The following is a 144179-nucleotide window of genomic DNA, read 5'->3' on the forward strand; positions in this document are numbered from 1 at the left end:
AATCCATCTCCGTGTGTGTGTGTGTGTGTGTGTGTGTGTGTGTGTGTGTGTTAATCCACCAGTCCTGCTTTCTACTTAGACCAATCCTTAAGCTCATGGGGATGTCTCTTCCACAGACATATTATTAATATTTATTAATTGCTTTGCCAATAGCCCAGTTTCTGTTTCTCCAACTTTCTCCATTCACACTTCCCTGTCCCCAAAGTGCCAGAATAGATTACTATCTTTTCTTTGGTGTTTCTTCCTTCAGATCCATGATTCTGTTTCATAATCTGATGCTGATCTTGCTAACTTTTTCAGTTCTAATCAGTGATTACCTGACTCTGTTCAGCTTCAACCCCATGCTCACTGTCCTTTTTTAAATAACACTGTTAATCAATTTTAATGCAAAGCAAGCCATATTACCCAAAGAAAAAGAGAGTGAAAGAGAAACCCTGTTAGGAAGCATAGGGACAAAGAATGGTACAAATCACAATTAAAGTTAACTCTAGAGTTCCAGATCTCATGGGAAGGCAGTATAAGTTGTTATTGTTAAGTGGGGTTTATTTGTGTACAAAATAAAATTCTGCCAGATGGCATAAAGATTTTCCATTGTAACCGCGTCTTGCAATGTACAAAGATGGAGTGCAACTTTTTGTAACTCCTTGCTGCTTTCAAGCTTCAGCCACATCTACTTCCTGTAGGAAATGGATTGAGGATTATATCTGTAGATTAAAATTTAAACCTCCTTTCTTAGGTGTGTGGGAGTCATATAAAAAGTAAGTGGGTTTTGAAGCCTGTTAGTGGAGTAAAACACTTGTAGCTTTGTACCTTACTAAAACTTGGAATTAGGCAATCACACATCACACCCTTTTATGCCCTTTTATTTCTGGTCTGCTGACCCCCCACCCCCACCCTTCATCGTCATTTTAGCATGATAAACCAAAAATATTTACTTACATTTCAATGCAGGCAGCAAATATAAAAAGTAGTATGCAGAAAAATAATTCTAAATTACAGTAAAATAAATGTTGGTAGTCTCAGAAACACTGGCTGAAGCCAGGAGCATCAGCAAAACATGTCTGCTTAGCTTGGAAGCATGGTGGAAAGAGAGACAGAAGTGTAAAGGATTATCTCGTTTGTTACAGAATTCTCACCCAGAGGAGGCAGGGGAAGTGGGGCACACAAAGGAACCTCTCTAGGAAGTTTAAGAACTCTCTGTGTACAATGGATAATTTATGTTAAGTTAAAGAATATACAAATATGCAGTCAACAGGGAAACGAAGGACCCATACTGAGAACGACGGAAGTCTCAACATATGGAAGAATTTTATTTTATATGTAACATTTTCTTTGTATTTGATGGGATCTGTTTTTGTTGTTCTTTTTGTGGTGAAGGGACTTAATATTTAAAATCAATAAAGATTAAATTGCAAAAAAAGAAAAGAACTCCCTGTGTACTAGCCCTATGCTTGTCTAGCAAAACATGCACTTGTGATTTGGCCTCAAACCCCACACTTCCAGCATCTGAACCATCTTTTCCTAGTAACCATTACCAGAACAGTCCCTCAGCTGGTTGAGCCAGGGCACTATATACACACTTGGATGGGAGCAAATCCCATTGAACTCAGAGGAAATTGCTTCCCAATAAGCATGCATTAGATAAGGGTGTGAGCAGTTTTTCATTATAGCCCCTTCCCCCGTTCCTTTCTTCATATCTCATTCATTATCATCTTCACCCATAGGGGAAACATACTGGGGTTGCTGGCTTCTGACAAGTTTTGACGCACTCTCATTAATCAGCTGTGATTCCCCGAAGAGCTTCCTCATCTCCAGTGCTCCAAGAGAGCCAATAACATGCTGATGCAATTAAGGAACACCAGGCTGTTAATTTAATGTTGCATAAAGTAATGATATAGCATGGTTCTGAACAGATCCTGTAACATGCTCACCATTTGCAGCGAAGTTTTTTTGAGCACCAAAACCCTCTGTCATGAAGTCACTGAACATTAAAGGCAAATTAAGCAATCTTCAATAATTGGGCTGCAGTTAATAAATTAGGCCCCCCAGACTATTTTTCCTCACACTGAGTTGGAAATGTGAAGCATGGAAGGCATGTTTCATTGTGATCAACTTGCTAGAGCATCTGCCTTGCAAAAAGTCCCAGATTGAATTCCTGGCATCTCCAGGTAGGGCTAGGAATTGCACCCTGTCTGGGACCTTGAATAGCCACTCCAGTCAGTGTAGACAGTACTGAGTTGGATAGACCAATGGAACTGACTCAGCAAAAGGCAGTTTCTTATGTGTCCCATGCATTTCCTTGCAGAAACTTGGAATTTAGGTCACATTAAGCCCACAGCTGTAAGTTGCTGACCCATAGGGCAGGTCTTCCTCCCCCATTCTGGCATTTATGAATTTGGCAGTGCAGGGATTGCAGCATGTATAGGGGTGCCATATTTCAAAAAGTAAATTTCCTGACACCCGCAAAGTTGTTGAGCTTTGTTAAGCTTTTTGGGGGGGGAACAAACCCAAATTGAACATTTTGGGGAAAACCTACCCCCCAAAATAGTGATTTTAAGCTTTTTGAGCTGTTTCTGCTGCTTTTTCCATTGCATTGCCATACATCCGGGTTTCCCCTGACATTTTGCCATTTCAGTGAAATTTCCCCTGGACACCATTTTTACACCCGAAAACCAGGACATGTAAGGAATTTTCCTGACGTATGGCAAGCCTAGCATGTAAAGATGGTGCCTGTTGCACGCAGTTCCCATTGGCACTGTCTTATTTCATTCCCAGAAACTAAGCACATTGGCACAGTTGGGAAACAGAGGGAGTGCTCTGATGTTCACATTGTGGGATGTATTATTACTAGAGCAGTCAAGTACAACATTTTCCTGTTGCCTAGAATGGACACACAGGGAATGTGGCTCCAGACAGGGAAGACTTCCTGTCCTACCTGCTCTGGAGCTTCCTTGCCCTGTGTGAGACCAGGTAGAAGGGCATGACCCTAGCTGACCGGATAAAAGTGGTAGCCACGCAACCATCTCTCTTTTCGACCCTTACTCTCTTACCTCTTGGACTCTTGCTCTCCTGACTCTTAGCCAGCGCATGGCTCAACCTTCATATAGGATGGAGCCCACAAAGGGGAAAGTCTGAGATGTAGCTCAGACTTCTTTTCACTTTAACTACAAGATAAAGCCTGCCTTCAGATCACTGCTGTGAACTGAATGTGCGTAAAACTTTATTCTTACTTTCAAAGAAGACTGTGCTGTGCTATTATTATTTTAAGATAAGAGGAAAATAAAGGGGAAACTTACCAGGAACAATCCAGACTGCATTGCTTAATTAAAGGATACTAATGAATCATCAACTTGCTTCCAATAATTTGCAAAGGGTGTGTGCTCTGCTGTTTACTCACTGGAGGGATAATATCAAAACAATATATTCTCTCCTACCTTCCTTAACATTCCCCCACACATCACCAGCACTCTGATGCACCAGAGCAGACTCTTTCCTGCATCCTGAGCACTTTGAGTGTTAATGCACACATGGGTCACACAGATCCATTATTTCCATCCACCCACACGTGAACACTTTCAACTGAGCTTTCAACATCTCACTGTTTCCCATCCACATTAGTGAGTTGTGTTGGCACTTCCCTCAGTTAGTATTGCCTCAGTCTCCCTGAGTTCCAGAAACCTGATGTCCATTGTGGGCATGCACACATGAGCAGAAATGTTTTCTAGTCAATTTAGATGTCTAGTCAATTTAGGGCTGGCTCCAGATTTGAGGGCAACCTGAACAAAGTGCTCTATGGTGGGTCCTTTTCTTCATCAGTGGGTTTCTGGACAACTTAGCTGGTTGGGATGGCAACATGCTGGGCAGCTGCATCTATGTAAACTTTATATTTCCCACAAGACTCCTGGTATAGGGTTTCTCTGAGGCATCGTGGGAATTTCAAAATGGCAGCCGGAACTGGACACCTACCTCTGCTTAAAGTGCTAGGCTGGCAGGGGCCAGCGATGGAACCTACCAATGTGCTAAGGCCACAGCAGCGGCCCAAGAATGTCAGAGTGTTGATGGAGTGCTCAACTAATTGATTTCCTATGTCTGGCTTTCTACAGGTTGCAAACTGCAGGCCGAAAACTATGCTTACATGATTTGTAAGGATGCAGATGAAATCAGAATCATGTGATATTTGTAGAGTGACTTGAACATGCAAAGCGTTCTACAAATGCTGAAAATTATTACCATATATAGGTCAGCATTGAACACAAGCTCTCCATATTACGAGCTTTGTGCCATCCCTCTGGTTGGTTAATCCGTAATCAGCTTTCTAAACATTTCTTATATGGATACAGGCCATCATAGCACATGAGATTAATGCTGTGCAAGGAAATAAACTGTCTTGGGCTGAAATGGCAGACTTGGAACGGCTTAGTCACCAGGCTGCCTGCACAAGAAGAAAACACCCTGCCACTTTGCTGATTACTTGGCTTGCTGAGATAGAAGAGATGGTGCTGGCTGCTTCTCTCTCTCTCTCTCTCTCTCTCTCTCTCTCTCTCTCTCTCAGATGAAAAAATCACAGGGTACTGGATATAGGACAAGTAAATTATGCCAATCTATTTAAAAAATGCATTTAGAAGTGCCTTGGGCAAACTTTGAACAGGATGAATCTTAACAGCACAGCAGAGTCCTGCATACATGGACCTGTCAGTAGCCTTGCCAACTTTTGATATAAAATGCCAATCCCCTTGAGCACCATACTTGCAGGCTACCTAAAGGGATACAGGCCAGGCCATGTGGCACACACAGCCCTGTTCTGCAACACCTCTCGCTTCCGTCACCTGAGATGGTTTTCTCACTGCCTAATGGTAGGGCTGGACCCGAATCTTTGACTAGTAAGTAGCTAATGACTCCCTGTGAATTGCAAGTGGGGAGAACACTGTTGCACCTAGGTACTTCTTGCAGGCTTCCCATAATCTTCTGGTTGGCAACTTTGAGAACAGAATGCTGGGTTACAGTGGTGTAGTGTGGGAAGCTGCTGGCGCGATTGCCCCAGGCACATTTTCCTGGGGGTACACACAGCTCATGCTGCCCTCCCCAAGCTGCTTTGCGAGGCTGGGATCTGGCAAAATGGCACAGGGCAGGCTCAGGGAGGGCGGCCTAAGAAAGACACCCTTGCCCTTTGAGCCCAGCCTCACCCCCAAGGGGCTGGGATCAAAGGTCGCCTAACGTTGTGTCCTTCTCATATTGCCTTCCCCGGACCCCAACCTCCCAAAGTGGGGCCAGCTTGGGGAGTGCAGCATGAGAAGGAATGCATGAGCCATGCACCCTTCAATCCCAGCCCCTTGAGGGTGAGGCTGGGGTCGAAGGGTGCATGTGGTCCTTCTCACAGAGCCCTCCTTGAGCCGCTTCACAAGGCTGGGATCATTCCAGCCTCGCAAACCAACTCAGGGTTGGTGTCGCTGCAGCGGCGTTGGTGGCAGTGCGCTCCTTTCGCCCTCCGCACCCCATGCTCCACTCACCTCGGTGTGGACGCAACCCAGGCACCATTAAAGCATGCTTCGCCGCTGCTGGGTTAGATGGAATTTTCTATGTTCTTCCTATGCTCTTACGTTCTCTGTTTTAACTGGTTTGTTAGGAAGCCAACGAAAGACACAACCTTCAGCTTATTGTTTGGCTGGGGTATCCATATCCCCAGCTTTAACTGGTATTCTTCCAGATGGATAAATCTGACATAGAGGATGTTTCATTCTAATTTCAGTTGTTTTTTGGGGGGGCAATAAATAAATAAATAATATTAGTCTGCTCTATTATCACTCCAGCTTCCGACTGCTATGTCTGAAACATCTCTCTTCAAGTGATACTTTGAGTGATACAGGCCTGCTCAGGAAGCAATGTGTCATCTGCTAATCAGCCTTGGACAACAAAACTGGGGCAGGGACTAAATAGAAGTGTGACACACTTTCTCGTATGGGGACAATTGCATTTGCCTTCAGAAGTTTACATGCTCCGTTAATGATATAGCACGTCAGCTAGTTATTAACCCTTTTTTCTATTTAAGAGGAAAATATAAGGAGCTCAATCTAGCCCATGTCCAACACTTAAGTCCTATTCATTTTAGCAATATTGAAATCGGTGGATCTGAAAAATGTGTAAGAATAAACACCAGAAATAAATGACCAAAACACCGATGACAAAGTCAGTGCCAGGCAGCGCTCCTTGGGAAGACGATTCCACAATTTGGAGGACCACCAGAGAGAGAAAAAACCTGTTCTTTCATTGCTACCTTCTGAACATTTCTCAAAAGCACACAGAGAAGGGCCTTGAATGTGGATATAAGAGATCAGATAGGATTCATACAGGCAAAGGCAGTCCTTGTGTCATGGACAGGCTGGATGCAGAGGAGTGGTGAGAAGCATCAGCTGGGGGACCCCCAAGGAAACCCCCAGGGGGAGAAGGCTCAGAGGCAGTGGAATGGTGTGGAATGAAGATAAGTGGTCAGAGGGAGAAGCGGGGGCAGACTGAGAGGAGGAGGAGGTGTCAGAAGCTGAAGAGGTAGCAGGGTTTAGTGAGCAGGAAGAGTCTGTGGCAGAGAGCAGTCCAGAACCAGAGGCAGAAGCAGAGGCTGGAGAAGCAGCAATGAGTCAGACTAGTGAGGAAGCCAGGCTGTCTCCCCTCCCGTGGTGACTAGCTCCCCTCCCCACTGGTGTCTCAGAACCTAAAGAGGGATGAAAAGAGTGAGGAGTCTCAGATTGCTTGGGAAGGAACCAAGAGAGGAAGAGACTTAGAGAACTGTGGGAAGGCAGAGGCCTTCAGTCCTCACAATGGCCTCATTGGGACAAGGACTACTGGCAGGAGTTCCTGTGCTCAGTAGACCTAGCCTCCTGAGCGGTTTGTTTCTTGGAATAAAGAGTTCATTTCTCCTACACCTTGTGAGTTATCACTAACCTGCTCCTGGCTCCAACTCCAGACACTCGAGGTACTGAGTTTCTAAGCTGTGGAAGACTTTATACGTGGTCCTGAGCACTGCTGAGAAAGACAGTGGCTACAATTTTATACCTGCTTGCCTAGGAGTAAGCTCAACTGGGGAGGGGGGAGAATCAGGCGTGTAGTGGAAGGGTAGCCAAATGTGTGTTGGATCCATTTGCAAGATACACCATCAGATTCATAAAAACACCACATTGTGTCAATCTGGGTCTGAATGTAGTTGTGTGACAATGCCCTGCAAGAAATATTCTGGAGAGAGAGAGAGATTCTGATGTGGCTGGAAGAAATTTATGTTGAGCACTATGTGTTATTAAATAAATCTGTTCCAAGGAAGAGTCTGAAAGGGGGAAGGAAATCAAGGCTTTGTCTCATCTTTCGCAGCCAACCCTCCCACACGACTACACAGACAATTATCAACTTGTCAGCAACGGCATAAATAAAATACATTTATCCTGGAAGATCCATTTGCTGATATCCTTTTATTTTGAAAAGGCTTCAACTTCCTTTTTTTCTTTTAAAAAAAACCCTGAATTTTTTTTTTTTTTTTTTGCATCTAGTTACAGAGCTTAATTAAAAAAGAAAGAAAGAAAGAGGGACTGGGGTCATGCCTGCTTGAAAATCAGCCCACTTCCCTAGAAACCTTTTTCGTGGTTTCTCCATTAAAATGTGCAAAAATAGCATATGGTACAGTTGTTCTTGGAGTGAACCACTTTAGAGGGGGAGTTGGATATTTAAGTGCTCTCACATAAAAAATGCCCTGAGAGAACTCTGCCTTCACTGTACATGAGGTCCTTTAAAAAAAACATGGGGGAGCTTTCAAATATATTGTTTTACCACCTTCTCCATCTGAAGTGAGCCTTTCTAAAAAAGGAATGTATCGTACTCTGTTTTAATCTTTTCTATGTTAGTGGGAAAGGGGCATCATGTCCAGGTTGAAAAGCTATGCTATACCTCCACAGAAAAATAAGTTTGGGGAACTAAGCATTTGAAAACTTTTACTCCACTTATAATTCAGTCCTGCTTTTAATTGGCCCCAAAACAGCACATCACACAAGTAAGTACCTATATGTGGAAGTAAAGATATTACAATATAAACCTGGAATTTGGAGCACTAGGTTTGACTGGATTTGTATCTTTCCGAAGAAGAAGAAGAAGAAGAAGAGAGTTGTTGCATATGCTGTATCTTGAAAGTGACAAAGAAAATAATTATCAATCATTAGGTGAGTGGGGAGATGGGTGTTGGAGAAGGTGAAATCTTTCAAAATCGCAATTCCACATTCTCAGGTCAATGTGCAAGGAAGTATATGGTGCGTGGATCAGGGAGGTTGAAATTGAGAAGAATAAATGCTATCTCTTTACTGAGCAGGGAAAAGAGGCAGCAACATAACAGATTGTTCATGGAAGCCTGATTATTTGGTCAGAATAAAATTGCTTGTAGGAGGTCAGAATAGGTAACAGCATAATGGTATATATTGGTGGTGGGTTCTTTGCTCTTGAAGGCAGGATGCCGTTTTTTGCCTAAGATGTTAGGTTCTAATCTACAGCTTTGAGAACTGGCTCAACCCAGCAATAAATTAAGGGTTTACCAGGGTTCAACCTTTGAGCACCCTTAGTACATGTGGAATCCTGGTTTTCAAAGGAAGCAAGGCTATATATGAACTCACTTGGGTCACTTAAACATTTGATAATTAACAGGTGGATTTGTGAAGTGGGTTCACTGAAAATGTTTTTTATTAGGTTCTGTCTGTTTATTATTCTCTCGATGCTGTTCTCAACAAGCTGTACTTAGTTTTCAATCCTTATTGTGCTGACAAAAGCTTAAAACCATGCAGGCAACTCATTTGTTCCTTCATTCATTTTTCTGCCCATCTGCCTGGGTTGCCCCAGCCACTCTGGCAACTTGTAATAAATTAAAAACATTAAGCACAGTAAACCATCAAACATTAAAAACTTCCCTATACAGGAAGGCCTGACCCACTGTCAGGGACTGGGCAGAGGAGGAATGGTGGAGACGGTTTAGATTTACAACAGGGGTTTGAGGGAGGTTCACAGCTCAGAGACAGATGAGAGGGAAAGTTGGGAAATAACGGGAGACAAAGAGGAGGAAGCACCAGGAGAGTGACAGCTGGTGGACAAAGTGTCTTTAGAAAGCATTCGAGTTTCCCCATCTCCCAGAACCCGGCAAGCCTTGAAAGTAGGAGAGCAAAGAGCTCAAATACAGAAGGCACTTCTCAGCACTCATAGGAGAGACGTTGAGCTTGACAAATGAGGAAGTGGAAGAGACGGGGGGTGGAGATTCACTTGGGACAACGCCATTATACAAGAGGCTGGGTTTTATAGCCTCTCTCTCAGTAAATACTGAATAAAAAGTGGACGGTAAGAACATTCCTTTTTCTTTGTACGTTCCTGGGCAACCGGCCATGGGAGTCACTTGCAGCAGCCTGAAACCCATTGATGGTCCAACCCCCAAATTCAGTGAAAGAAGTAAAGCTTGGACATTAAGAACATTGATGGCTGTGATCTAGTTATGGGTCTAAGTGTGTAGAAGCAGGCTTCCTTATGTGAATCCCCAGCTAGATTAAGTACCACATATTAGAGACTGCTGCTCACAGACCTCTAGATCCAACTGAACTATAAGAATGCATTCAATGCTGACTCAAGCCTTATTGCTGTCCCAGACAAAAGCATAATTCAATTCTACACATACGTATGTGTTCCAGAGCTCCTTAAAGAGAGGTTGGGATGTAGACAGCCTCCTGGTGTGAAGTTGGTACCCATGTGGTTCATCTACTGAAGCGAATTTTTAAAAGCCCTGGAAGGTCTGGCCTAGATGGAAAACCACCTGGATGCAATGGATCTTTAAATAAGAGTTATAAACCTGTCTATATATTTTACTATCTTAGTCACCTATCCAAGATTGCTCCAAGTTTGCATTAAAAAAACTGAGTGTTGCTTGAAGAAAGAAATCCATGTTAAATAAAAATGCCAAATTCAGGTGTATTGCAATTTCAAATATCCAGAAGTTGAAAGCTCAAGAAAATTGAAATACAATGTTCTGTGTCATTGTCTAAGTGGATATTGTGCTACTCACTCTGATAAACTGGTTCTTAAAGCTGTGAATCTGTTTAGTGAAGCCCAGGTGAGGCATATCCTACCTGATATATCAGCATAAGGGATTGCATTACCAAATCAGACCACCTAGCCCAGCACTTGACAGAGCTGGAAGGTGATGTCCAGTGCCTATTCCCTGTCCCAAGGTTCTGGCTCTGATCAATATGCTGCCTCCAGACCAGACTTCACAAATCCAGTGCCTTCCTGATGCTTCAGACTGCATCTTCCTTCAACCCAAGTCATGGCAGGTTGTGCTGCTTGGGGCAGATGGCAGCTGTAGTCTAAAACATCTGGAGAATGCCAGGTTGCAGAAGGCTGCACTCAGTTGCCCTTTGTTGCAAATATTATTCTGCCCTTTCAACTTCTGCTTTAGAAGAGACAGGGAGGTAAGTGAACATGCCCATGAGGACAAACTGTGGTCATGGATCATCGAAACATATGGCATCCTGGCAAGAGACAGCTCCTTTTTTATATCTATTCCCTCTTCATTAGTATTCCACCAATGTTTGGAAGCAGAAGAATACATTAACCTTTCCAAAGGATGCATGCTTTCTCCATGCTCTCAAAAACCATGCGGAAGAGTCCTTATGGCTTCCTTCTATTCCTCCTGGAGACTGAACATTGCAGGCACTTCTTTGCAGGTATAATTGCTCCTTATCTTGACTTCCGGCGGCGACGCCATCGCCGGGTGGTCGAAGGCTGCCTCGGTTCCGAGGCGCCTTGTCCATCCCGGGGGTTAGGAGCCGCGCTACCGCAGCGCGCGGCTCCGTTTGGGGTGCGGGAAGAGCGTCCCGCACCCTGGGCTCCCCGGCTGTGCCCGCGGAGGCTCCGAACCCTTCCCCTGCCCCCCCTGTAAAGGGGGAGTGGGGGTGAAGGGACAACCGGAGCCGGGCTTCAGGGGACATGCCCCAACCGGGATGCAAATGCGGCGACAAAGCCCGCGGTGAGCGTCCAAGTTCTACCTGCGAAGAATGGAGCTAAAAACCCGGTGGTCGTGAGTAAAGATTTGGATTAAAAATCGCGCTTTTGGAACGATCCGGGGGGAAGGGGAAAGGTAGCCTGCCTCCCTCCCTTCGAGCCGAAGAATGTAACCAAATGAGGGTTTACTGCTACAGAACTGGTTTCAATGTAGCTAAAATTGACACATGAGACTGGCAAACTCTTTTTTCGGGCAGTTAACTAGAGGAAAATATCTCCATTTAAAGTTGCGGTGTTTGCGCTTCAGCACAGAAAAATGGCGTTGAACAAAGAGGAGAGCAGAAATACAACACCCACTTCCTCCTCCTCTGCCAGTATGCTGGGTTTTGTCCTTGAACTGGTATTGAACTCTGGACTAACAGATGAACAGAGACTCACTGCCTTGAAGGTGGAACTTGTTTATAGAAAAGTCAAAGTCTTGTGTGGGGATCTGAAAGGGAACCAATTGCCCACAGAGGAGGCTTTTAAAACTTTTGACACTTATGAAGAATGTCTTGCTAATGAGCTGAGAGAGTGGATGGAAAGATGGAGAGAACTGAATGAGCAACTTCGGAGAAGAAATTCGCTTTTTGGGGGTGGCAGCCCCAAGGCGACGTTAAGATTTGTTATATCCAGTCCCCGGGGTGTGAGCTCGGGGGCCAGGGACAGAGAATTAAGGTATTTACAAGAAGAAAAGGAACGTTACAAAGAACCGAAGAAGCAGGGAGATGATGAGATGGACACCTCTGAACTCGTGGCAAGAAGAGACATGGACTGTGCCTGGATCTGTGGACGTTGGGAGAGAGAAGTTGCACGGATGTTCAGTGCCGATGCCACCAGGAGAAGAATAATGGACAGAGGGGGTGTGGGGTGAAGTCTTAAACAAAATTTAAAGTAGTCTAACACGGCAAATCGAAAGTGGAGGGTGAATACTGTCAACAATATTCTGTTATATTTTTATTTGTATATGAAAGGAGATATTTCAAGTTTTTATGTTATTAGCAGTAATCTTAAGGATAGAAGAATTAGATTTGATGCGAGGAGCAAGATTAAGACTTAGATTAAGTTAAGAAATTGATAAGATTGAATTAAGAAGAACTAGGATGAGGTATTATTATGGTGATGTATTTACTAGTAAGGTGTTGAAAAGATAATTTGATGTAAATATATAATTGAACCAATTTTTTTTTTTTTTTTTTTCAGAAGAAATGGTTATAAAATAGATTAAGGATATAAAATCGAAGGTGAAAAGGCAGGGGAAGTCAATGGTCAAGATATGGAAAAAGAAATTTTTCTTTTTAGAAAGATGTTATAAGAATCTTGATACCGTTTGTATTTGTCATATTTGTTTTGTATTTGTGGGTGTGGGTGAGGGTATATGTTGTTTGGAAAAATGCCAATAAATTCTTATAAAAAAAAAAAATAATTGCTCCTTATCTTGTAGCCACTCACTTTTTCTTTGTCTGCTTTGCACCCTCTCAGTCCAGCTATGGCCATGCTCCATCTTTAAAGAAGCAAACATCATGACATATAGACATGTGACACATTTTATTAAGTATGTCTTTATGAGGTAGGTAGTCATGTCAAGTATTCATGTATGTTCTTTCTTTATAAGAGGCCTTTAATCCTTCCGGTCAAGTTTCTGAGTATAAACTCCACCCATTTTCTTTGTAAACTGCCTTTACCTTCCTTCAGTATTGTCCTCAAGTGTACTGTGGTCTTTAATGCTCTCAATGCAACATGAGTCAGTTTTGAATGGTGTAAGACGTGAATGTTTAAGCACACAAAAGGACACTTTTCTACCAGAAAGAAGCAACAGGCAATGCTAGCTCTGTCACATAGGTTGGCATTCCAACATCACAAAACAAAACTGTCTGCAGACACATGGCTAAGCCTGAAATGCCTAACGTCCTTGGAATCGTAAGAAACAGCATTCAGCCACACCTGCATGCATAACATCAACCTGGAAGAACACCCCATGATTGGCACATACAGGGTCAATGCTGTCTCTCTGACCATGTGTAGACAACCTGTGATCAAGATAACACCAAGTGTGAAGGAGGCATGGGCAAATGAACCCAATAGTTGGGGGGAAAGAGCATAAGAGCCTCACAGAGTCCACTGGGTGTATGATGAATTCATTGGGTGGCAGTCAACTAAGTGTAGTGGTTAAGAGTGGTAGACTTGTAATCTGGTGAACCGGGTTTGTGTCTCTGCTCCTCCACATGCAGCTGCTGGGTCACCTTGGGCTAGTCACACTTTTTTGAAGTCTCTCAGCCCCACTCACCTCACAGAGTGTTTGTTGTGGGGGAGGAAAGGAAAGGAGAATGTTAGCCGCTTTGAGACTCGTTCAGGTAGTGATAAAGCGGGATATCAAATCCAAACTCTTCTTCACTGCAGACCTGTTGGAACTAATGGACATAATTTAGTCATGCTCATTCATTTCAGAAGGTTTCCACTGATTAAAACTTAGCTGAATGCTTTGTCTTTCTAGTTCACTCTGGAAACAGTGGCTTCTTTTAATGGAGACCCAATTGGTTGTAGACTTTGGCCAAGCAATAAGGCAAGCATTTCGATCCTTCCACTTCTTTCCAGATGGCCAGAATGGATGACTGCTCAGTTTCACCACATGGCCAATGGCTTCACACTCCTGGTTCTCTCTGCGCAGCTTCGACAATGTGGTTTTTTAAAGCAGTTGTTGTCACCTCTGCCACGAATGCTCATCTGAAACCACCCTCAGGCTTGATACATACATTCCCATGTGTGGGAGATATTTTGTGCTCCCAGTTCCCCAAGCAGATAGATTTTTCTTTTTTAAAAAATAAATCAGGCTGAAACTCAGTTAAAAGATTTTTAACTTTTGAAATAATCAATTTTTAGTCAGTTTAGTTATCGATTAAATTTGAATGTCAGTAAAAACGTTTGTGCCAAAGGAAGCTTCACTCTTTGGGCTAACAGTAATTTCAGGTGGGGCAATTTTCATTGACACCATGATGGTAGGAAAGGGTTAAAGCCCCTTTCTGGCCCTGATCCTAATTGGGCCCTCAGCGCAGCAATTACTTTTAAAATAAAAATAAAAATGTGTGCAATGGGTCAAACTAGATGTGATATCAATTTCATATAAGCAAACATCTCCAAAAACCCTGATACTGGTCTTTAAAGTAGCATCATCCCTAAACCTCACTCCCACAAGCAAGCAACATGCATTGACAACCTCCCCTGCCTCCAAGCTGTTATCTGCCAACTCTGCCAGCTGCAAAACTCACACTACTGTCTCCTTCAACAGCAAACAATTTCTCACCAGCCTCCACCTAAGCCAGTGGGTTGTCAGTCTCATGTAATCATCAGCCATCAATGATTATTTTAACATATCTCTACTAGCCATCAATGCTCATTAAAGAAACATTGTATGCTATTAGATTCTTTATTTAAAAAAAAAAAAGTTCCTCCTTATGGATAGCTATTTCTTTACTTTGTATAATGCCATAGCATTTTTCTGAAATTATGAATGAGGCTTCACTGTATCAGAGAGATGCTTAGAGCAAGTTTCTGTCGATCAGGATGTTGCAATTTTCTGGCTTTAATTTGATGCTACAGACCATTTTATAAGCTCTTAGTACTAGCCATATGAATGTAGTGGCCTTTTTCAAATAAACTGATTTGTTGTTTAGTCGTTTAGTCATGTCCGACTCACAAATCTCTGTCCAAATGGACTGTCATCGTATTCAAGAAATCTTAGCCAATTAATCATATGAATTAAGTCACTTAATTGATTGGTTGATTAAACTGACAGATGGGTTGAAAGAATTCTGAAGCAAGAAGCATACTTTCTTGGTGTATATGTTCTGCACACTTAGCATTCAGCAGAAGCAGCCCCTCCTTTTAATGGGCCTACTCTGAGTAGGGTTGGAAGAAGCATTTAACAAATCAATCAATTGCATCCTGCAGCCCTACTGTTGAGTGATCTTCAGTGTGCACCTTAATGTTCTCTCTCTGCAAACTCCCTTAACCTCCCAAAGGATCACCTTCCTGCCGGGGTCCCAACTTGAATAAAATATTGGAGGGGAGGTAAGCCCCACCCCCAACATAATCAATCACAAGATGTGGTGCATATACACCATTTGTCCATTAACTTTGGGGAGGCCCCCCAGCCCAGTTCCCTCAATTACTTTATTTTGGGGAGCGAAGGGACCTTGGTCCCTAGAGTTGGCTCCTACACTTTCCCCATTTCCCCCCCCCCCAAAGCCCACACTCCAAATCACAATATGCATTTGCTCCAGGTGTGGCAGCTTACCTGCTGTTCTCCCACCCCCCACCCACCCCTTCTTACAAGGCACTCCAGGCTCTTTCAGTCCCAATGCAGCCCATGGGCATAGCCAGTGGGGCATGGGGGCAGCTCTCCCCTCTTGGAAGTCCCCCAACATAAATCCTGCCCTGCTAAAATAAATCCTCCGCTACATCCATGCCCCCCTCCACTGCAAACCCTCTTCCGGAAAGACTCCCCCCTTTCCCCATTTCCACAACTTCCCATTTAACTCATGAAACCCCACATGAAGCCCTTCATTGTCTTCTCTCCTCCTGTCTCAGAAACAAAACTCTCTGGGTTGGATCCAGGCTAAATGAGTGGACCTGCGGTCCCATTAAAACCAATGGGGCATGTTAGGCATGACTTAAGTTTCCGCTGAAATCAGTGGGATTCCAGTGTGTTCCATCCCTTCATCCTTGCCCTGGAAACGAAACCACCAAGGGCCCACTTCCCTTTGAGCAAGAAAAAAACAAACCCAAAAGAGTTCATTTGGAGCTTCTCTAAGCAAACGCGCGCGCACGCACACACACACACACACACACAAAAAAAAAACCCCACACAAAACCGGAAGCGTCATGCTGCTAGTCCTGCTCGTTGCCACTAGACTTGGGTTTGACAGTAAGGTCTGGCTCTGAAGCTAAAGACCTTTGCCATGCGCCCCACCTCCCGCCAGTCCTAGGCTAGATTCTCCGGTGGGTGAATGGGTGGCGTCTCATATGTTTTTCCCGGGCAAGCTTCTCCTCCTTTCATGGTCACACCTGAATGCTGACGGTTCAAAGTGCCTGCCGCCTTGGGCATCCCTTTGCTACGGGAATGGAGGTCCTGGAGGGCACGGAGGGGAGGCGATGATGGCATGTGGAAGGAGGAGGCTGCGGGTTAAGGTTGGGGAGGGGGCGGCTGCTGCCATTGGACAACTTCCCCCCCGCCCTTGCCCCCGTGGCTTTTCGGAAATCGGCGACCTCTAGCAGCCGAGGCGCTCCGTAGGGAGCTCGCTTTCCCCTCCGGAACCAGCCCGACCACCCAGCCCAGACAGGCGGGGGAAGCGCTGGGTGCGCCCGGGGCGCAGGACAAAGGAACTCCCAAGGTCCCGCCGCCGCAGCTGTTGCTCGCTTGGCCGGACATTGCTGGCAAGGCACAAAGGTGCCTTCGGAGACTGGGCCAGCTCCGCGCATGCGCCGCTCTCTCCGGCATCACAGCTCTGCCTGTGGATTGAAAGTTACATCCCTTGAATCTTCGCGGGAGGGGGTGGGGAGAGGGAAGGGGGAGAAAGAGGCAGCAACTCTCCACCCGGAGGAAGGAATGTGGGCAGTTCGGCCGCGGGAGCGCGTGGGGATTTTGCTCTTCCCTGCGATGATAGCCATGGTCTGCTATGCCAAGAGGTGAGAGTGGCGCTTGGACGCGAGAGGACGTGTGTGTGTGTGTGTGTGTGTGTGATGGGCTGAATGATGGACCTCATCTTCCGGGGAGCTGAGCTCCGTGGATTTCTCCCTCTGCTGGGAGGCTGGTCGGGATCCTGGTTGTGGCTGTGTCGGTGCCTGTGTGTGTGTGTTCAAGCGCTCGCTCTGAACCCTTTCCTCTCCCTCAGCCTGAATGAGCCCAGCAACATGTCCTACGTGAAAGAGACCGTGGACAAATTGCTCAAAGGATACGACATTCGCCTGAGGCCGGACTTCGGAGGTGAGTCTCTTCGGATTTGTTTACAAGGGGAAATCACCAGGCTGTGTGCCGGTCCCTGTAGGGTCAGAGGCAAGGGCCGGTTAGAATTCTAATCAGCCGGGGAAAGGCTCCCTGGTAGCCAATTCCTTTCCCTCAAAATGGTCACGTTCTCTTTTCTCTCCCCCCTCCCCTTACACACACATTCGGACATCTATAGACATGCTCCAAACGTATGGGCTCTAAACTGATTCAGTAAATCGATGTCCTTATATAAACGGATTTTGCTGGGGTCGGGTGGTAGGCTTTCAGATTCCACAGAGCTCTTCTTCAGACATGAAAAAGAGCACACCAACTTTTAAGCGTGTGAACAGGTACAGGACGCACTCGTGTGTGTGTGTGATGCTTTGAGGCTCAGAAGTCCTGACCTTCCATCCCTTTTGACTGCTGGCCATTAAAAACAAACACCTGTTTCCGTTTCCAGGCTCTCCCGTTGACGTTGGCATGAGAATAGAGATTGCCAGTATAGATATGGTCTCGGAAGTCAACATGGTGAGTACTCTCTTGGAATAAATAACATTGGGCGGAGGGGAGGCAAGGCGCTCTCTGAAATTGCAGAGGGCTATTCGCGAGAGATTGGCCGTTTGTCGAGTTTAATGTCGTGGTTTGAGGTGTGCTGGAGAAATCAGTTTGGGGAAGACTTTGGCTGCTGCCACCTCGTTCGCCTCACCTTTTCCATATGTGGAACGGCGCCACCTGCCGACCGCCGCAGGTCACGAACTCTTTTCAGCACCGCGGACAGCGACATGTGCCTAGGCTTTTAAATGGTATTTCTACGCTTCTTCCTCTCTCTCCTTCTGTAGCGTTTGATTTGGATAAGGAATTAAACTGGAATTGTATTGGGGTGAAATAGATTAAAAAGAGGGGAGCTGATTAGTCACCAGTGGACAGCCAGTTGATATTTGGGAATCAAATGCTGAAAGGATGCGCAAGCGCAAAAAAGGGGTGCAAGCATGGAGCTTATAGGACTTGGTATGCAACTGGTAGCTTCTTGTAATCTAACTACTGCAGCTCTCATTGCAGTGATCTAACTTGGCATGCGGGTGATGGAGGGGAATGTTTATATTAAGAAGCCATGTTTATTTTATTTTACTTTAAGACTGTGCTGATCTTATTTAGGTAGCAATTTCTTGCTGCTATTCAGTGGTGGGCTAAATCAGTGTTTGGTTCATTAGGAAGGGTTGGCAGCTCCATTGCTGCTGGACATACAGACGCCTGTTGATTCCACCCCCTGCCCTGCAGTGTTTTGACAGTCTCTTGTGAAGATGAACAGTAACTGCTGAGTGATGGTTGCTGAATATCAGTGCTGACTTGAGGGACTCCTGCTGAGTAATAAAAAAATAATGACAAGAATTAAGTATGAAGGTCTGGATGACTTTATTCAAGAGGCAACTCAGATTATGGGTTTGAAAGCTTACTAGAATATGTCCATTAGTGTGTCTTGTTTGCAGCTGGGAAATGAGGGCCATGCAATATTTATTGTCGATTTAGTAGATTTATATGCTGCTTTATGACTACAGTCCTCAAATCACCTCACATGTATTTGTTTACAGTATTTAGTCTCCGTTCAGTGACAAAAGTTATCTGGGTGCCTTACAATAAAACAATTATATGCAAAATTAAAACCTAAAAAAAAAGTTAAATATAGCACAAAAGACCAGCAGCAGCACCAAACATTTCACAGGTTTCAAAACTCCAGAAACAACACATTTATAAATAACAAAACAGTTTTAAGATTTAAAAGCCTGGGAAAAGAAAGGCATGGGAAAAGGAAAAAAGTAGTCACCTGGTTCCATTTTTTTCAAAAGCCAGAGTATATGCACCTAGCAAGACTATCTGGGCTGCTACCACGAGGGTGTTCCCCAGTGGCCAACCACCCGACCTCATTTGTTACAAATATGAAACTGACGCAGCTAGAATCATGCACTTGAAAACAAAGGCTGCCCCACTCTGCTTGAGCAGGAGCTAACAGCTGATGTTATTTCCCACAAGGCAGTTGGATCAGATGGCCCCCTACTGAGTGGAGGGGAAAGTCCAGCTGGCACAGACCCAGGCATTTTGCATGACTCTTGCTCCTGGATTCCTTATCACAAGCCAGTTGGCCTTAGATGGCCCTGTGGTGGGGAAGAGGAAGTCCAGATGGGGAAGAAGCGGGCTTCTGGTGTTTTACTTTGCCTGCCTGCCTGCCTCCTGCCTGCCTACCTCCATGTGTTTTAGTTTCCTGCATTGAGTAAATAGCTGTGCACAAAGAAGTCTTGAGGGCCAATTTGTACTACTATTTTTTGTCAGTGCTGAATTTAATCCAAGATTATTTTTTAGCAATCATGGTTACAGATATAATATTCACAGTCCCCCCCTCCTCTCTCACCACCCCCATCTTCTTTATTGTCTTTCTATATCATCAGGTCCCCATCCCCTGGCTGTCCCTAATTCTAAGCAGCACAAGCCTTTGCAGAAAATGGCACATGGACATCTCTTCTACATGTTCCTGCTCAGAAATCTATCCTAGCCTGTTGCTTTGGTTATACATGCACACATACATACAGCTTATCTGTTGTATACCAGCACTTAGAGTCATTTACAAGACAAACTACCTAACTCACAAGAAAAGCAACCTAGAGTTATCTGGCTATAAAATCTCACAGGGTTAAGGTTTGAGTGCTATAGTTTGTATGTTTCGCCACATGTCATGTGGTACATCCCAATGTTTCTTTCATTAAGAAAACAATGGTCACGGCTGAAACATTTTCCAATCCAGATAGAATTATGTTTCCCAAAGGACAGGGCTTGAAATTATCCCAACCTTTCTAAGGAGCAAAATTATGATTGGTTGACAAAGGTCAGGATCTCTGAACAGGGCAATCGGTTCTTTCTGACACAGTGCTGTAAACAGTGCTTTGTCGAGCCTGACATGAGTTTGTATTAACCTCCTTGCCTGAGTGTGTAATTGCACAGTGAAATAATGCTGTCCCTAGCAGAGTTAAAGGCCTTGTTATAAGAGATGCTCGTGAACTTCCAAGCATTGGGAGTGCTCTGTTAACTTCACTGGGAGGTGAAGGGACTCAGAATGTCACTGTGGGACTCTTAAGAGTGGTGTGGGATTTATTTGTGTTGCTTACACCAGCAATATTTCTTCCAGGTCTTCAGGACAGCATGATTCATAGAATGCCTGTCCTATGCCAAGGTTTCACATTACTCCTTGCTGAGGTGGCAGAAACATGCCTTGTAGCGTCTGAGGATGTGTTCACCCTAGGGCAATTAAATTGGTCTAAAAGGACTTATAACATTTGTGCTGCCCAAGCTAGCAGATTAGTTTTACTAGTAGAAATGCAAAGCACATCACTTCAGCCACAGCTGGGTGCAATTGAGTTTCAAGCGAGACAAAATTAGCTCACTCTTCCCTGTTCCATTAGGCAAAGCTCTGCCCCTGCCCTTGCTGTTGAATATTCCTGGAGTGTCCATACATTTTTAATGGATATGCCTGCCTTTTCTACTGGATACACCTGAAGCACACCTGTTGAGAATATTAGATGCACCTGGCCCCAAAGTCCCATAGATGCTGCATGATGGAGCCAGAAGAGATCTGCAGAGGGACAGAGCTTCGATATATTTCTTTCTAGAACATGGGTGGATAACTTTAGGCATTCCAGGTGTTGTTGGACCACATGACTATTGGCCATGGTTGCTCGGGTTGATGAGAGATGTAGTTCAGCAACATCTGGAGCCCCAAAAGATTCCCACCCCTGCTCTAGAGGGAATTGGCAGTGGGCCCATGAGTCAACCAGCTGCATCATTTTAACTATTCTGGCATTTTGTACAGAGGTCCATGCTTTCAAGTGAAATGAGTCAACCAGCTGCATCTTTTTAACTATTCTGGCATTTTGTACAAAGGTCCATGCTTTCAAGTGAATTTCTGGTCTATAGGCGAGTGGGAATGATAGCTCAGTTGGTAGAGCATGAGACTCTTAATCTCAGGGTCATGGGTTCGAGCCCCACATTGGGCAAAGGATTCCTGCATTGCAAGGGGGTTGGACTAGGTGGGCCTTGAGGTCCCTTCCAACTCTACAATTCTGTGAGTCTATGAATGTCCAACAAGCAGCAATCTTCATTCCTTCTCTCCCCTAAACCCACCCAGTTGTTTTATGGGTGTTCCCAATTGTTTCAGTTGGAGAGACTTAGAGCGAACAATGCCAAGAAGGTATGTTGCTGCACAAATTGAGAGCCTCACGTGCATTCCCTAAGAAAAGGCTTCTCATTTTACCCCCTTCAATGGGAGGAGCATTGTACTGCCAGAGCCAGTCTTCCACTGGAATGAGTGGCAAAGTCTATGCGCTTGGATTAGACTACGCCTGGCATTTAACAGGTGACACCTGCTCACTTCCAGTTTGCAGGAAACGCCAGGTTCAGCCAGAATATTTTATAGTGACTTTTTTTCAATTTTTAGTAGAATTTAAGAGCTGCGGGCTGAATGTTTCTGTGTTCTAACTAGGCAGATAAGTTCTTCACAACTGCTATTGAGTGTAAAGCCAAAAAAGCTGGTTTTCTGCAGTAATAAATAGTTATCATCACAGAATATTTGCCTTATGAACAATGCATCATAAAAGTGGAGACACTATCTGTTACTCATCAAAATAATTAATCTATCACTTAGGAGCAGATGAACGTGATTGATTTATAAATGGTCTACAGTTAGGAATGGGCCGTCAGGTTTGCTGAAGATTTCAAATATATCAAATTGTTCAGGGTGGTTAAAACAAAAAGGGACTGTGAAGAGTTCCAAAAGGATCTCTCCAAATGGAGTGAATGGGCAGTAAAATGGCAATGTAAGCAAGTATAAAGTGGTGCACATTGAGGCAAAAAAAAAAAAAATGTCTAAATTTCACATATATGCACTCATGGAGTCTGTAGTTACAGTAGCTGACCAAGAATGAGACATTGGTTGTTGCAGTGGATAGTTTGATGAAAACGTTGACACAGTGTGTGGCAACTGTGAAATAGACAAATTCAATGCTAGCAATCATTTGTAGAGCGATTGAAAACAAAACAGGCGATATTATAATGTCATTTTCAAAATCTATAGTGCTACCAGACTTGAAATACTGTGCACTGTTCTGGTCTTTTCACTTCAAAATAGATATCGTGCAGCAGGAAAGAGTTCAGAAAAGGGCAGCCAACATGACTGAGGCAACGAACCAAGTCCCCTATGAGGAGCCATTACAACATTTGGGACTTTTAAGGTTGGAGAAAAGTCAAGTAAGAAGGGATGTAAGCAAGTAAGATGCATATAAAATTATGCATGGTGAGGAGAAAGTGAAAGGAGAAAAGTTTTTCTCCTGCTTTCATAAGGTTAGAACTCGGAGACATCCAATGAAGTCGAATGGTGGAAGATTCAGGACAGACAAAAGAAATATTCATTCCCACAAAAGGTGGTGATGACCACCAACTTAAGTTTAAAAGGGGTTAGAGTTCCAATGGTCAGCAAACTTTTTCAGCAGGGGGCCAGTCCACTGTCCCCCAGACCTTGTGGAGGCCCGGACTATATTTTTTGGGGGGTGAACAAATTCCTATGCCTCACAAATAACCCAGAGATGCATTTTAAATAAAAGGACACATTCTACTCATGTTAGAAACACACTGATTCCCAGACCGTCTGCAGGCTGGATTTAGAAGGTGATTGGGCCGGAGCCAGCCCCCAGGCCTTAGTTTGCCTACCCATGGGTTAGACAAATTCATGGAAGATAAGGTTACCAATGGCTGCCTGTCATGATAGCCATGTTTTATGTCCATTGTCAGAGGCAGTATGCCTTTGAACATCTGTTGCTGCAAATTGCAAGTTGGGACAATGCTCTTGCACTCAGATTCTGCTGTGGACTTCCCATGGGCATCTGGTTGGCCTCTGTGAGAACAGAGTGCTGGATTAGATGGGGACCCTTGGCCTCTTACATTCCCTCCAAGAAATTCACAGTGATGCACATAGTTCTTCCTGCTTTCCCTTTTATCCTCACAACAGCCCTGCGAGGTGCGTTACACTAGTCAAGGTCACCCAGTTTGTACTAGCTGAGTATGTACTAGTTGGTAGAGCATGAGACTCATAATCTCAGGGATGTGGGTTCAAGCCCCATGTTGGGCAAAAAATTCCTGCATTGCAGGGGATTGGACTACTGGATGATCCTTGTGGTCCCTTCCAACTCGATGATTTTATGGTTGAGTAGAGATTTGATAACAGGTCTTCCTGCTTCTAGTCCTTTGCCTGCATACACACCTGTATTTTATTCTTTTATTATGAAAGAGGACCTCCATTTAGACCAGGTGCATTAAAAAAAATCCGCTCCAATATTGTGTATAAAAGCATAACAATACCTATTATCTTGGAAGCATATTTATTTTTGGCCTACTCACTGGTCCAACAAACGGAGTACCTATTATAAACACAGAAATGGGTGTACATATCAGGTATGAATACAAAAAAACAAAACCCCTTTGCTTAAGAAAAGGGTAACCGTTTAGTTAATTGCTTTAGTTATTAAGAGCCACAACAAACATGGTTACCCGACCCTTCTTTTTCACATTTGCAGCTTAACTTTGAATTGGTCCAAGAATGACCCTTGAAAACTTACTGAGAACCTTGTCTGCCTCAAAAAGTTCATTCTCCTCCCTAATGAAATGCTGCCCCCGATATACCTCATAATATATCTTTATTGTGTGCAGTAACATGACCTGGACATAAATGAGATGGCAAGAATATGCTCTTCTACTGCAACTAAGAAATAAGAAAGGAATGTTGGACTTCCATGGATGATACAATCAGCCTTGGAAACAAGGGGCAATCAAACTGCAGCACAGTTGACATCAATGAAAACAGCCTGGGGATGATGGCATGCTAAAATTATTGATGGAAATGCTGCGTAGCTGCCACGAGATCAAGTGACTCAGTTAGCAAAGGCATTAAGGAATCCCTTCAGGAAAGTCCATGAAAAATGGATAAATCCCAACACGCAAGGACGAGAGAATCCAAAGAACCCAAAGCCAATCACTTCTCCTTTGAGAAGGAACATGATTATGGCATCTCTCATCTCAAATAAACTTGATTAGCATTTAGCTGCTCGGGGCACTCTTAACAATGGAGTCAAATTGATGCTTTAGAAGTTCCAGGGATTGTAGAGAGCAGCTAATCAACTTCTCTGTTCTGATGTGTGCATATTCTACTTCATGTTCCGCTTCAGTTTGGCACATGAGACTCTATTGCGGTGCTCTAACGCAGTCCTCTAATGCACGGTCACTAGATCAGGGTTGGAGAACCAGGTACTCTTGGGCTTCTGCTTCTACAACCCCTGACCACTGGCCATGCTGACTGGAGCTGGTGAGAGTTGGAGTCCAGCAACAACTTGGAGGGCCACAGGTTCCCCATCTCTACATTAGAGATCCCTGCACTAGCTTGTCAGATGTTGCACAGCAAAGTTATTTGTATAAGAAGGCTGGTATTTATCTGTACCAGCCCCAGTTTCTCCACAGTCCCTTCATTCTTAAGGGCCATGCTTCCCTCCGTTGCCTCTTCCTCAAATCCCTACTCTGTAGTCTGTGTTGCTTCTGATTTCCATCTCACCCTGACTCTCAGGCAGCCTTGCTCAGTAGGAGGGATGGAAGAGTCTGCCAATTTCAATCCTCTCAGTTTCTGATTTTCCCATCTTTAAATATGTTCTCTGCATTTCTGCAGAAATCTGTGGATTTAAAAAAAAAATCCTCATGAAAATTCTTCAGAATGTTAGCGTGAATTTTCGTCTTTGCCTTCTCGGTAGTGACACCCGCCCTGTGGAATGCCCTCCCACCAGATGTCAAAGAGAAAAACAACTACTAGACTTTTAGAAGACATCTGAAAGCAGCCCTGTTTAGGGAAGCTTTTAATGTTTGACGGACTATTGTATTTTAATATTTTGTTGGAAGCTACCCAGAGTGGCTGGGGAAACCCAGCCAGATGGGCAGGGTATAATTATTATTATTATTATTATTATTATTATTATTATTATTATTTCATACACCACTCCGACTAATGTACACATTTGTGCAAGGAATTTCACCAAATGTTATGCATTTTTGTAAAGTGATTCTCACAAATATGACACATGTGCGCCCACTGTTTTCTGAATGTGGCAAACACTTGGAAGCATGAGTGACAGGTGTGCATCCTTAGATACCTATGGATGGTTCTTCGGTTCTTTGAAAACTAGAAGCAGATTAGGGGAAAGTACCCTGTTGCTCTGCACATCTTCCCATCCTCTGATTTGATCAACCACAGTGACTCAAGCCAAACAAACCATCATGAGATCAGGGCAATGGTGGCACAGTTATTACATGGCTTGCTGGCATTGGATACTCTCAGTGAGTTAACCTGAAAAATAAAGCAAAGCTGTTCATGGGCATGTTCCATGCAGCCAAATGATTAAAGGAGTGTCCAAAATCAAAGACAGTACGTGAGCATGAACTGCAGATGTCACAATTCCTTGCTTTAGCCAATATACACACCCGGTGTCCTAGACTACCATGAGACATATGTTAATGTGAGTCTATTTCACCTCTGCTTTTTGGACACTCTCGCTGCAGTTTACAGAGCATCTTTGGAATCTACAAGGTGACCCTTTGGCATAGCATCAATTAATAGCAATTTAACAGAATTTAGCAGTAACAAAAGGCTTGTGAAACATTTACAAGACTAGGAAATGAGTCCATTAGCAGCAGGGTTATGACTACGACAAAATCTATTAGACTCTGTCAACATGAGCCGTCTGCTTTCTGGAAGCAACTTGCTTTGAGTTAAACAGGCTGTTTATAAGAGAAGCCAGTGAATGCTTGTAATCTTGCTATGCACAAGAGAAAGTAATTGTGTACAACAGGGGTTCCCAATTATAGCTAATTACCAAGGACCCCCTATTTTTCAAAAGCCAAGCCACAGACCCCCTACTTTTGAAAGTTTTGATAACTCTATGACATGGGTGCAGCCAATGGAGGCAGATGCCCCCCCAATCAATACAAATCTGAGGTTCTGCCGCCCTAACAAAAGCCTGCCCCCCCAACAAAAATCCTGGCTACACCCATGCTCTATAGTAGTTACCTCTGCAAAGCCATTTTTTAAACAAAATGTGGGGTAGCCCCTAATAAGCAAATGATTTTAGGTATAGTTTTTTTTTATAAAAAAATCATAAAATGTGTGATAGTACCATGCAAAAATGACCCAAAAAAGAGTTGGGAAGCAAGGGATGGGGCCACGTTCTGCAGACCGCCAGGGGTCCCCAGACCCCTAATTGGGAACCACTGTTGTACAGAGCTTCCCCAAAATAGTGAACATTATTTTTATTCATGAAAGCTGTCTTTGTCACATAATTCAATAAATTGCATACATTCAATAAATGATATAACACAGAATAACCAGCCACAGCAATATCTGATGGAGGGGTGAGCAGTTCGGTTACTGGCATAGGAGAGCATTTAGTGAAAGGGGAAGGGTTGGCCTTTTTGTTGTGGCTGCGCTGAAAAGGAGAATAAGTAGCGCCAATGCAGAAGAAGCCCCTGCTCAGTGTTTGGATTTGGTGGTTTAGTTTCAGTTTGTCATTCTTAAATTCAATGCTCCTCCTCGACCTTGTGTAAGTGAGAAAGTTACTGTGAGGTTTGTTTGTTGTAATGCACATTGAAATGTATAAAATACATGCACAACACACGCATGTGTCGGTGAAAATTCTAGGTTGTTTTTAACCTTGTTTTTATACTTGTTTCAATATTGTTTCTATACTTTGCTTTGAGTTCACCTTTGTGAAGACAACTATGAAATAATAATAATAATAATAATAATAATAATAATAATAATAATAATAATGTCATTGATATTTAAGTTAATTTGAGTTCCATAATGGAAGAAAGGTCAACTATGAATGTACTAAATAAATAAATCTAATAAATAACCTTTATCTAAAAGATGCCTTCTGCAAGGAAGAATGACAGGGCTGTTTGGAAAAGCTAGATAATTGGAAATATCTGAAGAAGTGTGCATGCACACGAAAGCTCATACCAAGAACAAACTTAGTTGGTCTCTAAGGTGCTACTGGAAGGAATTTTTTATTTTATTTTGTTTTGACTATGGCAGACCAACACGGCTACCTACCTGTAACTGGAAATATGGGGTTGGGATACTGAAGGATGGTATCTCTCGCGCCACTCCAAGTATATATGAAACCTCCTCATATTTGTCACAGATTTCAACAGTCTGTGTGTGTGTGTGTGTTACATTTAGTATTCCCTAAGGACAAATTGATCTTAATTCCTATCACATCCTCTCCTTAAAAGAATATTGAGTGCAGTCTCTTCCATCTCTCTGAGAGTAAACTGATTTAGAGGACAGTTCTAAACACACTTTTACTACTACCAGTAATTGATTCATGACCATAGTTGTGCAGGTTTCTTGAATTTCAACCAGTTGAATTTGTGGCTATGTTATTCCTTCTGTCTTCCCATACTTCTTTTTAATGGTGATTGGAAAGGGACAGAGCAAATCTCCTGGTGGTCACCTGACCACCCTACTGGGAGAACATGGGCATGGTGTTGACGGTTGTTGTTGTGGTGGTGGTGGTGGTGGTGGTTGGTTGTTTGGTTGTTATGCACAATAGAATGGGCTGCTTGTTTCAAATATTCATCCCCCATTTGCAGGCTAAAGGCCCAGCAGCAAATTACGTGAAATGAACCTGCTTGTTATGGATGCTAGTTCAAATGTCAAGCTGACCATCCACATGTCAAAAATGGAGGAAAGGGTGGGGGGAATAAATGGGAAATGGAAATAGCTTTATCCATTTAAGCAACCAAGATCAGGGTAGCATTAGAACCTGAACCACTTACCTGGGGCTGTGCTTCATAATCATCATGAGTCACCAAGTGTTGCCATGGAAACAGCTATATTACATGACACAGTCTGTCTCAGAAATACAAAAATAACTGCGTAGAAAAATATTCCTTTATGCATTTTGCTGTCCGTCCCCCACCTGCTTTTAGAAACTGGCTTTCCAGAATTAATTAATTCTACCAAACTTCTGGATGTGATGAGCTAGGTGGGCACTATTTGCTAAGTGGGCTTTTTGATAAAGATGCATGGCGTTCTGCAAAGGCGAGTCTGCTTTTGCTTTTAACGAAAAGGAAAAAGAAGTATGATGGATCCCACCAAAAACCTGAATGACATTCTAGGATGGCACAGATCCTTAGTCTGCTGCACGGGAAAGGGCAAAGGATTGAGATATAGGAGACTTATGTTGAAAAGTTTCCTTAGTAACTGAAAACACTGGGCAGACTAGATGTTCCTGCCTTCACACAATTAACAATTATTTCCCCAGTGTTACTGATCAATATCTGCAGTCCTAGGGAAGTGACACCTCTCAGACCTCCTGGTGCCTGGCATGCACCCATAGCATAGCAACAAACCAGGCATCAAAAGGTGGAGGCAGACTTTTCTCCCTCCTTTACCTATTGAGAGAGCAGCACTAAGGACCACTAGATTGTTATTATATTAAGATTCAATCTGGACTACAGCTTTTCGGTCCAGAATACTAGCCTTGTATTTCAGGTGAATATCACAGACTGGCTAGATTTGTATTTTCAGTTCTAGAAATATGAATGTTGATGCCATCTCTAAGAACATGGCATTTTGAAAAGCCTTGGTGGATCAGACCAAAGACCTAAATATATCATGCATTCCCTTCTCATGGTACCTAAACCAGATGTGTATAGGAAGCCCACAAGCATGACCTGAAAAAAAACAAAAAAATTTAAAAAAATCCACTCTCTAATATTCCCTTTATATTTTGCTTCCTGTCTCCCACCTTTTTAGAGTATCATCATGTATTTTTTATTATTTAATCACATTTTAACCTTAAACAAATGAAAGTTCTTCTGAACTTTACTGGGGGTGGGGAGAGATTCAAGGTGTGTAAGGCCACATATAAAAGCCATTGAACAAAGTCAGTAGAACTGACTTCTGAGTAAGCCCATTTAGGGTCAGGCTAAAAGGACAGAAGCTGAAACTTCAACATTTCTTTTTAAAAAAAACACACACACAACCTGTTCTATGCATTTAAACAGGCCTGCTATTTAGACATTTTTTATTTTTAAAAAATGCACTTGCACTCATCAGAATTTTAGAGGTACACACACACACACACACACACACACACGCAGGCAGAGTAAAATGCACAGAAATGATAAGATATAATGGAATGCTGCCAAATCAGAACGATTTGTCCTCATGTTACATCAACAGCACTGTGTAAAGAAATGCACAGACAGGAGGTGATAGGTAGGCTAGATTTTATGCCTATCGGTTTTGGCAAAGCCCTGCTAAATGCTGGCTTTGTTTTTAACAGAATCTCAGGCACTTAGGTGCCTTTTTCTGCCTCTTAGTTTCCCAAGCCCACATTTAAGCACAACATGTGGCACTGTATCGAGAGTTTAAAATATATCAAGAGTTCAAAGATAAAGACAGAACGGACTGTGCTGCTCAGTCAGCTAACGCTACTCATCATTTTTTTTTAAATTATTTTTTATTAAAGTTTTTCCTCGTTCACAAAAGCACATGCTCCGTCTCTTTCTTCAGGTTGTGTTTTCTACAGATCAGTTGTATTCGTTGTGAGACGTTGGTGTTATATGCAGTATAGGGTTGGAAAGAAAAGAGGGGGGGACGGGAGAGAGGCGGTGGGTTTTGTGTCAGCGTCACTTGGGTAGGATCTTTTTCTATTCGCTTGTTATGTCTCCTTGGTGGTAAGAGAGATTGGGGTGGTCTAGGGTGTGGTTGGTTGCCTTTGGTTGGCTGCAGTGGGATTTGTTTGTGACTGTGAGGGCGGTGGGTTGTTGGGTTAAGTTAGCCATGTTGAATCGTATGCTGCCGGTGGGTTCGTGTTGTTGTCTTGCTGGGCTGTGTATGCCAGAGGTAGGCAACCTAAGGCCCATGGGCCAGAAGCGGCGCATGAGGGGAGCTTAACCGGCCCATGAGCTGCCCCTGAACCGAGTTGCCCACTTGGCAAGTCCCTGCGCGCTGCGCTAAACCGGTGCATGGGGACTCTCTTCCACAGCTCCGGAAATAGCTTCTGCGCATGCCCAGATGCTGGAAATCGTTTCTGCGCAGGCGCGGTTTTCAGCGTCTGGGCATGTGCAGAAGCGATTTCCGGCACCGCGAACATGCGTAGATGCAATTTTTGGCATCGCGCTGCACCGGCCCGGCCCGGCCTGGCCCATGCCCAGTAAGCCTTGCCGACCCCTGGTGTATACTCATCATTCTAATGGTTTTACAGTGCAACTCCATGGCAAGAGTTCCCCCAAAAATCTGGAAAGCCTTGGAATGAAAGATTTCAACATTATCATCTGGAATTGTCCCTGCCTTTCATTTGCAGAATATGGTATGAATACAGTGGTGGACCCTGGGGTCTCAACTTTCTGTGGCACTACATGTCACACCAAAATTTGGTGCTCCACCCCCTCCATTCTGCATCATAGTTTCAGCACCCTACGGCACCCTACGGCTCTGCACCCAGTGCAACTGAACCAATTGTGCTTCCCTAGATCAACCTCTGCTGAATACCTTGGCCTTTGAGCAACCATGTTATTGCACAAGGCATGTGCACTTGATGCAAGCTATCTGAAGACAACTGGAAAGTGTGGAAGCTGGATCTGATCAGAGATCAATGAGGTTATGAAACATAAGAGTGCTCAGTATTCAGGCCAGTTTCAGCTTCTGCACTCTTGGATTCATAGGAGCCTGGATTCATAGGTGCTGAGGGGTCTTTGCGCACACACCCAATAAAACATTTGAGGGTGCCAGCCCACCCTCCCAAGTTGATGGGCATTGCCATTCAAATGGTGCGCATGCACCACTTCATGTGCTCAACCATGCTGGGAGTGGTTTACCTGCCCCCCCCCAATGTTTTATTCAACTTGGCACCCCTGTATGAATTCAATACTGCCCCCACCCTGGCATGGTTACCTCTGTGTCACTTTAGTACAGTGCAGATATCTGAGAACATGGCTGCCAAGGGAGAGGTGGCATTTCACCTAGGCCAGTGCCACTTTATGCTTTATTCAAAGGAGGGCTGTGAGATTAAGTGCCATGAGTTCTCTTGCTCAGTTCTTCATTCGCTGCTCTCTCCCATGGCTCTTTCTGTCTGACCCATTCTTGCTGTTAGTGCATATGCGTGTAAAGACTGAACTTGTAGAGCACACGTGTACGCTGTGAAAATGGTGTGTGGTAAATAACAAAAGGGATTTGCAAGGAAAACATCTGATGTGCAATAAAAAAAATCCATTAGAATCAAATATGTTGAAAGTGTTCATCCACAAAAAACACCCAATAACATAAAATAATCACATTGCCAACATAGAGACACCCAGTGCTTTTTTCCTTTAAAAAATGTTTAGGGGTACTCTCATTTTCCTACTCATATTGAAATACTGCCCCTCAATGAGGCCAAACCTAGATTCACAAAATGTTTAGGGGTATGCGTACTCCTGCATACCCCCAGAAAAAAAGCACTGGAGATAACCAGTTGTGGGTTGGGGGCACATAGTGAAGACACATTCATTCCACCTAAGAATTCTTTGCTATTTCCCCTCTTCGGAGAAAGGAGCTCTGTGTATATGCTCAGAGGCACCTAGTCTATAATACCAGATTGTCCGTGAATGAAATGTAACAAGCTGCCGTATAGTGCATACTTCAGATCAAGTCCCCTGAAAAGGTTTCTCAGTCCTTCAATAGACAGGCTAGCTCCAGTTCAGATATTCATGCTTGCACTTCAAAATATTCTTTCAGCAATCGGTGGACAAAAATGCACCTAAATCATATTGTGATGAATATCTCTACTGAGTATTCTGAAGTCTGGCCACAAACTATATGGCTCTCTTAATCTTTGTGAATTGGTTACCAAATTAAAGGCCACCATTTAAACTCGTTTTACATCATTGTACAGAAGAAATATGAAACGGCACAGCAGCCACATATTCAAATGATAGCATTGGCACAGATTGTAATTTCTAGCATTATTAACGGGAAGTAAATCTATGTCCATTTCTGATATCAAACAAGATGGAGATTGTTTTTCTGTCCTTCGGCAAGGAGGGGCAATGACTGCATTCCATTCTGCTGGGAGAGCAAGGAAACAAATGGTCTGTCCGGCATGAGTAACAGACAGAACCTATTTCATTACGTCATGGGAGATTTCAGCTGTGGGATGGTTCCTGCCAGCATTATTACACCTTTGTGCGAATTCCAGCAACAAAGGAAAGAGAACAGGGTGCACTGGGCAGGGAGTTAGGCTGCCCCAGAATGCAGTTCATCCAATTGCCCCAATGATCTTCCACTCAGCAATGCCCACGAGGCTCAGCATAGCTGTTTCCACAAGCTCCAGCACACAATATTCCTTTTCCCTGACAGCTATTTACTCCCGGCTTTACCTTGCAAGTGATTCCAAAGCAGCGCAATCCTGCCGCATGATAATTACACTCGGCTCAGCGGGGCTGCTGACTGACACGCTGTGATATAGCAACAGGCAACTGTGAAGGTTTAGCTTCGCTCGCTTCAGCTGTCCGCCACAGCATGTTTACAAGTAAGCACATTGGCAACATGGAGATGAGGAAGAGCTGTTGCTAGGTGCTTGGCAAAGTCACACCTTGATTCACGTCCCACGGTATCATGCAGGAAGACCAACAGAGAGAATCTTATTTGTCTACACAATTGGAAGAAGGGAATCCAAATTCTCTATACTAACACAATCCCTACACATGCCTACGTAGACATAAGCAAAGGCAGACTTTAGACTCTCAAATTTCAGCAGTGTCCTGTGCGAGGCTAAAATTCTGCACCCCACCCTGCCTCTCATGCTCCATTCTACAATACTGTTGTGGTGACCCCTGCAACATGGCACCCAGTATGGCCATACTGGTCACACACTACCACACCTCTAATGTAAGCCCCATTGAATTCAAAGGGATTTGCTTCCAGGTGAGTGTGTATAGGATGTGCGGCCTAAAATGCCTAAGAATTAAATCTATTATCCTTTATAGGGAAGACGAGAGTGATAAACGAGCTGTTTTGTCATTCTCTTTGACAAAAACCAGGGTTGGTGAGAAATGTAGCGCCAGCCCAGGAACTATGCATGAAAGCAGGCTGCCAAGTGACTCCATGTGATAATGCGCATTGGCACACAACTGTGTGGAAGGTTTTATTTGCCCACTAGTTATGTGATTTCTTGCCCACCTTTCACAACAAGTTCCCAGGACAGGATACGACACAATAATATAGAATCAAAATCCGTTAAAAGAAATTGCATTCTAAAAACAACAGGGGGGAAAAACAGAAGAAAGATGTTCTGTTAAATTGACTTAGCCCACAGCTCGTGCCTAGCGATCGGTGAATATATCCATTTTAGTTCCTCGTGTTCCTTCAGATTAGTGCTTCTTGTTTACAAGTTTGCAATTAAAAAAAAAAACCAAAAACCTAGTGGAGGTTCATCAGCATTTTAGTATGAAATTCTCCTAATATACACATTTTTGCAAAGCACTTTCCCCCAATATAATAAATTTTCTATGCTATTTTCACTAATATATGCATTTACATTCACACGTTACCCTAATATATGGGCATTTTTGTACATGTCACTTGGCTGGAGAATGGAACTGCACAATTCGGAGAAGGGGAAATTCCAAATAGTGGGTGTGTTTTGGCTCACACATGGTGTTGGGAAGTGTTAATTGGGTGGATTCACATTTAAATGCGAGTAGAATCCATCTTTTCTCCCATCCCTAACCCTGTAGGGCACAAACCATACCATTTGCCCTAGAGTATGCGCTTTCTCTTTGCAGAACGAACCATCGTGGGGGCACCCAGCCCCAATGGTCGTTATGGGTGCATAAGTGGCACCCCGGTTACCAGCTTCCTGCATGCCAGGTGTTCACGGGGGGGGGCAGGGAGAGAGAGAACGATAAACAGTGCAGAGGCAGGAGCAAGTTGGGAGGTTGGTTTCCAGGTGGCTGGCCTCATTAGCTTAGAGGGGAGTAAGCATGAACACCTGCCTGGCATGCGAAGAGAGGGGGGGGGAATCTGGCAGCGTGCAGGGGAAACTCTCAGCATGAATTTTAGTTATGGCTTTTTGCAGCAATGCTTTGCCTCCTGTGAGACATTTTGAATGACGTTCAGTGGTTTTATTTGGCCAGGGGGAGAAGGCTGGTGACATTTTAAAATGGCAGTCGATGCGAAGAAGACAAATGGTGAATAAGCTTTAAGATCAGCAAGCAACACATGGTGCGGCAGCAGACTAATAAGAGCAATAAATTTTAAAAACCTCTCGTTTTCTACATGCTACAGCATGATAAGGGGAAAGAGTTTCCAGTGAAACCACATTGCTTATATTTGTTGACATGAGAATTGTGGCGGGGAGGTGCTTCACAAATCCTGCCCACGTTTGCCAATAAGAAGGGTGAAAGGATTTACCACAAAGGATAGAAGGTACAGAATACAGACTGATACTGCGTCTGGAGGGCATGCGATTGTTGAGACTAGATATAGAACAAACTTACCCACCAGCCTACCCCTCTGGTCCCACAGCAAGCTCTTTTACAGGTTTCCAGCACCCTCCAAACTCCACTAGGAAAACCTCCAGTTCCTTCTTGCAGAAAAAGACAAGTGCTGACTCATCAAATGTTTGGTGGCTATCGCATGCACCTATAGGCTAGCACCTGTGACGCTACAGAGGCCAAGTGACAAACTTCCAATCTATTTCACAACTGGCATTAAACGCTTTTTGTTTTTTTTTAAAGTTTGTTTATATGTAGATATACATAAACATTCTTTAACAAATGAAGAGTGAATGCATATCTGCCTGTTCGAAACATATATTTGCAAGGCCACTTGATTTCCCATCACAACTATGTGTCCCACCATTTCAAGCTTGTGTTGTCAAAAGTTATTTTACAGTGGACAGCAATGAGGGAGGCAGAAGGATGGAAGGCAGAAGGGTGGAAGATCAACAGCACATGGAGCCAGAGCTGACTACCGGTAATTCTAGTTTTATCCCTATCTGCCTCCCTGCTGAGTTCTACAGGGGCAACACTGAGACCAAGAAGGAGGAAGCTGGCAGCCAGAGTCACCCTCTGGACTGTCTGAAAGTAGGAAAGTAGGAAGTTGAGAGATGATGAAGGGCAGACTGATGTTGTTGGGGCACTGCCCTAATGGTCCAGCCTTTGCTAGTTGTTATTGTTTAGTCATTTAGTCGTGTCCGACTCTTCGTGACCCCATGGACCAGAGCACGCCAGGCACTCCTGTCTTCCACTACCTCCCACAGTTTGGTCAGACTCATGTTGGTAACTTCGAGAACACTGTCCAACCATTTCGTTGTCCCCTTCTCCTTGTGCCCTCAATCTTTCCCAACATCAGGGTTTCTTCCACGGAGTGAATTCCCCTGCTTTTTCACTGGAGCTAACTGAATTGCTATGTTTAGGATGGTGGTACACAAAAAAGGACAGGCCTCTTGCTTCACTGACAGGACTCGGCTACATTAGAATTCAGTCATACCTTGGTTGACAAATGCCTTGCAACTCGAATGTTTTGGCTCCTGGACGCCGCAAACCCAAAAGAGAGTTTTCTGGTTTGCAAACGTTCTTTGGAACCCAAGCATCTGATATGGCTTCCGATTGGCTGCGGGAGCTTCCTGCAGCCAATCAGAGGCCGCACCTTGGTTTCTGAATGTTTTGGAAGTTGAACAGACTTCCAGAACAGATTCTGTTTGACTTCCGAGATACGACTGTATAAAAAAGTGTTTTAAATGTGTCATAACACGAGATGGCTCTGTAGAGTTTGATCCTTTGACAATGGGATTTCCCATTATGAGCTTTACAACGCGTTTCCCTGAAACTTTTTTTTGATGTTCCTAGATCCAGCCACAGTTATGCAGAAGGGAGAATTTCACTAAGTGTAGCTTGCTGTGCCCTGGTTCGCCCTCTGGCTTCTCACAGTTCATAGTTTTGCTCTCAGTCGGACATTACTCACAAGTGGTGCAAAGAGGTGCTGTCTTGCAGGGGGACCAGGATTGCTCTTATCTACTCCCAACGCTTTTCAGCTGTGATGTGACTCATTGGAACAGTCGTGCTGTTCACCATTTCTCTGAAAATCAATGAGAATTCTCTGTGGCACATCATTCTTTTTCTAAGCAGAATAAATTTGGGGACCAAGTCTGAAGTCACACTGCTCACTGGTTGTTTTGGGAGTGTGGAAATGCTTTAATGATGCTTCTCCTTCTTTTGGTCATGCATTCATATTAGAGATCTGGCCCTCAGCTTACTTGCCATATATCACAGACAACCATAACATGCGTATTTGGCACCTAGATCACAAACGCGTATTATCTTAACTTGTTTGTAACAAGGAGGACAGAGATGTGGGGAGGGGGCCTTTGCTGCAGATTCTAAAAGAATCTGGTGATGATAGAAGGAGCAGAGGTAGAAGGGGGAGATATACCCCACAAAGCTCAATTTGCTTCCCAATACTTCAGTTAAATGGACGCATTCTTATTTAAGTTACTTCCAGGCTGTTGCTTTTGTATGGGTGCGGTTCAATCACATACCAGCAAACCCAGGATATACATGTTCACTCAAAGTCTTAGCTGTATGACTGTAACTTCTGCTCCCACTTCCATATATGATTGTAGCCTGCTACCTCCACTCATGCTGTACCACTATAATTTTAAATTCAAAGCATCTACTTTCCCTCAAAGAATCATGGGCACTGTAGTTTGTTTAGGACTAGAACAAACTCATTTACCTATAAGCTGCTCTCACTGATCCTCGCAGCCCAATTTTTTTTAAAAAGGGGGTGCAAATAGCCCCATCAAAGCATATAAGAAAAGTCATGCTGGATCAGGCCAAAGGCCCTCCTAATCCAGCACCCTCTTTTCACAGTGGCCATCCAGGTGCCTATGAGAAGCCTGTAAGTTGCTGTTCTCCAATTGTAAATTCCCAGCAACTAGTATACAGAGGCAAGCTGTCTCCAACTGTGGAGGTGGAATGTAGCTGTACTGGCTGGTAGCCATTGATATGCTTATCATCTATGAATGGGACCACCACATTGACTCCAATGAAACCTGTTTCCAAATAAACACCCTTAAGTGGTAGCTTTCGTAAATAAAAGCTGCCCTCTATATACCGGTAGTTTCTCGCAGGGTTGTTGAAGCTGTGACTTCCCAGTATCCCTCATGTACTGCCCGTAGCCTGAACTGGGGCCGCTGTGTCTTAAATGCCAGAACAGTTTTTAAAAGCTTGGGTCCATAGCTGGTCACAACTAGTTCAACCCACATATCAGCAAATGCCTGTCATTCATTCCTACAGGAGAAAGTAAAATGCCATGCTAGAAGGACAATGTACCCGCAGCACTCCGCGGCTCTGTTCTAGGGTAGCTAGCTACAAGTCCTACTTGACAGAGGGCCGTGATCTATTTGACTGGTCTGTCCTAGTGGAAGGAACACCCATCCACATCCAGTTTAAAGATATAGAGGGAGCACAGTGGTTGCCTAGCAACAGTAAGCTTTTGGACAGCAGACCAAGCAGCAGACCACCACTCATTACTTGGTCGCAGTCTTCCACCACTATGGTGAGATGTTTTGTATTTCTTTTTAGCCACTCTTCTCAGCTTTCACCAACAGGTAATCCATGAGAAGTGTGATGCGTATCTGCTCACACATTCCTGGGTTCCTATAATCCGAGTCTTCCCTCCACATATATACCATCCCTCGGAATGATGAGCGTTTTGCTAGCCAGCACAGACTTACTCCCGCTGGGTGCATCTCTTAGTTTCATAACGACATAAGCCATGTTACTTCTTCTCGAAGGCCTCTGCCTAATTTCACACTTCCTTATGCACATCAATATACATCAATTAGTCTGTCTCTCTGTTAGGGTATTTGCTGGAAGACAATTAAAATAGACATGGTGAACTTTGTGGAGACAGTTTTCAGTGCACAATGGGGCACAGGGAGAGAAATTTGCCAGTGACCTTTGGGAATGTTTCTCAGCTGCAAAATGCATTACTTCCTATGGTAGGGCTCATGTCACCCGTTATAAGATCAAATGAATTAATCATTATCAAATGGTTACAATGAGCACATTACCAGCATGATTGTTTTAAATAGGGAGACCTTTGTGTTAAGTTGGCATGAGCTACAAAGAGCTATCTGACAGCACAGTTTATAAGAACCCCAGAGCTCGAGGTCTTCTTTTTTATTGACCCAGAGGTGGCAAGGGAATACCCGGTAGCTACTTTAAATGAATTCACATGGAAGATGACGCAAGCTTGCTTTATCCTGCTCCAGAGAACAGAACCTGAATCAATGGCTTCAAGTTACAAGACAGGAGATTCCGACTAAACATCAGGAAGAACTTTCTGACAGTAAGAGCTGTGGAATGGACTCCCTTGGAAGATGGTGGATTCTGCTTCATTGGAAGTTTTTAAGCAGAGGTTGGGTGGCCATCTGTCACTAAGATACACTAAGATTTCTGCTTTGCAGGGAATTGGACTAGATGACCCTTGGGGTCCCTTCCAACTCTACAGTTCTATGATTCTCTGACTGCATCACCAGTTCGTCTAGGGCAGGCATGGCCAAACTTGGCCCTCCAGCTGTTTTGGGACTACAATTCCCATCATCCCTGACCACTAGTCCTGTTAGCTAGGGATGGTGGGAGTTGTAGTCCCAAAACAGCTGGAGGGCCAAGTTTGGCCATGCATGGTCTAGGGAATAGACAAGAACATCTTTAGCAGAACTCAAAACCTGGTTGTGCTTCAAACAAAGATAAACAAGAACTCAGGCCACAACGATGATTTAAATGATTCAAGTTTTTCAAGTGTCTTATGGATAGATTTATTTAAAGTTTATATGCCAGGTGAAATTAATGCGCCAGGACAAGGCCCTGTTTCGGAGATTCTTCTTCAGCTAATAGAGTCTTAAAGTTTTAAGGTCGATGTGTACTGGTTGCTTAGAGTTAGGTGACTCAAGGTACGTTTGTGATATTTAAAGAAGAATTAAGGTGTCAAGAAATGAATCTATCCATAAGAGACTTGAAAAACTTGAATCATTGAAATCATCGTTGTGGCCTGAGTTCTTGTTTCTCTACAATTTTCTGCATCGCCTCTATCAAGAACTCCAACTTTTTTAGTTAGCAAACAAAGATAAGGCATTAAGAGATGTTTGAGGCCTTGTGGTGTGAAGTAGAGAAGGGGTATGTGTTCATAGGTCTGATGAATGTGTTGGGCAGAGGATCTGTACATTTTCAGAAGTGAAAGAGAAGCACCACCTGCAACTTTCATCTGTGGTGCAGAATACCCAACCTTCAGTGGGATAGCCTTCAAACTAGCCAACAGTTATTCCAGGCATAGGCAAACTCGGCCCTCCAGATGTTTTGAGACTACAATTCCCATCATCCCTGACCACTGGTCCTGTAAGCTAGGGATCATGGGAGTTGTAGTCCCAAAACATCTGGAGGGCTGGGTTTGCCTGTGCCATTCTGTTCTTAAAATGTCCAGTTTTTCGATCTGGAAACAGAAGCCTTGCCAGATTTCATGATGTATCTGCTGTGGGCTTATTGTGTAAGAATAGGATTGGAATGAATAAATAATATCAGAGGGAGCGGGTGACTCATCAGCATAACTTTCTGTTCTGATAACTATAGCAACAATGCAAATATCAATCGGGTAGGGAGAGGAGATTGCATGCTAGTCAAAATGTAACTTGGCATTGGATCTGTATAAAAGTGCCTGTCTATTGACTTCAGATTGGTGGGGCTTCTTGCGGTTCAGTCCAAATTAAATCGCTTGCTAGGATCATACCTGCCTAGTCCCCCTCTCATTGGCTTAGGAGTGGCTAAGCTCTGCTCTCCCTTTTTTTGGTGGACTAACTCCCATCAGCCGTAGTTGCCATAGCCAATGCTCAGGGATGATGGAAGTGCCCAGAAACATCTGAGGGGCCAAAGGTTAAGCCCGCCCACCATAGTTAGAAGAGCAAGAGGAGAGTATGAATCTGTACAATTTTTAAGATACATCACATGGGGGGTTTTAGCTCATCTCCACTTTCCCTGCAAGACCTGTATACATAATTTTCACACATGTGTCCAAATTGTGTAAGTCTGGGCTGGTTCACAAAATCAGTGGCTGAAAAGTTTGCATGCACAATGCTGCATTGGGACCATGTGTCTTGTACACACACACACACACACACACACACACACAGTCTACAACAATGGGGAGCAGGGAGATGTGAGCCTTGAGGGGTTGCAGGACTCTTATTCCCATCAGCATGGTCAATGGTGTTAAGAACTGTAGTTGAACAAAATCTGGAGAGTCACGTGTTCCCATCCCTGGATTCAAGCCGCGGCTGCAGAGGGACATTTTTCCAGCTTTGTATGCAGCTTTGCCAATCTGCAGAGGAAAAATGTCCCTTTGCAGGCAGGGTTTGGATTCAAACAGCACCTGCAAATAAATAATGTGAGGCTCACTGTTAGCACCAATCAGCTGGTCAGTGCTGGCAGCCAGCCCCTTTGAACTCATCTGATGTCATAATGGCATTAAGTGATTGACAGTGGGCAGACCCACCCACCTGACAAAGTGGCCCATGGGGGAGGTTAGGAACTGCCCACTAGCTGAAAAAAGTTCCCCATTCCTGCTTTAAACTATACACCAGTAGTCCCCACACTCCCCCCCCCCTAGACCTCTGAAAGTCTTGGCAGACCATTTAATGATTTCTCTGCCTCTTTAACAATTGTAATGCACTGTGCAAGATGCAATGTGATTTTTGGTTGTATATTTATTGCTTCTTTTATTTCTTATATTGTATTTTATGATATTACGATTTGAATTCCAGGTACCCTCCAGGTGTTCAGTTCCACAGAATACAATACAAAATGCATTAAGAAATAACAAGAACGAATAAGAAATAAAAGAAACAATAAATATACATTTAAAAATCGATGGGAATATTTAATGCTCTGCGCCTGCTGTTCTCAGACACTGCTTCCATGCTTCTTTGCAGATGCGCCACAGTTGCCTTAGGGCCCTCTAGAAAGGGAGGGATCGAAAAGGATGAAATGTTATTTAAAAAAATATGCAATCTTATCAGAACAGGGTTTTTAGCTTTAAAATATGAGTCACTTTGCTTTTGCTTGTTTCCGCTTAGAACATTTGTATCTGCTCAGTATACGAACCTTAATGGCTATGGATTCCTTTAAAATGTTGAAAAGAGACATCAGGGGACTTACTGTTTTTAAGATGGATTTAAAAATAAATAAAGCTCATTGGAAGATATGTCCCATGATACACAACTGCCTCTGTAGCAGGATTTGACATATCCTAAACATGTGCTTTATGAGCCTGCTAATCACTGTTCAGATTTGGTATTAAATATTTAACAAAGGCAGCATGGTAAGCGGAAATCACTTACTAAGGAAGGATGCATTCCACTGGGAACTGTTCTTCAACAAGTGGTACGGAAATTAGCGTTAGAGTCACAAAAGCATGATGAATTCTCATTCATTTCAGCTAGGGCCGCCTCAAGAGACAGTCCCAGCGAACGGAGCCCAAAATAGCTGGCTCCCCCGAATGAGAAGGCATAGATAATTTGGCTTTGGCATTTCTTCCATCCTTCACCTAAAGTAAACTGCATCATTTCCATTATTGATATATTGTTAAGCATTCCCCCAGATGGCGAGAAGTTCCTGAGGCAATGCTTCCCCAGGTTTCGTTTCCTTTGGAAGGAGGCGTAATTGGGAGACTTGCAGAGTTTTGTAATATTTCATGTTTATTTACAAACGCACAAGTTGAGCATAGGACCCCGTCAGATCTTGAGAGAGAGAGGCAGTGCAGTAGAGCAGTGTTTTTCAACCTTTTTTGGGCAAAGGCACACTTGTTTCATGAAAAAAAATCACGAGGCACACCACCATTAGAAGATGTTAAAAAAATTAACTCTTTATATATTGACTATATATAAAGTAATTTTTTAATTTTTCCCACGGCACACCAGGCAACATCTCGCGGCACACTAGTGTGCCGCGGAACAGTGGTTGAAAAACACTGCAGTAGAGTACCAAAGTGCTTTTTTTTTTGCCTTCTGCTCACCTTCTCAGCTTCCCTCGCTCTGTCTCTCATTCTAAGACTGCAGTTCCCACGTCTCTCTGTTCCCAGAACTCTTTCTAGTAGCACCTTAGAGACCAACTGAGTTTGTTCCTGGTATGAGCTTTCGTGTGCATGCACACTTCTTCAGATACACTGAAACAGAAGAAGTGTGCATGCACACGAAAGCTCATACCAGGAACAAACTCAGTTGGTCTCTAAGGTGCTACTAGAAAGAATTTTCGATTTTGTTTTGACTATGGCAGACCAACACGGCTACCCACCTGTAACTGTTCCCAGAACTGCTTCTGCTCTTCTCACACACAAACCAAGTTTACATCATCCATTCATCATCACTCGATATTCTGTATTTTCCTTATCAATAAACAACCCACCCAACTCGCACAGATAAACCACCAGAATAACAGCACAGTCCTATATATACCAGTATATGTCTACCAAGAAAATTCCATTGAGGCGTATTCTCAGATAAATCGATACCAGAGTGCAGGCTGCAATCCTGTACCCACCTACCTTGGAGTATGTCTCATTGAACACAATGGGACTTGCAACTGAATAGGCCTGTGTAGTGTACAGTACTGTAAATCTCGATTCCTTCCACTGAATTTCCTTTCAAGACAGCAGAGCAGGGAAGTTCATGTGACCATAAATCCCACAAAATCAATCCACCCGTGAAGACAGAAAGTTCCTCGTCTTTGTATAATTTTCAGGCTTTCATCTAGGAAACTGAAATAATACTATATGACTGAAATGGCCATGGAGCTCACGACATATCTCAAAGTGTTTGTGACTATCCCATGGGCTGAAATTGGTCACTGAATACATTATTAAAGCCTTTTCCCAATCGTGAATCCATTCGTGAAAAATCAAAGTCTGCTCACAAATAATTTCTCAGTTTCTGGATTAATTTAGCATCATTGGTTGTCTTCCCTTCTTTTAAGGATTCCCATTCAGTGTTTAGGTAGCTGTATTTTATTTTATTATTTTATTATTTTATTATTTTATTTATTTATTTATTTATTTATTTATTTATTTATTTATTTGCTGGGACTTGCTATATGCTCCTAAAATCTGCTCGAACCCAGCAGAGTTTCATAGCTGCTATGGCTGATGTCAGGGCAGGTATCAGGAGTAAGTAAGCAATAAGATGCAAATACCAAATATGACTGATCTTGTCCAGTTCAGCTCAGTAAGATATGTCTCATTTTCTGTTTCTCATGGTTCAGTCCCCTTGCTTTATCAGGGAAGCAGTAGAGGTGGTATGCAGAAGGGCTGCAGCACAGTGGTAAAGTAGCTGCTTTGCAATGCAGGAAGTGACCTCTCCAGACAACGGAACGACTCTTCTTTTCTTAAATCTGTAGTTGTGATGCACATGCATACTCCATCCATTTCCCTCCCACCCACCCCTTTGTGCGGCCCCAGGTTCTGGCAACCCATGCTACACCACTGCCTAGATATAGTAACATAGGAAGCTGCCTTACGCTAAGTCAGCCAGACCATTAGTCCATCCGACTGGCAACGGTTCTCCAAGATTTCAGGCATGGGTATCTATCAGTCCTGCCTGGAGATGCTGGATATCGTCTGGAGAGGTCACTTGCTGGTTCGCATGGAAAAGCCTTTTTCAACAGATCCCAGCAATGGAAGTGCACAGCAGCAGCAGCAGCAGCAGGTGTTGAAATTTTGCACCTCTAACTATTTTTTGCCCGGGACAACTGCCCCTGTGGCCCCTCACATGCTACACCACTGTATCTAGGCTTCCATTTGTCCATGTAAAGTTAGGTCCCTGCAAATGTGAATGTGGAAGGAAGGCAAGTGGAGACACATTTCTCAGCGAACTGCTCATTACCTACAAAAATCAGAGCAGAAGTTCCCAGCAGGTTGTTCCCATTCTCATAACTAACAGAAAATAATCTGCCTGCTGCATAATGCATATTACAGCAGGAGCTGCCAGCCACCCTCTATCTGCTAGCGGTAGATAGAATGAGAAGCAATTTGGACTTAGCGCATACGCAGGTGAGAGTTTGTGTATATTTGCATACTATATTTATAATAATCCGTCTGTTGCATCATACTGTTGGTAATGCTAGAGTACCCTCTTCAGCAGAAGGCATTAAGGATGGGGGGAGAGAACTCAGCTCCAGAGGTTTCAAATTACAGCACAGCTGGGTAAAAGTGATTAACATAAACTATGGAGATTGGCCCTCAGCTGCTGCCTTTCACACCAGGACTGGGAATGTGAGTAGCATGAGAATGGGTTCGTATAACTGTTTTCTTATTAGGATGTGACTCTGGGGTGAAAATCCCCACCTTGTGACTAGGCTCATTGTGCATCTATTTGCCGTGATCCCGTTTCTTGAACTTCTGAAAGCAACCTGACGTGTAATAACTCTGTTCATAAAATCCTACTTTAGGCACATTTCACTGTGAGAAAACAGTATTTGGATAAATCTACGCAGGGCTTTTTTTCCAGCTGGAACTCGACGGAACTCAGTTCTGCCACCTCTGAGGTGGGTTCCCAGGTGGGTATCATTGCCATTCTAAGAGAATGAGGGAGGCATTCATGGTGAGACCTCTTTTTTCTAGAAAAAATAGTATTAGATCTACCTGCAAAGTGCAATTAAGGTAAAAAGGTAAAGGTAAAGGACCCCCTGGACAGTTAAGTCCAGTCGAGGGTGACTATGGGGTTGCGGTGCTCATCTAGCTTTCAGGCCGAGGGAGCCAGCGTTTGTCCGCAGACAGCTTTCCAGGTCATGTGGCCAGCATGACTAAACCACTTCTGGCACAACGGAACACCAGAGTGCACGGAATCAATTGCCCCATGTGTGCTTTCTACTTGTAATAAATGGGACACAGCTTCCAAAATACAGCCAACACAAACAAATGATAAAGAGGTGGCAATGCTAAGTCACTTCCTACAGGCTGATCATCCAATCAACCCTAAAACTCTTTGTTATCCATGGCTGAAATGTGGGTAACTCTTTCTTAGGCACTTAGCCAGGCTCCGCCTGTCCTGCTGAGCTTTGCATGTCATCCCTTTGTATCCTGTACATTCCTTCTTGTAGGGTGGAGCCTTTTGAATTATTAAGAGTGGTGCACTGTTCTCTGGCCCAGATGAGCACTTGACAATTTACACAGAAATCATTCTCTTGGCAGTGTATTATTAAACAGGACATGAAAGCTTCTTTCTGGAATTAGCTTCCTTGAGCATCTTAACTGACTTGGTCCTCTTTTTTATTATTATTATTAAAGATTTTCTTGATTTACAAAAGTGTGTGCAATGTCTCTTTCGTATTTTTTCCAGAAAGACCACACACAGGACCCTCTAAGTGTCCCTATTTTCCAGGGACCGTCCCGGATTTCCAGAAGCCGTCCAGGTTTCTGATTTGATCCTAGAATGTCCCGCTTTTCCTTAGGACGTCCCTATTTTCATTGAAGATGTTGGAGGGTATGGAGTTATCAGATCCCCAATCCATCTGAGGCAACCCTTTATAGGGAAGGTTTTTTTTTCTAATGTTCACTGTTTTATTATGTTTTTATATATGTTGGAGGCTGCCCAGAGCAGCTGGGCCAACCCAGTCAGATGGGTTGGGTATATTATTATTATTATTATTATTATTATTATTATTATTATTATTTATTGAATAGAATGTCCCTATTTTCATCAGATAAGTATTGGAAAGTATGCAAACAGTTCTGTTTTTCAGACCTGTGTGAACAATTCAAGGAACTGAAGGTAGATTCATAAGCCTGTTGCAGACTATCAGGAGATGTCCTACGCACAAGTAGAACCCTGGTAGAGACACATGCCCGACTGGCATGTTCCCTCCCTCCTGGGCGATCGTTCGGGAGCTTCTCAAGCATTCTTCATCCCGAACATCACAGCGACTGATGCCAGAAGACATCAGCACACTTACGGATCCACAGAGTTTGCTCAGCTTGCGTGACAGAGCTCAGCAACTCAGCATTTAGGCTAATCTTCTTTATTTACATATAAATATACACGGAGCACTTCAACATGGCTCCCTCTCTCTCTAGCATCAGACAGCAAAGAGAAAGAACAAAGGACAATAGTCCCACTTCAGGGAACACAGTAAGACAAACATCCTGTCTTCGTCACATCCCATTCCTGTGGAATCAAAACACATACCCAGTCATGTGATAGACAACAAACCCATGACTGCACACGGAGAATGAATCTCCAACAGAGACATAACAAACTTGTTGCTTAATTAAAGCCAAAGACTGCAGTCAATTGACAGTAACTCTTTTATTGCCTAAAGGAGACTATATAAAAGCCCTAACAAACTCACTAACACAGACCTTCCTTGTGCTTTAGTCCTTATGAGATACCTATAATTGTATTTGTTCGCAGTAAGCCACTTGGCACTTTTGCTTCAATAATGTGATAAATGGCCTAGTTTTCCCCACAATTTGTATGGCTAAAAAAGGTAATAACTATAGTGAACTCTTGTTTATGCACCTGCCATGTTTTTAACCTGACAGAGTTTCATGCTCCCAAATTGGCCACAATATGCAAATGACATGGTCATTGATGAGGGCATTCACAGGATGCTGCCAAAAAGAACAACTAGCTGTGAATTACAATAAAACCAAAGTCATGGTGTTCTCAAGAAACAATAGGGCCTATGGGTGGCAAATGGATACTGAGACAATTGAACAAGTCAAAGTCATTAAATATCTTGGACTTGACTTTCGGTCAACAGGGTCCTGGGTAGCACATCTGAATTATGTAAAGGAAAATGCATCTCAAAGTGGCAAAATCTTATCACGGTTTTTCCACACAAAAGGCGGTAGCCACATACCCTCAGCACTAGAAGTGTTCAAAGCTAAACCCCTGGCCCGGCTACTATATGGGGCACAGATTTGGCCTATTGCTCACCTTGACTTTAGAAATTGTTCATTCCAGGCTCTTAAGGCTAATTTTCTCAGTGCCATCTTGTGTTCCAAACGCTTCATTGCACTTGGAGGCCAACCTTCCTTCAGTTGAAATACAAATTTCGTGCAGGACATTTTCTTATTAGCTTTGTCTGAATTTCACCCCCACCAGTCTATTGCCCTTAATATTGCAAGACCATCACCAGAGTGCTTGGACCAAAACTGTTAATCAAAAGCTCTACTCCTCTGGTTTATTACCCCAACAGTTATTAACTTCGGGTTTTGATAAAGCAGAGAATTTAATTAGGTAACGCCTATACAACATTGAGCAACAGAATAATTCAGCCACCATAAGAAAATTTTGTCCTTGGTACATTCCCCCCCCCACACACACACACCTAGTTTCCTCCACACATCTACAACCTATCTGCAAAACTTAATAGTTTTAAAATACAGACGTGCCTTTACCTATCCAAGATTGAACATGCTGCCGTCGGCAGTACTCGAGGGTGGCTTCCATCAAATTCCACTTGAAAAACGAATGTCCATGCGGATATGGCAGTATTGAATCTGTAGCGCGTGCTGGAGGAGACTCTTGAGAGTCCCATGGACTGCAAGAAGATCAAACCTATCCATTCTCAAAGAAATCAGCCCTGAGTGCTCACTAGAAGGACAGATCCTGAAGTTGAGGCTCCAGTACTTTGGCCACCTCATGAGAAGAGAAGACTCCCTAGAAAAGACCCTGATGTTGGGAAAGATGGAGGGCACAAGGAGAAGGGGACGACAGAGGATGAGATGGTTGGACAGTGTTCTCGAAGCTACCGGTACTAACATGAGTTTGGCCAAACTGTGAGAGGCAGTGAAGGATAGGTCACGAAGAGTCGGACACGACTGAACAACTGAACAACAACAACAAGCGCGTGTACTCCTAGTTTGCTCTCTTTATAAAGATCTTTGTAACGAGATTATTACCCCTCTTCTATCATCCATACCAGGTTGTTCATCCATTGCCACAGTGTCCTTCCTTCTTGAAGACCAAGATTACCGGTGACAGCAAACACAGCAACATTTTTAGCTGGGGCAATTAGAATTACATCTGCCATCCAACTAACCTGTTTAATGCCTAGTAAAGAAAGCCCACTAGTTCATATGTTTCACTTGTGGTCAAGGACAGTTATTAACTCTTTTATTTGTATAGTTGTAAACTTTCAGAATGCATTTTGTATAGCCAACCATCTAGATATATCTGTATTTTATTCCTTTGCTGTGGCTTGTGGATGACAAAAATAAAGATATTATTATTATTATTATTATTATTATTATTATTATTATTATTATTAACCTGAACAGAAAGAGAAAGGCAGACAACCTGAGAGGCTCCAGTCTGCCAGAGTAGCATGCACATCTTAGAACGCAGGTAGGGTTAGGGTGAGAGAGATGGTCTTGCTATTATCCTGTGAAAGAAAATCTCCACAAATATGTAGGTGTCATTTATAGTGCACTATGCCGATCCAAGAAGTGTGATTTAAGTATACTAGGGATCAGCAATTTAACCTAGGGATACCAGCTGCTCATGTTCCTCCTCTCCCTTCATCCCTCCATTTGCCAGCCTTGAAATAACAAGCAACACGGAGACAGTGGTGTATGTGGCAGCAGGATGTGTTGTCAGGAAACTTCAGAAGATAAATATTGAGGTTCGGGCAGTGACCATTTTAGGTGCGTCCAATCAACGCGCAATCACCGATGCCCTTTGGACCCAGAAGGCAGCAGAGCAGGGGCGGAATGAAGGAAGGAACTGGGGCAGAGCAGAACAGAACGAGGGCAAAGTGGGGCAGAATACGGCAGAATGGGGCAGAACAGAGAGGGGCACACCTATGCAAGTTCTATTGATGCGCATGGGGGACAGGAACAGAACCCCCACACAAAATGGTCACCACCTGTGCTGACACAGCACTCCTCAAAGCGGTCCTCCAAGAAAACTAGCACCTAGACCAATGGTGGCTAATCTGAGACCCTCCAGATGTTGTGTGCTTCAGCAACATCTGGCTTTTCTGGTTGGGGCTGATGAGAGTTGGAGTCCAACAACATTTGGAGGCCCACAGATTACCCATCCCTGGGCTATAGTATTGTACTATATGTTAATGCCAGGAAGTTATTTCTAATCTGGACAACATTTCTAATATAAAAAAAAAACAACCAGCAATAGTGTGTGTGTGTGTTGTGGATGAGAACCTACAGCATCCTGGGAATAAAATATCTTAGGATATGTTTTTAAAACCCTAAAATCAGTTTACTGGGTTTTTAAAAAGAAAATATTTAAGCCATCTGGAATATTCAAGCTAAATAGATGCATACCCTAGATTTTATATTTAGATCCACATATTGGATTTGCCACTTTTTTGCTCTCCAGTTTCTTCACATTTACATGACTTATTCCAACTCCCAGGTAAAGGACCCCTGGATGGTTAAGTCCAGGCAAAGGCGACTATGGGGTTGCGGCGCTCATCTCACTTTCAGGCCGAGGGAGCCGGCGTTTGTCCACAAACAGCTTTCCATGTCATGTGGCCAGCATGACTAAACCGCTTCTGGCGCAACAGAACACCGTGACGGAAACCAGAGTGCACGGAAACGCCATTTACCTTCCCGTGGCCGTGGTACCTATTTATCTATTTGCACTGGCATACTTTCGAACTGCTAGGTTGGCAGGAGCTGGGACAGAGCAATGGGAGCTCACTCCATTGTGGGGATTCGAACCGCCAACCTTCTGATCGGCAAGCCGAAGAGGCTCAGTGGTTTAGACCACAGCGCCACAGGTGCTTATTAGTAGGCTGAAGATGCTCATTTATCCTAGTGCTCAGTACCTTCTAAATGCTATACATTTTCATAGTATGTGTGGCTTTGTGAAAGTTGCTGTGGCAATTACAAAGGAAGGAAGGAAGGAAGGAAGGAAGGAAGGAAGGAAGGAAGGAAGGAAGGAAGGAAGGAACTGTGCGTGTTAGGGGATGAAATAAGAATAAAAGAGAAAGGTTCCAGCTTCAGACCCCAGAAGTTTCTTGTTCAAGACTCAGGGTTCGTCCACACTTTTGCTTGTTCCATGCCTAGAAAGCACAGGTTGAGGAGGTTTTCCAATTGCCCATGCTTTCTAGGCACAGGTCTGAGGGTTTTTCTGTTTGTCCCACTGCTTTCTCTGGGAAAACCTGCTGTGAACAAGCCTGCAATATTGCTGGCATGCACATAGTTTTATCTGCAGTTTTAGGTTCTGATTAGCTCCAAGTTGTTGCATCTGACTCACTTCTAGCTTCTGCATTTTCTAGCTTAGTCTTCTCTCTGACACACAAAGGAAGGGTGGAATATAAATTCAACAAATAAAATATATTAGTTGCTTGTTGTTGATGGTGGTGGTGATGTGGCAGCTCAGAACATTGGCCCTTCACCTGTAGTTGGAAATTGTACAGTGCATCAACACAGTACTTTTGACCATGCAACTTGGCTCTTTGAAGAGCCGTAAAAGGAATAGCTACATGCCATGCCACAAAACAAGACATTTACTAAAGCATTATGTAATCTTCTTGCCGGTATGCTGTGCCATGGTAGATGTTTGAGCAACCATTTATCACTGAACTCTGCTCTTTGCTAAGAGCTGTCCATAAAGATTTCAATCAAAGGTTTGAAATAAATAGCTTTAGGATGGCCTCACTATCACTCAGTCTGAACAGCAGAAAATGTATGGGAAATTAATTATCACTGTATACAGTGGCATGAACATGCCATTTCCCTGGCCTGCTGAAAAGGGAATGATTAACAACTCTGATTAGCATGTGAACAGATCAGACACTTCTAGCTAAATAATAGTGGCTTTTAAACCAAACCGAGCACAATTTAAAGTGTTGGTGCTGACCTTTAAAGCCCTAAACAGCCTCGGTTCAGTATACCTGAAGGAGCGTCTCCACCCCCCATCGTTTTGCCCAGACACTGAGATCCAGCACCGAGGGCCTTCTGGCGGTTCCCTCACTGTGAGAAGCAAAGTTACAGGGAACCAGGCAGAGGGCCTGGTACCAGATCGGTACCAGATGTCAAAGGAAAGAAACAACTACCAGACTTTTAGAAGACATCTGAAGGCAGCCCTCTTTAGGGAAGCTTTTAATATCTGAAGGACTATTGTATTTTAATATTTTGTTGGAAGCCGCCCAGAGTGGCTGGGGAAACTCAGCCAAATGGCCGGGGTATAAATTTTTTATTATTATTATTATTATTATTATTATTATTATTATTATTATTATTATTTTAAAGGATAAACAAAAAAGTACAGGCAGTACACCCCGCAACCCTGATGTATGGAAAGTGATAGGCAAGCTCAACTAGAATAATTTTTCTCTGCAAAGATAGTCAAGAATCACAGATGATTCCCACATGATATATTCCGTTTAAAGTGGTAACACAAAAATAGTGTAAAGCCGGTGCAAATCATAGCCTAAAATAAGGATGTGAAACCTACAGTCCTCGTCAGCCCCAGCTGATAGCAGGGGTTGTGTTCCTGGCCACTGCATGTATAAGCAAAATTGGGTACGCCAGAATGACCCATAGAAAACCATTGAAAAACCATTTTTTAGATCGCTGCACATACCGGTGGTAGGACAAATGTGGTTCCTACTCTTCCTCCTCTTCCTCTCCAACCACCTCTTCCTCACCCAAACACTCCCATGAAGGCTGCTAGGATTGTTGGCCATTTTTTCCTGCTCTCCTATCCCATCATTTCCTATCTTCCCCCACCTCCATGCACATCATTTTTATGGTTATATATATATATATATAGAGAGAGAGAGAGAGAGAGAGAGGCAGCATGCCAAAATCTGCGAGCACATATGTTTAATAAGCATAAGATGTGAGTGGTGCAATCTGAGCTAGAATCTGGAAGCAACAGGCTGGGAATCCAAGGCTCTGGCTATGGGGCAAGCAAGACCCTCTTGGGGTGTTAATGCTTTGAACCCCTCCATCGTAGGCTCAGGTTGTATATAGGTGTAAATAAACCATATATTATAAAGACACCACAATCTTTGCTGTTCTTCATTCCAAAGAAAACACGAACCCCTCCATCGTAGGCTCAGGTTGTATCTAGGTTTAAATAAACCATATATTATAAAGACACCACAATCTTTGCTGTTCTTCATTCCAAAGAAAACACGAACCCTGGGTAAGCACCAGAAACCTCTTGAATCTCGCACCGCTCAAAGATTGGGGTGGCAGGCAACAATATTCTGTTTGTGTTGATGGCAACATATTACTAGGAATCAAGAGCCAGTATAAGCTGTTGATAAGAATGAGTTGTATTCAAAGGTGTGCTTCTGCTAAGACAGCGAAAAGAACCAGTTAGGGGATTGAGTTAATCGTCAGGCTTGCAAAACCTTATTTGCAGTCAAATATATAATCACCACGTGAGCCTACTATTCTTCTTCTCCACAGTAGTGTCTTTAAATTCTATGCATGTTTATTTCCTAATTCAACAGCCCAGTTTTAAAGTAGGATCAGAGATTATCTGTCATTCAAACTACAGTATTCTCTGCCATTTTTTCCCAGAAGAACTTCCACATACTAGTATGTCTGTTGTACCATAACTGCACCATAATGACAATTCTAAGAAAGCTTGGTCAGTTCTGGCACAAACTCTACTACTTTGTCTCTAAACCTTCTCAATTGTGAGGTACATTTAAGTTTCATAACACATGTCATTGACAACTCTTCAAAAGTTCAAGATTTTGAGGGATGTAGCAAAGTTCTCATTGAATTGTTAGTGCAAGCCCCCACACTTATGAGTAGAGTTGCTATTTTATCTTTGTCTATTGTATCATTAGTAGTGACAAGGTGAGTCAATATTTCACAGTACTCTTAGATTTCCTCCTGTTGAATAAACTGTGAAGGAGTCAGCAAAGTGGTAGGCATTATATTTCAGCAGGTAGAAATTCTCCCAGAATAAAATGGCACCCTTCCCCTGTTCCTTTCACTGAGCAAGGTTATAAGTTCAACTTCTACTCCTTCACTGTATGTTACAGCATGGACATAGGAACACTTTGGTTTTTAATTACAAAATACGCTGTAACAAAAATTTGTCAGAGTGACAGTTTTGGACTACTTTGCAAGGAGAGACTCCCTTGATTAGATGCTGGCCAGTGAAGGGACTGACTGCTGCAAAGTCCACCAGGGGGGTACAATACTTGCTCCGACCCGGACACCAGCAACCCACGTTACGCCCCTGTATGTGGATGTTTTTTTTTAAATATGAGTATCCAATCATATCAGTCCCCATCAATAAGCAGTCTGAAGTGTTACAACGTACCACTTCATCTGCTGTTTGTGAGACCGTGACCTACTTAGTGCAATAAAAGAAATAATTTTGCATACACTTTGTCTCCCATTTTCTATTCTCATTGAGATTATAAGCAGAGCTTACCTAATACCTAGCATGTCATTAATGTCATGTTATCAACACCAGCCTTATCTCCATAACTTCCCAGTGGGGTTGGAAAGTTGTCTTAGAAACACAGTTGCCATAGCAACCGGATAATAATGGACGTTATAACAACTTAGCGCAGTTTTGCTGAAGGACACTGTCAGACTTTATGAATTTGGTTTATTATTAGAAATACGGCATGTGATCCTACAATGGGTGCTTGTTGTGTAACTTACCAACAACGGTGGGGGGAGCACATTAGAATTATTTCTCTCTCATTCTCTCTCTCTTTAAATACTCGTTGCAGCTTTTACAGTTATGATGAACACAGGGCACCTGATGTCTTGGGCTGTATACACACTATGCATTTAAATCACAGGACTCCACCCCTGAAAAAAAATTAATAATAATCCTGGGAACTGTAGTTTATCTTTGTCAGTTGCTTATCAACTGCTTGTTCCTGCAGTCCAGGGCAAGCAGCAAAACTGAGCACCCGCTGGGCTATTCAGTTATAGATGACTGAGGAGTTGGTGGGTCACAAAATGTGCTGACCAAGAGAAAATTATATATAAGAAGTTTGCATATATAAGAAGTTTGCATGGCATGGTCATTATTCTAGATGTGAAAATGTCCAGGCATTTTAAATAGTTATGTTTAGGCTGCATTGTTGTTCTGTTGCCACCTCTCGTCTTGCTAATTCATCACTAATGCTGATGTGCTGCTGTTTTGTTGTGTTGGTATTTGGAGCCGAAAGTTTCTTTCGTGCCCATTGTACACTGCCCTGGCATTTGCTTGCATTAAATATTTTTAAGTAAAGAAATAAAATGAGGTTCAGCTCAAAGGGTGCCTCCAGAGGGGTGTTTATTGTAGAATAGCTGCTGATCAGGGTTGTTTCTTCCACCATCCACACAACATAGCTTCCCCCGTGTAATCCATATTCACACTTTCTGGGGAATCAGAAAACAGACAAAGAAACAAACCCTCCATTGCCAGCATCCAGTTTGCAAATTCACACACACACACCCCGGTCTGGAAGACCCTTAGTCGTGAATCATATTCATTTTCTCCTCTTTCGAAGAGCAAAGTACTCTCTAAGCATTTGTTACCACTTTTGCTTTTATAAGAATGGGAAGTTATTGCAGGGTTGAAAATCTTCCGAATTGACAAAAGTAGTAGAAAAGAATTTGGTTGACTTTGATGAGTTTTGGATCATGCTCCTTTAGGATGAATGTATAATGGGCTGCCTTACATTGTACTCCGAAAGTGCAAGGGCTGTCAAGGAAGTGTTTATTATGATTGCTTTGAATCTTTGACTCTTTATATGGCAATGAAAGGTTTTGAAAGGCCCCAGTTTTGCAACAGCAACTAAATTATTACATTGCCTTTGATACGTTCTGTTATTTGTCACTGCAAATGTTTCTGCGCAAACTTACAAGCTTTGATGCAGTGTATTTTATTTATTTATTTTTGTTACTTTTCCGTCTTTGCCTCAGCTCAGTTATTATGGAGAAAGGAGACACTCAGACATAAGGCTAAAGGCATTGGTACAGGTGAATACTGATATCCAAGCTAAGCTTGTTATGCATCGAAAAATCCAATGAACACGTCAAGCGTTAGAGAATTAGCTTTCAAGTGTTTGTGGAAATTCATCTGCTAGGGCTTTGATATGAGACGGCATTGGCATGAAAGCATAAAAGATGGATGGCTATGCATTGAATATCAAATTAGAGTTGAGAGGCAAGCTCAGAATGGCATCTTCATTTAAACTCAAAGAGGGATACTGATTTTGGATCACATCAAATGAAATCACCAGTTTCCAGGTCATAGAAAACAAGTTGGAGGATTTTCTCATCATTGGTTTTAAAGAAAATCGGATCTGTTCCTTTGTCATTTCTGGGTGCCAAAAGTTAATTAAAATGCATTCCTTTCTCGGGAGGAGGAGGGAAACCTCTGAAGTTCTCTTAGTTTCATCTTCAAGCACTGACAGATTTCAAAGAACAATGAAGCGTTGACAGCATTATCAATTGGACCTGGTGAACTCTAGTTCAAACTACAGATTTTTCATCCAGACCCCTTATATACTTTATGACAATGATTCCTTCCTTTCCAAAACAGGATCTAAAATGTTTATTCTGGTCTGATGTTATATGGAATGTAAAGGAGCAGACTGGTATAATATGCAGGTTTTTAAAATAGTTGTTGTCGTAAATTCAGGCAAGTTTTACCAATGTATTTTAAAAGAGAACACGAGTTTAGTCACCATCCACAGTTAATATGTATGCAGTGATAAATGTTATAAAATTTGTGAATGTTGATACTTACTGATAATTCTTAAGAACTTAAGAGGCCAGTAGGATGTTAGCTATAATTTTTTGCATATCTTCTCTCTAGAATGTTATGGAGATCTTCTAGGACTCTTAACTGCCATCCCAGGCCACTGGCCATGTTGGCTAGGGCTGTTGAGAGTTAATGTCCCTCATTATCTAAACCAGAACTTTCCAAACTGTGTGTCATGACAGGTTAGTGTGTTGGCTGCAGTGTGTAGGTGTGTCGCACGAATGCTCCCCGCACTTCTCCCATGGCTGGAAAGGGGCTGGTTTAACCTCCGGTTTGCTAGTAAAACTGAATCACTGTGTCCCAAAATGAAGCAAAACTGAATTGCTGTGTCGCGAAAAGATGCATAACTAAAAAGCGTGTCACCAACATGAAAAGTTTGGAAAGCTCTGATCTAGAGGTTTTCTATTCCTGCTTTAATTAAACCACGCTTGTTTGCTGTAACACAATCTGATATTCTTCTATGAAATATATTTGCAGTATTTTACAATGGGTCATGTTTGTTTGGTGGTTCATGAGCAGGGCAAGCATGGCTAAATGCAGAACAGGCTGACTTTGCTTACAATTTCATCTCTCAGATGCAACCTGCAGTCCTGCCCATGCCGTTGATGGCATTTAAGCGACACGTGTGCAAAACTGCACAATTTTTAGTAGGCTGTAACTCCAGAAAGGACCAATAGCAATAGCTTGATTTGGCGGATGAAACATTTCTCCTCACACTGTTCAACTTCCTTTCATCATAGTTCTCCATGTGGAATCGCTCTGCCAATGAGGCAACAAATTCTTCCTTAGCCAAAGGTGTCAGCTCGTAGTGAGAAGAAAATAATCACCAGACACATCAAAACAACTTGATTGGTAGCATATTAGAACTCTACCAGCAGGAAGGTGACTATGTCCTTGATATGGAATCTAATATGAAGCCTAAGAGACTCTATGAAAAATGACCCTAGGAATCTGTTATGGATACATATTTTTCCAGCCTTTTGCTTTTTTAAAGAACTTGTTTTTAACTATCTATTCATTATTGTAAGTGCTTATTTCCATCAATATTTGTAATGAATATTTAATACTATTACTTAGAGATCATTCATTTCATTAAGCGATAAATAAATCTAGCTAAATAAATAAATATCAGAGGTTGTGCTGTTGGCTTTAATCAGAGACTTCAGGCAGCTCCTAATAAACTCCTAATAAAAATTAGGCAAATTTTGACAAGACAACAAGCATCCTGGGTAGGCCGGATGCATGAATAGATTTTTTTGATCCATCACAATTTTATAAAGAATGTGGACTTTTGGTTGACTTCTGCATTGCAGCAAGTCCCCACAAATGGTTTTCAGTGCTAATTGCACTGCTATTTGTGTATGTAAATGCATCTTTTCATTTAAGGCCATTCCAGTTAATGGCTTTATAATAACAGGGTGAAAGGATGCCAGGACTGGCACAATTCATTATTTTGCACAGGCTTGTGGGCCCAGCCTAAAAGCTGGAACAGACATAGCTTTTCATTCATCTGCCCTGGTAGTCCTCTCCACCAGCCCCTTCATAGCACCGCAGTGTCATGCAAAGGGTTTATTAATAGGACAAGACAAGTAGGGGATAAGACTAGCATCATCCCATGGCCAACAGATCATCAAAAATGTCACTTAAGCAGCCTCCACCCCTTGCAATAGCAGAAGGCTGAAACTAAAGCAACATCGTAGGCAGGGATAGGGAACCTGTGGCCCTCCAGAGATTGTTGGACTCCAGCTCCCATCAACTGCAGGCAGCATGGTCAGTGGCCAGGGATGATTGGAGTTGTGGTCCAGCAACTTCTGGAAAGCCACAGGCATCCCACCCCATACCACGCAAATGTCCCATTTTGAGCCGGACATCCAAGATTTACTGAAGCCACGCCGTCATCTGATGGCAATCCCAGATGTCCCATTTTGGCTTCTTCCTCCTCCTCCGCTGTAGTCTCTGCCACCAACGCCGCCACCGACGCCACAGCAGTCATAGATCAGGAGTTGCCACCACACTTCCATAGGCACCAGGTTCTGGAAGTGGTGCGCTGGAAGTACAGCGGAGGAGGAGGAAGTGGAGGCTGCAGCCATGGCAGAAGAGGAGGCAGAGGCCGTGGCAGCAAAGGGAGTGGGAGAGACAGAGAGACAGAGAGACCCACTGTTGATGCTAAGATGCCCACCCAGGATGTCCCCATGCAGTTGCCATAGCGCACTCACTCTAAGGGGGTCTCAGATTGCCATGGCATGTGCTGGTGAAAGTAAGGCAGTGGGAGCAGATGGGAGGTGGCAGGGAGTGATGACAGGCAGACAAGGACATGGTGTAGGTGGGTGGGTCCCAATTTGCCCTCCCGAGATGTTGGGGGTTATGCCACCTCTGTCAGAGGGAGCAAATCTTAATAGCAGCTGCATCAGTGTTCCAGTTGCCAGAGGCACTGAACATCAATACTAGTCTGAAAAAAAACCTGAAGGGATGCCTCTGGCAATACGATGCCATCTGGCAAGATTATGCCAGCCTCACATGAACTCATTTTAGATGTGGAAAGCGGGTGAAGAGTAGCCCATCAGAGTTGCAAAATCCATTCAGTACCTATGTATGTTTATAATTTATTATACGATTAAAAACAAGTGTACTCTACTTAATACAACTACCGTGTTTTCCCGAAAATAAGACATACCCATAAAATAAGCCGTAGCAGGATTTCTAAGCAAGCATTTGCGCAATATAAGCCATACCCCGAAAATAAGACATAGTGATAGGCACAGTTCTGGAGGGTGCCAAGGAAGAGGTGAGGCTGGATGCAGCACCTCCCAGCAACAGCTCCAGCCCCGCCAGCAGCACCCTTAAGATGGCCCTGGATAGGTGTGGCTATGCAGCGTACCAACATGGAGTGGTTAAGAAGACGGGCAGCAACTGGAGGGTGGCTCCTCCAGTGGGAAGGGGGCTCGGAGGTGACCGGAGAGGTGCGGGCAGCCCCATCAACAAGGTCGGCTCCCCCTGTCAGGTCCCGGTCGTTCTGTGCGTGCTGCAAACTGAGGCATAGAGGGAGACATACCGGTAGAAAGTGAAAGTAAAAGTCTCCTCAGTGAAATAAAATAAAAATAAGACATCCCCTGAAAATAAGCCATAGTGTGTCTTCTTGAGGAAAAATAAACATAAGACAGTGTCTTATTTTCGGGGAAACATGGTAATACTGATATGGATAAAATAAAGTAAAATTAAAAGGTGAGTAAGCAAAATTGAAGACTTAGGCTGGATCTAGACACATCAAAGAAGTGTTTCAGTTGAACGTGTTTTAAACTTTGTATGATAAATTGGGTTGGCAAACACAGATTTACACAGCACCATCTGTTGTCACAGTGTTAGAATGCATAAACAACATACATAAAGCGCTTTTTCTTTGCCAATGTAGCTGAGTCCTTAGTAATTTAAAGGACAGATAAATGGTCTATGTAGACCGAGTAGGTAAAAACGGCTGATGAATTTTGTAGGCTGCCGTGCAAAATTTTGCAGTTTGTTTGCAATGGTTGCCTTTGAAGAGGTTGCTCCAGTTTACAAGTATGAGAAATTCAGTCAGAATTAGTTACTCATAAAGGTTTTTCGGGAACTATTCCTAAGCAGGACACTAGATCCATGTGCTACCTCCTGCTCACAATTCTTTTCTGGACCGAATTCAAGTGAATGGTGACTTCTTAAGACACAACCTTTATTAATTATATGTCTCCGTGGAAATAGAGGATTGCAGTAGAGACAAAGACTATGTCGGAAGAGGCTGTGTACACTACAAATCTGCGCCTAAAACACTGCGTAGGCACTGGAAATGGCAGCTTTAGGAAGTAGGGACGTAAGAATTAGGCAATCCTGAACTAAAACACAATCATGAAGTAAAATATGAAGCAAAGTAACCTCTTAATGAAGTAAACAGGATCTACTTACATATAAGAATGGGTTTGATGGCAATGGGTGCTACTGGCTCTCAAATCCTCTCTGCATTTTTCATTAAAGTCCTTACAGGAGCCCAGCTGTTCTCATTTCTTTGCCTTTTGGTTCCCAGTTGCTTTTCTTGCCCCAGGCAAGGTGGTGTGGAGCAGACACAACATCTAGTGAGACGGAGAGGTTTGTCAGGGCGGCAAGAGCTGGCACTGAAGTCCCTTTTCTGAGGAAACCTGAAGAGTCACCATATGGCGGCAACACACATGTTTGGTGCACTTGCAAGCAATTAAAAAGCTCATCATGGTTGCATTAGTTGACATCTTTCCAGGGAAGGAGGCCCAGCATCACTGTAATAAGTGACCTTACCACTTGTAGATCCAGATTCCTCTGGGCCTACAAGTGCAGTTTATCCGCTGGACGACTAAGCACATCCATTTATATAACCCAAATTAGGATACCCTAATAAACTTAACATACATACAACCCCTCCAGAACCGATGAATGGTTATGAATGAAAACCATTATAAATACACCATAACAAGTTTTCACTCCAAAATCCAAAGTTTATTAGGGCGACCAAAAATTTCACAAAATAGCGGACAAGCTTTTTGAGTTATAGGTAGGTAGCCGTGTTGGTCTGCCATAGTCAAAACAAAATAAAACAAAAAAATTCCTCCCAGTAGCACCTTAGAGACCAACTAATTTAGTTCTTGGTATGAGCTTTCGTGTGCATGCGTGCACACGAAAGCTCATACCAAGAACTAACTTAGTTGGTCTCTAAGGTGCTACTGGGAGGAATTTTTCATAAGCTTTTTGAGTTCTGTGATATTTTTGGCATTGCCCAAATATGAAGTTGCCGGATGTTGGGGGCAGGTTCCTATTGACCAACATAACTGTATTTACATTTTATGTCACTTAGAGATATTTTAAAAATACATCATTATTGGGGATTTTTTTATTAACAACATACATAAAGCCAAGGCTTTGGGTAGTGGAAGTGACAGTACTCACTGATAGAGAATAACAGCAAAACCCCCCCCTTTTTTTGCTACCCATGGCAGCTATTTCATGCTAGCATCCACATAGGGTTGCCCTATTTCAAAAAGTGAAAATCTGTTGTTGAGTTATTTTTGCAAAATCTTCCCCCCCCCCAAAAAAATGAAGTTTTTGAGCTGTTTTTAAGGAAATTCACCAACAAATATCAACACTTCCGGCATAGGTTGCCATTTTTAGCCTGGACCCTATTTCCGACGGATGTATGGCAGCCCTACACCGACGGCACTTTTTATCAAAATAGGAGTATTGTTCTAGCATCTCATCACTAAACCCAGTTACTTCTTAAGCTTCCAACACTTCCTCTTCCCAGTCTGCTCTCTCTTCTCCTTTTGACCACACATGGTCATTCCACCAGCAATCCCCTGGCTCTGAGCCTTTCCTCCCTGCTGGTGCCTCTCATCATTCCTCCCTCAACCAGTCAGTCCATGGCACCCACTGACACCACACATCTTTTGACTAGCACCCATATTAGGACCTCATCCTTTTAAAAAAAAAGGTCTCATTGAAGCTTGGTCATGGTGTCGTAACTATCTAGTTGAATTCAAAGGTACCTAGGTGCCACTGACATTCTCTGCGTTGGGATCTGGGGCTGTAACATTTGGATAAACAATGACGTCAAGCCTGCCGTGTAGCTTTGACCTTAAGCTGAAGAACATGAAGATCTGTTTTGCAAAGTCTGTATGGACACGCTTAAGGCACTGTGGCACCTTTGTACAGGATGCTCTCAGTTACATCTTGGAGTTTAAGCAAGTCCCTCATGGAGAAGGTGGACACAAGATAGTTCACTGTACTACTTGTAAGAAGAAAGCTAGCATCAACAGGCCAACAGAAGCAGCATTCATGACGCTCACAGTTTGTTATTTTCAGTGAATCTCACTGTACAGTGGCAATAATTGCGCTCTTCAGATCATAAAAAGTATTCGAAACTATGCAAAGTTTACACACACTGAGTTATTATTTTTCTTTTTCTTTTCTTCTTTGTTCCCAGGACTACACACTCACTATGTATTTCCAGCAGTCCTGGAGGGATAAAAGACTATCATACTCTGGAATACCTTTGAATCTGACGTTAGATAACAGAGTGGCTGACTATCTCTGGGTACCAGATACATACTTCCTGAATGACAAGAAGTCCTTTGTTCATGGAGTTACTGTGAAAAATCGAATGATTCGGCTACATCCGGATGGAACTGTTCTTTACGGTTTGCGGTAGGTAATACTGTATTTAAGCCTACTGTGCAGCTACGTACTGGGGTGTGTCTCATCATAGGAAATGGAATACCTGGTGACAGGGATGCTATCTCTAGGGGGCCTTGGGAGCCCGAGCACCCACAAAACTTTGTGTTGTGGGTGCTCGGCATCGGGACCCCATGGCCCCCGACACAACTTCTGGTGCCTCTCGAAGCATCGGAAGTCAAATTCAAGGCCTTGTGGTGCCACCAGAGGTCAGGTTCTGAGGCCACGGGGTGCATGACGTCATATCGGCAAGCTCTGGGTGCCCCTGCCTGATGATTTATCAGGGGGGAAATGTTTACCTTTAACCTGCTCAGAAACTCCTCACAGACACACAGCCAAGCAGTTTTATCTGGTTCTTGGTAGTCCTAGCAAATTGTGATTTAAGGAATGGGGCAAGTGTCCTGCAAACTTACTGCTTAGGAAATCTGCTCAGGATGGTAGCATTCAATGGTTAGATTGTTGTATGAACAATGACAGGCGTCTGCAGTCATTTCAGCAACAGCAAAATCTTATTCTCTGCATAGCAAACATACGGAAGCTTGAAATGAAACTGAAGCCACAATAGTAAGAAGAAGAATTGCACTCTCATTAATTTTGCCCCACACTTCTTGCTTACTCTATGAACGATTCAAGAAAAAAAAATGCTATTAAGTCTCTCTTGGGGAATGGTGGACCACACTGGTGTACATAAATGACTTTTCTCAGGGGAGCGGGGAAAGTGCAAGAGAAAACAAGGCACTGGGGAAATGGCTGATAAGTTCCAGAATGTGGTTATTATTTGTTTAACAGAGCATGTGGGAAATGTGTCTTTCTAATTGCCTTCAGTCTTCATGGCTGCAGCTCCTATCCATCAAACTGGTTAATGAAATATGCAGTGCTTTTTTTCTTTAAAAAATTAATAATGTTTAGGGGTACTCTCATTTTGACTCAAGAAAATCACCATTTTATAGTTCAAATTGGGAAAAATAAATAAAGTAAATGGACAAAAGGACAAAGATTCACAAAATGTTTAGGGGTATGCGTACCCCTGCGTACCCCACCCCCCCCTCCCCGCAGAAAAAAGCACTGGAAACGTGTTAGTGTGCCTTTCCTGTCTTGCTGTAGCTGGACAGCCATCCAATTATTCTAATACATGAGATGGGAAGCTCTTAAATTTTTGGCCATGGCATTAAAATGGTATTGCTATTCTGGCACAGAAAGGTTTTGATAAATAAAAGTGTACAAAAATGTACTAGGGGAGAAAACATTTCATAGCTTCAAAGTTTACGATAATTCACAAACGTTACCGTGTGTCCTTGTACCCTCAGATACTTGCACATGCATGGACCCAACAGGCATGTATGTGTAGTTGTGGGTCTTCAGCAGAAAGTCACAGTAGGCCATAGGACAAACTGCACTTAGCCACAGGGCTAGCCATTAGACCAGGCATAGGCAAATATGGCCCTCCAGATGTTTTGGGACTACAACTCCCATGATTCCTAGCTAACAGGACCAGTGGTCAGGGATGATGGGAATTGTAGTCCCAAAACATCTGGAGGGCTGTGTTTGCCTATGCCTGCATTAGACAATAGACAAAAGCTTTGAATAAGCAAAACGCATGATTTATTACAAACCAGAGAAAGACTGAGGAATACACAGGTTGTTACAAAACTAATAAATCAGACCAGTAACTTTAGGGCTAAATCTTGGAGGCGGTGAAGGAAGGAAGGGTCTAGTCCAGAGGGACATATATGAGACTGAATTGTTACAATGAAAACAGTGCTGACAAAGAGCAGTGTGGCTTTATTTTTATAGAGAATGGGAAAGAGATAGAGAGAAGTAGACCAACTAGGAAAGAGAAAACCAGAGCACACCCTTGAGGTCTTCCCGAGCAAAGGGAGAAAATGTGTATGTTATTTTTAGGGGCTTGTATATTGCCTTTGGCCACCTCATGAGAAGAGAAGACTCCCTAGAAAAGACCCTGATGTTGGGAAAGATGGAGGGCACAAGGAGAAGGGGACGACAGAGGATGAGATGGTTGGACAGTGTTCTCGAAGCTACTAGCATGAGTTTGGCCAAACTGCGAGAGGCAGTGAAGGATAGGCGTGCCTGGCGTGCTCTGGTCCATGGGGTCACGACTGAACGACTGAACAACAACAACAAATATTGCCTTAGGGGCACAGTCACTGGGCTTCCTTTGGTGGTCTCTGCTGAGGATCTGGGAGCAAACAGAGCCAATGCAATATGAGACTTTGGGTTCATCCACACAGGAGTTTAATGTGGATTTGAAGCTGCACATTACTTTAGTCGGTCCACATTATATTCTTCCCATCCAACTGGCAGCCCACAGTAGGGCTGGGCGATATCTGGCTCTCAACATCACTATATCTCACCAGCTAAATATCACGATATCTCGATATATCACAATACATATTGGCGGTGGCAGAGGGCCTTGCTGGGCCTCCCTGCAGCAACAGAGGGCCCTGCCATACCTCCCCACAGTGGCAGAGGGTGCGCTGCACTTCCCCACAGCAGCCGAGGGCCTCGATGAGGCTCCCTGTGGTGGTGGAGGGCCTTAAAATGTAAGGAAGTAGTAAATTTAATAAAAAATATTAAATGCACTTCCATATAATATATTTAATATATTTTCAACTAATTTAAGAGTAGTTTAAGTGATCTACTAGTCAAGTTGCATCTGCTTCGCCACTGAAAGGTCTAAATGGAATGTGCACATGCATAAGAAGAAGAAGAAGAAGAGTTTGGATTTGATATCCCGCTTTTCACTACCCGAAGGAGTCTCAAAGCGGCTAACATTCTCCTTTCCCTTCCTCCCCCACAACAAACACTCTGTGAGGTGAGTGGGGCTGAGAGACTTCAGAGAAGTGTGACTAGCCCAAGGTCACCCAGCAGCTGCATGTGGAGGAGTGGAGACGCGAACCCGGTTCCCCAGATAACGAGTCTGCCGCTCTTAACCACTACACCACACTGACTCTCTGAGTTCAACTAAACTTACTTCTACTTTCCTGGGAGTAAGCCTCATTGAATTCAGTAGGGCTTGCTTGCGAGTAGACATGCATTTGCTTGCACTGCTTACCGAAACGCCTGTCGGGATATATAGAGTGTTGTGTAGCTCAGTAAGTCTGCAGGCTTGAACTTTCATGTAAAGTAAAGGAAGTTGATGCAATAGACCTGCAATCTTACTGTGTCAGAGTGACTCAGCAAAAGTGGGCCAACAGATGATTGGCTGTTGTCTTGTATTAAAGGGGAACCTGTTAAGCAGGGCGTGGTGGTGTAGAGTGGAGTCAGAGAGAGCGAGAGTGAGTCCTACTTGTCTTTGTATGAACTGTCTGTATGTATATAGCTCACATTAAAAGAATACTGCACTAAAGAACCTGTGGCTTTTGCACTTCTCTGCTACAACGCCATGGAGCAATCCGCGACAACGCCCCCCCGCCCCCATAATTCTCACACAGTACCCAACCTCCCATTCAGCATAAGGCAACATAAGGCAAAATACTGTTGTACCTTGTGTTGCGTTCGCTGCGGGTTGCGAACGGCACAGGTTACGAACGCGGCAACCCTGAAAGTGTTTACTTCCAGGTTTCGCTGCGACCACAAGCGCAAAAACGCTCCGCACAGACTGCGCATGCGCAGAAGCATTCTGAGCAGGTTGCACATGTGCAGAAGCGTGATATTGCGCTTAAACGCATGCACGATATTGCCGCTCAGTTGTGGACTTTTCGGGGTGCGAACGGCACCCCGGAATGGATTGTGTCCGCAACCCGAGCTACCACTGTATATGCAAAGTATCGGGTCCACTGATCTAGTATACTGCCTTGTTGAAACACTTATCACAATGTTATTTCAATACCGATATTCAACGATATGGCGATTTGTTGCACAGCCCTAGCCCACAGTTTTCGAACATTCATCTCTGATTTTCCTGATCCAGGGATGATGTGAAAAGGGGGAAATAAATTCAGTATACCGTCACAGCTTTCCTGGAGTGCATTATGTGGGTAGTTTCTGGTTCTGCATCACCACAACTCCTAGTTCTCTGTTGTTTCTGACAGCTGAAAGGAAAGGATCTGGGTTCATTTGTGCATTTAAAAAAAAAAAACCCCAATTTTGCACTAACAACTCCTTTGAATTTTGACTGCTGCACCTGAATCCCCCTGCCTGTAGGGGGGAAAGAAAACCAGGCAGAGCTTATTCACACTAGAATCCATGCTGCTAGATTTCTCTTGATATATATTAGTGTTGTCACCAGTATGTCAGGTAATTGCATGCAAATTGGAAATCCAATGTAAGGTACAACTTTAATTACTGCCCCTTTCATCTTTATTTCTGCAAGTCTGCAATAGATTTCTCCCCCCCCCCAATGATTTTAATGAGTTCTAGAGCCACAATCCTTAAGCCACTGACTCTGGAGGGAGAGGAGGAAAAATCCACTGCAACAAATGGGTCTTCTCCAAAGTAATGAATCTAAGAAGAGCAAACTGAGCTAAAGGAAAACATTTGCTATTCATATAACAAATCCATATCAACCGACAATCAAAGGTGACAAATCGGTGATATACCTTGATGCTAAATGTCAGAATGAATATAATGGGAAACAGGGGTTGTTCTGATGTTCACATTCAGCCAGTCAATATAGCCTCTTGGAGCCTTTCCAGGTGAAATGTGAAAATAGGTTACGTTTGCCTACAGAGTTTTATTACGAGCACATGCGCTGAACCCTGTCTGTGGAACCTACCCCCCCCCCCCCAAATGAGACAAGAGACCAAAGTATGGCTTCAAATTGGCCACAACTTTATTGAATTTCAGAATGTGGGGAACTCGGCATAGGCCTTGGCATGTAACCCTCTCAGCCCGACTGGGACTGAGGATGTGCAGGGCAATGAGGTGCAGTGGGAGGGGAAGAAGAGACGAAGAAGAGTTTGGATTTGATATCCCGCTTTATCACTACCCGAAGGAGTCTCAAAGTGGCTAACATTCTCCTTTCCCTTCCTCCCCCACAACAAACACTCTCTGAGGTGAGTGGGGCTGAGAGACTTCAGAGAAGTGTGTCTAGCCCAAGGTCACCCAGCAGCTGCACGTGGAGGAGCGGAGACACGAACCCGGTTCACCAGATTACGAGTCTACCGCTCTTAACCACTACACCACACTGGCTCTTTACAGGGGACTGTAAAGCACGAACTTACACAGCGTGCCCTCCCACTTTACCTCGGCCAGGAGTTTGACCTACATGCCGCCGCTCTAGGGCCAGCCACTCCCGCAATCAACCCTCTAACGGGCCCTGCAGACGCCGCCGTGTGTGGGGTGCATGAAATGCTTCCCTCCCCCCAACTCGAAGATTGACTAAAGGATACTTTGCCAAGGCCTAAAAAAACGCCAAAGTTGTGACGAAATGCTACGGGGGAAAGCGAAACCTGCCAATGCAGGGGAAATCCCTTCCCTGTTCTGAATACAGCAGCTATCTTACGGCCATAGCAGCGCCCGCTGACCAGGAACGCAAAATATTACGCTGCAAGAAAATGTTATTAATTTGGGATGGTTGGGTGGGTGGACCTGGAAGAGGAGGAAACAAAGTGAGGTTTGGCCGAAGGGGTCGGCCTCTTTTCCCTTGGCCCTTGTCACACCCCCAGCCAGCCGTCCATTGTCCTCCCAGGCTGGGGGCGGGACGATGGCCACTTTAATGCGGGTGGGAGGCACCCGACTAGGTAAGCCCGCTCGGTGTCACAAACCCCACCCACCTGTTGGGACGGGAGGGCGGAAATTGCCACCCAACACCAGCAGCATTATAAACCTCCACACATAATTGGGCGGCAGGTAAGCAATACTAATCTTCCATGTTTTTACTGGTCCGCCATTGTATAGTATAGTATAAAATAGGAACTGAGGAGGGTCAGGAGTTAATCCAGACATCAGCACAATAAGCTGTCAGTGCTGTCGGAACAAAATAGAAAATTATTTCCAGTAGCACCTTAGAGACCAACTGAGTTTGTTCTTGGTATGAGCTTTCGTGTGCATGCACTTCTTCTTCAGTATCTGGAAAGAATTTTCTATTTTGTTTTGACTATGGCAGACCAACACGGCTACCCACCTGTAACTAGTGCTGTCGGAGCACTTGTTGCCTATTTCAGAATGGCAGAAGGGTCCTTAAGAAACCTGCAGTGCCCCTCCTTAAGCACTGAAACAGTCTCCCCATCACTGAGAGCATGACACACACTTCCTCTCTTCTGCCATCTTTAACACCCCACCCCAACCCTTCTGATCCCTAGAATGTAGAAAGAGAGCAGGGAGTATATGGACTAAAGGTGCTTGAAGAATTTGGTTCCTGTGAATTCTGATGCAAAACAGACCTGATCTACACCTCCCAGACTTCTATGTGGCTCTGAAAGTAATTATCCTTCAGCCTTGTTTGGTGAGGAACACACACTGGCGACACCTCATAACGTAAATACTTCTCTCCTTTTTGTAAATGTAAGTGTCAGGATACCCCAGGGGGTTGCTCACAAGTAACGACAGAGTCCTCTTACTCTAAAGACTACTTTATTGTGCATACTTAGTTACAGTGCAGAGCTAGCTAAAAACATGACTGCTCAGTCACTTGCAGAATCCGGAAGTGCTCCTCTCCGGTTTCCCGCCCAGCACCAAAGCCTCGGCACCCTGAAATGATGTCTTCTGGGTCTCCTAGCCCCCCAAAGCTGTGCCTGTGCCGGAAGCTGCAACTCTCCCTCCAATCGCGTCTGGCTGGCGGTGCTGGGTCTCTCCCTTGCATCCCTGACCGTCTGCTCCTCCTCTTCCATGGGAGAGAGCTCTGGTGATGGGCTTTGAGAGGAGTCAGATGACAGCAGTGGCTGGGGATCCTTGTACCTAAGCAAGACCTTCTCTCGAGGAAGTTCCCTGTCCCAATCCTCCTGCCTCAGAGGATCTCTTTCCCCTCTCTCCTCACGAGGAGTACTCCCGCCCTGGCTCTCCTCACGAGTAGGACCTCCGCCCAGGCTCTCCTCGCGAGAAGAAGGCAAATTCGTGACAGTGGGGCATTTTTTTGGGTTCCTAAAAAGTCCACCCATAAATGAGGCTAAACAGAGTTGTTGTCTTTTGCATGGGAATGAAACCGGCTCGGGACAGTTATATAGGGATCCATCCATCCATCCCTAATTAGGAATCGTGCTGGATCTTACAACCATAATGCCTTGGCCTTTTCTGACACACACGGATTGGGGCCACTGTTATATACCCTCTTAGAAATGCACTCGCACAGATCCACAAAAGGGCTACACCTTTTGCAGAAGCAGAATGACCTTTTCTTGAGCTAGAATGTCGGCCTGCTGAGAGAGTACAATGTACATCTGTGTGTTTTTCTCCACATACAACCTGCATCTGATGACATAATAGCTCCTGCAATGGCACAGCAGAAAAGAGAAAGGCTTTGGTCCATTGTTTAGGTGAAGCGCACGGTGTCAAACCAGAGCCATACAGCATATGCCAAGAACAGTGAAATAATTCCATTGTCAGTAACATAGTTGGGTGCCACATTTTCCAGAACAAATACACACATCATCCTAAATGGTGAGGTGGCATTCAATAGAAATCTGGGCATTCCCACATGAGCTATTTGTCATGGCAACAAAGATGCCCCACTTTCCCAAACTGTACTCCAGCTAGTTTACCTTCTCAGAGTGATGAAATGACACACATATTGGTTATTTCATAGAGGAGTGGTTCACACATAGCACTTGAATTATTGTCTTTTATAATAACTTGCAGTGAACATGTGGATCGGCCCAGTGTAAAGATGTAAAGCACTGTGCTTGAGACTTTGTGAGGTGATATTAAGCACCTGTCTGTGGGAGGAAGAACTGGGTCTGAATACGCACTCTGCGACAAAGCTCACTGGGTGACTTTGGGCCAGCCATTCCCTCTCAGTCTCACCTACCTAACACCAGTGGCGTAGCGAGGTGGGGGTGATGGGGGCGGGGCTGCCCGTGTTCCAGGGGAGGGGGGGTGACACTCGGCGCACGCGCCCCGCCCAAGCCGAGCCCCGCCAGTGGGCCCTGAGCAAGCTGCGGAGCGAGGCAGCCTTGCCCGTAGCCTGCTCGTAACCCTGCTCAGCGGCCTGCGAGCAAGCCGCGGAGCGAGGCCACTCCGCCCCGCGACCTGTCCAGGGCCCCACCCACTGGCGCCGCTATGGAGCGGCACAGCATGCATGTGACACATGCAACGCACGCGCCATGTGTCATACATAGCGATGCATGTTTGTGTGCACTGCACATGCGCAGCTGCATACAACGCATGGCGCATGTGTTGTATGCTATGCCTGCATGCTGCACCGCTCCATAGTGGCACACGGCACCAGGCCGCTGGGTTTGCCGCCCCGGGTGACAAAGCGACTGCCTCTGCCTAACACAGGGTTTTTATGAGGACAAAATGGACGGGGAGGAGCCTAGAGCTCCTTGGAGAAAAGGCGAGAAACAAATGTGCTATAACAGTGCCTTCAATTGTAGCACTGAAATCCTTGCTTAAAACATTAATGGAGTTCATTCAACCTCCACCCAACATACGCTGATTGTGACATTTGTAAGGTTAAACTGTGTAGCATGGCCCACCACCACCAATTCAGGCTGTGTCAAACTCCTCCATGCAGTTGGGGATCCTGAGCCAATCTAGATCCCCCTCAGGAAGGGCAGCTCAACATGTTTGCGTTGGTAGATACATAGGGCCCCAGAGGCACCACGTTGCCCCCAAGATTGAGGGGATCCAGCCCCCTGCCAACAAATATTGAGGTGGTTGACTTGTCTTTGGCCCCCTAGAATTGGCGTGCCTGTAGAGGGGCCTTGATATAACCATTGAAAGTGAGGCATGGGAGGGCCTTGGCATTGGTGAGGAACCTCTGTGGCCATTTAGCCCCTTCACAATTCTTTTTAATGCATGAAGAGGCTTATTTGAACCCTGATATTTAGATCTTGGACCTCTTGGGAAAGGGAAGAGCTGTAACTCAGTGGAAGAGCAGCTACTTTGGATGCACGAGATCCCAGGTTCAATCCCAGGCAGCTCCAAGGCTGGGATAAACCCCTGTCTGAAACTTTGGAGAGTTGCTGCCAGTCAATGGCAATACTGAGGTAGCTGGTGCAATGGCCTGACTCGGCATTCATCCGCTTCCTATGATCCTAGGGCTGGATATGGACCTAGGAGGTGGATGGGGAGAATGTATATCCTGGCTCAGATAAGGAAACATGCTCCCTCAGCTCAGTCTTCCTCCCATAAACTGGAGGGATTGAACTCATCTGAGAAATAGCTCAGCTGGTTAGAGCATGATGCTGATAATGCCAAGGTTGCAAGTTTGATCCCTATATGGGACAGCTGCATATTCCTGTAATGCAGGGGGTTAGACTAGATGATGCTTAGGGTCCCTTCCAACTCTACAATTCTATGATCCTATGATCACTGTGAAGATAAAAATGGGAAGGTTTGAAGTATATGCTTAGAAGCCAGACTTAGAGCCTATTCAGAAGGCCAAAGTAGCTTACCAACATCCCATGCAGAGATGTGCTAAAATGTGTAATAAAACAGGTATATGAAGCTGGACTTCATCCATTTTTGGACTCCCAAGCTGCTATAACTGTAGCAAGTTAAACTAGCCAGCCACCTAACATATTGGAATGCACACACACAAACACACACACAAACACACACACACTTCCACAGTATCCCAAAGCAATTGGAAGGAAAAGATGGCACGGATGACTAGAGAGATGTATGAAAGCCAGAAAACCACAGGAGGGCAATAATAATGTTTAATGGTTGGTAAGCAGCTTTCCATGTTCTGCTGCACTCGTTTTCGTGTTGAACTGGGTGGGGGCGATGAAATCCTTTAAATATCAGTTTCGTACATCTGGAAGGCATGAAATATCACTAGAGACATAATGGAGCTGAGCCCAATGAGAATTAAACATAGCAAACATCCTCTCTGTTGATTTTATTTGAAGAGTTTCCTTGGGGTGATGGATAACTTTGAAAGGAGAATAAATGAGGCTATTTATAAAAACTTAATAAACTCTGTGCTTTAATGTTGTAGAGAAATGGCTGTTTTTGCTGCCTAAAATTCAGGCTATCATAAATGTCAGAAGAAAATTGCTCAGCGTACTACTTCTGTCTTATTTATTGTTTACTAGAAAGAAAAGTGGAAGCCTGCCTGCTATGTTCTGCCTTATATTACTGCTTACATTTTCAACTGTAGATGAAAATGAATGACCCAATGTATACACTTTCAGGTTGTTCTAGTGTGCTGTAGCCCATCACATTTGTCAATATAGTCTGGATCCTACACATTGAGCATGAAAAGATGGGGATGAAGTGGTAATTGTCTTGGTGGGGGGCAGAATGGACTGCTCTACTGCAGACTACTGATGGAGTGTCAATTTTTTATGCCTATGTAGAAAAAGAAAATCCGTGTGTGTGAAAAGCAGCCAGGGGAAGAACAGAATTAGGACTTTCCTCCCTGATACTTTGTTGGGGTTTTCCTTGCATGGAATCTTGTAGGCAGAGGGGCATTCAGAAACGGCACTTGACACACACATAAACACTCGCAGCAAGTGGCAATGTGGATTCTGCCACCTCAGGATTCTGTCACTTCATTCTGCTGCACATACAGACCACAAACACACCACAAAGACGTAACCGGCTGTAACAAAATAATATTCATACAATATATTTCTCTCTGTATCAAAAGTTCTTCACAGACATAGTCTACATGTAGAGATCAACAAAGTTCAACAAAGTGACATAATAGCAAAATGAATAAAAGTCCCAATGAACAGTGTTAGATTTGGAGCTTTCAGGGTTAAAGAAGCTCAACAGTTCGCCCCTCCCACAGGGAGGAAGATGTGTCATACATTCGGGTATCTGCTGTATGCGAATGCCTTTGTGTGACGCACCGTTTATTTCTTGTTCAGTCTTACTTTCACTTTTGACTGAACCGGAGCAGAGATGTCATCCGAATCTCCAGGAAAAGCTCTGTGATTAATATGCTTGTAATTAAAGCTTGCTTACTTTGAAACAACCCAGACGTTGTGGGAGTTTATTTGCTGGCACAAAAGGCACACATACCGTTGTGCAAGAAGGAGAAGTAAGAAATCTGAAAAACTCTGCAAAAGCACTGGAGAAACAGGAAAACGCAGAGGAAGCGTAGCTGGACACAACTCCAAGTGCTAAACTGGTTTTGAGGCTTTTCCAGTTAAAACCAAAAGCCCAACAAACGATATCGATCACAAAGTCCCAGATATGAACTTATCCACATATGACTCTGTGTTTGTGTGGTCCAAACAAAAGTTTGCACAATTCACAAGAAGAGCTCGCACAGTTCACGGACAAAGTTTTCCGGAATAGTAACCCTGTTTCGCCCTCCTGGGCTTCATCAGAGGTGCATGCTTCATATAATGTGTATCAAAATATATACAACTCCCATGACATAGTGGTTTCTTGCATGCACCTCTGATGAAGCCCAGGAGGGCGAAACAGGGTTACTATTCCGGAAGACATATGTGGATAAGTTCATATCTGGGACTTTGTGATCGATATTGCTCATTGGGACTTTTATTCATTTTGCTATTAAGTCACTTTGCTGAACTTCGTTGATCTCTACATGTAGACTATGTCTGTGAAGAACTTTTGATACAGAGAGAAATATATTGTATGAATATTATTTTGTTACAGCCGGTTACGTCTTTGTGGTGTGTTTGTGAATGCTTCCATGTAACCTAGGTTTAATGTTGTTTTGCACATACAGACCAGGCATGTACCACATATCCCGCAAGTGTGCTAGAAAGACTGGGACATCCTGTTTCCCCCGCTAGAACACAATGCTCATTTTGGGCACCATGATATCATGAGATTTCATGCCAAGTCTCGCACCCCAAGCACTTTTTAGGGGGCCCTGCGATCTCTTGCAGTGCCCCAAACACACATTTTTGGGTACTGTAAGAGCACACCCCTCCCAAGTGTGTGCTTTGGGTTCCATGATCTCATAAGGGTCATGTGACTCATGCAGGAGCACAGAGAGAGGAAGGTGCACGTTGACCGGCTGGGCTCCCCCTGTGCAAGTTGCTGTGGCGGCATCAGCACCGAGGGCTGGGCTTGCATGGTGGGCTAAGTTCACCCTCCACGGTCCACGCTGGCCTGGCATGCATGCGCCTGCATGAGCCCCAAGCACCAGCAAACCATGCTATGCCACTGTAATAGATCAGACGTATATACACAAATATACTGGTGCCATTTCCAGGTGTGAATGAGGGGAAGAGCAGCCATCATGAGCTGGTTTTTGAGGAAAACATCTTTCAATGAACAATATATATTTTTTAAAAAATGAACCACCAAGATTAAGCTGTGTTTACTCTGCATTTTCACATCCGAAATGCCTGTTCAGTCCTCAAAGCTTGCTTTTCTCTTCTTGCTTTCTTAAATTTGCCATTTCCCACTCCCTTTTGGGTTTAAAACACACACATACATCTCTGCTGTCTATTTGCTCTGTCAAACAAAACTGTTGTTTGCAATAAATTGTGCTTCCCATTCGCAGACAACCTTTATTACAGCCACTTGTTTGCAGGAGTGTAGTTATAGCATTGTCAGAATTTCTGCGATAAATTTTATTTGATTGTATTTATAGCCTCGCAGTGAAAAGGGCTAACTGTGCTGAGGTTTCTTCAATAGATCTCAGTCCCATAGGATATTTGGTAAAAATAAAAATAAAAAATAAAACAGTACAACATTACTTTGTATTTGGCATCTTCAGAACACCTGGTAGCTAACCTTTATGGTACCTTGCAAAATAATTTACCTTGACCCAGCTATATGCTCATTGTGTGCATGATTCCCAAGGCTGAACTAAAAGCTGTAGCTGAACTTTTTTCAGGGTGGGATCTATTTGAATTTAAAGCCTCCCGCACGACAAGGCAGTGTGCAGCCTGTGAGTTTCATGTTGCGGCTCTCTTTGTAGAAAAAGTTGGGCCACCCTGATATAGAAGCTAAAACCAGTTTAAAGGTTTGGGGAAATAAAAATGTCTTTGCCTGATGCCAAAAAGACGTCAAAACACCAGGTGAGTTTGTCTGAGAGGTTCGTTCCATGCTGGGAATGCTACCACAGGGAAAGCCCTCTCCCCAGTGGACCACCCATCGCACCTCACCTGACAAGGGGCACTCAGAAAAGGGCCTTAGGTGAAGATCTTAAAGCCTGGGTTGGCGCAGCTCCAGACAGGCAAAATGCTGGGCCTTGTATGAGGGAGTAAGAATTTTGCATGAAGAGATTTGTATCTTGTCACTGGAAACATATTTAATTTCTCATGCTGCATTGCTTTTTGACCACCTTATTGCTGCTTTGAGGCAAAAGCATTTAGAAATACAGCTTAACGTGCCTTATAGAACCGGCGGGTGAGGGGAACCTGGCTCCTTTGATCTATTAGCAAACTCTTAAGAGATATCACGCAAAAAAAATCAATACTGTCAATGCTGAATAAAAATTATTAATTCTTTAGAGAGGGCTATTTTTTCTGAGCAAGTCTTAATACATAATCCAGTTTGAACAGCCAATTGCTCCTAATATTCCCAATGTGGTGTACAAGGGCTCCACCAAGGCTTCCTGTTCCGGCTGATTTCTTTTCATGCGAAAGGCTGGACTGGATGAATCCCAAACCGGAATTAAGATTGCCGGAAGAAATATCAACAACCTCAGATATGCTGATGACACAACCTTGATGGCAGAAAGTGAGGAAGAATTAAAGAACCTTTTTAATGAGGGTGAAAGAGGAGAGTGCAAAATATGGTCTGAAGCTCAACATTAAAAAAAACAAAGATCATGGCCACTGGTCCCATCACCTCCTGGCAATTAGAAGGGGAAGAAATGGAGGCAGTGAGAGATTTTACTTTCTTGGGCTCCATGATCACTGCAGATGGTGACAGCAGTCACGAAATTAAAAGACGCCTGCTTTCTGGGAGGAAAGCAATGACAAACCTAGACAGCATCTTAAAAAGCAGAGAAATCACCTTGCCGACAAAGGTCCGTATAGTTAAAGCTATGGTTTTCTCAGTAGTAATGTGTAGTAATGTATGGAAGTGAGAGCTGGACCATAAAGAAGGCTGATCGCTGAAAAATTGATGCTTTTGAATTATGCTGCTGGAGGAGACTCTTGAGAGTCCCATGGACTGCAAGAAGACCAAACATCTCCATTCTGAAGGAAATAAGCCCTGAGTGCTCACTGGAAGGACAGATCCTGAAGCTGAGGCTCCAATACTTTGGCCACCTCATGAGAAGAGAAGACTCCCTGGAAAAGACCCTGATATTGGGAAAGATTGAGGTCACAAGGAGAAGGGGATGAAAGAGGACGAGATGGTTGGACTGTGTTCTCGAAGCTACTAACATGAGTCTGACCAAACTGCGGGAGGCAGTGCAAGACAGGAGTGCCTGGCGTGCTCTGGTCCATGGGGTCATGAAGAGTCGGACATGACTAAATGACGAAATAATAGCAATTAGGGGTTTGGTCCTTTGTTGCTGCTGCTGTTTGCCTTCTGGGGATCCTGCTTTTTATTATTGGTTTTATTTATTTGGGGGGGGGTGTAGGTGGGTTGCCCTTTGTTTGGGAGGGGTTCCCAGTTTTTCTGTTAATTTTCTGTTTTTATGGTACCCAAAACAGTACCTTAGGTTTCCAAATGTACCTGCAGGTCCCAAAAGGCTAGGGATCTTAAATTAAGTTAACTGGCTCTTCTAGTGCTTCTCTACCTTTTCCCACACAGTAGAAAACCCGAAGTAGCTATTTGTGTAGTCCGTTTTCCTTTGGAGGAGCAAGAACTGGAGATTTATGGGAGATGCTTATAGCTTCATTTGTTTGCTTTAAAAATGTGCAGGTTGAAAAGAAACAGTAGAGACAGTGCTAGCCCAAAGGCAGAATCTGAATCTCAGATTGATTCATGAACTGCTGCCACTCTATAGAAATTAATAATAACGAGCCCACACTCACACTGTGCAGTATGCAACTAATTACCTGAGAAACGACTGCCTTGGATGGCACCGAGGATTCTTCCATTAGCATTTCACACTGCTGGGATGGAAGAAATCAACAAAGGGAATAGACAATGAGAATTTTTCAAAGCGGAAAGAAAATGACCTGGCCGGGGCACCAGCCAGAGGGACAAAAGCTATGGGGAGGTCACACCCTTCCACTCTGTGCCGCATTTACGTATAAGCTAAACAAGCTATAGCTTAGGGCCCCACTCTCTTGGGAGGCCCAAAAAAATTTAAAGGAAAAAAACAACTGGATGTACATTTCCAAAATATAAGATTAAAAACAAATAAAATAAAACCTACATACAGCAACAGTGTTTTGTGTTGTGTAGGCTCCTATGATGTAAGTAATGGGCTCCACCTGCTAGCCTGCTCCCTAAAATATCACTGTCATTATTAATATACAGGTATTAATATACAGGTAGGTAGCCGTGTTGGTCTGCCATAGTAAAAAAAAAAATCCTTCCAGTAGCACCTTAGAAACCAACATGCACACGAAAGCTCATACGAAGAACAAACTTAGTTGGTCTCAAAGGTGCTACTGGAAGGATTTTTTTTTTACTATTAATATACTTCTTCTTGATTGTATTTCAGTTCAACAATTACCTTGATAAAATACATACTATGTTATGTCCAAATGGCTTTAGATACCTATTAGGTCCATAAATTACCATACAGCATATGTTCATCACAAAAAACAGTGACAATTTGTTCTTGACAAAGGACAGCTGGACATATAAAGGGCCCCATTACCTTCTGTAGCTTAGGGCCTCATCAAACCTAAATTTGGCCCTGCTTCCACCCCCTGCACACAGCCTTTGACTGCTTTTTAAAAGTCTGTTTTGATGCCATGTGGATGACTATTTGTTCTGGAAGACATCACTTGATGTTTGGTAATTGCTTTTAAATAAATCCAATAAAGTTTGCAATAATAATTCGAAAAGTTTTTTTAAGAATGTTAAAATGTTTGACCTGAGCTGCAAGTCCACATATCCTTCTTTCTTGATCCTACCTTCTCTCTCTCTCCCTCTCCTCCTTTCTCTCTCTCTCTCCCTCTCCCTGTCTCTCTCTCTCTCCCTCTCCCTGTCTCTCTCTCTTTCCTCTTCCCTCTTTCTCAGGATCACTACCACGGCTGCCTGCATGATGGATTTACGCAGGTACCCTCTGGATGAACAAAACTGCACGCTGGAAATTGAAAGCTGTAAGTCGTCTCCCCATTTTCTACTGCTTATATAAAAGCGCAGACTTGTTTTGTACTTTTGTACAATTTGCGGGAAGGAATCTTACAAGGCATACAGCCATCTACACCTAAATTGCTACCATATTTGCTTATATCTCTTGCCTAATTTGCAATATTGTCTAAAGCAGGGGCAGTCAACCTTTTTATACCAAACGCCCACTAATGCATCTTTCTTGATGGTAAAATTTCCTTACTGCCCACCAGTGCTTGATGGAAGGAGGATTCAGCTTGTCCCGTAGAACCCCCTTCCGCCCACCTAGAATCCTGAAACGCCCACTAGTGGGCGGTAGGGACCAGGTTGGCAACCCCTGGTCTAAAGTATAGATCTGAGTTTGACTGTTAACGTTTTAAAACATTTTTGAAACATTACGCTGCTTCTTTACCGTATCTTTAAAATAGGAATATAACCAGCTGGTCACATATACAGTATAGTGGTGCATCTAGATTAATTGTGGTACTGAAATAGTTTAAATCAGTTAAATATACCATGTTTATAGATAGTACTGAGCTACACAGTCCAATTGCCTGACTCTGTCCAAGGCAACTTCCTCTGTTACAGAGGGAATTCCTACTCCAGACTCAGTGTATCTAATGCTCCACAGCAGCGAATATAGCTGTGCTTCCTGGTTGGTTGGTATCTTGCACTTGTGTGTATTTGGTGGTTTAAGCAGTTGTGCTTCCTGGTTGGTTGGTATCTTGCACATGTGTGTATTTGGTGGTTTAAGCAGTTGTGCTTCCTGGTTGGTTGGCATCTTGCACATGTGTGTATTAGGTGGTTTATGAATTTTGGAGATTAGATCGCCTAGTTCATTGGCTGCAATACCATTCGATTACTATGAAAAGCAGATAAAAACACTGCCCACCATCCTTATATGGAGCCCCACCAGGGTCTCCATAAATCTCTTGCAGCTTGTGTGGTGTAGTGCTTAGAGAGCTGGACTAGGAAACCTGGGTTTGAATCTCCACTCTGCTATGATGCACAGTGTGACTTTGTTAGTTGCAGTCTCTTAGCTGAACCTACTCCACAGCGTTGTTGAGATGGTATGTGTGTTTGTGTATTTGTGTGTGTGCTTTGTGTGCTTTGTGCACCACCCTGAGCTCTGAAGGAAGATAGAATAAAAATGCAAATTGTGCAAATAATACCTACTTAGGACTTCAAGAACAGGGTTGGGGATGTTGTCCTGGGCTACATGAGGCTCAGTGGGTCACAAATTGTGCGTTCCTGCATAAGCAATTTACTGGTTTTCTTTTTTCCCCTGACTGGTATCTCTTCTGTTTACAACACTTTTAGCATCCTTGTCATCTTTCGCAATGTTATCCACCATCGTCAATTACTATCAAATATAGAACAGCAGTCGCTGAATACTAATTGCCAAATGTAAAACACTAAATATCAAATTGTGAGCATTCAGCGGGTGTCGCCATAGAATTGGCTTCCACGTTAAATAAGAGATCGTGGGAGGAATAGAAAATGTCTCATTAAGGCATTTATGTTTCTGGAAAAGCCCATCACTGTGTTTTCCTTCTTTCTGCAGAAATAGATGCAATCTTAAATGTACATAATGGCTGAACAAAGACAGGGGTCAATTTGAAGAGGCATTGGTATGCATCAATAGAAAAATATTCCAGCCGCGTGCTCAGTGGTTGGTTGCCAGGATGCCCGGGGTGGGGGACGACGACACTCCAATAGCTGCATTCTTATTCGAACCATCATTGCAAAAAGCATTTTGACCGATTTGTGCAGAATCATTATCACTCCCTTCCTGAGACAATTTACTGCACTGTTACGGTGGCTGCATATACAATACCTTGGATGGAAAGGGTTTCACGGGAAGCATGAAAACCCACTGCATATAATTGGGGAAGGCCAATTCTGCTGGAAGCTAAAAAACCCCAATTGTTTATCTGGGCCTTTGGGGAAGAGTGGATGAGGCTGATGACCTACCTTATCTTTCACTCCCACTACACTGGCTACCGCTAATGTGGTGTTCTAGAACCCATACAGTCCAAGAGCACTGATTTTAAAAAGGTAAAAGTAAAGGACCCCTAGATGGTAAAGTCCAGTCAAAGGCGACTATGGGGTTGCGGTGCTCATTTTGTTTCAGGCCGAGGGAGCCGGCGCTTGCCCACAGACGGCTTTCCAGGTCATGTGGCCAACATGACTAAACCGCTTGTGGCACAAAGGGACACCGTGCCGGAAGCCAGAGCGCATGGAAACACCATTTACCTTCCCACCACAGCGGTACCTATTTATCTACTTGCACTTGGTGTGCTTTCGGACTGCTAGGTTGGCAGGAGCTGGGACAGAGCAACAGGAGCTCACTCCATTGTGGGACACAGGTGGCACTGTGGTCTAAACCACTGAACCACTTGGGCTTGCTGATTGGAAGGTTGGTGGTGCGAATCCCCACGAGCACTGATATCTAGTTATGGGGAACTTGGAAACAACAGCAGCCATATAGCTCAGGAATAATACAAACCAGTCTTTCCTCCTCCTCCTCCTCCTCCTGGAAAGAGGCTTAAGGATAAACAGATGTTATTTATCTGTTTATTACATAAAAATCCCACTTTTCTTTCAAGGATCTCAAGGTGGCGCACAAGATTCTCCCTCCTCTCATATTCTCCTCACAACAACTCTGTGAGGGAGGATAGGCCAAGGAGCAGCTTCATGCCTGAGTGGAGATTTGAATTTAGGACTGTGACAATCCCTCACCTGACAGAATATCGCAGCCATCTCAGGAAAACAAGTGCTTAAGGCGGCTCATCAAAAACCTTGTCATGAGCTTAGAAACTATGAATTTATGAATTGTAACTAACTTCTGAGTGTATCTCAATGCACTTTAGTGCTGCTCAGTGACCTGTAAATTCAACAAAAGCCTAATGCAGTCAGGATTGTCAAGCGATGTGTTAATGAACTTAGAGAAGAGGCCAGGGGTGCTTAGGGATCTGGACTGGTCTCGGGGGATGGGGGACGGGACAGGTAGCCTTGGAGGGAAGAAGTGCCTTTACCAGATGCACCTGGTACAACAGTTTTGACTGTTTATCGACCAAGAGAACTTGACTGGTGACTTCAAGACTGGATTATTACAATGCTCTCTATTTGGGGCTTTCCTTGTGCTTGAACTGGAATGCTGCAGCATGGTTGCTGGCAGGAGACCTGCTCAAAGATCTGCACTGGTTGCCGATCTGTAACTGGTCCAAGTTCAAGCTGTTAATAATGGTATTAGAAGCTCTCAGCTGCTTGGGACTAAGTTTCTTGCAGGATGTGCCCACTAGACTGCTTTGGTTTGCGAGCTGACACTCTTGCAAGTGCAATATGAATCAGCTGTCGAACTTCCTGTTAGGAAATATTTAAGAGCCTTTGAAAGAATGTGTCATTAAATTTCAACTCAAGTGCTGTGCAAGGTTACACGCTGAACATATAGTGGCTTTGATGTCCATTCATTCTCAGGGTGCTACAGCCATACTCCTAAACTCCAAAGGCTGAATCGCCTACAACGTTCTCCCAGCCGTACCTAAGAACCCAGGTCTTTCATACAAGTTCTGGCAATCAAAGCAGATGTGCAGGGAGTCCCTAGTATGTGATGCTGTAAGAACCTTGGAATTTCCATTCTGTTGTGTGATAGCTCTTAGCAACTTTTTATTCAGTCAGATCACAATTAAATCTCTATGAGCAGGCAGCTGAAATTGTGAATCTTGTCATTTCACTTTTTTGTGGGGAGAAGAGGCAAGGACTGTTTGATGGTAATGCATTCATCCTCATGCTGTTGGCCTTTGGCACAGTTTATGCATTTACTGGTTTTCTGCCAATGTGTGAACAGCTGCCTGAAGCACAGACTCTCTAAGCAAAGAATTAATTTAAAGGTTTTCTTTGTCTGTTGGTGAGCTTTCTGCAACATTTGATAAATTATTATTCCAGTCCTCCCCACAATGGGAACTCCATTTTCATCCTCCATTTTCATCCTCAACTCTTACTTAATGAATTCAACGTGTGTCCACAATTATAAACATTCTTTTTTAAAAAAAAATACAAATGATATAGCAACCAGTTAACAACATGTCTGAGTGAGGCCACACACTGTGTTTGCAGCAATCCTTGTTTAATGTTACATGAATGTGCCTGCTCACCACTCCCCTCTGCTATGGTATGGTCGCAATGTGGTGATTGAAATCTTTCACCTCTACTTTCACTACCTGCAGTTTAGAATTATGTTCAAACCAGGACAAACTATTGCTATTCTAACCAAGTCTGGATAGCTCCGGTTTACTGAAACAAGCCAACTTCAAAGCATAGTTTATGAAGCTGTCTTGTTTCAGTAACAAAACAGAAGATAAACCACAGTTTAGGGTTCAGAAAGAACATTAAATGTAGTTTACCAAAAACAAAATTTTCCGTCTTCTTCCATGTGGAAGTGCTAGAGGGGAGAGGGACATGTGAAATTCACTCTGTTTTATTCACGTAATTCCAAACCATAGTTTGGCATTATGATTGAACGTTCAGAAGATGTTAGTTCTCTTGTCCAACGCTTGGGCGATGCTTACATCTTAATCATGTTTTGTACTCCCCAGTTTCCTAAGCAGTGGGAAGTTCCAGGGACAACCTTATAGGTTCAATTTTGGAAATGTTGGAGGGTATGAAATCCTGATAGGTGAATATCTTGATGGGCAGCTAAAATATTGCACTCTACAAACAAACAAACAAAAACAAACAAATATTTATTGTGTTTGGATTGGGTCTGTAACCCAGTCAAAGCCCTTTTCTATAACCAGCCATTTCCCATTCCACCGCTACCTGATTCAGTCTGGCTGCTATTTACCTTCACTGCAGTTGCACAATGTGAGTTTAACATGAATCTTGCCTTCAGATGCAAAGTTTGCAAATGGTAGTGATGCAACATTCACATGTGGGATGAGTGAAAAATAGGTGTGAAGCGTAAGCAAACCAGAAATTGAAAACTGCAGGGATTTATTTATTTTTTAAGTCAGATAGTTCTTGCACAAAGCAGCAAGGTATCTTGCAAGTCGTGGGTGCCCCCTGCAGCTGGTCTCAGGGCTCATTCAGATCCTGCTCTGCCAGAGGAATGCTTATTTTGCAGCACGTTTGCTAACCATTCCTTACTACTTACCTGAGCCACGTGTTTCACTTTTCTACAAGGACTAAGAAAAACCTTGCTTTACTTCTGAGTAGATATACATAGGGTTTCACTGTTAAATCTGTGAGAGGCGCAGCACAATACTATGCATGTTTACTCAGAAGCAAAGCCCAATTGCATTCAGTGAGGCTTACTTCCAAGAAAGTGTGCATAGGATTGTAGCCTTATAGACAAAGTGCCCATCATTCCAGTGATAACTTAAGATTCAGGCTTAAATCCCCAAGCCCACAACAGTTCCTCTGTAATATTCTACAGGGCTATCTGTTCTTTATCAATTATATATCTTCCATTTATTACTGTTGTTGTTTTGTGTGTTCTATACAATTTGAGATGTCTAATTTTATAATTTGTTAAAATTGTGAAATTCAATTTTTAAACAATATTGTTTAAATTAAGAAGAATAAAAAAGTCTGAATTTCTCCAATATCTTCATGGTGCCTTTGATAGAGAGCTAGAGAAACTTTTAAATAAATAGTCTTCAAGCTTGGAACGGGTGCTTTCTTTTATCGAAATGCAATAAACATTGTATAAAAGCACAGACATAATCTTTTGTTACTTTTGTTAATCTTTCATTTGTTTCTCGTGAAAAATAAGTGGCTTGGTATAAAATCTGGTGATGAAGCTTATTTATAATTTCTAACCATCAGAAATTGCCCAACAAGAAATAAAATAAATATGGCGGGAGTTCACAGAAATGGTCAGTAATGTTTGTTCTTATTTTCATATTATTGACATTTGCTTGGCTTTGAGATTTAATTTTACTACTCGACTAATTTATAAAACATTTGGTCAACCAACTAACATGCTTGGGTATATCTTTCCTATTGCAGATGGTTACACAACGGATGATATTGAGTTCTACTGGAATGGAGGGGAATCTGCTGTAAGTGGAGTTAATAAAATCGAGCTCCCTCAATTCTCAATTATCGACTACAAGATGATCTCAAAAAGAGTAGAGTTTGCAACGGGTAAGCAGTGAGCATCCCGAGACATACTCTGGTAATAGCAGTAGAAAAGAGACATGCTGTGCTGTGGCATCACTTTTCCGTTATTATTTTTAATAGGGGCATACCCTCGGCTGTCACTGAGCTTTCGACTTAAAAGAAATATCGGCTACTTCATTTTGCAAACCTACATGCCTTCTACTCTGATTACGATTCTGTCGTGGGTATCTTTCTGGATCAACTATGACGCATCTGCTGCACGAGTTGCACTAGGTAATTTATTATTTGGACAACATAGCTACTTAAATATCCTTGGTGTGTGATATTTATTCTTTTCATTTATTAATTTAGTATCAGGATGACACGACTACTTACATATCATTTTAGCATGTTAGGAGGCTCTGTGTGCTCCGTGCATTGTTTTGATTTTCTTTCTTTCTTTTTAAAAAAAACCATAATGACACCTAACATCCTGGCAATTTTAGATTACTAATCATGTTTCTCATTTTAAAGTAAATTTCAAGTCCTTACAGTTGTGAAGAAAGTGGTTGAAAGTATGGGGGAAATGCAGTGTATCCCAGAAACTGGAAGGGGGGGGGATAAGATGTCCAGAGCCATAATATATGGGTCATATCCTCCCAGTTCTAGTCATTGTGTTCTATCTTCTAGTCATTGTGCAAAACAAGCTTAGTCTGTATAATTTCTACAGTTGCAGGCCATCTCTCTGCCTGGATCTCATGAGAAAATGATGGTGACTCTGAAAAGGAGTCATAAAAGATAATGTGCTATGTTGGCAATGCATCTTTGGCTGACACCCCCCCCCCAAAAAAAAGCTCCTCCAGTTACAATAACCGATAGATGGTGGCAGTATGGGAAACTACCTTATATTACCCTTAGCCAGGCTTCCTCAACCTCGGCCCTCCAGATTTTTTGGCCTACAACTCCCATGATCCTTAGCTAGCAGGACCAGTGGTCAGGCATGATGGGAATTGTAGTTTCAAAACATCTGGAGGGCCAAGGTTGAGGAAGCTTGCCCTTAGCAATGTTACGACTTCCAAAAGTCTGCACCCTATGCTCCCTATGAAAGTGCCATCTTCCAGCATGGGATGTAGCAACAATGCTGCTACAGTGATGTAGGAATGCAGGGATTGGGTGTCTATGTATATGTAAAATACAGGTGGGACCAGATAGTCTGGCAGGATTCAGGACGCTCCATTCCATTCACCCCTTCCCTAGTTTTGTCCCCACCCCCCAATAGTCAGTTAGCATTCTATACTCATCCTCATTTAGCTGTTACTTGTGAAAAGGGGATTACTGTACTCCAAATGAAGGCGTCTGGTTGTGTTGCTGCAGACGCACCACAGCGTTTCTTCTCTCTGCACTCCTCCCAGCAGTCATTCCTCCTCTGGCCACTGCTATGGCTGCACGACCTGACTGCCTGTCTGTAGGCACTGCGGTCATCTTCGAGGGACTCCTACGCAGCAGGGTTGGTGTTGCCAGCCTTCATGTCACGTTTGCAGACATCTTTGTAATGCAGATTTGGTCTGCCAATGGGCTTAGTGCCTGAAACCAGCTCCCTTGCAGAGCACATCCTTGAGGAGCCTGCTATCTTCCATTCTGTGGACACAACCAAGCCAGCGTAGAATGAGTTTGCTATAGCATTTTAGCAGGTTTGTTGTTGGCATCTTGCCACATGAAGAGTTGCCTTGTGTACCGAGCTCTTTCCTTCCTCCTAGGGATCACCACTGTGTTGACTATGACCACCATCAGCACTCATCTCAGGGAGACACTGCCAAAGATTCCATATGTGAAGGCAATTGACATCTACCTAATGGGGTGCTTCGTGTTTGTGTTCCTTGCCTTGTTGGAATATGCATTTGTAAACTACACCTTCTTCGGCAAAGGCCCACAGCATCAGAAGAAAGCAGCTGAGAAGGCCAGCAGCGACAAGAGGAAACTGGAGATGAATAAAGTTCAGGTAACTGGTTGCCTGATTTTTCATATATTTCCATTTATGTATATCAGGCTGAGGTTGAAAAGCAGCAAGGAAGCTATCCTCACTTGTGCCACATGACAGAATTCCATATGGAATATTTCTATGCAGCACAGGACAGGACAGTGATGGAAATGTTGACCTAGTAGTATGTGGCAGCTGCGAAAAAGGCAAATTCCATGCTAGGGATCATTAGGAAAGGAACTGAAAATGAGACTGCTAAGGTCATAATGCCATTATATAACTCTATGGTGCAAGCGTATTTGGAGAACTGTGTACAGTTCTGGTCACCTCAGCTCAATAAGGATTTTGCAGAGTTGGAAAAGGTTCAGGAAAGGTCAGCTGACATGATCCAGGGGAAGGATATGGAAAGGTTGCAGCCTTTGGGACTTATTAGTTTAGAGAAAAGGGAAATAAGAGGTGACATAATAGTTTATAGAATTGTGTATGGCATGGAGGAACTGGATGGAGATATACCCCCTGGAATAATACTAGTAACATAAAACAGTTGTGCAGGGAATATGCATGTGTACCATACTGTCAACCCCGGCAAGAGAAAATGCAAAAACAAGTCAGGCAAGAGCAAAGGTGAAGGCAGACCACAACAGAGAATAGCAGTGCTCACTTCTTTCCCAACTGGAAGTCCATATCAGTCATGCAGTAGCACGTGACCCATTTGGCCTTTTTGCTGTTGAAATGCTTCCTGGCCATCTTAGTGGTGTAACCACAGGCTGAATTCTCACCAGTTGCCAGGCCCGACAACTTTACTCTTTGGTGGAGATACACTGAGGCAGTGGCGACTGGCACCCATTTGGACCAGTAGGGCAAAAGGCAGGGAGACCAGCAGCCAATGCAAGATCGAGCCATTGAATTCTGGGTTGTTCCCCCCCCCCAACAGCCTCCTCCCTGCTGAGTTCTACAAGGGCCAGTCTGAGTGTAAGGAGGACGTAGTTAAGAGCTAATGCTTCCACACTCTGTACTGGTTATAAGTAAGAAGGCAGGCAGGTGGGGGGCTGGTTGAATGCAGCATGAGGTTGGTGGGTCAGTGTCCCATCCCCCCTAATGGACCAGCCTCCAATGGCGCCATTTTCTTTTAAGTTTGGATTCTGAAATGAACTGGATTGGTAGCCTTTGATCTCCCAGATGGGGCCATTTTGACAATATCATCTTCTGCCTTATTTTTATTGATTTTTTTGCTATTGCCATTTCTATCTAGATTGGCCTTCCCCTTTTGTCTCCATTCATCTTTCTCCTTCACTCTGCTTTTGTAGAAGTCTCTGATATATGGGATCTGAAAAGAGCTCTGTGGGTTGGATGTCCCTACCCTTAACCTGCGTGGAAATGTCACATGCTGGATCATTGTGACGTTCTTTCCTTTTGCAGGTTATTTATCAACTGACCTAAGGTTGGAGATAATAGTTCTTCTAAGAAGATGGGCAGTCATTTATGGGTATTTGGGCAGTTGAATAATAATTTCTCCCTGTTCTTTTGGTCACCAGGCCATTTAACCTTAGCTAAGCACATAATTTTCTATCCATAGCAATTTTGTCCTGAATGTTGGACACCCTGTACGTGTTTCCTCACAATGGAAAAGGACCACATTATCTACTGAATCACTTTCCATTGCCCAGTCTGTAACACTGGGCAAGCAGAGAATTTGGGCAAAAAAAGGTGCACCAGAAAAGAAAAATAGAGATTATTATCTCCTTCCGTTTGGATGAATGTGTTAATTTGTTAGCAATCATGATAAACTCTTCGTTATGAATTGCAAAACTTATAATTCAGAGAAAATGAATAGTCTGATTATTTATACAGAACGGGGGTCTCAAAGTGATTTAGAAACTCATTTAAAAATGTAGCAGGCTCATTCATAACACTTTAAATTAAAGCAGTAATTCATCCAACACTTGCCTTGTAATAAGCAATGAGTGCACAGTACTTTAAATGAGGGGACTCACATGAATCATCAATATAAACCATTAGCATTTGTCAGTTATTAGTCTTTACAATGGAAAAAAAACAACAGAGAGATATTAATGATATTTGCACTTCTATTGCAGGTGACTATATAACAAATCTGGGAAGCCCTGTAATTTGCCAGTTGAATTGTTCAGTAATTAAAAGACTATAGATGTGCAGTTCATTCAGGCAATAACAACAACAGCCTACTGTATTCTTGTTGTTCATCCCCTGCATCTTATATTCCAGAATGTAGTGTCTCTGAATATGGAAGTTTAGCTATCATGGCTTAATAGGCATTGATAAATTCAATCCATGAATTCGTTGAATCTTTTTCTAAAGCTAGACACCATCACTAAGACTTTTTCCTATCAAAAGAAAATCCCTTCCACCTTGAATTATCTGCCATGAAGTTCCTGCAGAATATTCTGAGGAAAGTTATAGGGCAGAGGTGGGGGATCTGTGGCTCTACAAATGTCATTGGATTACAGCATCCATCATCCCTGACTATTGACTCTCGTAGCTGGGAGTGATAAGAGTTAGACTTCAGCAGCATCCAGCTGTTGGCAGGGCAGCGACGCTCACATGAGCTCACATCACTGGTGTCACTGTGGCCTACTGGGAAGGAGAGGGTTAAGATGGCAGTGTGGTTGGCATGATACGAATGCAGTAGTGGAGCCAATCCAGCATACCCAGGCTTCACTACCACCTCACCCCTCTCCCACCTACTAAGCCACAACGGCACTGGTGATAGGAATTTGGGCAAGAGCCACCACCCCACCAGCAGGTTTCCCCATTCCTGTAATATGGGATCACAGGCTTATTGGGCAGCTGTGCTTGTACTGAGAATGCACACCGAATTCTGTGGGTGAACACAGCTGGGAGAAGCGGGGGGGGGGGTTCCACCGGTACAGGGCCAGCCATTCTTCAGGAAAGCTTGCCATTGTTACAGATATTCTCTGCAAATATTCACCGATTAGCTTCCAAGGAATCCCAGAGACTCCCAAATGCAGTCTGAAAAACCACTGCAATAATTACAGATTGAGCTACTGGCCTGTGGTCAACAATAATGGCTGCTCAGCCCAGTACACCACACTCCATTTCAACCAGCACAACATTTATTTCACTGCACCTTGCTTCCTTCCTTAGACTGAATCCTTAAATGGATACTTGGCAAGGGCTATAAGGCTGCTGTGTGACTCTAGGTCCCGTTTCTTTGAGGGAGATAATGACTGTGAACCTCACAGAGACTGTAATTGCAACAGTAATCAGTTCAATTGCACTGGGCCATTAAGGAAGACACTACTGTAGGTTACATGTGTAGCACAGGTGAATATTACTTACCACCTTCCTACCACTTCACTTACTTCTAGCAACTTCTGTTAATTTTTAAATTTTAATGAGGGAAAAAAAACCATAAGAAATACAAGTAAAGATTTCATCAGCCATTTGACCGTTTTGAAGCACTAGTACCTTCCTGATGTTCTGTGAAGATAGGCAGTGGGAAGCACAGAATACTAAGTATTGTTACAGACAGAAATGGCTGAAAAGGGGGGCAGGGACTGGAAATCCTAAGAAAGGTTACAAAATACAAGTGTTCCCATTAACTAAAACAATCTCCAGGTTCTTTCTCAGATTCCTTTTTTGCATTTCCTCATCAAACGTTGGCATTGGAAGGGTTCCCCCTTCTCTGCCCCTTAAGGCTCCCCCTTTTCTGCCCTCGTTGTCATTTCCTATCATGCATTTTGTTCGTTATCATCTCACTCATTTGCCAGTGTGCCCAACACCACCAGTGGCATAGCATGGGGGCCCAGGGGCAGTTGCCCCAGGCGCAAAATTGCTAGGGGGTGCATAATTTCAATACCCAGTGCTGCCTCAATACAGTTGCGTGCTTCCGTTGCTGGGCTCCATTGAAAACGGCTTCTCCATGCAAACCAGGAAGTGACATCTCCAGACAATGGAATTACTCTTCTTTTCTTATCTCTGCTGCTGTGATCTCCTGGGTGACGTAGACGGCATTAGGCAGTTGAATGTGCATGCGTACTTATTTTCCCTCCCACCCACCCCTTAGTGCAGCCTCAGGCACTGGCAATCCATGCTATGCCACTGAGCACCACTAAGGGCTTAAGAGACCTTCTCTAAAGCCATGCTCCTTCTTTAGATTGACGCCCGTGGGAATATTCTTCTTACTACCCTGGAAATGAGAAATGAAGTCAGCAGCACCAATATGCTGGCAGCTTTGAATGACCCGAGAGCTACCATGTACTCCTACGACAGCGCCAGCATCCATTACAGGAGGCCTGCCACCACAAGGGACCTCTACAACAGGAGCACTTTGGATAGACAGACAACCCATCAAAAGGGACGCCTACGGAGAAGAGCGTCGCAGCTCAAGGTCAAAATCCCAGATTTGACTGATGTCAATTCCATAGACAAGTGGTCCAGGATGGTGTTTCCTATCACGTTTATCCTTTTCAATGTGGTCTACTGGCTTTATTATGTGCACTGAGTTATGCTGTTATCCTTTCACCTGCCTAGCCCAGACTCCTGTTCTCAAATTTGCCAACCTTAAAGACTGTTGTAGCCGCAGTGCTACATATTCAAGGTACAATATTCAGCCATTCTGTGGGTTAGGGTGCCCTTTTAAACCATATCCCAAAAATCAAACCATGTTTACTTCAAAAAAGAAGAAGACAGTATCTATTTGAACATGCACTCATCCTTTTAGATCTGCTTTCAAAGAGCGACACTGAAGACACAAGTGCTACCCCTCTGTTTTGTTCTAAGGTTATTTCTTGTGATCTTTCCTTTCTTTTTTCTTAGCATTTAAAACATGGCATGAAAAAATTCTGCCTTATTTTCCAAAACATATACATTAGTCCTAACCGTAGGCTTGTTCACACATTACACTGAACACCAGCTCTCTCTACCCATGTACAAGTGTTTGTGTAAAAGAGTATGCAGCTAATTTGTTGATTTGTACATCTCAGCACACAGGTATACACTCATGGAATGTTACATGTTTGCGTGTACAGCTCAACTATTTGTGTACACAGATTGTACACTCACGAAACAAAACGTGTGAACATTCCTAGTACCACCATACTATTTGCCAAACAAAGCTCAAGTGTTATTCAAGAAAAGGCAATGCTACAGCTGCATGCAACCCTAATCACACTTATCTAGGAGTCAGTCCCATTGAACAAAGTGGTTTCAAGATTAAGATTTATTTATTGTCATTGTCCGTATATACACAGTATACACAACAACGAAAATCAAACACCCAAAGACCGGATTTACCATACACATTTGCACATATCTCCAACACTCTCATCCTTATTAAAACATAATCTATTAAAACATAACATAATCCAGAGTATAACATAACCTATTAAAAGCATAGCATAACCTAAGAGCCTGTCTCATTCCTTACTACTCACTTCCAAGTAGACATGCACAGAAGTGCGCTGTACACATGTCACCATAAATAGACTCCCAGATCAATAACTGATATATAGCTTGAATGCCCATACAGAGTGCTTCTGACACTATCAGATTTAGGGTTGTATCACTTAATCTGTTAATTCGTAGCTCAAAAACATGTCGATGAATCGGGTAGCTTTTTCAAATTGTTCATAAATTCTAATACAAATGACTACCAAAAAAATGGCTAGCAGGGGGCATCTTAGAAACAGACTTCTATGAAGGCAATGCCTCTTTCAAAACTGCAGGAATGCCTGCTACAACATAACCATAATTCTCTGAAAGCAAAGTATGCTTTTCTTTCTTCAAATTCTATAGCTTCGTTTATATGCAGATGTATGCGGATTTAATCAATAATCGACTTAATCTCATACAACTATTTTAAGGAAATCTCTGTTTGACAGAACACCTAATGTGTGTCTTTGGGATCTGGGCTCGGTGGCTGGTCTACAGCACAAGTGAAGCTGCACCAAAATTACATAATACCGGTAAGGGTTGCTGGAAGAAAATAAGTGCCAATTCAGATTTTGCCTTTCCCGCTCTGTCATGGTGTTAGTTTTGTGAGAACACACTGCAGTCTTTATTAGCAATTCCTGACCCCTATCAGAGGACATTTTTCTCTCTTTTTAGGAGCTAAAATAGATGTGGCATTCCATCACAGGTCACCAATGACTGGTGCCTGAGTGCACACATGAATTCACAAGCGCCCAAATGATTCCCTGCTCCCCACTCCCAATTGAAATTAGGCTTGATAAAAGCATTCTAACATAGGCAATAGAACAGCCTGTGGTGTGTGCTTGGTTGTAATGCGTGTTTCTGGTACCTGTAGCAGTTTCTCTCTTGTGAGGGTATACCCATGCGCCCGAAAAGGTTGGTGACCCCTGAATTACACAATTGGCCACTGTCTGCTTGGGTTCCTTTTTCCCTTTAGTTAATAGGCAGCCATGGCTTTGTGTGGAGAGGGGCAGCGAGGAGGAAGCTTGCAGTGCTGATCTGGATAGTCACCCCCAGTGTGGTGTAGTGGTTAAGAGCGGTGGACTCGTAATCTGGGGAACCGGGTTCGTGTCTCCACTCCTCCACATGCAGCTGCTGGGTGACCTTGGGCTAGTCACACTTCTTTGAAGTCTCTCAGCCCCACTCACCTCACAGAGTGTTTGTTGTGGGGGAGGAAGGGAAAGGAGAATGTTAGCCGCTTTGAGACTCCTTCGGGTAGTGAAAAGCGGGATATCAAATCCAAACTCCTCCTCCTCCTCCTCCTCCTCCTCCTCCTCCTCCTCCTCCTCCTCCTCTTCTTCTTCTTCTTCTTCTTTCATGGCTGCTACTTATCCTAGGAGGGAAGCTGTCATTGGTACCACTAGGAGTTTCCCTCCTAGTGTAAATGGAAGTCACATGATGCAGGGTGCAATCCAGTAAAGGGTCAAATGCCCCCTCCCCAACTCCATGGTACCCCAGCCCCACCCCAGAATGCAAGGAACCCCAGTTGGAATTTCATCACCCACGATCTTTGGCCATGCTGGATGTTGGTGTACATGATAGATAGATATAGATATAGATATAGATATAGATATAGATATAGATATAGATATAGATATAGATACAGTGGTACCTCGGGTTAAGAACTTAATTCGTTCTGGAGGTCCGTTCTTAACCTGAAACTGTTCTTAACCTGAAGCACCACTTTAGCTAATGGAGCCTCCTGCTGCCGCTGTGCCGCCAGAGCACAATTTCTGTTCTTATCCTGAAGCAAAATTCTTAATCTGAAGCGTTATTTCTAGGTTAGCGGAGTCTGTAACCTGAAGCGTATGTAACCTGAGGTACCACTGTATAGATAAAGATTAAAGGAGAATTCCTGGGTGCCAAGATCCAAAATTGGGGCAAGTGCTCTTTGGTGAGAGAACCCAAGCGGGGATTTATAATCACAAAATATGCAGCAAAATTAAATGTGGAGATACAGGCCGTTAGATCTTTAAAATATGTGACCCTCCAAGTGAGTTCATTATTTACTTATTGCATTTATATAATATCTTTATCTTCCAAGATCTCAAGGTGGTGTACACAGTTCTCCTCACAAATAACCCTGTGAAGTAGGTTAGGCTAAGAGATGGTGACTGGCCCAAGGTTCCCAGTGAGCCTCATGGCTGAATGGGGTTGTTGGCATGGCAGGGTTCTAAAATGTCCCCTTAATAGATCTCTTTTCAACATGTCCCTCTTCCCCCAGGCATAGGAAAAGGCCACATACTTGGTAAGTTAAAAAAAATGGTTTGCTTACAAACTCTCCAAAGATCAAATTCACCTGCTTTAGAAAGTTGCACAGGCATTAAAACATGGCTTAGATAAAAAGTGGTGGAAGTTCCTAAATTATAGGAATAGAGCCGTGTGGCTAAACTGGAGTAACCAGCTCAAACCTTTTCACATGATGAGTTCATCAGGTAGACTGGAAGACAACAATGACTTGATTACCTAGTTCCTCCCAAGGTGAGGGGACATGGGTATATATATATATATATATATATATATATATATATATATATATATATATAAACATACTGTACTATATCTGGAGGTCTCAGGGTGGTTCACAGAATAAAATCAAAATATAAAACCACAAAATACATAATCAAAATAAAAACAACAACCTAATAGCCCCCCCCCCAAAAAACCACATTTTAAAAGGGCATAGGATATCAATCAAATCAACCAAATGCCTTGTTAAAAAGGAACATTTTTGCCTGACACCTAAAGGTGTATAATGAAGGCACCAGGCAAATTTCCCTGGGGAGAGCATTCCACAGACTGGGAGCCACTGCAGAGAAGGCCTGTTCTCATGTTGCCACCCTCTGGACCTCTCGAGGAGGAGGCACACAAAGTCAGGATACCAGTAGGTTCATATGGAAAGAGGCAGCCCTTGAGGTATTGCGGTACTGAGGTATTTAAGGTTTTATAGGTCAAAACCAACACTTTGAATTGGGCCCAGAAACTAATTGGTAGCCATTGCAATTGGACCAGGATCGGTGTAATATGCTCAAACCGTCTTGCTCCGATGAGCAACCTGGCCACTAAATTCTGGCACTAGCTGAAGTTTCCGAACCGTCTTCAGAGGCAGCCCCACATACAACGCACTGCAGTGATCTACCCTGAGGTTACCAGAGCATAGACAACAGTAGTTAGGCTATCTCTGTCCAAATATAGGCATAGCTGGGCCACCAGCCGAAGCTGATGAAAGGCACTGCGGGCCACTGAGGCCACCTAAGCCTCGAGGGACAGCAAAGGATCCAGGAGGACCCCCAAGCTACAAACCTGCTCCTTCAGAGGAAGTGTAACCCCATCAAGAGCAGGTGATCTCCCACCCATCCTGTCTAGAGAACCACCCACTAACAGTGCCTCAGTGTTATCTTGATTGAGTTTCAGTTTGTTGGCTCCCATCCAGTCCATTACATTCAGTCCAATGTATCACTGAAATCTGTGTGGGTGAACAAGGCATAGCTGGTCTCACTCAGCTGTGCCCACCTGCATACTCAGTGCAGCATCAGGCCAGACTTGAAGGTCAGGGAGTGGTAGTTGCTGTGGTTCGTAGAGATTCTCTATCTCCAGGCTTTCTGTCCAGTCGGGTTGGAGGGATCTAGATTGTGTGTTCCTGGCATTGGGCAATCAGGACAGATTAGGGATTCTGCTGGTTTACTGCCTGCCTCACTGCCCAGCAGTCTCCCTGCCTGAGCTAACAGAGATGGTCTCAGAGGCAGACTGCTGGTTCTGGGAGACTTCAACATTCATGCTGAAGCAGCTGGCTCTAGGGCAGCTCAGGACTTCATGGCTGCCATGACAACTATGGGGCTGTCCTAACATGTAACCTGCCCAATGCACATGGCACAGCACACTCTGGACCTTATTTTGTTGACTGGGCAGGAAGAGGATGATTTGAAAGTGGGGGACACTGACATTAGTCTCTTGTCATGGTCCGATCACATCCTGTTGAGATTTAGGCTGTCAGCACCTTTCGCCCTCTACAGAGGCGGGGGACCTATTAGGAAAGTCCACCCTCAGAGCCTGATGGATCCAGTGGGATTCCAAACAGTTCTGGGGGGGGTTTCCGGCTAATATGACTGGCACCCCTATTCAAGCCCTGGCCGACCTCTGGAAAGCCCGAATGGCTCTGGCTATTGACACGATCGCCCCTGAGCGCCCTCTCCCACTTCATGGAGCCTGTTTGGCCCCCTGGTATACTTCAGTGCTTAGGGTGAGGAAACAAGCTGGGAGACGGCTTGAACGCAAGTGGAGGAAAGATCCAAATGAATACAACTGAACACTGGTAAGAGCTCATTATCGAGCCTACCTAGTGGCAGTGAAGGCAGCAAAAAAAAAAAAGGCATAATTTGCTGCCTCCATTGCATCCCCATTATGTCATCTGGCAGAGCTTTTCCAAGTAGAATGAGGCCTTTTACAGGCTGGCCCAGAGGAGGTGGTAGGAGCAACAGTAGCTCTCTGTGACTTGTTTATCTCACACCAGCTAGGTCTGATGGGAGCTGGAGTCTAGCAAAATCTGAAGAGCTACAAATTTCACATCTCTGTTCTATGTTGTTTTAGTGAACTCATGCACATGCACCCAGATCATGCATTCATCATTATGTGGGACCGGTGGAAAGGCAAGTATATGTGTATACACCTATACCCAATGCCTACAGTACTTTTTACCATTACCACCCTTTTTTAGTAGGATGCATGTACACCCATATATGCACCTAGTCATGCATGGCATGTTATTTGCAGTTGGGGATGATAACTCATCCGATGTGGAGGGTCATTAGTTTGGTGAATACATGATGAGTCTCCCAAGACTCTATTGACACTTTTGATGAAGTCACCACAAAGCTATTTTTTGCACATCAATTTCAAAACTTGCCATTTTCCTGTCCAACATTGACTTCATGTGCCATTTCATGAGCATTTAAGACCTACTCCTGCCCAATCTTTGGTACTGCTATTCTTTCCCAGGTGTGGTATCGAAAGTGGTGACCTGGATAGGTCCCTTGTGCTTGATATCACATATAAATATGGTTACTGATGCTACACATATATCATGAACATGCTAGGGTTCTGTGCCTCAGGAATGTGGAATGTTCGGTTATAGTTTGGATCTTCAAAATGAATCACCAGCTCTTCCTATGTGTAATTTAAGATGAAGTCACTCACAACTTTTTGCGTTACTTAAAATGCTATCCTACTGAAATAAGCAGAACTTCTTATTAAGCATCTATGGAGATGGGGCTGAAAGTGCCTTACTGACAATGGATAAATTGTTCCCAATAAACAAAGCAAGAATCAACAAATACACGATGTTGCTCGCCTCCTATCTCCCAGGACATTTGTTTTAGCCGAGCCTCTTTGCTGGAAAATGATGGACTTCCATATATTCAGTCTCACTAGTGAACATCTTATCAGAGAAGTGAAAACCACAGCTTGGGTTAACACAGTGCTACCATCATCTAGAGCTAGAGTTACTAGAGCAGAACTTTTAAAAAAAATGATAGGACATTTTGAAATTTCAAGGCCTTCCGTATTTGATTTGAACGATCTCCTTAGAGCCAAGAGAGCCAGTGTGGTGTAGTGGTTAAGAGCAGTAGACTCGTAATCTGGTGAACCAGGTTCGTGTCTCCACTCCTCCACATGCAGCTGCTGGGTGACCTTGGGCTAGTCACACTTCTCTGAAGTCTCTCAGCCCCACTCACTTCACAGAGTGTTTGTTGTGGGGGAGGAAGGGAAAGGAGAATGTTAGTGCTTTGAGACTCCTTTGGTTGTGACAAAACGAGATATCAAATCCAAACTCTTCTTCTCTTCTTCAAGAGTAACAAGGCACATCATCACCTCTCTCAAACCACACCCAGCAGGCATGTAACACTTCCGCTGCATTTCAAATTCCCTCCCAAAATGCATTGGGCCAGCCCTGGTTTCGATTCCCAAATGCAGTGTTATCCCAGCAAGACTCCCATTCCTTATTTATCTGTTATAATGTTCTCCTAAAATTCTGACAGCTAAAGAAATAACCCAAAGTGCCAAACAGGAAGCAGAATCTTAAGCTCTTTTTAAAAGTAGCACTAAATTTGAGCCAATAGGTTTCACTCACATTGTGCCTTTCTATGCATCCATGCTTGAGTATTATCTAAATCCATGAAAAAAGTATCCATGAAAACAACATATCCTCAAAGTGCCTTATTCATACAAACCTTGGTTCAATTTTCTTTGAACTGAGGCAAACTTTTTTATTATTAAAATGAGGGTAATGGGGGGGGAGGTGGTTTGATGCCTAAAAAAGATATTCCCCCAAAAAAATGTTCTACACAAATGGACCCTGAAAAAAAGCTAATTTACTGCCATGTGCTGTCAGTTTGGAGCGTATATGCAGATAATACAGGAGAGACTCAGGAAAATGGTTGGACGATATCCCATGAAGTAACTGAGTAACGCCAATATTCTTCATGTTGAAACTGTACGCGGCTTTGCTGGAATTTCAGTTTCAATTTATAATTTTTGAAAGCCTGCTTCTTTTCCAAAATGACTGTACAAATAGGCATGAAGACACAGCATCGTAATCTTCTAAAGCTGACATTTACTGGAACGAATTCTTCTCCATTGCCTAGTTCTCAAATGCTGGACTTTCATCTGTTCCTCTTTTTTTGTGAATATGGAGACGCTTAAATTCTTGTGGCATTGAGAAAGTTTGCCCATACAGTACATCTGGATACACCTCTAAAAACCTAACCAGTGGCTTTGAATTAAAGATTCAGCAACAGGGAGAATAGCTCTATAGCTTGATTCACTATTGCTGCCAGCTTTTGGAAGTTGGGGTACATATAATCAATACAAAGAGCTAAAAAAAAAGAAGAAGAATACAGTACGGCTTGCTTTAAAATTTCCAAATGAAAAATGCTCTCCTATGACGATAAAGAGAGTGTGTGCTTTCATTCGTCTTTTATTTACCACCCCTTTGAGAGCCAAAGCTTATCTCTGGTGCCACTCTAAGATTAAAAGCAAAGTGGCACCAACAACTAAAGAAATCCATCAAGTTGTATGGTTGATAAGAGTGATTACAGTTTGAGGAGGAGCATGGCTATACATTCTGACTCTAGGACTCTGACTGTAATATGAGGGGCAGAAGCTTATGGAACAAGAGACCATCAGGGTCAAAGCACTTTAAAATTAAGATGAAGCACTAATCACCATTTGCTAACCTTCTAGTCTCTTCAGTCCCCCTTTCCACCAATTCCTAGCTAGCTGCTTATACAATTGTAAGGCTGCAAATCCTAAACACATTCATCTGGGAGTAAGTTCCAGTGAACTTAACCAGGATTTCCTTCTGAATGGAAATGGATTACATTGCAGAAATGTCCTTTTAAAAAGTCTACCCTGACTAGAATCACTAATGGGCTTTATCTAACATTTTTTCTGCAGATAGGAAATCATACAAAAGTGTGTATCTTATCAGCTAATTCCATGAGAGATGCATCATTTTGCCACAGATAACAAGGTGGTAAATCCACTTGTGCCATTTCTTGCATGAGTCATTAGGGAGTCAGGTGGCAATTTACCCAATATGTAAACCCAGCAAGTCATTACAGCATACATTCTGTGAAATTGTTTAACCATTGCTTTAATGAGAGTCCCATGTTTGAAATTACCCTTCCTGCATAAAAAAGGAACAAGACACATTAAATATAGGGTAGTAGTAGAACTGGAGGAGGAAAGAATATACGAAAGCATTGATTATATAGTTTTATTAGTGTGTGGAACAATAAAATGAAGCTTTGTTCTTGGTCAATAACCTGCTCTGTATTCCTTTTGCTGCAAATACATTTTCATTTACGTGAATGCACACAGAAGAACATGGTAGGATAGGGTGGTGGTAACCAATACAGTGCCCCCCCCCAGTTGCCAATGTCCAAAAATAAGGGCACCATTTTGGCTTGTCCTGCAGTCAGGTCTCTATAGCTTGTGTTCTGCTAAGCCTACAGGTTGTTATCAATGGTCCCACCCTTTTGTGCAGTCACAGGCAGGCAGCAAAATTTGAGGTCTATCAGGTTCTTGGCTGAACATGGTTGTGGGGATTGTAAACAGCTTGGTGGGTCACAAGTTGTGCAGACAGGTTGCCATATTTTATGGTTTATATTCCTATCGTGTCGTATCATTAAGCGATCAGGACCTCCTTGCATAAGCATGGAGCTGCCCATTTGCCACCTGGTTGCATTTGCAAATGATGGGGCCTTTCTTGGTCTTTCATCACTACTCTTGGTCTACCATTGGTGCCTTTATAGACATCAGTGAATCAGCCTGGTGCAACCGCTCGTTAGCCAGGATAGCTTGGGTTGACCTTGTACAGTACTTGCTAAGTATCTTGAAGAACAATTGCATAAACTTTTTATGTATAAACTTGCCAACTAATTAAAAACGAAATGGGGAGGATTGTCGTTGTGGCTTGAGCAGCTGATTAATAATGGAAATATATCAGGGATGGAAACTGAGGCAACGTATCTGAACTCTACAGGCCTCAATCCGCAAGAAATCTAGAAATTTGGCCTAAACAATTTAGAGTATTAGGTGTCCCTGGCTACTATTAGGACGAGGCCATCAAGTGAAACTCTTATCCAAAGGCAAAGATGAACCACATGATACAGTGGTTCAAATCTATCTAAAACACCTACACACCGAGATTATATTCCCCAAGCCAGTTTCACAACTTTAAATTGTCCCTAACCAACTTGGTGTGGTCATCAAAACACACTTCCAGCAACAAACGAACCATTTCCAAGTAACTGTTTTTAATTTTTTAATTTGTCTAATAAAAACAAGGCCCTAATACAATTACACACATTACAGAATCTCCTTAAGAAGGTGGGGGGCAGCCTTTCTCTGTGGCTTGTTTCAATCTCATTTATGTATTTTAAAGAAATATTTTGAGTTAGTTTTTAATTATAAAAAAACTTATAAATTCCAGCTGAATTTTCATTGCAAACACATTTTCCAAACCATTTATTCGACATGAAAGAGCTTTTATACATGAAGTTTCTGGAGTTCACTTGCTAAAAGGATCCCTTTAAATATTTGTTTTCTAAAACGAAAGGAAAGATTTCTAGGAAATAAAATCAACAAAATGCCAAGAGAGGAAAAATAGACTAATTTTTTATGATTAACTTTTCTATTTTGTATACAGATATGCTGCATTTTCTGATTAAAATTCCTGATCTGTTAATGCAATGTGAATTTATGTACTGGCTTTTTACACATCCCACGTCTAACTTTTTAGAGTGTGAGCATTTTATAATTTTTGTTAGGCTTCTGTTTCCTTACTGTAAATAACTGCATGTTTGTTTGTTTTTGCACATCCTGCATAATGTAGCACTAGACTCTATTGCTGTCAACACAAATGTTCTTTAAATATTTTTCCAAAGGTGTTTTCTGGGAGTAACTGTACATTTTTGTATGTTTTGAAAAAACCTGTAAAGCCCACAATACTGTGATTATTTTCATATGCTGATTCAACTGATCTAGTATAGGACAAGGTTCACCAGAAAGGTCTCCTGTACAAGCTCCATTTACTCTTGCTGAGTTCTCATTCATTGCAAGAGAGCAGTGGCATCTTTTCACTTTGAGGTGCAAAGTTCATTCTTGGCTATCTTAAAAGTTAAACTGCAAAACAAGAAAAAGCAGTGTGTTCCATAGCAGCATTTGTGAAATTTTCTTCTAAACCTTGCAACAGCTAAAACGGTGTTATCACCATAGGACGAACAGCTTCCCATCCTTTGTTTAAAACAAAGTTTTTAATGTTTAATATCTGTGCTAGATTTTTACCTTTGGCATGCATACTGGACCCTGTTTATAACAAAAGTCAGTGTGCGGGTGCTGTGATTTGGCCAAGACGAAACTCCTGAGAAATGAGAAAACACCTTTCTGTCCAGCAATGAAGGGCTGGTGCCAGAAAACTCCCTGGTTTGTGACCTTGTTCTTGCAGCCTTCATTCAAAACACTGCTTTGGGGGGGGGTATTTTGTACATATTTTGCAAGCCACGCATCATGGCAAAAGAAACCCACAGGAATAACAGCTGTGTAGTCTGACAGAGGAATCATCCTTTTCAATAAACTATGTCTATCATATTTGTCACCCCATAACTTACATTGTGTGAAGTACTTAACATTGTAGTATCTAGTGTCTGTAGATAAACAGGCTGAGCACCCATATCCAAGAAAATATGAATCTGCACAGAACAGGCACTTTTTTTTAACAGACTTAGGTGAACAGAAGTTAGTTCAACCAAGACAGAAGCAAGCTATTTCTTCACCACATTTCGCATGTTGCTTATTTGCTACCAAAGTGAATGCACATCTGCTTGCTCTCTAAACATTAATGCAGGGGTCAGCAAACTTTTTCAGCAGGGGGCCGGTCCACTGTCCCTCAGACCTTGTGGGGGGCCGGACTATATATTTTTTTTGGGGGGGGGATGAACGAATTCCTATGCCCCACAAATAACCCAGAGGTGCATTTGAAATAAAAGCACACATTCTACTCATGTAAAAACACCAGGCAGTCCCCACAAATAACCCAGAGATGCATTTTAAATAAAAGGACACATTCTACTCATGTAAAAACACGCTGATTCCCGGACCGTCAGCGGGCCGGATTGAGAAGACGATTGGGCCCGATCCAGCCCCTGGGCCTTAGTTTGCCTACCCATGCATTAATGGATCATGATCCTTGTTAAGCAGACAGTATTCACTCTTCGTCACCTACTGCTTGTTCTAAACCAACACACAGTTGGTAGTGGCATTCAGAGTAATCTTCGTGTGGCTAACTGGGTCTCCTTGTAATGACAGCCATTTGTAATTTAGAATTGTTTTTTTACAAAACAATCCTAAATTGCACCTTATATTAAAATGATGGTCTGTGTTCACCTATTTCTCTCATTTTTAGTATACACTTTTGCAGTGTACAGGGATGCGGGTGGCGCTGTGCTTTAAAACACTGAGCCTGGGGCTTGTCGATCAGAAGGTCGGCAGTTCGAATCCCCGAGACGGGGTGAGCTCCCATTGCTCAGTCCCTGCTCCTGCCCACCTAGCAGTTCGAAAGCACATCAAGGTAAACAGCGTTTCCGTGTGCTGTTCTGGTTCGTCAGAAGCGGCTTAGTCATGCTGGCCACATGACCTGGAAGCTGTCTGCGGACAAACGCCGGCTCCCTCGGCCTATAGAGCGAGATGAGTGCCGCAACCCCAGTCGTCCGCGACTGGACTTAACTGTCAGGGGTACCTTTACCTTTTTGCAGTGTACACCTGGGATAAACCTCCCAACAATCCTACAAGACAAGCCAGGTTGATAAATACTAACTTACTAACTTTCTCAAACCCATCCAGTGACCTTCATGACCACGGAAGGATATGGACCTAGGTCTCACCAGTACTGACCATTCACTGCATCATCACAGACTGATCAGGGGCATAGTCAGACTGCAGATCTTTAAAATGGCCCAGGATTGCATCATTCCGATCCAATAAGCTGCAACACAAGAGCCATCCTTCTTTATATCATGCTCTTCATTTATGATGGACCATTTGTTCATCCACATATTGGATGCAACATAACATTCAGGTACACATATATGGCTGTTCCTTTAAGTATGAAGATTTTTCAGCCTCTCCTTTTAAAAGTGTCAACATGCCTGGTGCCATCTCTCGTTCCCCTTCTCTAGTCCCAACTTTTTCACATATTTTGATTTTAGTCTTTATGTATTTTAGAAAAAAGTCAATTCTGAAACACAGTACTCAGAGAAATTGTGGGGGTCTTTTGTTTTTTGCTGTAGTACAGAAACTACCATCCCCTTGTTCTTTTACTCAGTATTTTATTTTCCAGACTTCCCTTTTAAATGCTGCAGGAATGGGGGGGGGATGCAAATGAAGTAGCATTATTTAAGTTTTTATCATTAAACCAGCTTTCATAGCTTCTGTAAATGTAATAAAATGTAAATTTCATTAGCTGATGTATTCCTAGTAACCAAATAAACATTTTTAAAAAAAACTTTTCCACTGTACAGCTTGAAATTTTATATGGAGATTTCAAGCATGCATTATGAGGCTTTGTGTGTGTGTGCGAAAATAAAACAATGAAAAATTTGTTCCCCATACCTTAAAAAAAAAACTCATGAAAAAAAATGATCTTGCTACATCTCTTCTCAGGTCATGTTTTATCAGTCAATAATACAGACACTTTAAGCATTTGAAAAATACTCCTTTCCATATTGGCATTGAAGTTCTGGTGCAGCAACATGTGGTAATAATGGATCTTCTCCATAACTCAGAAGCATTTTAATTATACAGAGGAAATGATATATTACCTTATTCCAGCAATACTATAGGTATTCACCAATTTGTGAGTCTTTTCTCCAATTCTCAACAAAATGGATACACAAATAAAAACCTTAAGTGTGGCACTATCCATCTACCCAGATACCTTTGCAGCCAACCCAAAGACCAGCTCACAGGTAAGTTAGGCTATCACATGATGGTGGCTATTTGCAGACAGAGACCTTCAAGGCAAATTCTCATGGCCTTGCAATCCACAAAAAAGTACTGACTTTCTTTGAACTAGTTCAGAATGGTTTAGGGTGCTTTGTAAGGAGAAAGGACAAGTGCTTTGGAAGTTTTCTTTCAATAACTTTCTTTAGTGGGTTACATAGATACATACAGGTTATAGTGCAAACTCTAAGGAGTCTATTGTTTGCAATCATGGGCTGACATGTGCTCACTTAAACAGTCTACCAGCAATTATTCTGATAAGCAAAAATCAGCTAGATCACACCAATCGGGGGTAGTTGTGTAGGCTTAAACTGTACTGTTTCACAGCCCGACTTTTAATATTTAAGAGAAATCAATTTATTTCACACAGAAGCACATTACAAGCTAGAGCCAAGTAGAATGCTTAAAATGGTCTGGTGATAGGCATGTTCAATCCACTATTGCATTTCTATTGTGTTTAACAGAGCTCAATCTGCAAAACAAAACCTCTTTTTATGCAGTTCCAAAATATAACAGAAAATTGTGTCTTTAAGTATAAAATATTTTTCACAGTCCTAGTCTGCAATGTAGTTGCATATATCCCAAGAGAATAAGAAAAGGAATGTTTGCATCAAGTTATTTCAGGTAACTGTTGGCTGCTTGTTAGTAACATGATAAGACGAAGTCCACCCCTATCTTCAGGATCTCCAACAAATGCTTTAACATGGCACTCAAAACTTCTCAGAAATGCAGCAGTCTATCAAACATATGTTTACCAGTTAGCCACAATGTGATTTTGCATTTATTTTGGCCTAGCAGAGATCAAGAGTTGTTCTCTCAGTAAGATTGTGAATAACATCTTTCCGTCTCTCACTTTAATGCGTCATCCTCAGCACTTCAGAAGCATTTCAGTTCCTTTTGTTTTGAAGAATACACGCCTATTTTCTTATCACCGACACTTCTGATAGCGGAATCATTTCAGTTGCAGAACAACCTTCAAGAGGAATACAAAAGTTGGAAGCAGTAAGTCTAAGTAGCAACGCATAACAACTCTGTAGGTTCTCATGCTCAGACAATGGCTCACACAGCCTTTTAAAATGTTTGAATACATTTCAAACTTACACCCACACATTTTTTTGCCTTTGTGTCTTCTCATCTAAAGGATAAAATAAGTCTCTAATGGCTTTCACACAACTAAGGGGTGGGTTGGTAATCTTCTTCCACACTTCCATAGCACTTTCAGCCAGAAGAGACATTTCCAAGGCAACAAACAAGGGCAGGAAGTCAGAACTGAAAGGGACTCCAAAGATCTTGCCACCCATAGTGAAGTATTTTGAATTAAAGACAGCTGAGTAACCCCACTGCTAACACTAGCAAAACTTCCCATTGCATTTGAATTATGTTGTGGAGGGCCACAGGTTCCCCATCCTTGTCCTAAGACAAATATATTCTAACTGATATGACCTAAACAAGTCTCCCCTAGCCCCAGATAAGGTTCCTATTACATAATGACAGAGGGCTTTTTCCCAGCAAAGTTGTCTTATTGGTACAAGGACTTCCTTCTTTTCCTCTCCCTGTGCCCCCCAATCTGTTATGTGGGTTCCTCCAGCCCTCCAGGGCAAATGGGGAGGGCAAGAGGAAGGCAGGGAGAGGAGAGGAGAGGAGAGGAGAGGGAGAGGACATACTGTTGCACAGGCAGAAGTCGTTGCATCAACAGGACAACTTTGTAGGATACATCCCATAAAGTGTACTCTTTGCATACAAATAACTGTTGCTAGTTTTATCAGGGAAATCATTTGGATAATTTCAGCTTTCTAAAATAATGTGATACACACCTTATTGGCTGCTTCCAGTGAACTTATTAGGTTCTGCAGCTCTTCCTTATTCATTTCTATGGAGTACGGCTTGAGGTTACCATTCTCTGTCAAATCCAGATCAAGGTTTAGAAGTGGCATTTGCAGCATGGAAAGTTTATCACTAGAGAGAGCAAGCTATACAGGAGAATAATTATAAAAAACCAGCTTAGGTCAGTTATGATAGCACTTTTACAACACAGTGAGCAGATTCTGAAAGGCTGATAAAAAGTTATTTATACTAACTATATAGTCATGAAGATGTACCGGTACATTCAGGGTATCCTCCTGTAACAGAGAACCCTGGACCATTTTTTTTTTAAATCAGAAACAACAACAACGATCTGAGCAGCTTTCTATATGGAGCAAATACACAGGTTTCAAATCAGCTGGAGTGAAATTTCCACTGGAAATAACCCAGTTAAAGGATGTGAATTTGACTTTTTTTAAAGTGACAATAAAACATAGAGGCCAAGAGTTCCCCCACTGATATTAGCAAGGGAGGAGAGCAACTACATGTCTTCCTCCCGAATTCTAGCTGCCATCAGGTGAGCTGTCTCTAGGAAGACCTGTGTGGTGAGAGAGCCTTCAATGCAGACACTGCTATTTACAGAAAGAGGGATCTGCCCCCAGACCCACCAAGGCCAAAGCACCCAGAACCCAAGTATCATAAATGGATCTGTTCCTTTGTTCTAGGGTGGGAAATATACTTGTGGAAGCCCATCCCTGCTATGAAAACTTTACTGAAATAAGATTTTAAGCCACCTTGTACAGTTTGAGAATGTGTTGACTTGTGTTGAAGAGCGGTATGTATCCTAAATAAATACATGAATTCATATTTATACATATAGATTATTGTAAAGCAGAACTGCCAAAAATATAGCAGGGGGTGGGATCCCCAGTGTGACCCACAAAAGTCCACACATTATGGAATCAACTGGGCTTGGATACTATGGCCAGACAGAAGCTGTCCACATGTAATACATTGCTTATCCCTGTTGTGATATTATTACAAGCCGAGCTGCGAAAAGCCTCAGCAGCGAGGTCACCTGACTATGAGTCATGTTTCATACTGTGAGAAAACCACTGGTCATACCAGCCTTCCCACACATGTGATGTTATTGTAATGTACTGTTGTATTCTTTACTTTCTGTTCTGGCTCGAGAGATGCTGGACGTATTACAGACAGCTCTGAATATATGAGCTGGCTACGCAGAGGCATATTCTGCACTTTATCTACAATAAAGTAGGTTTTAGCCTTAAAGGCTTGTGTGTGTTGTTTTCAAGCTGGGAACAATCACATATTACTAATGTGCCCCTGGACTCAAGTAGCCAGGAAGGCACAGAGGCTTCGTCCCGCCCTGGGGGTCAGTCTCACAACTTGCCCCCGCGGGGAAGTTTCATAACAATCCCAACCTAGCAAGGGAATAATCCACAATAAAGCAGCAAGACTATCTATTCAGAAAACATTCTTACTCCATCAGAGTAATTATTTGGTTTCCAGGATTCACTGCAATTTGTCAAAGTGCTCACTGGCAGTGCTAATACAACCTGTCAGACAATATATGCCTCTCCAGTCTGCTCAGTTGCTGTCATAAGCATGCTTTCAAGAACAGAAATATTAGCAAATACTCCCATAGACTTCAAAGGGTCTCACTTCCAAGAAGGTATTTTTAGGGTTTAGCTGCAAACATGTTTGATGGGGTTTATAATCAACATATATACCTGAAGGTACAGAAGGAGGTCTGGCTGTAGGTATTGTTCATAAAGGCTGAAAATATGCACACATTTGCACACGTAATGAACTCAAATTAACAACAGGGGAAAGAACTGCAGATTAACCAAATTTATAATTTAAACCTTAGCCATAAAGAAAAGTTGCAAGCCCTTCAGAAATGATGAGTCATGTGTGCCTACAGATTAAAGGCTCACAATTTCTCAATTAGGTTCCTGCCGAAATGTTCGCATTGAACAAATAAAGCTTTTAAGAACTCCAATAAGGCACAAAAAGCACCTCTCTTTATCTAATGGCTTCCAGAACAAATTTAAGCAAGAGCCAATTTATAACCACAGCGAAGCAAGCAGAAGCACATTAGAAGAGTAATCACTCTTCTGAGCAAACATTTTGCATGATGGCCAGATGTTCTGCAAACTACCAGCTGCATAATTCTCATTAATGTGACCAAACTACTATAATAGATTTAACACAGACCCTCTTATGCAGATCTTATAAACAACCTGAATGTTCTATATATAATCCAAGGGGAATTGTAGATTATATGGGCATGTTACATTGCTACAACGTATTATACCATACAGTAAATATGCTGTAAACCAGTCCAATTGAGGAGAGTGAAGAAATGCTGTATTATGTACATCGCTCATTTACTGCGTAAGACAGGGGTCAGCAACCTAAGGCCCATGGGGGTTGTTTAACCACCCCACAAGCCTCCCCCGAGCAGAGCCGCCCACTTGGCGAGTCCCCATGTGCTGCGCTAAACTGGCACGGCGTGGGGGACTCGCTTCCACAGTGCCGGAAATCACGTCTGTACAGACGCCGGAAATCACAGGCGTGCGTGATCCGGCCCACAGAGGGATTTCCGCTGGAGTGAACCAGCCCAGGCGAGGCAAATCTTGCCGACCCCTGGCATAAGACATAATAGCCCACTTCCTTTCTATGGCTCGTCACAATCTTACGAGAAACAAACTCTCATGATTATACCAACCATTTAATAACAATTGTTTGGAACCTTTACTACATACTATACAGCAGGGATCCATGGGGAACCTCAGGCCGCCGCCTCTCCCCTCAGTTGATCTGCCATAGTCTGTTTCAAAGTCTCATAGACCACATATATTTGTCTAGATAGTCAGCATGCTACCCTCCAGATGCTGCTGGATTCCAACTCCCATTAACCCGAGCCATTGTAGCCAATGCTCATGGTTGAAGGAAGTTGCCGTTCAGCAATATCTGGAGTCACAGTTTGACTATCCTTGATCTAGCAGTCTTATACTGTACATGTGGGTAGTCGTGTTGGTCTGCCATAGTCGAAACAAAATAGAAAATTCTTTCCAGTAGCACCTTAGAGACCAACTGAGTTTGTTCTTGGTATGAGCTTTCGTGTGCATGCACACTTCTTGTGTATCTGAAGAAGTGTGCATGCACACGAAAGCTCATACCAAGAACAAACTCAGTTGGTCTCTAAGGTGCTACTGGAAAGAATTTTCTATTTTGTTTATACTGTACAGTTAGGAATGAAACTGTTAGCCTAACCTTCAGCTGCCAGTCAAAATCCAGGACGCGTGCCGAACAGATGCCGTTTGTTCTTTCAATCAGGGCATGCCTGATGTCATGTTTTCTGCCTTTTAAGCAAGTCACCACTGCTTTTTGAGAGTCAGAACTCAGCTCATCCAATGGCTGAAGTGCCTACAAAACAGACACAGAAATGATGTGGCCTTTAAAAAATAACTGTTGTATTTACAAGTGCAAACAATGCCAGTTCTACCGTTACTCTAAGTGCTGACTAAAATATGGGCCTCAGTCTTGCAGCTGAGGACCGCATGCAACTGGGTACCACCGATACGCAGGCAAGAGCAGCTCCTACCGCTTTGATAACCGTGGAGCCAGTAACAAGCAGCTGGGCCCGCAAAGCCTTCCATGTGCTCAGCTGTGAAATCCTAAACTGCCTCCCCTCTGTCAAAACTATGGTGTAGGGAAGTGCCTGAAAGAGAAAATGACTATGTGGCAGACTGTAAGAAATGCAGGCTAGGAATGACATGGCATCCAGCAGTGCATGGCAAAACTCCAACTTGGGAGTGCAGGAGGAGGCAAACACAAAACTGCTTGGTTTGGCTGCAGGTGTCTGCACCTGCCCCTTTTCCAGCTGTTTCATGTTCCCTGATCATCTGATTACAAGTCCTCTAATCATGTAGCAGCGGAATGACTGTGTGGTTGTTGGCTGTACAATTATAGCAACACACTCCTCGTTGAGATAATTTCCCTCCCCCCCACTTTCATTTTTGGGTTTCTTAAAATATATGCATACTATTATTTTTACTTCTGAAAACCTTGGTGTTCCCCCATGCATACTAGTACCTCCCTCTTTTTTCTCAGTGCCCCCATTTTGGCTTAATTTATGTTGGCACTCACCAACTGGGTTCGCTATCAGAGTAAGAGATGTTCTAGATCATCATATCAAAATCAGGAAAATGGTAACCATTTTGGGAATAAAAGTCAAGTACAGGCAGCTCAATGAGTTTTACCAGGTGTAGATTAATACATCTGAGAAGAAAAGTCTTTAACTGAACATTATCCCAAATGAAAGATTTAAGACATATTAAACTTCATTTGATTCTTTTCATAATCTACAAGAATTACAGAACACACTCATGTATAATCTGTTTTAATTGAAAAGTGCAAATTGAACTTAACTCTGCTTAATTTTGAAGCAGATACCTGTTGCAGATACACAAAGGCTCTGCTTATAACTTTCTCATAACAGTTTATATTATTACATAAATTAGAATAGCAATACTGAGTCTTTATTTACAAAGTCTCAAAACAAGTGTGGATACCTCTTCATCTGAGCGATCTTTGGCAACGGTACTTTTGAAATATGCCGAGGTTTGTTCTAGAACCTCCATCCATTCGGTCAAGTTCCAAATAGTGTTATAGTCTTGATATCGCGGGTATGCACGGCCACAAATCCCATCAATTACTTTGTGAAAGAACTGGAAGAAATGAGTATAAACAAAGCTTTAAGAGACAGCTGGTTCTACTGATGTTGCATTTTGTTGGTTTTATTGATGCTGTATTTTGCGATGTTTGTAATTATATGTAGCGAACAGGATCTTTGCACATCTACTTTGCTATGCAACACCACATCATTTGCAATCAACAGTTTGATCACTCCCAAATGATAGCCTAAGCAAAATTAATTAAAATTAACAAAATGGTCCTGCAGGACTCTGGGTAGGCCTCTGTCCAACAAGGGGTTCTGTTGAAATTACTGACTTAACAATCTGATCACCAACCCACCCCATATGGAGATGGCCCAGAATTATCTGTCCTCAGGGTTGACCCGAGACATTTTGGCATCTGAGGCAAAACACAAAATAGCATCTCCTTCCCCACCTGGGAAGAAGAGGTGAGTGAAAATCTACATCGGGAACAAGGAGGGGCAATAAAGATCTACAGTGGGATCTTCCGCCCCTGTGGAAACTGCTGCCTGAGGCAGTCACCTCATGGGTGGACCGGCCCTGCCTGGGAGATCACCTGCTGTTTCTGTGGCCAAGTCTGTGTTATGTCTTTGAGCCCTTTCAGGTGCATTAGTGAAGAACAAGGGGTGCCAACTTGAAGAACAAGGGGTGCCAACAGGTAAGCCCCGCCCACATAATTGATCACATGACATACCACACACACACACACACACACACTACTTGAATGGCAATGCCCAACAATCTTAAAAAATATTTTATTGGGTGGGGGCGAAGGGACCTCAGCCATTAGGAGTTTACTGTGGAGGCCATGCTGTCAGTTCAGGGCTCCACCAGAGAAGCCCACATGGCAGCTTCTGCCTTCCATCAACCCTTCAGAAGCTGCAGAACTGCTGGCATGAGGCAAATGGAGCCTCCATGAACAGGAGCAGCGCTCCTATGAAACCCGAGGGATGTTGGGGTCATTCGGGAAGGGGGACGGCCCTGCTTGTGAACCGTCACACATATGCTGGAGACAAAACTCTGGGCTTTCAGGCATGGCCAAACTTGGCCCTCCAGATGTTTTGGGACTACAACTCCCATCACCCCTAGCTAACAGGGCCAGTGGTCAGGGATGATGGGAGTTGTAATCTCAAAACATCTGGAGGGCCAAGTTTGGGAACGGACCGCAGTCGCTCCTTCAGAACCACCCCGCGCCTCTTTGCCTCAGAGCAAACCCTCCAACACAGGCAAGAGGGAGCGCGCCTTTTTTACCCAATCAGCGGCCAACCTCCCCCCCCTCCTCCTCCTCCCCGCGTTCTCACCTTCAGCCTTTCCTCGGCCGGCAACTTTTCCGTCAGCTTCATCTTTCTGCCCTACCCATCCAAACTGCGCACGCGCCGATTCCCCAGATGAAAGTTGCGAGCGCAGCGGGGCCACGTGACCGCGCGCTGGCCAGGCTTCGCTCTATCAGAGCGTCCGAATAAAGCCGCTTCCGCATCCGCGTCATCCTCCTCCTGCGCAAGGAGCCTGCGCAGCAGCTGAAGCCCCGCCCCCACTCTTTCGACGCATTTTGTTTTTTCTCCCAGCTTCAAAGCCGTGGCTCTCCTTATACTGTACTTGAGTTGAAGCGCTAGTCCGAGCTGGGCACTTCTAGAGGGGTCCTGCCCTAAGGCAGATCTTTATATCAGTGTGTTTATGTTTCAGCAGAACAAGCTGCAAACCAGGTCAAAAGACTGCTGGTATATAATAAAAGTACAATATAAATTAGCAAAATCACAATATACTAATCTATCACATTAGATGATGTGAGGAACTTCAGTTAACCTTGTGACAATAAATAGAAAGCATCAATCAAGCCACCCCATGTTTCTCACCTGGAAGGACAGGTTATAGCCTACCCACACTCCCACCTGGGGCAGAAACTGCATTTTCCTCTCACTGTAGCCAACCAGCTAACAGACAAAATGCTCATTAACCCCACTACTTTGGCCACCTCATGAGAAGAGAAGACTCCCTGGAAAAGATCCTGATGTTGGGAAAGATGGAGGGCACAAGGAGAAGGGGATGACAGGATGAGATGGTTGGACAGTGTTCTCGAAGCGACTGGCATGAGTTTGGCCAAACTGCAGGAGGCAGTGGAGGATAGGGGTGCCTGGCGTGCTCTGGTCCATGGGGTCACGAAGAGTCGGACACGACTGAACGGCAACAGAATAACCAGAGGCTGGTGAAAAAAGGGTGAGAAATCGTACAAACTTGACCTACAGCACCCCTATACTCCTGTCTCCTCTTAAGATCTACAACAGCAGGTTCTCACCCTGGAGCATGAAACAAGTTTCGTTCATTCTCCCTCTGCTAGTGTTCCAGCCATCATGCATAGTGTAGATGAGGTGGATAGGGAGAAGTTTTGCTTCATCATAACTCTAGAATTCAAGGCCGCCCAGCTAAGCAGAGAAATTCTCAATTCAAATTGCAGGACAAATGTTACAACAAGCCGAGTGCAAATGTGACATGTCAGCACCAATTTGCATTTTATTTAGTGATAAGATGCTGCTGCATGAAACTGGAAGTGAATGATGATAATAATATAAAAAAACACCAAGCCCAGCCTGCTTGCCTGCAATCTAGTTCAAGATTGCAAGGCTGAAGTTGGTGCCTGGTTTCTCATCTGAAACGGCAGCCCTTTCTATCTGACAGCAGCTCCTCTGCCATCCCAAATAAGCTTTGAACAATCCCATATTATACACATGAAGTTTGTGCCCTTTGAGATGCATCAGCATACTTTTCCATCCAAAGAGCTGTTTTTAGTGCTTCAAGTATCATGGTATTCCTATGTCAGTGGTTCCCAAACTACACCCCCCCACTGGTGGTCTTGGAGGACCACTTATGATTTTTATGTCTCTTGTCACAATTGTAACGTGCTGTGCCAGATGCTACTGTATATCATTTTTCATTGTATTTCATTGCTTATTTTATTTCTTATATTGTATTTGACCACATTGCCTGTTTCATTCCATAAAATTCAAATTACAGTATAATAAAATACACTATAAGAACTAAAAGAAGCAATAGAATACAATGAAAACTCAATGTGGATATTTAATGGGGACATGCCACACCACAGGCCACCTGCATGAAACTCTAGGAAAGTCCTATTGGTTTCAGTGGGAGGCATTTGTGAATGTGTTCTTAACTCTCACTGACATAAATGGTCGGGCATCTTTTGGGTTCCTACTCTCATACTCAATGAATTCTGGTTAGTTATCACTTAACAAACTTAGTACCTTATGACATTCCCAACCAGGCAAAACACACCAAATGGTCTTTTATCTGAAATACAACAAATGTGGCATATGTTTTGTGCCAGATGGTTAAAGTAGTCTATAAAGTTTGTAGGTATATGCATATTGGGAGAGGGGGATCTTCATAGTACAGCCAAAGGAAATGGTCGTGGATTCTAAAGTGCATTAATGATATTAGAAGTGGAACTAGCACGATAGTCACTTTCATTCTAAAGTCATAAATAAGAGTGTAACCTCCTGCTTGTTGCATCAGAGACTACTGATTTGGGAGCCTGACTATCTAAAGGACTATCTGTACCAATATGAGCCTGCCTGTGCATTAAGATTGATGCCCGAAGGCCAATGGGTATTGGGATCATGGCTTTTTGGGGTGGTAGTTCCGCATTTATGGAATTTATTCTCCCTGGAAATTCATGTGGCTCTGCTCCATCATTATTAGTTGTTTTTAAAGAAACATACTGTATTTTTCCATAAGACGCCCCCATGTATAAGACGCCCCCTATTTTGGGGGACTCAGATTTAAGAAAATGTGGGGAGATGGCCCCGTGTATAAGACACCCCCTAATTTTTGACATTATTTTTTAGGGGGAAAACCCTAGCCTTATACACGGAAAAATACAGTATTTTAATTTTCAACTACATTTTTCATAATTGCACTTTGGTTTAACTCATACTGTTAATTTTAAGCGGTTGTGTGTTTTCAGATAAATGATTTCATGTTGTTGTGATTGATTCTGGAGTTGTACACCGCAGTGTGACGATTGTTATGCCCTGAGAGTTAAGAAATATTTTAATAAATACCTGTATTGGTATCCAGATATTAATATGGCATTCTAGCCAAAGACTGCCTTGTCATGATACAAGGTGAGGCAGTTACCTCAGCAGGTTTGGATACCACTGAAAGCAATAGTGTGGGAGATTGTGTCTTGTGAATCAGATTGAATTGTCAATCTGCCCAGAAGTCTCCCACTTATTTGCTAAGGGGTGGTACTCTATTCAAAGTAGCAACAGTGTTTGTTGTTCTGAGTTTTTTTGTCTCAGGCAACAAAATGACTTAGGTCAATTCTGATATTAGTGATTTCCAATGTGCAGTGCCTGTCTGCCAGGCACCAGGTGAAGTCTGGAGAAGACAATTTAGGGGTATTCAGGACTGTTAGTCACACAGAATAAAACACGGAGATCTCATTTCTGTCACAGTTGCTATTAAATAAAGTGGAGGGGGAACTAGTGGGAACCCCTGGATATTCAAATATTGTATTTCTAGGAAGGCACTGATCCTAAAACAAGAGTTACTAGGATCTCAGCGGGACTTAGAACTAATAAAGACGCAATGAGTAAAACGGGGGGAATTAGACAGAAGTTAGCAGCTGCAAAAAGAAAAATAAACACGATGACACAGAAGTTGCCACGGAAGCCAACGCTGCATTGCTCTACACACGGGTCCTCCTCATGGTGCAGAAATAAAAATGCTTGCACATTTGCAAAGCTAAGCGGGGCAGAGCTGTCAACAGCTATGAAGCGGGGTCGGGTATAGTTTTGAGGGACCACGTGCTGAGATTCCTGTTTTCAGGGCGGGTTGTGGACTGCTTTCCTTCCAGAACAGATCTGTGATTTCTGTGCTAGGCTTGGGACAAAAGAAACGCCTGAAGGAGGCGTCAGAAAGGGCGGAGGCCGGGTCCTTACAAAGGTTGGATTTTGTGGAGGCGACTCGCTGTCCCAGCCTCTCCCCCCCTCCCTCGGTTGGTTCTTCCTACTCCAGCCGGCGAAGTGGGCGGGGAGGTAGGGGATCGGCTGGCTGCGCGCTTAGGGTTCGGACCGCAGTGGGAACATCGGCGGCAGAGGGAGATCGTTCGAGTGCGCGGGGAGAATCGAGGCCGTTTTTGTGATGCGCCCTTGCGGAGAGCTAGCTAAGAGGCATCTTCTCGTGCGAATTCATTCTCTCTCGTCTTCTCCTTCCTTTCTGTGCGTTGCTGATTCTCTTTCTATCTAGAGCGTTTTACCACCCAACCCGCTCTGTCGGAATCCCCCTCGACATACAGTAGTCAGAAAGTTCGATTCTCCTGGCTTTGCTTTATTAAATCGGGATTTTACTGTATCTGTTATTCATCTAGAAAAACGAACGTAAGTATTCCTCAGACGCGCCTCTCCAACGCTGCAAGTCTTGTACATATTTATTATAATATACTGTATACACCTTTCACCCTAAACGTCCCAGAGGCCGGCACGTTATAACATTACCTGGTACAGGAAGCCGCACTTAACTTTTAGGATTTACTTCTGAGTAGGCACTCAGGGTACCTTTACCTTTACGTAGGCAGATGTAACCTAAGGAAGGTTTTATCACAGCCACATGAGGCAAACCTGTGCATCGCTCAGAATGATTGATTCTGTTTTGTCGTTCAGTTTTGTATCTTCGAAGTAGACCAGAAAAAGGTATCGGTGTGTGCTTGCAAACTAGGTTGGTATTCTTCTATTTGTTGAACTTTATGGGAAGTTAGAACAGTCTTGGGAAAAGTAGAATAAAGCCTCATTTGATCTTTGTAATTATGGACGCAGGGCAGAGCTGTGTGGAGTTTGTAAGCTGCAGTTCAACGTTTGCATTTCATTAGGACAACTGATGGCTAATATTTTTTGGCGAAAGCGTGGTAAGTCAAATCTAAAGTATAAGGTAGTCCAGCACAAGTGTCCCATACTATGTTCCTTGGTGTGGCTTTGCCTGTCCTATCTGAGCTGCAGAATAGGTAGCAGCACAGTTTAGGAATGAAAGGCAGGAGAGTTGATTGACTCTTACCCTGTGGGCAGGCCTGTAGGCCCTCCTGCACTTATCCAGGTGTGCCACAAATCCCCACTGCCTATGCCACATGTTCTCCATCCAGGTATTGGGGCTTTAACATTTGCATTCAGTATTAGGGTTCTGTCTTTGGGAAAGTTCAGCCTGTGTCCTCATGGCACAAGCAAGCTGGATTTTCTTGTTTTGCCTCTGTTGACCATAGTGAAGTAAAGAGAGGGAATTAAATTTTAAGACAGAATTCTGAACATTTATATAGTACTTCCATACGTTTAAAGAGCTTCCCATGCACTATCTTGTTGCAATCCCAACTATCATTTAGTTTATTGGTCCCCATATTGCAGGGGTGAGGGAGATCAACAATGAGAAAGAGAGTGTGGCTTGCTTTTAGACCAGCAGGTGAATTCATTGCAGAGGCAAAATTTGAACCAATGAATTCCTGACTTGTAGATCCTTCTCTGCTGTGAACAAACCATATGATTTCCCCCAAAGAATCCTGGGAACTGTAGTTTGTTAAGGTTGCTGCAAATTGTAGCTTTGTGAGTGATAAACTACAGTTCCCAAGATTCTTTGGGGGGATGTCAGGTGTTTTAAACGTATTGAGTGTGTATTGAGCCTGGTGGTCTTACAATTTTTGTTGTCTAGGGTTTTTTTTTTGTAAGGGATTGGCTTTGATGTTGATTTGTACTTTTAATAGAGATGATTATATATATATATATATATATATATATATATATATATATATTGTTAATTGCCCTGTGTTTTGGGTTGTAGATTCCCTTGATTTACTTTGATGATTAGGCAGGGAACTAAAATATTTATTTATTCATTCATTTATTTTTAAAAAAGAGCACCCAGGAAGACATTTTAGAGTTCCTAAGCTACAAACTAGAGATTTCCTTTGTGCCTTTAAATCTCCTGGGAGATAAGGCAGTTTCAGCTTCTCCCACCTGTTTTTCATGTGGGCACTTTCCATCTAATTTCCTCTCCTACCAGTTGCATTGCAGCCTGCTTGCTACAGCAACCTTAACTAGGACACACTAGCAAAATGGCAGCAATTAGCATTGTATGTGAGTATTTTGCTTGTGGGAATCTTGTAGCAAAAATAACAATAAAATAAAACCAGATGCTTAACTCAATACGCTTAGTGTCAGTAAAGCATGTAGGATCATGCCCCATTCTAATGTTGAGTGAATAATTATGTGTCAGACAATGCTGCACTGCACAAGATAATTAGGCTTCCCATTTTCTGAGTTGATTTTAACAGATCATATGAAAAGGGTTTTGATTTTGTTACATCTTCCCCACTCCCAGCCCTAATGAAAGAATCATAATTGGATTAACACATGGCTGATGACAGCATAGAGATCTGTTTGTGCCACAGCTTGTTTAAAGTGGAAGGGTTAATAAGCCTCGCTATTGAGTTAGGCCTGCATTTCTGCTTGATATACAGTACTGGCCTGGTTTGCACAGAATACTAAACCATGATTTAGTGCTTAAACCACCAGCCCTCTGGTTAACAGCTAGACACACTGATCCATTGTGCCACAAGAAGTATCCCCTGAATGAAGTATCCCCTCACTTCCACCTGTGCAGTTGGTTTGCAGGAAGTAATGTCATTGATCATATTTTTCCCTTTCTTAAAATTCTCTGGGTTCAGTGTTTTGCTTTTAAAGTCTCAGGTCACTCACTATCCTGAAGTCCTATTGAAATAAACAGGAGTTAACGATGCTACATTGTGATTTATCTGCTAAGATCTTACTAATTATATACCTCACAACCTTCAAACACAACACTAGAGTTTTCTTTTTCTTTTGTTTTACTATAATATGTTTGTGTTCTCCCCCCCTTTTAAATAAATTTTTATTGATTTTTTTCATTAATAATCCAATATAAGCCACCTTAAAACAATACCAAATATTAATACAATAAAAAGAGCCAATTATCCAATTAAACATTTTTGGATGACTTCCCATGTTCTGTTTCTCAGGAGATGATGATGTTCCTTCGTCCTGATCCAATCCTCTTATTTAATCTGAATAAAACAGGTCTAATCTTAATCCTTTATTTTAACAGCCACTGATGTGATGACTTTTGTTTGTATTTAGCTATGCAAGAGGAGTTTATATCTTGTAACTTTCTGTGTGATTTTTTTTAAAATATTCGTCCTTCCCTTCATGTTGTAATCTATCATTTTCAGCATCCCCCCCACCCCCACCCCCACTCTTCAAGGATTCAATTCATCTTGCTTTTCCAAACTGAAAGAAATCTGGTGTCTGGCCATATCTCCGGGCAGACTTTCAGCATTTTCTTCATTGATTTCCTTCCCATCTGTTAATAAGCTGCTGTCTCGCCAGAGCCATAGTAAATCAAAGTTAGAGTCCTCTTTAGAGGGTAATGCCACAAATCATTCCAGTGTTTTCACACAGTTCCATTCTTTCAATCAGTCTGTAAATATTATGAAGTTCTTGTTAATTCCCTCTTGCATTCCATTAATAATTGCATTCCATTAGTAGTTAATTTTTTCTTCAGTGATGGTTTGCTGAATCATAAAGCAGCATATACAATGTGAAGAGAGAACAAAGGCTCCCCTCCATCTACATACCAATCCAGTTATAACGAAAATCCTCTCTAGTTGAAAACCTTGGCACTCAGTGGCTGATTTATTTAGCAGGTTATCTTGTCTCCTTTGTCCAGAACATGTCTGTTTCTTAAGTCCAAATTCAGATCCATCTTAAAAAACAGAAGTACCTCCACTCATGGTGGCTGCGTTGAAGAGTTTCTGTTACGTGCAGTGCTATGCACTCAGTGCCCCCCCCCCACACACATTCCATCGGAATAAGAGGCAGGTTTCGGACGATCTGTGAGTGAAAGCTCACCCCCCGACCCTGGGGAGGGCTTGCAAGGATAATTACTCTTAAATTATCCTTAATTTGCTGCACAGCCGTTGTCCGCTAGCGTGGGATGCGCTGTTCACCATGGCAGCGAGCCCCGGAAGTCCATGTTTGTCCTTCTTCAAAATTGTACTATTACAGCTCTGATTGATAGTCCTTTTACTGGTGGAGTTTCAGGAGTTGGTAGGCACACTCTCTGTTTCAGTGCTCTTGTTTTAAAAAAAAATCTGTAAATTCAGCTATAAGCAAGGTATTTTGGGGGCTGTCTGTGGGACACCTAGTATGAGCAGATTGTTCATTTTTAAAAAATCTTAAGAAAGACCACATACACATCAAAAAAGTGGACGCCCATCTCCATAAATAGGAGGCAAAAAGATGCCATATATTTGCATATGCCAATTTATTTTTATATGTATACTAATCTGTGAATAACTACTATTATTTCAATGGAAACCCAGTACATCTAACCGTCATGAGGAAGATTGTGACCAGGTGACCTGTTTGTCTGTTGCTGTTGATAGTCAGGGCTGTTCTCTCTTATTAGACTGGACTTCAAATAGAAAAATCATTCAAATAGAGGACAGTCCTCTGGCAGCTGTCTTCTGTAAACTGGGACACATATCCTTTATCCACATATTCCACCAATTTAATTGTCTTCACAGTGATCCCCGCAGTACACATGCTCCTCAGAAAATCAGCTTGCTCTTCTTAGTTGTCTGTGTAAGGAGACTAGGCCTCTGTCCTCCTTGATACATTTTAGTATCAAAGTAAGGCTGTGGAAGGGGGTCTTGGTGTCGGAGATTAATCGTGAGGTTGATTTGAGGATCTCGGGAGTCCGAAGTTAACAGTTCTGGGGAAAGAGGAAACATTATGAATCTGACTTCCTACAGACTTTAGGTTCCCTAAGGTCGGTCTTCTGAGCCTAGTAACAATATTTTTAGGATCCAGAAGAGAGGGACCAGCAGTTGTACAGGTGTGTGTGTGTGGCTGAGAGGAGCAGGCAAGTGTGGGAGCCATGGAATTCTGGAGCAGCCATCTTGTGGGTCACATGACTCTCCAGCTCTTCTAGAATTTGAGAACAGTGGGAGTTAGTTTATAGTTCTGAGGAGGAAGTCCCTGAGCTTAAGGAAGGCGGTTGCAGCTCTGGGGCGGCCCAAGTTTCTGTGCCAAAGGAAATCCTGCCAGTATCTTCCAATGGTTGAGAGCCACAAGGCACAGCCTCGCTGCTGTTTCTCCTTCTGCAACGATCCCCATACAGTACCCTCCCTAGTTATCTCTTCTCTGTCAACGGACCTGGCTGTCAACACTGCTTCTTTATTCCCCCTATGATTCCCACCCCCTTCCTTTGCCAGGGCCTTGCTTCCTCCTCTCCCCTTTCTCAACTTCTGCCAGGCATAATACTATTCCTTTCTCTCTGCTTTCCAGCGATTACTGCTTCCTCCTGAGCCTTCAGCCCTACCCCATGCTCCCGGGATCCATTTGGCCACTGTGTGGCTAGGGAAAGGGATGAGAGAAGGAGAAAAGGCACTCTTAACTCTCTCACACATTTTTTGACTTACCCTTATAGATCAGCTTCTTCTGTTCATCTTTCTAAACCTATCGGGAGCTGCACCTGAACTGCACAGCAGCCATATATGATTTGGGAGAAACGGTTTGACCGCCTAGGCCACAGTCCCGCAATACAGTATTTTTCCGTTTAAGAATTATGTTTAAAAAGCCTGCTGTGCTGCGCCTTTTGCAAATCCCTTCAGCGACGATGGCTAAAGAGTCGCTAAATGTTGTTGCATGAAAATAATGTTACTTTGCTTTGGAGCTGTGTGGATCCAGAATAGGTAAGGTGCTATTTTGCTTAAACCCCTTGATTGGTGGTGGCAGTTGCTAGGCTGGAGAAATCATTATGTGTCTGGTCACCTAAAATGTGGCGCCAAGAATTTGAAAGGCATTCAGCCTTACTAAGCTTAGTGGCACTGTTCCCCATGAGTATGGGGACTGTGGGTGTAGCAAGGAGGGGCGGGGGGCAGGGGGCAGCTGCCCCCCACAATAAATAAAAATCAATAAAAAATACATAGCAAACTGAGGTTCTGACCCCCCCACCACACACAAAAATCCTGGCTATGCCCATGATGGGGAGACCATTTGTCCCCCAGCAAATGCTACCACCCAGGTATCTTTGGCATCGTCTCTTTGGGATAACTTTGGGTGTTGTTCCAAATGTGGGATGTGGGATGTCTTGCAAAGGGCTTAAGGCTCCTTGGTTGGTAGCTCTAGCTACGTACTGAGTTTTGTGAGAAGGCTTTTGGGAGGGGGGAGGAATGTCCTAGTTCAGCGGTACAACATCCGCTGAGCATCTGCTGTTTCGATCCCTTGCATCACTGTGTAGGGCAAGGAAATATTTCCTATCTGAAGCCCTGGACGGCTGCTGCCAGTCAGTGCAGACAGAACTGAGCTAGGAGGAGTAATGATCTGGTTCAGTATAAAGCAGCTCCCAGCTCCACTGCTTGGGTCAACGCAAACATCGAGACAGCAAAGAGGGCCAAGACTCTTCAGAGAGTGGTCATGGGGATTATCAGTTTGTTTTTGTTCTTATTTTTATTATGTATTTTGTTTTTTTTATATTGCCGTTTTGTGTTGAGAACCGCCCCAAGATCTTTGGGTATAGGGAGGTATGCAGATTTAATAAATAATAAAACAATACTAAATAAAACTTTATGTTGGCTCTTACCGTGTTATTAGCTGGCCAAAAGGGCTTTGCTATTTTCAGGTGTGTTTCTCGGTTTTTAGCCAGCAGTGGCTCTGTGCACTGAGCAGTTTCATTTCTGGCAGAAATGTAGCAGTGGGTGGCTTTCCTCTTTGTTGCGTCTCCTTAAGCTGCACCTGATTTTCTACCTGTTGCTGAGCTGTTGAATGCTCAGAGATGCCCTCAGGGGCCAGGGAGGCAGCACCCTTATATAGGTATACTTCTCCATGGTGAGGTTTGTTATCTGGAGCCAGTCCTCCTTGTGCAGAAAGATTGCGTAAGCTGCTTATCGACTTTCTCTGCACACTGAAGAGCAATTCTGCAGCGTTCCTTGTGGCAGAAACAACTATATTTGGGTCAGGTTAGGTAATGCAGCCCACCAACAGTTTGACTTTCTAGTTCCTGTACGTATTTCCTGAGGAAGTTCTCCACACTTAGGGCTAGAATGTTATATCCTTACGAAACAGAAGCTGCCTTGGTTTAGCATCACTGATTTCAGGATATTGCCAAACATTACAAGAGAGATTTGCTGGCATGAGTCAAATATTTTGGGTACATAAACAGAAGGGACAAATGTACTGATGTGGTATCTCTGGGTGTCCTTTTTTCAGCTAGAGGGCTCTGAAGTTCCCTTACTAAATGCACATGATAGACTGCAGAGTGATCTAGAATAAACATAGAAGGAATCTGCAGGAAAACCCCAAAGGAATATTTTGGCAAATCCATATTGCTGAGGTTACACCTACACGGCAGTTTTTGAAAGGCACTGAGCTTCGCACTTTACTTGTCAAGCAAGTTTTGTTTGGTAAGTAGCCTTAAAGGTAAGAACATGCAGAGCTGTGGTAAAGAAGTAATACAGGTGCTTTGGGTATACCTACTTGACTTGCACCAATATATTAAAAAGGTACACTAATTAGAACTTGGACTTCGAGCACTCAGGATGTGGGAGGGAGGCAGAGGCAGACTGTTTCATTATTTTACTTCCCATTATAAATACTAGTCACTCCTTCAAGTGCAAAAGGAGTGACTAGTATTTGAAATTGAATTCTCAGGTACTCATTAGGACTCCTAAAGGCTTTTTAAATTAATAATAAAATATAAGGGCCCCTTGAAATAGGCATTGGCCATTATGTCTCTGTTTTTAAGTATATTATAGTTGATTGTTAATAGGTTATATCTCTTTATTGTTGTCCTTTGAGATAATATGAAGTGACTGGAAATAGTTGGGTATTGTCTATTCCATTTTAAGTGGGACCAGTTCTCAATAATAGTGCCTGTGCTATGTTGCTTTTGGTTTTTCCTTACTACAGTATTCCTATGGTTCTGTGCATGTGTTGAGTAGTGGATCTCCACTGTCTGGGGAGTGGGGGGGGGAATATTTAATCACAATCACATTCGTTCCCTGGAATTAATGCAGACCATTGCAGGGAATTTAGCCCTGAGAATTGGCCTTGAGGTGTATGGGATTGATCTCTGTTTCAAATTTTAAACTCACTGTCACAGTATGTAATAACATGACTAAGTTAGACAAAACAACACACTTAAAACATGGTAAGTTGCTCTCATACAGGTTAAGCATGTATTAAGGTGGAGAAATAAGTATTTACGAGACTGTAATTTTATGCATGCTAATTGCCAGAGTCAAACCATGTTTACTGTACTTAGGAAGTCCAGTTGATTTCATTCTAACTTTATAGCTTTGTCTCAGGTTATAATGACAGTTAAGATAGTATGCTACTTTATTTCTTTTAGGGTGATATCCATCATTAGTCCTGTTCGGAGTAAAAGGGTAAAAAGGGACCCCTAAAAGTTAAGTCCAGTCGCGAACCACTCTGGGGTTGCGGCGCTCATCTCGCTTTACTGGCCGAGGGAGCCGGCGTTTGTCCACTTCGCCGACAGTTTTTCTGGTCATGTGGCTAGCATGACTAAGCTGTTTCTGGCAAAACCAGAGCAGTGCATGGAAACGCCGTTTACCTTTCTGCCGGAGCGGTACCTATTTATCTACTTGCTCTTTGACGTACTTTCAAACTGCTAGGTGGGCAGGAGCTGGGACCAAAGAACGGGAGCTCACCCCGTCGCGGGGATTCGAACCGCCGACCTTTCCATTCGCAGTTGTTTCAAATCAGTTGCATACTTCCTCAGAGGCCCTTGTCCACATGCGTTGCTTTCAGAAGTTAGGTGGGCAGCTGTTGGAGAAAGTGCCTTCTCTGTGGTGGCACCCAAGCTCTGAAACTTCACACCTAGCCGTGTTCACCTGGTGCCTTCACCTGTCTATCTTTTAGGCATCAGACAAAGTCTGCCCTGTTCTTACAGTGGCAATTGGGGTAAAGGTAAAGGTAAAGGGACCCCTGACCATTAGGTCCAGTCGTGTCCGACTCTGGGGTTGTGGCGCTCATCTCGCATTACTGGCTGAGGGAGCCGGCTTACAGCTTCCGGGTCATGTGGCCAGCATGACAGAGCCGCTTCTGGCAAACCAGAGCAGCGCACGGAAACGCCGTTTACCTTCCCACTGGAGCGGTACCTATTTATCCACTTGCACTTTGACGTGCTTTCGAACTGCTAGGTGGGCAGGATAGGGTGTACTAAAAAGCAATGTTAGAAACTCAGATATATGTTAGATGTAAAATGGCTCCTTGAACCAGGGTTATAGTCACCAAAACAGAATGCCTAGTTGCCACTTTTGGGACGGAAGGCTACATAGTTGTATTTTTGAATACGACATTTTGGTTCTTGAAATTCATTCCGATTGTGCAGATAAAATACAATGGATAGAATTGTTACAGGATGTGTTGCTAGCATGTGAAAACAGTCAGTAATATCCAAGGATCCCCAGGCATGCACCTCCAGATGGTGGAGACATCAGGCGCTATCCTGGCACCCAGGCGTCTTCACTTGGTTGCAAGTGGCTGATAGGCAGATGCAAGATGTACCTGGCACCTGGTGAATTTCAAATGCTGCTAAAAAGAATGGCAAAAATACCCACTCAAAACAATGGGAGCTCTCCGAAGGACCACAAGAAATAATGGGAACAGCAGATGTCATTTGATACGACCAGGCTCCATGGAAATAAATATAAGCTACAATAAAAACAGGGAAATGGCTCCCATTGGTTCCAATGGACATTCTTGTTATTTCTTTTCATAGATCAAGTCTGAAGTAATTCATTTTAATGCCTATTTGACTGATAATGAATTCCTGCCAAGAGACTTGGGCAAGGCCTACCCAGGTTGTAGGGATATAACTTGGGTCCCTGATGTTTCAAGTGCAATACAGTGGTACCTCGAGTTACAAACGCCTCAGGTTATAAATGCTTCAGGTTACAAACTCTGCTAACCTGGAAGAGTTTCCTTGAGTTGAGATCTTTGCCGCAGGATGAGAATGGAAATTGGGTGCCGGTGGCACAGCGGCAGCAAGAGGCCCCATTAGCGAAAGCACGCCTCTAGTTAAGAACAGTTTCAGGTTGAGAACGGACCTCTGGAATGAATTAAGTTCGTAACTAGAGGTACCACTGTATCCTATCCTCTGAACCACACACAAGACAGATACTGCTACACAAACGCTGCAGGTAGGATAGCAACCGAAGCTACCAAGGACTGAGTTTAGAACCTATCAGTGTCATTCTGTCTAAACTTTATATGTGATTTATTAAAACAAAAACACAAAAAACTTCCCAGTTGCAGGGTGGTGGAGAAAATTGTGACTGAGCCATTTCAGGAGGATATAGATTACCGTATTTTTTGCTCCATAAGACGCACTTTTTTCCTCCTAAAAAGTAAGGGGAAATGTCTGTGCGTCTTATGGAGCGAATGCATGGTCCCTGGAGCCAAATTGCCCAGGGGGGAAAGGCAGATCCTGCTTTTTCTGTTGTAGAAAGAGCTAAAGGCTAACAAGAGGGAAAGAGAGTGTTGAAAGGAACCCGCTCAACAGCTGATTGCAGGAGATCGGGAGGGAGATAAGGGAGCTAGCTCCCTTCCTGCCCCGCCCAGGCCCCTTGCACAGCCCTTTGGGAGGGCTGAGGATCCTGGGAAATTGAGTTTTTCAGCCATTTGAGGCTCTCTGTTACTTTTCCTCTTGCTTTCTATTACTGGCTGGTGCTTACTGGTTTGCTTTCTTCTTGCTTCCTATTACATACTGGTGCTTACTGGTTTGTACTGGTTTGCTTTCCTCTTGCTTTCTGTTACTTGCTGGTGCTTACTGGTCTGTACTGGTTTGTACTGGTGCTTACTGGTTTCTACAGGTTCGCTTTCCTCTTGCTTCCTATTACTTGCTGGTGCGTACTGGTTTGTACTGGTGCTTACTGGTCTGTACTGGTGCTTACTGGTTTGTACTGGTTTGCTTTCCTCTTGCTTCCTATTACCTGCTGGTGCTTACTGGTGCTTACTGGTTTGTACTGGTGCTTACTGGTTTGTACTGGTGCTTACTGGTTTGTACTGGTTTGCTTTCCTCTTGCTTCCTATTACTTCCTGGTGCGTACTGGTTTGTACTGGTGCTTACTGGTCTGTACTGGTTTGTAGTGGTGCTTACTGGTTTGTACTGGTTTGCTTTCCTCTTGCTTCCTATTACCTGCTGGTGCTTACTGGTTTGTACTGGTGCTTACTGGTTTGTACTGGTGCTTACTGGTTTGTACTGGTTTGCTTTCCTCTTGCTTCCTATTACTTGCTGGTGCGTACTGGTTTGTACTGGTGCTTACTGGTGCTTACTGGTTTGTACTGGTGCTTACTGGTTTGTACTGGTTTGCTTTCCTCTTGCTTCCTATTACTTCCTGGTGCGTACTGGTTTGTACTGGTGCTTACTGGTCTGTACTGGTTTGTAGTGGTGCTTACTGGTTTGTACTGGTTTGCTTTCCTCTTGCTTCCTATTACCTGCTGGTGCTTACTGGTTTGTACTGGTGCTTACTGGTTTGTACTGGTTTGCTTTCCTCTTGCTTCCTATTACTTGCTGGTGCGTACTGGTTTGTACTGGTGCTTACTGGTCTGTACTGGTTTGTACTGGTGCTTATTGGTTTGTACTGGTTCGCTTTCCTCTTGCTTCCCATTACTTGCTGGTACGTACTGGTTTGTACTGGTGCTTACTGGTTTGTACTGGTTTGCTTTCCTCTTGCTTCCTATTACCTGCTGGTGCTTACTGGTCTGTACTGGTTTGTACTGGTGCTTACTGGTTTGTAAGCAATGCTTTTCCCCCTTTGCAAAAGCTGCACAAATCTGAACTGATCCTCAAAAAGCAGGGCTTTTCCCTTTGCAAAAAAGCTGCAAAACTTTGAGCTGATTCTAAAAAAAACACACACATGGGTTTTAGAGGAGGAAAACCAGAAAAATATTTTTTCCCTGGTTTCCTCCTCTAAAAACGAGGTGCGCCCTATGGTCCAGAGCGTCCTATGGAGCGAAAAATACGGTACCTCTGCCAGCCATCTGTCAAGAATGCTTTGATGGTGTTTCCTGCTTGGCAGGGGGTTGGACTGGATGGCCCTTGTGGTCTCTTCCATCTCTATGATTCTACCTAGATCTGTTTCAGACTTTGTTTGGGACTGAATCAGCCTTGGTCATCCTGATGAAGGACCTGTACCTCGGGTTACACCCGCTTCAGGTTGTGTTTTTTCAAGTTAAGAACGCGACAAACCCACAAGCGCTCGATGGCACTGTGCACATGCACAGAAGAGGCGCTCTAGTTGGGGATTAAGTCCGCAACTAGAGGTACCACTGTATCAGGACAGGAGGAGTGCATCTTTTCTTCTGCAAATGTACCGGTAGCTAGTAACAGCTAAGTGACTGCTGTGGGTCTTACCACAGTGGTGAAGCTAAGGTTAATAAATGAATGACGCCCCTGTCTATTTCAGTCCAAAACAGTGCCTGAACCAAGTCTGAAACAGATCCAGGTAAAACCAAGGTACCGGTAATTGGGTTTTTTTTTCTTCTTTTTTAAAAATGGATTCCAATGAGTTTTGTATACTCTTAAGTGGTGCAGTAAAGAGTAATGATAACAACAAAAACAAGAAATCAGTCTCTCGCAATTTGTTATAAATAAACTAATGCATACACAGGGAGGAGAGAAACAAGGAATGGAAACTAAAGATAGTTAATCACATTAGTTAATCAAATCTCTCCTGAAATCTGAATCTCAAGATGGTGGTTTGGGACCTACAGATAAGGAAATCATGCAGGCAGAGGGCATTCTCGGTAGTGGCGCCGACCCTGTGGAACACCCTCCCATTGGATGTCAAAGAAATAAAGAACTCTCTGACTTTTAGAAGACATCTGAAGGCAGCCCTGTTTAGGGAAGTTTTTAATGTTTGATCTTTTACCGTGTTTTTAATGTTCTGTTGGGAGCCACCCAGAGTGGCTGGGGAAACCTAGCCCGATGGATGGAGTATAAATAATAAATTATTAGTAGTAGTAGTATTAGTCTTGTAAATGACTTTCCCCACTGTCTTCTTTATCTCAGTCAAAACTAGGCCTGGACAGTCTGTGGTGTGGATTCAGTGAGCTGAACTAATGGCAAGGTTTCATTCACCGGATGCCTAGCTGCCTGCAGTGGTTAAGCTAGAGTAGCTCAGTTAAGACCACATTTGCATTGTGGCTTTGGCCTTATAAAGGTGTCAAGACTGCCAGCACTTCCCGCCCCCGCCCCCCCCCGCTCCCAATTCATTGAGAAAAGTTCCTTAGGTAACATGATCTTGGTGCACATTTCACAGATAGGCCCCTGGGGCACAATGTTATCATCTCTCCCTTAACAGCAGTTCCTTGCATTGATGCTGACTCATGGATTTGGATGACCAGCTGTGAGTTTAAATGGCTTTTCCTTTCAAAATGCTGTTATCAGCTCAGGCTCACACAGCGGTGGTGCTATCTAGAGTTGCCTTTGCAGACAGGTGTCTTGGCTATCGGAGCAACTGCAGAAGCGAACATATTACAATACCTGTTCATGGGGACTATAGCGGATAGGATATATTCTGCAGTAGGGAAGCAAATCCCCATTCGCCACTGTTTTTGTATCGGAGAAAGCCAAACCGGGTAAAGAAAAAACAGGAAATAGCTTTGCAAAAAAGAAGAAGAGAGAAAAGTCTGGGTGCAATAATACATTTCCTAGGTATTATTTATTTATACAGAGGTATTATTTATTTCCTATATTTTCCCAATGGTTCATAGCCATTAACATTTTTTCCCCACCTCCTTCATTCTCACAACAACCCTGTGAGTTTGGATGCAATCTGATAGGAGCTGAGCAGGACCCTTCAGCACTACCCTTGGGCTGGTTGAGCATTGACTTTTGCCTGCACACTTTATTGCAGCCAGTTATGTCAAGCAAAGCCTTTTCCATGCTTTGCATAGGGCAATCCAGCGGTCCAGTCACCCTTTGCATCCTCCCGATGTGCAGGCTGGGTATATCTAAGCAGGAATACAGCCACATGCAGGACCTAAAGACAAGCAGATTGCTAGATTATCCTAAGTGAAGTATGCAGTGGTGCCTGCTTACGATGAAGTGCTAATGTGTGATGGAGCTCTCAAATATATGTATGGTTATGGCTCACCCACTCCAATTCCAGCAATATGGGGTAGGCTGTATAATCTGTGCACACAGAGAGAGATAATGGCAAAGTAGGTTGCACAACTGACATCTCATTTTATTTTATTATAAATTCAGCAGTTGTCAAACCATGGGCTACAAGGAAAGAAGGATTTCTTGGTAGGCTATCTAACCTGCTAGTTGGAAGAAGCAGGTTGTGTCTGTTCCTGCAGGGAAAGGGGGATGTGTTGAGTGAGAAGTCAGTAGGGGTGTTGGCAGATAATAGGCCGAGGGAGTATCTTGTTGGTCTCAGTGATAAGAGAATTTTCCTGTTGGGGATCTTCATCAGTGCTTCCTTTTCCCTGCCTATTAATACATAGAGCTCCCCAGTCAAACACAGAAGGGGGTGGGGCACATTTTGCAAAAACGTCTTGCACAAAGACTTTGGCTTTTCTTTTATAACAAACCCATCCCAATAAATAGCTCTGTAATGTCATTGTGTCACTTAATCAATGGTTTCTGGTCTCTCTTAAATGGTTAGTATCTTTATTGTGGTTTTATATGGGCTGTAAGCCAATCCAGATGAGTGGGGTATAAGTTAATAGAATAAGAATAAGAATAACCATCATCATCTAAAGTTACACTTCGGTGTTAATTTGTTATCATAAAGTTAAAAACTGGCTTTGGATAAATTGGGTGTTTCTCAACACAAAACAGCAATTTGTCCTTGCATGTAATGTGCATTTCAACTTCACCCAGCTTATTCTGCAACTCTCTCTTTTTATCTTAACATGCTGCAAAGTAAAGGACACAACTTGGTTTGCACGAGAACATGGCAGAGCCACTTCAGTGGGCCAGAGACAAATGGCAGAGCATGGTTTCTGCAGAAGGCAATAATGATGTCACCATCCAGCAGCCGGCCAAGACCACCAGTAAACACAGGATAGTTATACCATGTCTGGGGCATTTTAAGGAAGAATACGAAAAAGTATCCCACCTGTATCAAAACAACAGAATACGGACTACAAAGTACCGACTTTGGAACTTTGTACCGAAGAACATATTCGAACAGTTTCACAGGTAATGTGCGCAGTTGTGAAATTAAGGGATAATTAGATAGTATTGTTTGCAACATTCAGAGTGAAAGCAATGGTAGTTTGTTACAGTAATGAACATCAAAGAGTGTTGTGGCACCTACACTGTGAGCTTCCCTGAGATATACAAATTTAATAAATACAGTGGTGCCTCGGGTTACAAACACTTCAGGTTACAGACTCCACTAACCCAGAAGTAGTACGTCAGGTTAAGAACTTTGCCCCAGGAGGAGAACAGAAATTCCTCGCAAAGATTTGGGAGGGAGAGGGCAGGTGGGAGTAGGGGATGCTTAAGTTTAATAAATATTTCTGTTTGGAAACTGTTGTTTGATTGTATACTTCAACATCCCAAGGATAATTTTCCTCCGTGTGACCTGTTGGTCTGTCCACATTGTCTTCTTGGCTGAAAGGTGACAACAGATTAAACTCTTCCCCAACGGTTTGATAAGCATCGGCCCTCCCAAGTAAAAGTCACCCTCAGACCTTGAGGATCTGCTTTGCCCCCAGAATGCATGGCCAGTGACAAAAATTATGGAAACTGTAGTCTTACAATACCTGGAGGGCTACAGCTTTTCCATTGTTGTACCCAGGTGGCCTTTCCAAACTATGAATCTATGGATAGCTCAGTTGGTTAGAGCATGGTGCTGATAATGCCAAGGTTGCAGATTTGATCCCCCTATGGGACAGCTGTGTATTCCTGCATTGCAGGGGTTTGGACTAGATGATCCTCAGGGTACCTTCCAACTCAACAGTTCTATGATCTGTTCAAGTTTTAGGGATTGTGGCGGCTTGGAGAGAAGCAACCTAGTCTGCCCCACAGGGCAGATTGCATTCCATTCTCCAGAGATGGTTTCCACTTTTATGTAGATCTAGATAATTTTGGGGACAGGTGGTTCCAAATAATCTGCTGGCCCCTTTGAATACGTAATAATTGGCACCCATGTGGTCAACATTTGCGATAGTTTAGTTGCCTGAGATACTGGCATAATACCACATTTTGAATTTAATGTAACTGTTGATGTACCCCTGGGTGTATTCATTGTGGTGGACTCCTCATTCCTGGTCATTGATCATGCTAGGTAGGGGCAGGTGATAACCATAGTCAAGAAGATTTGGAAGGCACCTGGTTGGCTAACCCTGGTATACCCTATCCTAAGCACCTACATCCTGATGGAGGAAGCCTTAGGTTTGGGCTGTAATTTTAAACATAATAAAACTGGAAAGAGAAAACAGAAGAGGTGATTTGGAAGCATAATGGTTGTGGGAGAAGAGCTGCGTTTTGTGGTTGTGTGTAATGTTGCTTTGATTAATCTGGACACGTTTTCTGATTTTACTCTAGTGTTGTGGGATCTTTTCTACCATTAGCCCCATGGAGTAAATGCCTAGTCATAACATGCATGCCCATACTTTGCTATAATATCAGCTTACCATCCTTAATGAGCTGAATACGAATCTGAAGTCAACTGCTACTACTTAGGTGTGTCATATCAAGCTCCAGACACTTTTTTTTTAAAACACTCGCTTCAATGGCTGACGCTAACATCCTGTGGGTTGTTGTGTTTGTGTTTTCCAGAGCTGCCAATTTATATTTCTTATTTATAGTTTTGCTGAACTGGGTTCCAGTGGTGGAAGCTTTCAGGAAAGAAATCACCATGATCCCTCTCATTGTGGTTCTCACAATTATTGCTGTGAAAGATGCTGTCGAGGATTACGCAAAATACCAGTTGGACAAAAAAATAAACAACATAGTGACTCAAGTCTATTGTAGGTAAGGAAATCAGAAATAATACTACCATTGCCTTTGACAAATATAAATAAGAAGTTGAATAATTAGATCCATTTCAACCTGGCTTTCAGTCCAGTTTTGAAGCTGAAACTGCATTGGCCGTCCTGGTAGATGACCTGTGTTGGGAGATTGATGTGGGAATGTTGAGGGTGATATATTGATTAATATCATCCTCCCTAACTCGTGTTAGCAAGCTTCTTTACTTAGCAGAGTGCAGTCCCCTTTTACGCAGCAGAAAGCTGGTTGCAAACTCACGTGAGTCTCTTAAAACAACAAGCAATTCAATCTGGCTTGGCCAGATTGAGATACATTCTATTATTCCCGGTAAGACCCCTTTAATCCCTCCTAAAAGAATAAAGACACAACAGTCTTATTCATAAGTAACAAAAAGTATTCAGGTAGGTAGCCGTGCTGGTCTGACACAGTCGATTTTTTTTTTAATTGTCCAGTAGCACCTTAGAGACCAACTTAGTTAGTTAGTTAGTTAGTTAGTTAGTTAGTTATATGGAGACCAACTAAGTTGGTCTCTACCTAACTAACTAACTAACAAAAAGTAGTTTTACTCATGATCAGGCAGAGCACAGTGTGACAGTTACAAACATACAAACAGGTTTACCCCCATATGGGAGATAACCTGGGGGACTGCTGGCTGGCAGCCAGCAGTACTGTCCAGGTGAGTCAGGAAGTTCGCAGGACGAAAAAAAAAACGAAGAGAGGAAGGTGGCTACTAGTCACATGCAAGAAAGGATGCTCCAGCCAGCTGTAACAGGAAGTTCAACTTACTAGTCCAACATCCCCTGCATGGCCACTCTAGCAAAACAGGTAATGTTGTACTTGACTGCTCAGAGTGGATTACATCCCACAATTGATGGGTGCATTCAGAAGCATAGCGTGGGGGGAATTTTGTGCGGAGGTGCAAACAGGCACCCCCCACAGCAGGCTCCTTCGTCGGAGCCTGGCTCCGAGCGAGAAGGAGCTGCACCTTGGCTGCGGCGCTAATGCCTGGCCGCAGCTCCACCCTCGGGTCAGGCCTGACCCAGGGTAGGGGAGCAGGAGAATGGGTGGCGTTGCTGCCACCCACCCTCCTTGGCTGTGGCTCACCAGTGGCGAAGAGCTGGAGGAGAGTGGGCAGCAGCTTCCCTGCCCCTCTCCTCCCTTCCGGCCCTCACACCCCTTGGGGGCACACCCCGCACACCCACCCCTGGCAGCGCAGGCATATGCTCCGCCGCTGGGTGCAGGGTGATACCCTGTCGCTCCTTTTGTGGCTCTTTGTGGTTTTCAGTCCTGTCTACCATGGGTGGGCATAGGAGTGATTGTGAGTGGGGCCTGCAGCTGCTGGTGTTTGCCATAAGCCGTCCTATCCCAGTCTGGTGCCCTCCAGTTGTTTTGGACTCCAGGAACTTGATGACCCTCGTGGTCCCTTCCAACTCCATGTTTCTATTATTCTTTGGTCGCCTTGTAACTATCTGGGCATACAGCAAGAGAGGCCTCTGTAGGAGATTCCAGTTCTTGGGTAGGATTATATAGAGGAAGACAGTCTTTCATGAAACCTGGTTCCAAGACTTTTAAGGTTTGGCAGGTTTTTTTAAAAAAAGCAATGTGAATAGTTGTCGGAAACGTATAGGCAGCTTTTCCTGTTTGGGGATAGGGGGCGGAGATTGAAACGGTGCTCATGTTCTCCTCCTGTGCTTAAGCTGATAGCCGCAACTGCCATTGAATATCTTCACACCTTGCTGCAGTTTAAGGGCTTGAATCCCAATCTGCTTCTGAGGAGACATAATTCAGACTGGCTGTTGTTGTTCAGTCTTTCAGTCGTGTCCGACTCTTCGTGACCCCATGGACCAGAGCACGCCAGGCACGCCTATCCTTCACTGCCTCCCGCAGTTTGGCCAAACTCATGTTAGTAGCTTCGAGAACACTGTCCAACCATCTCATCCTCTGTCGTCCCCTTCTCCTTGTGCCCTCCATCTTTCCCAACATCAGGGTCTTTTCCAGGGAGTCTTCTCTTCTCATGAGGTGGCCAAAGTACTGGAGCCTCAACTTCAGGATCTGTCCTTCTAGTGAGCACTCAGGGCCGATTTCCTTGAGAATGGATAGGTTTGATCTTCTTGCAGTCCACGGGACTCTCAAGAGTCTCCTCCAGCACCATAATTCAAAAGCATCAATTCTTCGGCGATCAGCCTTCTTGATGGTCCATCAGACTGGCTATGTTGAAGCAATTGGTAATTGGTAATTATAGATGGTTGTGCTGTACTACGTTTCCCAGACGATAATGGACCTGCCTCAGCACTGGGGTGGGGTGGGGACACACATTGCACCAGATCCAGCTCTCCCTCCCTGCAAAATGCAGAAATACCAGCCAGGTATGGAGGGTACCACGGATGCTGCCCCTTGATTCCCCTTCATCCCGGCTTTGCACATTTCAAGCCAAGATTTGGCCTTTGAGAGTACTGTACTGTATATTAACATGCGCAACATTAGCTGTGTGCAAATTGAACTTTAAAATATTTTCAGATTGAGCTCTTGATAGGGCCTTGAACTCATTATCCGTTTTAGGGAATGTGCTCTGCTTAAAAGTGGTAATTACAGTTTAACGGCATTGTTTTGGGAGGCAAGAGGCTCTTGGCAGACATTAATGCAGCTTTAGTGTGTTTTGTACCTATACTGCTGTATCGATTTTGCACATTGATTTTTATGTCCTCTTAGAAAACCAGTGATAACCATCTAGGAAAGGAAGTAGGCAACTGACTTGTACTAAATATTTTTAGACTGTGCTGCTGCTCTACCCTCCTTTTCTCTGCTTTTGATTCCCTTGCATTTGGGGGAGAAGGAAAATACAAAAAAAAAGTGAATGTCCTCTGTCCTTTGTGGCCTCTCCTTTTAGGCTTGCAGTCTGTTGAATGTTTGCTGATACAGATTTTTTGGCCCCAAGGGGGAAAAACTGGTGTGTGTGTGTGTGTGTATTTGTTTGTTTGTTTTGTTTTTAAAAAGAGGATAGAGGAACCATTGCACAAATATACCACAAGCCTTTGGGTCTCAGCTAGTTTTCATATTCTAGTTAAGTATAATTAACATGCTTTCCGTCTTGTTTTACATATTATTTCCATGATGCTGACAAATGACAAGTTCTAGTTGACAGATCAGTGGCATGCGGTTTCTAAGCAAGTTGTTGCGTTTGGGTTATCAGGAAAATCAAATCGGGAAGGAGCAGGCCTCTCAAACACAATTGCCCTTTATTGCTACATAATAAGAATAGGACCAGAAACTCTCTGGAGCTCCGCAGCATTCAAACTACAGGAGCTGAAGTGGTTTTGGTTATTTATTTATTTAAAATAATTATATACCGCTGTATTGTAGAAATGTATCATAGCGGTTTACAACAATATAAATACATAAAACCATGCAGTAAAATCATTTTTAAAAGTTTGAAAAATAAAAGCAAAAGTTTTTTATTATTAAAAAAAACTTCAGTAGATCATAGTGAAGGATGACTTCTAAATGTCAGATAGGCCAGTCATTTAAAAGTTAGCACATAAGGTTTTGAAAAAAGCACATAACACTGAAACACCTGGCCAGTGACCAAAATAAATCCATTCATTCATTCATTCATAACCCAAGTCTTGTGGATAGAGTTGCCCTTGAAATCAGTGTACAAGGATTGAATGTGATGGGGACATGAGCAGAGAGGGGGTTGTAAGAATGGGTGGTGTGTTCTCGATATGGAGGTGTCTGTTCTAAAAATCTACTTAATACTACTTAACATAACCTCTCCACTGAGGATGTTGAGCAGTTGGTATGATGAGGTCTTGATTTTGGTCATTAACATAAAGAAAGGGATCCATGTTTCTTGGAAAATGTCTCTGTTCATTATGCCTCTATAATTGCTCTTCCGTTCCTTCTACAGCCCTTCCAACATAAAGGAGAAAGGGAGGGATTAATTTTTTGCCAGTTTGACTGGTGTCTAGTTGCCAGTAGAGGGTGACCTTGAGCGAGGCCTCCTGTAAGGGAGCAGAGATGGTTTTAATGGAGGGGAGTGGTGTGGTATGTTGTTCTGCCTTCCCAATGTTTCTTTACATGCTAATTTCCACGTTTTATTTTATTTTATTATATAATTATTAAACATTTTTAACACAAAAAATACACACATACCTACAATTACATAAAAATGAACAAGACAAACATAGTAACATACATTTCTGTCTTATATCTAATATTTCTTCCTCACATTGTATTGGACTTCCTCCTATCTCCTCTTCCTGCGTTCCTTGTCAATCATCTTTAGTAACTTCTAAACATCTTACCAAATCATATTTTGTACCAAAACTTATCTAAATATCTAGTCTTATCTATTTTTCTTAACTTATAATCATCTATCTTAACCACTTATCCTTACTTACATCTACAGCCTAACTTTCTCCTAGTGATATCTAATTATCAGTCATACAATAATTTTTTAAATACAATTAAAATTTCTTCCAATCTTCTTCCACTGCGTCATCCCTCTGGTCACGGAGTTTCCCGGTCATCTCTGCGAGCTCCATATAGTCCATCATTTTCATTTGCCTAATTTCCACATTTTATGATGCAAAAGCCACTTCTGCGAGATTCCGCTAGATTTCCAGAAGTTTAGCACTCATTTCTGAGTTAGTTGCTTTCAGAGAAATCCTTTTGCAACCCTGTTAGTTTGGAGAATTGCAGGAGTTTTGTGTTGTGATCTCACATGGCGAGATTTGAGGTGCTGCCTCGTTCGAATGCAGGCATGTACATTGAACTATGTATACACCACCATGTATTCACGACTGTGTCTGTTGTGCGGATGCCAGAGGTAGTTATGTCAACAGGGAGTCAAGCGTCACAGCAGTGCTACTGAAACACACACAGAGACTCTACACACCGTCAGAGCCTCACCTAAACGAAACTCTTTTGTGTGCAAGCTACAGACAGTCCAGACTCTTTCCCCCCTTTCTTCCCAATGTCTCAACAAATGAAACTGATTTGTAAAAATGATACATGGGAAAAATACGAGAGAGAGACATTGCACATACTTTTGTAAATCAATAAATCTTTAATAAAAATACTTTTAAAAAAGGTTTAAAACATTAACACTTCTGAATTTCTTTATACCAGGAAATATTCTGAACATGCATAGTTAGATGTGATGGTTAATATCAGATTTTCCTGTGTACATGTAAAGTCAAAATTGAATTGACTGCCTTATAAATGCTTTTGTTTTGTTCCTTGAGAAACGGGTGGATTTTTAAATGCGTGGTGGTTTATTGCTTATTGTGTTTTCCTTCTGTTTCGTTTTATCATTTTATGTATATATATATATAAATGGGTCCCGCCCCCTCCCTTTCCTGTTTTTCCCTCCCCAGAAATAAAAAGACATACGTCGAGAAGTTCTGGAAAGAAGTTAAAGTTGGTGATTTCATCCGGCTGTTGTGTAATGAGGAGATTCCTGCTGACATGGTGCTGATATATACTAGTGATGGAGATGGAATCTGTCACATTGAAACATCAAGCCTTGATGGAGAGACCAACCTGAAACAGAGACAGGTTGTGAGAGGATTTGGCGAGCAGGTATAAACGGGCACTTCTTGGGGGAAAGTCTGTGTATAATCCATATCAGGGGGAATCCTATAAACTTCAGTACGGTAGTTTTTGACAGTGCTCTTTGTACTGATTTCGGACTCTTGGCTCTACTTCATTCTGTCTCCAGGATTCCTCTCCTCCCTTCACACACAGAAAAGCAACACCAGTATTCTTCCTTCTGGCAGCAACCCTTGTGATTCACCATGTCATTCCAGAAACACACACAGGGCTTTTTTTTCAGCCAGAACTCACCAGAACTCAGTTCCAGCACCTCTCAGGTGGGTGCCATTGCCATTGCCATTATAAGAGAACAAGGGAGGTGTTCATGGTGAGTTCCAGCACCTCTGTTTTTTCTCGAAAAACCACAGCATACACACACAAAGGCACACAGACCTTGGTGAATGTTGACATTCACCGCAGTTTGGACATTCACTGCAGCTGAGAATGTTCCTCATTATTAGTCCGTTGTATAAAAAGTTCTCCATGCAGCTGATTTATCCCACAACTATGAGATACACTAGTAATATATCCCATTCCACAGAGGGGAGAACAGTGGCTGAGGGAGAGGTATTCTGTATAATTGGGGGGGGGGGTACAATATAATAAATAGTCCAGCACAGGATCTGATCAACCCATGTATATTTTGCCTCATATTAATACACTCATATGCAATGACTAGATAGATAGTCAAAGGAATCACTAACAGGTGGACTCTTCTGCCTTAAAAATAAAAACTCCTCCCTCCTTAGAGATGGGAAGGCTTGGGGAAAACCCAGGTTTTTTTCCCAAAGCCGTTTTTCCACAGAATTTTATTTTTTTAAGTTTGATATAGTTTGAATATTCCACACACTTTTTTTCATTTTTTTTCCTGAAAAAAGGGCTTAAAACACACACACACACACACACACACACACACACACACCTCCCCCCCCCATTCCCCCACCCCCACCCCAGTCCTTCTAGCATCCAGACTTTGGAGCTTCCTGCTGACTGACGCCAGGCAGGTGTTCTCACTGTACTCTTTCTGGCAATTGCTCAAAACATGTTTGCTAGTACTAGCCCATCTGAACATGTAGAAGCTGCATGCAATTTACTTCCTTTTAACCACTGCTGACTTTAATCATCTTTTGAATACTCTTAAATACCGGTACCTGCTTTTAACTGTGTTTTATCAATCATTTTAATGTTCTGTTGTATATTTTTGTAAACTGTTTAGAAGCTCTCTTACAATCATGCGGTTTATAATATATAATAACGAATTCAATTTAAAAAACACAAACACTCCTTTTGCTTTCAAACAGAGTTTGTGCCTTACTGCAACATACTATTCTGTAACTGGATGTTGGTTTCTTCTGGGCCTGGCATGCAAAAGAAATTGCCTTACGCTTTGCCCCGGCTCCCCTTAAGTAGAGATGGGAAGGCCTGGAAAAAAACCAGAAAAAATGGGGGGACGGGACGACAGGTTTATAGAATAAACTGCATGTATATGTTGTTTCTTTTGTTTTTGTTTCTTAAAAGCACTACTCAAAGGATAGACCTTCTATGGAGCTTAAATATTGAAGTGAAATTTAACTTTATTTGCTGTTGGTGCTAAGGGGCAAATCTGATTATTTTTTATGTGGATGGTTTCTTGCTTTTTTGTTGCTTTTGAGGGAAAGGGGGGTGGTTACCTGTTTTATTGCAAGCATAATACTTCTTATATACACTGCGTTTCACGCAATTTGTAAAACTACTCCACACTGAACTTTTTTTGCAGTGTTTCCAAAATGTCTGCTTTTTTCCGGGGGGTGGGGGTGGGGGGTGGGATAGGGAAAATAACTTTTTCCCCCCTCATGGCTTCAAAATTTCCGGAAATTTTACATCTCTATCCCTTCTCAGTGCTTATTTGTTAATTGCATTTCTATCATGATGTCAAAAAGTAATCAACCAATTATTATTTATATGGCATATGGGGCTTGATTAAACTGAGTGAGGCCTTGGTTCTGTCTGTACCATTTTCTTTCCCTCTGATAAGCACTGGCTCACCAACTTTCATGGACAGAGGTCTGTACCAGCAACTTCTGCCCTTTTTTCAGTCATTCAAGAGACTTTTTCCAGTCACTTCAGAGAGGGTTTTACTTTTTCTTTCGCCCAATAAGCAGTAAAGCAGGCCTTCCTGTGAACCCGCTCAGTTCTCTGAGAATCTAGATTTAGCAGTACCTGGATTTTTACCTCAGGTTGTCATGCCAACCTGCGTAGCTAGGCATGCAAAGAACTGATGCAAATAATTCATTACTTTAACAAAGTTGCTGCATCCCACGTTTGAGCTCCATTTCCCCCCTTCTTCTCCCCCCCCCCCGTGTGTATCTAGGAAACTGAAGTTGATCCGGAAAATTTCGCAAGCAGGATAGAGTGTGAGGCCCCAAACAATGATCTTACCAGGTTCCGGGGGTTTATGTAAGTAATTTGGGGTAAGCTCTGTCTGCTCTCTCTGCTTGATAAAATATTATAGAACTCGTATTAAAGTAAAGAGCAGCAGCTAGCAGTCTCCAGGCCATACTTAGCCACTTTCTGGCTATTGCTTATTCCCCTCTATTGCCAACCGAGACGTGATTGGGTGGGAGGCACAAATAGTTATGGAGTGTGACTTTACAGCAGATTGCCTTCACGGATGAATTTTTGGGCCTTCACTCCTTTGTCAAAGTGGCTTTCTGGCAAATCTTGTTTGCCAGCTCTGCATGCTCTTGGTCCCATGGAAAGTCCTCGGCTTCAGAGTCGAGGCTCCCAGCTTGAAGTTGGAAAGATTATTAGCAACTTTACATTATTAGGCTACATTATCAAAGTATTTGTATCACGGCCTGACACCATATGCCAAGGGATTTGATTTACAGTGGAACCTTGGTTCTCCACCACCTTGGTACTCAAAACATTTCTGCTCCCGAACGACGAAAACCCGGAAGCGTTCCGGTTTTGGAACGTTTTTCAGAAGCCGAACGTCCGATGCAGTTGTCAGCTATTGTTTCTGGGGCGCCAGCACCAATCGGAAGCCGCGCCTTGGTTTTGGAATGTTTTAGAAGTTGAACAGACTTCTGGAACTGATTACGTTCGAGAACCAAAGTACCACTGTATTACAAATCTAACAAAAATGAGGGATTGCACTGAAAGTGCCCTTATCAGGCTTTCCTCTCAATTACTAGCCCAAACACACCAAGCCTTCTCACTTGGAGATGTTTTCAATACAGACGATGCTCTAGGACAGCCTTCACCAACCTGGTGTCTTCCAAATTTGTTGAAACTCAGATATATAATCTAGGCGAGGTTGCAGTCACCAAAACGGAATGTTTAGTTGCCATTTTGGGGCAAGACAGGTCTAAAGTCTTGTTTTTCAAATGATGGACTGACTGTGATTGATTCTCAGTTAAACCTCTGGTTCTAGTTCAGATGGCAACCTTGAACTAGGTTAACAACTTTGAGAACAGAAAGAAGGAAAGTCACTTGCTCCTGGGACAGTCCACATATATTTTGTTGTGTTCTGACCTCTTCATCTTAACGGTCTCTGCTCCTGCTCAGGCTGCACAGAAAAAGCAATTTGGTTCCAGAAATTAATTCTGATTGTGATATAGCTGATAGATATAGCTAGATCTACAGGGTGGCGTATTAGTCGATGAAAGTCTAGATCCAGTGATCTCCAGATGGTTGCAACGTCTTGGCACTCAGGCATCTCCACTTGGTTGCAAGTGGTTGAAAGCAAAATATGTCTGGCTAATTTCGGACACCGGTTGGACTACAAGTCCCATCAGTCCTAGCTAGTGCAGCCCGACAGCATCTAGAGGTCACCAGGTTTTTCAAAGACTGCACTAGGATATATTATTTTGAATGTCTTGTTGGCAGTGTTTGCGGAGCCTTTGTGAACATGAGTGCCTCTTGGGTGTCTCTAGGCAAATAATAATCACAGCTGGATTTCTCTTTACAGGGAGCACCCAGATCAGGAACGAGTGGGCCTAAGCAAGGATAACTTGCTGATGAGAGGATGCACCATCAGAAATACAACAGTTGTTGTTGGCATTGTGGTGTATGCAGGTCAGTGCCCTGGCTAGATATCGCTGGTTTGCAGAGCCTGAGAAATGAAGCCATTCATTGCCATCCCTGGCAAACACAAAGGGTTGTCCCCAAAGTTACTCAAGAGTAAACGCATTGAAATGATAGACACAGCTAATTTATGTCAATGAATTTCAGGGGATTCTACTCCTGTGGAATGTTCTCCCCAGGGAGATTCAGCCGGCGCCTTCATTACATATATTTAGGCGCCAGGCAAAAGCGCCCCTCTTCATCCAGGCCTTGGGGCTGATTGATACCTGATGCCCTTTTTAAATGGGAGGGTGGATTATTGGTTTGTTTGTCATCGTTCTTATTTTTGCTATGTGTTATGTGATTTTCATATTGTAATTTTATGTCGTAAACTGACCCGTGATTTACAGATGAAGGGTGGGAGACAAATTTAATAAAGAATAGGTAATAATAAAAATAATGCTCTGAGGATTTGGTTGGGTGCAGCCTAATACTTTGTGCGATAAAGGCAATTCTAGGGGTGTAACTGTTAAATATAGAGGATTAATCCATTATGATGTCAAGTGAAGGTTGGAAGGGAGGTCCGATAAATAGCAAAGGCTCCTAAAATCAGTATCTCCTCACATCAATTTCCCCTCCTCCCAGTTGTTCCACAGAATTCTTTTTATAAAGATCAATATTTAAAACATTCCACAGCTCAACAAGATAATGACAAAAACCTACCGACAGCATACAAATCAATATGGCTAACCTGATCCAAAACACCCACCCACCCCACTCACACAGAAAACCAAAGATCAACACAGCCAACCACAAAGGAACAAGCACACCCTACGCCAATCGCGACCTCTCACCGCCAAAGAAACGCAAGCGAGCAACAGAGAACCAACACAAACGATGCTGACACCAAATCCTACATACACTGAGGAAAATAGAAACATCGCCTCCCCATCCCACCCACCTCCTTCCCCCTTCTCTGCCTAATGTCTCAACAACCAAAATTGATCTGTAAAAATGTTACATGGAAAAATGCGAGAGACATTGTACACACTTTTGTAAACCAAGAAAATCTTTAATTTAAAAAAAAAAAAAACTTTCCTGTGCCTCCCTCTAGTTTAAAATGTCCTGGGCATTTCATAGCCATAAAACAGTTTACAGCAATAAAAAGCACAGTGCTATAATTTTATCATAGTGAGTTAAAACAACAACAACAACTGTAAAGTTGTTAATCCTTGGGAAAGAAAAAGGATTTTGCCAGGCATGTAACAGGCGTTAACGTCTTAGGCTCTAGGCTAGCCTCCCTGGATAGAGAGTGTGTGTGTGTTTGACAACTAGGGCACCATAAACAAAAATGCCCTCTTTCCAAGGAGCCACTGGGAAGAGAGCCTGCCCCTATTTGCATAGCAGACAATGGGAGT

General features: G+C 43.2%; 3 protein-coding genes across 6 annotated transcripts in view; 2 read left to right on the forward strand and 1 right to left on the reverse strand.

The window, feature by feature from the left end:
• Positions 1 to 16442: 16442 nt before the first annotated feature.
• On the forward strand, positions 16443 to 91373 carry GABRB1 (gamma-aminobutyric acid type A receptor subunit beta1). Its single transcript, XM_033160935.1, has 9 exons — positions 16443 to 16725; positions 16932 to 17023; positions 17484 to 17551; positions 61889 to 62109; positions 78292 to 78374; positions 84397 to 84534; positions 84631 to 84783; positions 86247 to 86488; positions 90624 to 91373. The coding sequence occupies exons 1-9, from the start codon at positions 16517 to 16519 to the stop codon at positions 90969 to 90971; spliced, it is 1554 nt and encodes a 517-aa protein (XP_033016826.1). The 5' UTR covers positions 16443 to 16516; the 3' UTR covers positions 90972 to 91373.
• Positions 91374 to 104793: 13420 nt separating this feature from the next.
• Positions 104794 to 112450, reverse strand: COMMD8 (COMM domain containing 8). Its single transcript, XM_033160519.1, has 5 exons — positions 112347 to 112450; positions 110902 to 111057; positions 109601 to 109753; positions 106309 to 106464; positions 104794 to 105467 (listed from the first exon to the last, which is right to left on the reverse strand). The coding sequence occupies exons 1-5, from the start codon at positions 112386 to 112388 to the stop codon at positions 105447 to 105449; spliced, it is 528 nt and encodes a 175-aa protein (XP_033016410.1). The 5' UTR covers positions 112389 to 112450; the 3' UTR covers positions 104794 to 105446.
• Positions 112451 to 116130: 3680 nt separating this feature from the next.
• The window catches only part of ATP10D (ATPase phospholipid transporting 10D (putative)), a 65881-nt gene continuing 37832 nt past the window's right edge, over positions 116131 to 144179 (forward strand). The window contains exons 1-7 of one of the 4 annotated variants that reach the window (XM_033159891.1): positions 116131 to 116444; positions 123354 to 123547; positions 131045 to 131322; positions 132910 to 133104; positions 138498 to 138702; positions 141065 to 141150; positions 142667 to 142773. In XM_033159891.1, the coding sequence (XP_033015782.1) occupies positions 131075 to 131322; positions 132910 to 133104; positions 138498 to 138702; positions 141065 to 141150; positions 142667 to 142773 (841 nt within the window). In that variant the 5' untranslated portion in view covers positions 116131 to 116444; positions 123354 to 123547; positions 131045 to 131074. The remainder of the gene's footprint in view (positions 116445 to 123353; positions 123548 to 131044; positions 131323 to 132909; positions 133105 to 138497; positions 138703 to 141064; positions 141151 to 142666; positions 142774 to 144179) is intronic. The other 3 variants (XM_033159889.1, XM_033159890.1, XM_033159892.1) reach the window with 3 other exon arrangements.

The sequence above is a fragment of the Lacerta agilis genome, chromosome 9, assembly GCF_009819535.1.
Source record: "Lacerta agilis isolate rLacAgi1 chromosome 9, rLacAgi1.pri, whole genome shotgun sequence".
In the NCBI taxonomy this organism is placed as follows: Eukaryota; Metazoa; Chordata; class Lepidosauria; order Squamata; family Lacertidae; genus Lacerta; species Lacerta agilis.

Excerpts from the sequence above, each read along its gene's own strand:
- GABRB1 (XM_033160935.1), top strand. The coding sequence starts at position 16,517 with ATGCGCCGCTCTCTCCGGCATCACAGCTCTGCCTGTGGATTGAAAGTT. Across the intron at positions 17,552-61,888 it reads TGGTCTCGGAAGTCAACATG|GACTACACACTCACTATGTA; the intron begins GTGAGTACTCTC and ends CTTTGTTCCCAG. Across the intron at positions 84,784-86,246 it reads TGCTGCACGAGTTGCACTAG|GGATCACCACTGTGTTGACT; the intron begins GTAATTTATTAT and ends CCTTCCTCCTAG.
- COMMD8 (XM_033160519.1), bottom strand. The coding sequence starts at position 112,388 with ATGAAGCTGACGGAAAAGTTGCCGGCCGAGGAAAGGCTGAAG. Across the intron at positions 109,754-110,901 it reads AAGATCGCTCAGATGAAGAG|GCACTTCAGCCATTGGATGA; the intron begins GTATCCACACTT and ends TCTGTTTTGTAG. Across the intron at positions 106,465-109,600 it reads ATTTTGACTGGCAGCTGAAG|CTTGCTCTCTCTAGTGATAA; the intron begins GTTAGGCTAACA and ends TCTCCTGTATAG.